At 43.8% G+C, this 115,862-nt stretch overlaps 6 protein-coding genes and 1 long non-coding RNA gene across 8 annotated transcripts; 6 read left to right on the forward strand and 1 right to left on the reverse strand.

Annotated features, from left to right (window-relative positions):
* The first annotated feature begins 971 nt into the window (after nucleotides 1–971).
* On the forward strand, nucleotides 972–31,309 carry cntnap2b (contactin associated protein 2b). The gene is made up of 25 exons (XM_028975996.1): nucleotides 972–1,246; nucleotides 14,144–14,254; nucleotides 14,614–14,807; nucleotides 15,566–15,713; nucleotides 16,466–16,669; nucleotides 16,776–16,960; nucleotides 17,879–18,022; nucleotides 18,526–18,784; nucleotides 19,006–19,155; nucleotides 19,338–19,500; nucleotides 20,086–20,192; nucleotides 21,286–21,405; nucleotides 21,521–21,636; nucleotides 21,889–21,973; nucleotides 22,372–22,528; nucleotides 22,597–22,724; nucleotides 23,272–23,442; nucleotides 23,533–23,751; nucleotides 25,231–25,467; nucleotides 26,092–26,322; nucleotides 26,418–26,551; nucleotides 26,857–26,950; nucleotides 28,446–28,676; nucleotides 30,017–30,091; nucleotides 30,180–31,309. Exons 1-25 carry the CDS (start codon nucleotides 1,168–1,170, stop codon nucleotides 30,377–30,379), a joined length of 3,942 nt encoding a protein of 1,313 aa, XP_028831829.1. The 5' UTR covers nucleotides 972–1,167; the 3' UTR covers nucleotides 30,380–31,309.
* A 1,522-nt stretch (nucleotides 31,310–32,831) lies between these two features.
* On the forward strand, nucleotides 32,832–42,761 carry cul1a (cullin 1a). The gene is made up of 22 exons (XM_028976005.1): nucleotides 32,832–33,035; nucleotides 35,722–36,101; nucleotides 36,183–36,360; nucleotides 36,956–37,123; nucleotides 37,387–37,437; nucleotides 37,519–37,609; nucleotides 37,839–38,002; nucleotides 38,102–38,264; nucleotides 38,402–38,532; nucleotides 38,645–38,752; nucleotides 38,850–38,956; nucleotides 39,031–39,079; nucleotides 39,181–39,312; nucleotides 39,491–39,608; nucleotides 39,831–39,907; nucleotides 40,367–40,498; nucleotides 40,715–40,807; nucleotides 40,897–40,944; nucleotides 41,039–41,121; nucleotides 41,202–41,307; nucleotides 41,755–41,868; nucleotides 41,972–42,761. Exons 2-22 carry the CDS (start codon nucleotides 35,962–35,964, stop codon nucleotides 42,050–42,052), a joined length of 2,334 nt encoding a protein of 777 aa, XP_028831838.1. The 5' UTR covers nucleotides 32,832–33,035; nucleotides 35,722–35,961; the 3' UTR covers nucleotides 42,053–42,761.
* A 1,059-nt stretch (nucleotides 42,762–43,820) lies between these two features.
* mcm6l (MCM6 minichromosome maintenance deficient 6, like) lies at nucleotides 43,821–54,626 on the forward strand. Its single transcript, XM_028976004.1, has 17 exons — nucleotides 43,821–43,915; nucleotides 45,473–45,619; nucleotides 45,704–45,814; nucleotides 46,302–46,551; nucleotides 47,625–47,790; nucleotides 48,787–48,932; nucleotides 49,036–49,186; nucleotides 49,264–49,405; nucleotides 51,718–51,859; nucleotides 51,940–52,047; nucleotides 52,693–52,848; nucleotides 52,940–53,068; nucleotides 53,204–53,365; nucleotides 53,694–53,802; nucleotides 53,985–54,185; nucleotides 54,279–54,418; nucleotides 54,504–54,626. The coding sequence occupies exons 1-17, from the start codon at nucleotides 43,821–43,823 to the stop codon at nucleotides 54,624–54,626; spliced, it is 2,478 nt and encodes an 825-aa protein (XP_028831837.1).
* Nucleotides 54,627–57,853: 3,227 nt separating this feature from the next.
* LOC114788000 (uncharacterized) lies at nucleotides 57,854–60,588 on the forward strand. The gene is made up of 3 exons (XR_003749480.1): nucleotides 57,854–58,465; nucleotides 59,759–59,781; nucleotides 59,984–60,588. It is a non-coding gene; the product is annotated as an uncharacterized LOC114788000 (long non-coding RNA).
* Nucleotides 60,589–62,560: 1,972 nt separating this feature from the next.
* exoc3 (exocyst complex component 3) lies at nucleotides 62,561–71,263 on the forward strand. Its single transcript, XM_028976006.1, has 14 exons — nucleotides 62,561–62,714; nucleotides 63,228–63,376; nucleotides 64,306–64,525; nucleotides 64,622–65,007; nucleotides 65,469–65,767; nucleotides 66,255–66,372; nucleotides 66,771–66,896; nucleotides 66,994–67,094; nucleotides 67,187–67,297; nucleotides 68,851–68,992; nucleotides 69,087–69,209; nucleotides 69,650–69,811; nucleotides 69,944–70,065; nucleotides 70,773–71,263. The coding sequence occupies exons 2-14, from the start codon at nucleotides 63,233–63,235 to the stop codon at nucleotides 70,966–70,968; spliced, it is 2,250 nt and encodes a 749-aa protein (XP_028831839.1). The 5' UTR covers nucleotides 62,561–62,714; nucleotides 63,228–63,232; the 3' UTR covers nucleotides 70,969–71,263.
* Nucleotides 71,264–72,255: 992 nt separating this feature from the next.
* zcchc2 (zinc finger, CCHC domain containing 2) lies at nucleotides 72,256–87,488 on the reverse strand. Of its 2 annotated transcripts, none has more exons than XM_028976003.1 (13): nucleotides 86,633–87,488; nucleotides 84,826–84,919; nucleotides 84,415–84,485; nucleotides 79,564–79,635; nucleotides 79,347–79,447; nucleotides 78,045–78,142; nucleotides 77,564–77,644; nucleotides 76,443–76,506; nucleotides 76,173–76,308; nucleotides 76,007–76,071; nucleotides 75,304–75,386; nucleotides 74,762–74,887; nucleotides 72,256–74,520 (listed from the first exon to the last, which is right to left on the reverse strand). In XM_028976003.1, the coding sequence occupies exons 1-13, from the start codon at nucleotides 87,305–87,307 to the stop codon at nucleotides 73,628–73,630; spliced, it is 2,559 nt and encodes an 852-aa protein (XP_028831836.1). In that variant the 5' UTR covers nucleotides 87,308–87,488; the 3' UTR covers nucleotides 72,256–73,627. The 2 variants fall into 2 exon arrangements, with proteins under 2 accessions (XP_028831836.1, XP_028831835.1); XM_028976002.1 differs by having other exon boundaries at nucleotides 76,173–76,311.
* A 6,587-nt stretch (nucleotides 87,489–94,075) lies between these two features.
* Nucleotides 94,076–112,077, forward strand: LOC114787754 (collagen alpha-1(XXI) chain). The gene is made up of 28 exons (XM_028975607.1): nucleotides 94,076–94,157; nucleotides 94,246–94,806; nucleotides 95,524–95,689; nucleotides 95,787–96,012; nucleotides 96,086–96,259; nucleotides 96,552–96,629; nucleotides 96,717–96,728; nucleotides 97,211–97,294; nucleotides 97,454–97,507; nucleotides 97,594–97,647; nucleotides 97,733–97,786; nucleotides 98,328–98,381; nucleotides 98,737–98,790; nucleotides 98,869–98,922; nucleotides 99,131–99,184; nucleotides 103,785–103,838; nucleotides 105,146–105,199; nucleotides 106,970–107,023; nucleotides 107,118–107,171; nucleotides 108,178–108,249; nucleotides 108,548–108,583; nucleotides 108,839–108,883; nucleotides 109,319–109,351; nucleotides 109,478–109,624; nucleotides 109,703–109,757; nucleotides 110,103–110,294; nucleotides 110,539–110,616; nucleotides 110,723–112,077. The coding sequence occupies exons 1-28, from the start codon at nucleotides 94,076–94,078 to the stop codon at nucleotides 110,905–110,907; spliced, it is 2,820 nt and encodes a 939-aa protein (XP_028831440.1). The 3' UTR covers nucleotides 110,908–112,077.
* Nucleotides 112,078–115,862: the final 3,785 nt, after the last annotated feature.

Below are 115,862 nucleotides of genomic sequence, written 5' to 3' on the forward strand. Positions count from 1 at the left end.
CACACTGACTAAAGATGACTAAAGAGAGCACCGACAAGCATATTGGTATGGATTCTTGCTGGAATGGAACCATACTTAAATGATGCACATGTAAGTACTTAAGTCATAAACTGTGGTTTAATTTTGGAAAACGTTTTTACTTTCATACTGCATATGCAGATCACTCAGGTCTGTGTTTACAGATGACTTATACTCCTATGTTCCCTGACCTCTGTTATAAATATGAAAAACATTCATTCAGTGGACTGTTGCTGGGTGAAAAGAAATGCGGAATTCGGGTATATAGGGACACAGGTCTGCACAAACTTTTCAGTTTCACGGCAGGTGGCGTTTAACTAGCCTAGCTTCTATTACATTTCCAAAGACAGAACCACTAGACAATGTATAAAGTGAATCATTAAATCATATCAGGAAAAAAATGGGCGGACAGATCAGCAGAAAAAGCTTAAAAAAGCTTAGTTAAAAGTGACAATTTGTCAGGTAACTGGACTGGTGTTGCCCTTTACTATTTCCCCATGTCAGATATGGTTAGGGTTAGGGCATGTTTAAAGACAGGATGTGGAATGAGCAATAGTGTTTGTTTTTTTTGCCTCAGCATCCAGAAACTACTCCCTCTTATTCATTTTTAATACAGTCCAGACATGCGCATTTTTGTCCACACCGGTGTTGGTTCTGTCATCATTATTATTTCAGCGCTGGGATGTGCTTTTTCACCAGCGTACAACCATGTACGCTCGTTTCCTGCTTGTTAAACCGTCTATTACGAAATATTATAATATACTATATATCATGTATTTTATTAAATAATATACATCTCCAGTATAATCGAATGCATTGCGTTATTTGTGTGTGTTTTTGGTTTCTTCCGCGTACGGACCCCCCCCCCCCGGGAAGATTTCGCCGAGACCCGGGCGCCCCGTCTGTGACGGCCGGGTCGTACCACTCCGCCCGCGGCAGGGGGGACGACGACGACGACGAGTCGAGGCGTCGGGTTCAGCACCTGGATAGCGACCCCGCCGGAGGCCCGCGAGCGCCGGGACAATGCGCGTGCTGGGACGGGAACAGCGTGGGCCGCGCCGTCGCTGCTCGGCGACGTGAGACACGCACACGGCGGCTGCGCTGCGCGACCCTCTCCCGCTCCTGCTCGGTCTCCTTTGTTTCGCGACGATGCGGCGGCGGCGGCTGCCCGGTCCGGCGGCCGCGCTTCTCCTCTGGACGCTGGGCGTGTTGGACGGCGCGGCTGCCCGTGAGTACGGCGGGGACCACCATGGTGCCGCTCGGCTTCTTTGTACCCCCGTGGCAGGGAATCGTGGCGCGGCGTTCTGCGCGTTGGCTGCCCCCCGGTTTTTTTATTTTATTTTATTATTTATTCTTGTGTGGAATCACGTGTGTGCGGCCCGACAATTGTTTATAATTAGCAGGTTTAAAAACGTAATAAATTACTGACTCGTTTTAATAAGGTTGAAAGTGAGACATGGCAGAAAAAAGTAAACTTCTTTTGTAGACTAATAACTAATACAATAGAATAATATAGACTAATTCTAATCTTAAAACGGGATAAAAAAAGAAGATGTAAAAAAATGCATTATGACGCTTTCTATTGACGTTTAGTCCTTCACCTCTCCCACAGATTAGCTGTAGTCTTGCTCTGCGTGGAATTTATAAGGCCTCATCAAAAATTGTGTTTAAATCAGAAATAGGATTATTGTCCACAAGAATATACCCCCTGCATTTATTTACTGGATCTCAACGTAGATGCAAATACTTTTTTAGGCCCAAAAGCTACATTTGAGGTCACTTTAAGGTACACATTTGATCCTTAAATGATGCAGTCCTCGACTTTTAAGAGTGTGATGTCCTGAGCTGTTAGTCAAACGCGCATTTCTTGCTTTAAATCTTTGATGACTTAAACCCACTCCTGTCAACACATCGCAGGTTTCCCGTCTGCCCCCTTCCCTCTCTTGTCCTGGCTCATAACAGACCTTGTTCAGTGCCGTCAGTGGGCATTGCAACCGCGACCCCTGTTATAGTCGTACCTGTGCCACAGCGTCTACCCCAGCAAACATGCAGATTAATTTCCCGTGCTTTCTATCAAGAATTTAGTTAATTTGCTGCACAATTCTGTAAGATTTTAACATGCTCGGACATGGGATGTGGCGTTCGTAGTGTTTCTAGGGTGTCTTCGGCGTACCGTATGAAATTTTTAAAGGCCACTTCGGTCAAAACGCGGGGGAAGGAACAGCTCATTTCTACACGTGGACTAAAATGGATCCGCCTAATCCATACGTCTTTCCTCTGTGCAGTAGTGAAGCGTGGCTACTGAATCATGGACGCGAGGTGTCAGAGTGTCACAGAGCACAGGCAGGGATACACGTGCTACAGAACTTATAGCAAAGTCTGCAGTCCCGTGTCAAGGAAGAGTCAGCAGAGAAAAGAGAAAAGTGTTCTCAGTATGATTGGCTGTTTGTGTGTGTGTGTGTGTGTGTGTGTGTGTGTTTGTACCTCGTCAGTCAATAGAAAACAATAATTTATGTCTGGGCTAAAGCTCCAAGTCCTGTTTTCTGCGCTGTAGTCAGTCTTTCAGCATTTATCGCTGCTTCTTTGCTCTTGTTTATTATTTTAAAAATGAATTTAAAAAAGAGCATTAATCTAGAGTGCTACTGTGAGCAGAGCGGCATCCGGCACCGTCCGAGTGAATCCTGACGTCAACGGATGTGGTTATTCACCCGTCTCACAGAGCCCCTGGGAGCCGAAGCACCTAGAAATTCGTTGTCTCCAGGTATTGTTATGCTAATGAGGAAGCTCATTGACATTCTGGGCACCTGCCAGCATCATTTGTCAACCCATGTGATGCAGTGTGGCCCCTCCCCCTTCCTTCAGGCACCTCCTTTTGTCCAGCCGTGATGGGCACTTCACAACAAAGAGTGCACAGAAAATACCAAATATATATATATATATATATAGAGAGAGAGAGAGAAAGAGAGAGATAGATAGATAGATAGATAGATAGATAGATAGATAGATAGATAGATAGATAGATAGATAGATAGATAGATAGATAGTTTCTAGGACAGTTGCCATTGGTCAGTCACCAGCCGGTGACTGACAGTGGTGAATAAAATTGCAGTTCATACGGGAGACCCTCATAACCAAACCCATGCAGAGAGGCAGATGTAGGCGGGATCTCTGAACAAAAGGGTGAGGGGTGGGGCGGGGTCTTTATTCAGAAGCGTGCGTGGTCATTAGCACGGGACGGTGGTAGCTTTTTTCTTTTCTCCCGGGCGGGAAACTGACAGCTAACACAACAAACGTAATCGCCTGACGGGCGCAGGGAACCAGTTGGCGTCGTAAATCGACAATTAGGGGCATTTTTTTTTTCTACTAATGAAAGGCTCATAAATGTGTCACAGTGATTGCATCATCATGTTGCACGTTCTGGACAATAATTACACCATAGATTCCTGCTCACAAAAGCTCATTTTTTGCCAAACCGGGATAATGAAGAGTAGGTGGTAGAAGACGAAGACCTACAGGCCACTGATGATGTTTCAAAGACCCAGAAATCCAGACGCACATCATTATTTATTCCACCTTTCTGGCACTAGACGGAGAAGTATGTTGGCATCGTCAGGGGTTTGTTTTCGGAGGCGTGGGTGGTACGAACCTCAGAATGCCATTTTCTGCCAAAAAAAAATTGGTTTACATGAGTGCATGTAAACCAACTGAAATATGTAGTTAACCTTTAACATTTCTTTGGCCTTATATCTGCCATAATATATAATAATATATCTGCAGGGCCTGGCTGTAGTCAGTAGGAAGATGCCGCGCCCTCTCATAGAGGGGTGCCCGTTAGCGCATGAAACGTGAGAGTCCTGTGGAACACCTAACTGTGCCATTAGGCTCGTCTCGCTCATTTCGGCCGGAGAGCATGCGGGGGCGTCTGGGTGGTTTTTCGGCCGGCCCGTAAAGAAGGACGGACTCCCACGTGAAGGCCGCGGAGCTACGGCCTCAATATTTACAGGTTTGCTGGAGAGGACGGGGAAATTGGATTTGCGACTGATCAATGGTAAGTGGTTTTGTGGAAGGCATCGCAGTGTGTGGAGATCAGAACTGAGGCTGCACCCGGCCTCCCTGCTCCTTAGCATTTTTCTTTTTTTGCACACAATCCACTCGATGGCAGCATATGATGCACCGTTGACCTTGCACGTGGACCTCTGCCCGGTGTCAATGTGACACTTGACCCGGTGCTGCATTGCCCGGAAATGACAGTTACTACTTTCTGTAACAGAAGTAGCTGCATGCAAACGTGTCCCTGTGGGCGGCGGCTCCAGTGTCTGGAGTCTGGCCGGAGTCGGAATTACTGGTCCTCAGATTTGACTGACAGTTGCATCGTTTACGATTCATATCAGGCTCAGAATGTCTGCATTTTTTGCATTTTTACAGCATTTATCAGACGCCCTTATCCAGAGCGACTTACAATCAGTATTACAGGGACAGTCTCCCTGGAGCAACTTAGCGTTAAGTGTCTTGCTCAGGGACACAATGGTAGTAGGTGGGATTTGAACCTGGGTCTTCTGGTTCACAGGCGAGTGTGTTACCCACTAGGCTACTACCACCACCGGTCTGATTCCCTCAGAGATGCATTTCATAGAAAGAAAGGTTTGTTTTATTACAGCTTTTTATGTTTGACTTCCTCGAGTTCCAGTTGTGCTGAGCATCTTTAAAGGTCGCGTTCTGGCTGACATCTCCAAGATACAGATCACTACCAAGCTCTTCTTTCTTGTTTCAGCTGTTTGAAGGAGAAGTGATGGTCCGGCAATTGAACCGGCAATTGAACCGCCAATCCTGACGACACCTTCGACCTTACACTACCAAACGAGCCCCATGCTTATTTCTGTGCTTAGTGTCAGCACAAAAATTGTGCCCCTAATATGTTTAATATCTATAGCATAACTGTCTAGCCAACGTTGTTCACCTTTGATGGCATTTTAGTTGGTCAGATCTAGTACAACAGGAGATGCATATATCTCATGTGAATAAGTGACAGCAAGAACAGCAAACATTGCACAGCACTTGAATGGGGGGTAAAAAGCAGGGCAAGCTTACTGTATAGCACAATTACAGCACAATTCTTTCAGCAATACTTCTATTTAAATACTTCTAAACTTTTAAATGGTAAATGTCAAGTTTTAAAAATTAAATCCACTTATTTAATATGAGTTTTGGGTATAAATGTGGGTTCGACACTTATTATTAAGTAGCTATTGATTACCTCTTATTTCTTCATCTCGCTGTCTAGACAAGACATTTTGAGGTGTTGAAAGGCACCGCTGTACCTGAGCCTTTACTACTCCTGTCTTCTCCTCAGCATTCGCCTGGAAAGGCAGGATGTGTGAGAGTTTTAATTTGATGCATCGTCTCCCTCTGGGTAAAACCTTCAGATAACTCCTGTGTTACTCCTCATCTTCGCAAGGTGAGATTTTTATCTGTGAAAACGGCAGCGTGACAGACTCCGTACGGCTTTAAATCTGGAGGGAAATGTGTGTCGCCCTACCGTTTTAGTGAAATTCTGAAGACATCATGCTCCTTGTTCTGTATCTAAAGTGCATGCAGAATGATTTTAAGAATTCCAGCCTGGGCTGAGCTGGCATAATAACTGCAAAAAGTTTATAGGAAATGGCCAACTTACAGCATCTGAGAGGATTACAGTGAAAAGAACTTGATGGCGAACAAACACCCTCGCCATTTTGAATGATATTAATATAAGATTTTTGAAATGTCCAAACCATTGATTAGGTCCATTTTGACATTAAACCGACTTGTGTGTGTTCTGTTTTAGCCAGCTTACATCTCTAAAACTTCAACTAGGGCTGTGTGATGTGGCACAAAATTCATATTGCGATATAAATTGAACCAGACTGTATGTATTGCGGTGTATAATTTGATCTGTAGATTTAAATGTAACTGTTGTTGAAAAGGTGACACACATCTATAGCAAAGGCACTGCAGCAGGAAGTTGTATAATAAACTTTTTACACATTTCAAAGTAGGCGTGAATGTAGATTTGGCATATCTGCGATTATAGAAAAGATCGAATTACTTTTTAACATTTCTCCCATAAAGGTCTCAGTGAAGCAGTGAGTGCAGTATTTGACAGAAATTCATACAAGGTGTATCAATGTGTTCTTTTACACATTGAACCAAAACCAAAAAAATCTGGAAGTCATGTATGTCTGTAAAACAGACACTCACACGTTGATTTTTGAATTGCTGCAGCTGATAAATTGTGAAAATGCGAGATAATACAGCCGCTGTGCTATTGATGGTTTGCAAGGTTTCAAACTGAAAGCCTTCAACTAATCCCAAACGTAAACCTAAACCTAATCCTATTATCTACAACTTTCACAAGTGTGAAAGTGCATGATGTTCATGGATTTACACATGTAGTTTGACCCCAAGAGGAAAGACACTATATTAATCTATATTTATACAGGATCCACTGCTATCTTTACTCAGGTCAGATTATTGATGTTTTTAACAAGCTGCTCCTCCGTGCGCTCTGTGCTCTCGTCCAATTTCCAAAAATAATGCATCATGCTGAAAGTAGGTGTGTTTTGTGCATGTGATGTGCATATTTCTGCGGTACGCCGGGATAATCAAAATCTCTCCCATTGGGTAAATTTATGTTGCATACCGTTTTATACCGTTAAAAAATATGACATTCTTAATGTGATAAATTTCTTTCCATTGTTCACAGGTTAAAGTGTTGCATTTGGTATATGCATTAAGTTGCTCTTTGACGTTCCTCTTCCCAGTTATGGCTGTGTGATTTAAAGAACGTGCAGAAACAATGCAAAATTTACAGAATGGACAACATTAAGAGACCACCGTAGCAACATTTTTTTTGCTTATTTTTTATGTGTAAAATGTAACACATTCCTTGTGAAACTGATCACATTTGAATGCAAAATTTCAATTAGTTAAAAATACAATATTGTTCAAATATTGCTAAAAACGTACAAAACATGTTAATACAATAAATAATACAATTATAACACTTTCGCTTTAGGAGGAGCCCAATAGTCAAAGCAGGATGAAATAGGAGGAGATTTGGATGATCAGATCATCTAATCGTATTAAAGAAGGTGTGTTGGTGTAAACTAATAATGGACACAAAAAGTGATGAACGAATGAACTCCCCTTAGTAACCGTGGTATGGCAGTGGTTGAGCAGTGTGTTTGTATGTAATAGACTGTAATTACCTGTACTTACCAAGTTAACAGTGTAATTGGTGTTGGCAGCTTAAGACTTTCCTAGAGAATACCTAGACTAACTTATCTAAAGAAAAACTACAACCAAGCTAATAAAAGGAATTGTACTGATTACTTCATCGATGGTAACATGAAAGCATGCTGTAAGTCACTCTGTATAAGGGCGTCTGCCAAATGCCTCAAGTGTAAATGTACGTGTAAACGTAATGTATGGTGAGAAGCCTGAAGTCAGACATGCAGAAGTTCACTGAAAATGGCCAACAAGACCAGAACTCTCTTCCTCTACCTCTCTCAACTCCTCATCATCCTCCACAAATCTGTCTCTCTTTTCTCTTTTTACTTTTCCTTGTTTCAGTCAGCACTGTACCTGAAAATTAAGCTCCTTCTGTCACCATGATATGGTCTGACAGACACAGACAACCTCTGGGCTCCAAAGTCATTTTCTGCACATGAAATATTCATGAACATTTCGGAGCTAATGTGAGTGATAACAGAATGCCCGTCTCCAACTCGTTTACATTAGAATCTTCAGGGTTCGTATTAACCGCAGTTCTGACTCTCATTCAGTCCAGCGATGAAAACGAAGTTCACCTAGCAACAGCGAAACCGGACCACAACCACAACGTTGGTGTCTCAGGTCATTCCTCTGAGGCCATTTGTCGCTGGCATGGCAGATGAAGACCAACCATCTTGAATCTATGCCCTGGTGGCATAAGACTGAATTACCTCGGCCCTGTGTCTGATTAGCAAGTCTGAGACTTTGCGATTGACCTGACACGCAGGGAATGAAGGCAAAATGAATTAACGAATGGCACCAGTGCATACAAATTCATAATCCGAGGCGGTGAGCAGCACTGCATTCCTCTGGGCTACAATAAGTGGCTTTGAAAGAGTGAAGGTGAGCTTGGTCAGCTGGGATCTCCCCGCCGAGAAACCTTTGCACGGGTGCACACTGATCACTGCCATGAGTTGGCCTGATTAATTCCATCCATCACGGTTATTTATATGTCTGACCTTTAAGCATTAAGCAGAGGGTCTGAATGCATTCAGAGTTGAGGGAAAAGCTCACTGCATGTGATGATGTGGAGCCTCAGTTCGAAAGTCAAAGTGAAGTGATTGTCATACACAGCACAGCACACGGTGCCACGACGAAATGTGCCCTCTGCTTTTAACCATCACCCTTGCGGGCAGCCATGACAGGCACCCGGGGAGCAGTGTGTGGGGACGGTGCACTGCTCCCCGGGCGCCTGTCATGGCTGCCCGCTGCTCACTAAGGGTGATGGTTAAATGCAGAGGACACATTTCGCTGGGTGCACCGTGTTCTGTGCTGCTGTGTATCACAATGACAATCACTTCACTTTTACCTGCTAGGCCACCACTGCCAATCACTACATTCAGCTGTAAGCACAAGCCAACATCCTGGATTTGTTATAGTGTACCCCTGAAATCAAAAAACTACACTCTGATTGGCTGCCGCCTGGTGCATTTCCTGCTTTTCCACATCCTGCTGATTTGTATAAAGTTAAGCTACTCATTTGCTGGCTTTGCTGCTCAGGTTCTCATTATTCCTTGCACAAGTCGGCCTTCAGGTGCCACTGAAAATTAAATAGGAAGTATTTATTTGCTCATGTTTATTCCACTTTTCTGCAGTGGATGAATAGCGTAAGCCTGACATGGAACCTGCAAGGTTGCATTTCCTTTTTCTGCACCTGGCTGTTCATGGACCAGGGCTTTGCAGTTGTATTTAGCTGATAAATGATGTGACTATTTTGCACACTCGTGAAAATAAAATGAAACGTATGCTCCATTTGCCAAAGGGAGCACTGAACACTCACCCACTCACTGTCCGTTACCGTTTATCCTTAAGCAGGGTCATGGCTGTGACTATCCCAGGATGAAGGGGTGAAGGCGGGGCTCATCCATAATAGGGCAGCCACCCAGACGCTCACACCTATGTACAATTCAGAATCGGCATTTTATCTAGTGTGCATTTCCTTTGGACAGCGGGGGAAACCATCCAAAGATGGGTAACGCGTGTAAACATGCAAAGCTGGAGCCCGGATTCAAACTCACAACCTCGGAGGTGTGAGTCCATGACACTGGCTTCAGTTGATAATGAGATTTTGTTGACTAAGCAGGATATTAAATGCAGCTGCCTCAAAACAAGGGCACATGGATTTTGTTCCAGCGTCCATCTCAAAGTTTCCATTTCAGCGTGGAGTGCATGCGTTTAATTGCTCTTGTCTCGCTGTTGCTCTTGTCTCGAATTGCTTCGATACATATACAGTACAGGCCAAAAGTTTGGACACACCTTCAGTTTTTTCTTTATTATCATGACCATTTACATTGGTAGCTTCTCACTGAAGGCATCAAAACTATGAATGTAGTTATGTACTTAACCAAAAAAGGTGAAACAACTGAAAACATGTTTTATATTCTACTTTCTTTTCTCTGATTAATGATTTGCACACTCTTGGCATTCTCTCGATGAGCTTCAAGATGTCGTCACCTGAAATGGTTTTCCAACAGTCTTGAAGGAGTTCCCAGAGGTGTTTAGCACTTGTTGGTCCAGCTCACCCCAAACCATCTGGATTGGCTTCAGGTCCAGTGACTGTGGAGGCCAGGTCTCCACTTTTTGTTAAGTATATAACTCCACATGTGTTCATTCATAATTTTGATGCCTTCAGTGAGAATCCACCAACATAAATGGTCATGAAAATAAAGAAAACACATTGAATGAGAAGGTGTGTCCAAACTTTTGGCCTGTACTGTATATAGTTTTTTTTTTGCCTCTTTTTTCTGGACCAACAGAAAAAAAGAATCTGTCGTGTGTTCAGATTGTAGTTTGAAATCTGTCTGAGGCTTAAACAGTTTCATCTCATAATTCACAAGTTCATACAATTGCTGACTAATTGATTCAAGAACATTTACATTTAAGGCATTTATCTTACAGTCAGTAGTTAGAGAGACAGTCCCCCCCCGGAGACACTCAGGGTTAAGTGTCCTGCCCACTTACTACAATGGTAGTAAGTGGGGTTTGAACCTGGGTCTTCTGGTTCTTTTTCTACCCACTAGGCTACTACCGCCCTGCAACATGTAAAGGCAGAAAAGGAAGAGATGTGAAATGTGTGCCCTGGAATATTTGCAGAAGCTTTCATTCTTGCTCTCGGCAGAGGCATCTTTATCTCGAACCCTCCCTCCCCTGTTTTCCTGCTTGCCGCTTTGTCTCGACTATTATCTCATTCCTTGAGAGACTCTCCCAGCCCTGCTCTCCGATCTGAGAAAACCGTGGATTTGGTCAACTGGTCTCTCAACGCGACTGACATCATCTTTTCAAAGAGAAATCAAGGTGCGAGGGAACCTGAGTGTCCTTCTGGAACATCTGCAGCGGGTTACGCCATGTCACGGGTGGGACAGGTGGAGAGTGGTGTGCCTCGCAGCTCTGTCCGTGGGGGGACATGGAGGATATCTACCTGTTTGGAACCATGATAACAGGTCTTGGGGTGCCCCGGTTAATTGCACATTGAAGAAAACGGTGACAGCCTTGAAGGAGTCGGCTGCTGCCGCACAGACTGTGACGATCGATCGCAGATTGGACCACATCACTGTGATTATTGATCGCAAATTGGATACCATCTCAGAAAAAAGTCACGGTTCTGCATAGAATGTTGGCCGGAGAGTGGTGTGGACAGTCCCATCAGTTTTTGGCCTTCCATAATCAGCGCTATCCGGGAGGGCAGGGGCAGCAAGACTCTCTCCCCCCATCCAACTCCTCCATCAGCATGATAGCCCCAGCGAGGACGGCCGGGTCTGTTCACCAGCATCTCCAGTGCCCGCTGGACCAGATGACTAGCCCTACGTCCCCATTCCCCTCCCAAGTTGCGATTTAATTTTTTTTGTCGTTTAATTTTTGACCATGTGCTTATACTGTCTTTTTTTTTCCCGGGTTCCTACAATGTACTCCCTATTGGAGTACAGTCTAGAGGCTGTTTTTTTTATTCTCCTCCTCTCTCCCCATGTGATTCTGCTTTCTCTGTTTTTCCATATCCCCTATCCCCTGTACGGTCAGGTTGATGGCCTGTTTTTCGCTGGTGCTTGTGACTTGTGACATGGTGTATTGCAACAGCAATAAAGCGCTTGTCATCATCATCAATTCTAATTTCAGGTTTGCAATGGTGAAGCTCCTTAATGCATTTTGGGAGCCAGGGGCTGCGTGCTGGAGAGACCCGCGTGACTTGCCAAATGCATTATGCAATAAGAGGCAATTAGTGGTGCACTCATTCATCTCCAAACCAAACATGCCTCTGTGGGGCAAATCTTTCATTTTTTGCAAAATTTTACAGCCATCTCGGCCATTTTACAAACATTTTCCACATGGAAATCCTCAGTGTTGCCACTAAGGACACAATGATGGCCTCTGGGATATTTTAGTTATTTCAAATTGTATTTAGAGGCTTGATTAACTGAGGCTCCCTCTGCTTCTGTTTTTTTTTTTTTAAAGATAATGCACTGCAAGTGTGTGTTTTCCGACAAATTCAACTAACGTTATTCCTCAATCGTGTTTTTAAACACTTTCATAAACTACCGTATTTACTCCAGATATTTACTACATTAGTAACATTCAGTTTCTTAAAAATACAGACTAAGCATTTATTGTATGAGGCTAATTCCTGGAGTGTTGAGGGGTTAACAGAGTTCAGAAGAGCCTAATCAATATGGCTGCACCGTCTGCCTCTCTGTCTCCACCGGTACCCATCATCTTACATTCACATATCTTATCGGCTCTCCATCCCCCTGAAGTCTTAAAAGAATGAGGGTGCTGTCTGTTGCATTAACTGTGCATGAGAACGTAGCAGTAGAGTAGGGAAAAAGGACAGCTTTATATACAGTCAAAAAGGTATTTGGATCCCATTCCCAAAAGCAGTTTTTGGTTTATATTTCTCTGCACTTTACTTTCAGACACCAAGAATGTGTTATAATTAACCATATAATTTATTATATAATGTAATCAATTGAAATCTTTTTAGCTACATTATTATTTTTTATTATATAAGGCAATGCAGGGGCTGTGTGATGCCAAGGTGATGCCAGTCACTTACACACCAGGGTTCTAATCACCTTTTATATGTTCCTTTTTTCTCCCTCACTCCCTGTTCCTGCATTAATGTGGACACTGTGCTCTTTTCCTCACTTTTTGACAACCCTATATGAAAATTGATCAATACCTGGTATAAATACACTTTTGCAAACCCCTGTCACACATACTGGTAATACTACGTGGTACTGCATGGGTACAGTACATTAAACAGTTAATTTTTCATTAGTTTCTGTGTTATTGATGCAATAACTAGATTCTTCATGAGATTCTGATGGTTTTAATGAATATCCCTTTTTTCCCATTCACTGAATTAGAACATATTTCTCACAGAAAGTGTATAGCCCATATTTTTTGTAGATACAGTATATTTGTCAGTGTGGACTGTGAACTTTATGACATACGCATAGGGTGGTAGTAGCCTAGTGGGTAACACACTCGCATATGAACCAGAGCACCACAGGTTCAAACCACACTTACTACCATTGTGTCCCTGAGCAAGACACTTAACACTGAGTGTCTCCAGGGGGACTGTAAATGTAATTGTATTTGCTGTGTTGAAATGAAAGATTTTTTCAAATAATATAAAGTTTTTATTTCAGTGTCTCGAACATTTCCAGGGTTAATATTATGAGGCCGACAGACTGAGAACAACTAAAAGAGTGTTGCAGGACGACTTCTCACTTTCAGACAAAATGTGTGACTTGCTTTGCAACTGATGAATGTCACAGCTGATGAGCTCATACTGCACCAATCTAAACATGGTAAAAACAGAGATTTGTAAAAGGCTGCAGTGGATGCAGAAAATAAAAATAGTAAATCCAAAAGCAGAGTAAACACAAGCTAAAAATGACGAGCGCTACATACATGTTAATTAAATCAAATTTGGTTTTAGCTGACTTTTGATGCAACTTCACCCCACTGGATGTAAAGAAAGGTCTGAATGAGGTCAGCGATATGGCTGGATTGATTGATTTGAATGTTCATTTCATATGGACCATACAGTGTAGCTAGTCTTCATTTACCCAACATCAGTCTAAAATGTGTTTAATTTTTGGCAGTCCTAGTTATATAAGTTGATTAACTATTCTTTGTTATTATAAATTAGTTTGAATAGGCAGGTAGAACATTAATCTTTCTGGAATTTCATACGGGAAATTTTGTTTCTAGCAGCAGTACGCCAGCATAGACTGAGAATTCAAGCTCTGGAATATATATTAAAATGTATATTAAAAAATAGCAGCAAAAAAAAAAAAAGCAAAAATAAAAAAAATAGATAATGGCAATAGTAATAATTAAATAAAGATTGCAAAGAAAATAAATTATTTATGTTTAATTTTCCAGTTTGTGATCCTAATTGTTCAAGCTGGTCCCCGTCCTTTTCTGTCCTTCTGTTCCCCCTCCAGAACAGTTGAACAGCTTGATGGTGTGTGGGACAGAGGAGACAAAGGAGAAGCATCCTGTCACTGAGCAGGTTCCTCTGTTTATGACAGTGTACAGAGGCTGCCTGAAATTGTCCATAATGGCCTTTGGTTTTTGGCCCAGCAGTTTGTTCAGGGTCCTCCTCTTTGCCACTGTCCCCAGAGACGGTCCTCCTGAGCAACTTTTCGAATCAATCTCCAGGCAGAGCCATAGACATAGAGTTGTGTCTTTAATCGATTTTTATATTGTTGATGCAGTTTTTTTTTTTTTCTGCCACTGGTTTGGTTTAGTTTGTTCAGGAACCGAACCTTTCGTTGTGAACACACAACTGATAAGTTCATTTCTGTCTCCACAGAGAAGTGTGATGAGGTCTTGGCAACCCCATTACCGTACAGTGCATTCTCTGCATCCTCTGTTGTTTCCAGTGATTATGGAGCTGGATATGCTAAACTGAACAGGAGAGGAGGTAAGACACTGTTTTTTGCTGCAGTCCATCCAATCAGCTAGAGGGCCTGATCTGAAATAATGGCTCAAAGTTACTTAGTTAATTTTTGGCACAAGTTAGTGTGTAATATTTTCCCTTTTATTAACATTCAAGTATGAATCAAATGAAATCTAAGCAATAAAAACCACTAGGCATTGGACAAAATAAATTGGTCAATTCACTTTGCTCTTCTGTGAAGAGACCCGTTTTGGTCATGTGACGACATTTTTCCCGCTTTTATTAAAATGATTACCAAATATAAAAATGAATGTGTTATTAGCAACACATCAGATAGATGGATTGATGGATAGATAGATCTTAATTGTCTCATTTTGATGCAGGTGCTGGGGGGTGGGTCCCCTTGAACTCTGACAGGTACCAGTGGCTGCAGATTGACCTGAAAGCCAGGAAGCAGATCACTGCCATAGCAACACAGGGCAGATACAGCAGCTCTGATTGGACAAAGCAGTATCGGTTTCTCTACAGTGACACAGGCAGCAATTGGAGAGCATACTGCCAAGATGGTAACATTTGGGTGAGAACTTTTTAATATATAAAAACCTTTTTTGAGAGATGGACAGACCACATTTTTATTTCACTATGAGTGCCTAATTTTTCAGTTATTCAAAATGTAAGCAAAATTACAAATCAAGAAATAATTTACACTGCCAGTCAAAAGTTTGGACACACGTACTCTGTGGCAAGAAATACATTTAATGTTTTTTGTAGCAGGAGAAAGTGAAGTATGTTTGATGAATCTGTTTTTTTTTTTTTTTTTTTCATTTTTTACCTTCATAGCTGCTTTGTTTGCTATTGTCATCGTCAAAAGCCGCTTAATTTATATTTACATTTATGGCATTAATCAGACACCCTTATCCAGAGTCACTTACAATCATTAGTTAGAGGGACAGTCCCCCTGGAGAAACTCAGGGTTAAGTCTCATGCTCAGGGACACGATAGTACTAAGTGGGGTTTGAACCTGGGATTTCTGGTTCATAGGCGAGTGTTTTACCCATTAGATGTTTATGAGATGCTTATTAACATTATTTAGCCTTGAAAAGCCTTGATAATAAAATTTTTATAATACAAACTTTATTCATAATTCATCTCAAAATGCTACAAGTTGTCTTGATTGCGAAATCAGATTGCTATATAAATAAATTAGACTAGGGTGAGCTATCTGTCCTGCGGAAATGTTTTAAATCTGACCAATAAGTGTAGCCTGCATAAAAAAGCTTACATTAAAATATGCCACTAACTCCAAAGTAACTATACTTTTCCTGTTCCTTGCAGACATTTGCAGCTAATCGCAACTCTGACAGGTCAGTTCGCCATGACCTTCAGTATTCCATTGTGGCACGGTTTTTGCGTTTTATTCCCATGGATTGGAGTGAAGAAGGCCGAATCGGATTGCGGGTGGAAGTATACGGCTGCTCCTACTGTAAGTCCTGTGAAAAATAGTTGCATTGCATATCAGTGCATTGTAATGTGTGGTAATTTTCAATGTCAGGGGCACTTGTCCCATCTTTAATCATAATTGAATAAGTAATCAGTTTAAATAAGCTATGTTGGACATTACATCCTTGCCTTCATCTGGGCATGTCATAATCTTTAAAAAAAAAGGTCTCAAGCCATATTTGTGTGCAAAAAGTGAAGTTCATTATACAGTCATACTATCAGGGATCCATCAGGGCAGTTAAAAATGGATGCAATCGCTCAATTCACCAACATGACACTGACACACACAGAATGCATGAAAAAAAAAACAATGTCCGGATGCAGACTAGACACAATGAGGATACATTTATACACACGACAACAGGTGCACGCAATCAGGAAATTAAGAATACGCACACTGAACCTCAAACTCCGGCCCAGAATGTGGAACCGGGGCACCTCAATAAGTCCAACACATACATATTCTGAGGTTACAAATGCTGCTTGATTTTTGTATTAGTTTACTCAGTTTACCTACAGGTATAATTAACAAGAGGTGTCACATTGGAATCAGATGGATGGAGTGTCTCGGTTGTACAATTAGTGTGGAAATGACATTATTCTTTCTAACCGTAATTGACTCAGATATTTTAGATAGAGCCGGATTAGCATGTAAAGTACAGATTTTTACATCGTCCCTGTTATGTTCAATAACCTTGATCCTGCAACTTGCTGATCTCATTCGTTCTACCACAGGGTCAGATGTAATCAGCTTTGATGGTCAGGGAGTGATATCATATCGCTTCAGGGCGAAGAAGATGAAGATCCTGAAAGACCTTATCTCTCTGAAGTTCAAGACTACCAAAGGGGACGGGGTGCTCCTGCATGGGGAGGGTCAGCAGGGGGATTATCTCACGCTGGAGCTCAAGAGAGCCAAGCTGTTGCTGCAAATCAACCTGGGTAATGGCTTCAGCATACAAATCGTTCAGATCCTATAATAGAGAAAGTACCTGTAGATGCTTGGTTACTTCTACTCTACTCAACTTCATTTCATTTTACACATCAGGCAGCAATCAGTACGGCTCCATTCTTGGACACACGGCCGTGTCCAGCGGAAGCCTTCTGGACGATGACCACTGGCACTCGGTGGTGATTGAGCGCTACAGGAGGAATGTGAATTTCACCCTTGACCAGCACACACAGAGCTTCCGTACCAATGGGGAATTTGACCACCTTGACTTGGACTATGAGGTAATGGAGGATCTAATTGCATAATAAAACACTAAACATTGCATGATCATCTTCAATGTGACCTTCAGATTCAGGTTCATGTTCCTGGCGAGAATGTGTTCAGAGGTTGCAATGTTCATATTGAACAGAAGCAGTGCTGTCGTTTTGCTGTCTTCAGATGTTTGTTGATGTTGCTCTAGGAAACTGTATATAGTGTGGAGGCTGTATTATCATTATTCGACTATGACATATTGCTGTTCCAGTTTCTTACAGCCAATTTTCAAAACATAATTTACATGGTGACATGCATTCTACAGACAGGTTTTTGGCACTTCACAGAGAGTCTATTATTGTGAGTCAACGGACCGTCCACAGGGACTTATTTACAGAGCTTCAGAAAGGATTCAATCATTTATTTGAACTGCCTGTTTGCCAGCTGCAATTAGAACTCAATGCCAGCGGGAGATACAAAGCGCTTTAATGGAATTTAGTCCTTAGTGTAAAAAATTTAAATGAGGCAAATTTCTTTATGAGAAGGAATACAATCTTACTCTCTTTATCTCTTACATAATGTGCAATACAGCTTTAGGCATTCATACATACTTATTCTTAGTGCTTATTTTAATTTTATTTTTTATTTATACATACTCATAAATGTATGTCTGTCTCTCGGTCTCTCTGTGCCCTTGTTGTATGTCTTTCGCTCTGTGCAGTTGTAGCATAAGCAATTTCCTTTGGGATTAACAAAGTTTTCTGACTGATTTCTGATTCTGAAAGTTTTTTCTGTACTCTCTGGAACTGGTTCACATGGAAGCCACACAGCAGAAAAGCCCAATTACAAACAGTTAAAAATGCAATAATTGCAGACCTTAATTATTATCGCTCCACTCCCCATCAGTCATTGTGTCCTGAAACTTTCTTTCTTGTTTCTATTCACAGATTAGCTTTGGTGGAATAGTTTCTTCATCTAAGCCAAGCTCAGCAGGAGGAGATCACTTTGTCGGCTGCATGGAAGAGATATTCTACAATGGCAACAACATCACTAATCTGGTTCGCAGGAAGAAAACGGATACATCAAGTTTCGTACGTGCCTTGACAAATTCAAATCTTATCTACACTCAAAATAAAAAAAAAATTTATTTATTGGTCATGAGTGAAAGAAAGTTTCAGTAGGGATCTTGACCTGGAGTTTATTAGTTCCATGTAGTGGCTGTCATGTGACTGTCATGTTATGGTAAATATTTGATGGTGGTAGGTGCCATATAAACCATATAATGCACTGGGAGTTAAATCACTGGAAGGAATGCCATGGATCATACAAGTATGTAAATCTTGGACTAGCAATTTAATGTAAAAAATAATCTATTGCCCTTGATATCTTATACATTTAAATGTTGGTATACTGTATGTTAGGTTTAACTTGTACATTATAATTGTTTTCAGCCCATTTATAATAGTTTTTAAAGTACATTGTATATATCAAGACCAAAGTACATTGAATTATATGACAATACAAAAAGTTAAATAATAAATTTGACCGCAGTTTAAAAAGTATTTAATGTCTGAAAATGTTCTGTATCATTCAGCGAAACCTGACCTTCTCCTGTGCGGAGTCCCGTACTTTTCCGGTGTTTTTCAATGCGACCAGCTTTCTGCTCCTCACTGGTCGGACTGACTTTGACACCATGTCAGTGAGTCTGATGTTTCGTACCTGGAATCCCAATGGCCTTCTGCTCTTCACTCCACTTTTGTATGGGGGAGTGGAGGTCAGCCTGACGGAGGGCAAGGTCACAGTTCACATCTATGTCACACAGAAACAGAATACACGAGTGGACATATCCTCAGGTGAGAGAGCTCTAAATTAGTCTTTTGAAAGCTTTCTCTGAACCTACGGTTCCCTCTCAGGTAGACTGGGAATTAAATTGTTGAAAGGGAAATCTTCTGCAGACGAATTTTGACTTGCTCTAATTTCCTAGTTTCTCTTCCTCCGCTGTGGCTTTATTAGATCCTATGACAGAAATATCTCAGTCTTGCTGTGGGCTAAACCACTGTGCTTCTCTGGCCAGGCTCCGGTCTTAACGACGGCCAGTGGCATAGTGTCCACCTGCTGGCGCTGGAGAGTTTTGCCATGCTGACTATCAACGGGGATGAGACTTCGTCTGTGAGAGCAACCATCCCCATCCAGATCCATACAGGGGGCTCCTACTACTTTGGAGGTAAAAATAAAATGGATCAGTTGCCAGGTTTTGTGGCTGATTTGACATTTGTTTCATGTGTGACCTGCGAGTAGTTGCGAGTATCGGGAACATTGTGTGAATGCGAATTGACTGCTGATTACTGATGAAAATTTATCTTTGGAGGCAAAGCCAAAAGTTATATTTTTCATTGTTCCCGTCAGGCTACTTCCCCAGAACCACCTTGTCTCCCACGCAGAGGTCCTTCCAGGGCTGCATGCAGCTGATCCATGTTGACGACCAGCTAGTCGACCTACAGGCTGTGGAACAGGGAGCACCAGGGACATTTGAGAACATCGGCCTCAATATGTGTGCCATCATAGACCGGTATGTCAGATGCACAAACAAATAAAGGGTAATATGCAAGATTTTTAGCTCATGGAAACACAGTATTTTATTTCAAATCAGTTTCAGGATTAGCCTGAAAGTCTGAATTTAAGACAATTATAAACTTTTGAAAAAGAAAAAATGTATTAGATTTTTATGTTTGGGCTAAAATGCTAATTGCCCGTACATTGTCATTTCAACCTTACAATGAAACTTTATTTTAAGTGTTACCTAGCTTTTGCTAAAATATAATACATATGGGGCAGAGATGTAACCTCAGACTGATCTTGCTCAGTGGGGGTGGAACTTCAAAAGATTCATGTCGTGCACAGTGTTTGATCAAGGAGGATTTCTCACCCGATCCGGCTCACCACTGATCCAATACAGAACTACAATCCCACAGTGCCTCACAAGGGAGCCTCAAACAATGTAAAGGTCACATGGGTGGGATGTAATATGGATATGTTATGGTCTGAGAGCAGTGCACAACTTTCTACTTGGTGGTTATCCATCTATCTGTCTGTCTGTTTTATCTATTTATATATATATATCTTTTTTAAACACACATCCACTCTCTTCCCACAGCTGTGTGCCCAACCACTGTGAGCATGGAGGCCGATGTTCTCAGACATGGGACACGTTCAGCTGCGCCTGTGAAGGGACAGGTTACACTGGAGCCACTTGTCACACACGTGAGTGTCCTCAGGCTGCTTTCTTATTTTAAAATAAAACAAGTTTGCTCACTGTGGCCCTGTGACTCTACAGAAAGTTATATCCTTACTCCACATGCATGTGGTCACATAAATCTTCAATAGTCAGAGATAACATTTTCACAGAAAAAGAAGGTTTACAAGGAAAACATGTATCCAGCAGAAACACATGCATTTACACTTGACACTTGACCCCAAGTGGGCTTATCTAAAACAGTCTTCATGTTTTGGCTGGATTTACACTTCCCTGTTTTTATTATTTAACCAGCCCTCAGCACACCTAGTAATCCTGTCCATTTACTGTTGAGGGCCACATATTGTTATCACATGGCTATAACACTTGGCTGTGGTCACTTACATTGTACTTAATGATATGTAACTGTGGTTGTGCCCATGTGCAACATTAATAAGCAGTATAGCCTGGCCTTTAAGGCCCTTTAGCATTAGAAAAAGAACTTAAATTATTACATAAGAAGAACATCAATTTTACCAGTCTTAAATAAGGCTGCGTACATTTGGATTTGCATGGATTTGAATGGCTGACATTTGTGCCATGTTTTTTTTGCTAGCAAGGCGAAAAAAATTACCCACAATACAGTTCAGCGGTGTACCATTGAAGCAAAAACGTCTTTCCCACACTTGTCTCTGTGAAATATGCATTCATTTTTAAGAAATAATCGCAATTAATCACAATTAATTTATTGCAAAATGAAAATACTTTACATGAAAATACTTGCCAGTTATTTACTCTATTATGTGAGATGTTTCAGCTCTCAGAAAGGACTGATTATCTGTTTGAATGAAAAGCCTAGTGGGTAGTAGCCTATTGGGTAAGACACTCGCCTATAAACCCACTTACTACCATTGTGTCCCTGAGCAAGACACTTAACCCTAAGTTGCTCCAGGGGGACTGTACCTGTAACTACTGATTGTAAGTCGCTCTGGATAAGGGCATCTGCTAAATACTATAAATGTAAAGATGTAAGAAATTTAGAGTTCATATTTATAAATATTTGAACATCCCTGAGATAAAATATGTATTATTTAAAGTTGTTTAAATGGTTTATCCCATCAGCTGTGCATGAACAGTCTTGTGAAGCCTACAAGCATTTGGGCAAGACATCTGACATGTACTGGATTGATCCAGATGGCAGCGGACCACTGGAACCATTTAAAGTGAACTGCAACATGACAGGTCATTATGATTCAGCATTAAACCATGAAAAACAATTATTGTGAAAATCACAGAAACAGCGTTTGTTTGCATGGATATGAATTTGAAAATTCTATGAATGTGTTATGTGTGTCAGAGGAGAAGGTGTGGACAACTGTGGCAAATGACCTGCTTGCCCAGAGTCCAGTGGGCTCAGGAGAAGACCTGGAGATGGTGACTGTACACCTGAACTATAGCATGTCTTCTGAGCAGGTAAACCTTGTCTCATACTTCTCAGATAGAAGCAGCGCTATTGACATCCATGGCTCTGTAAACTATTATGGAACTAAAATGGATTTTTGCAAATTAAAGCAGCAAAAAAAAATTAACACATATGTTTCATGTGTGGTACCCATTGCCAGTACACTTACTCAGTAAAAAATGTCAAATCAGCAAGAGGTGTTCCACTGAGCTCAGCCCAATAGCACATGGATCTCTTCTGTTCTCTCTTCTCTTCTGCTGCAGTTGAACACCATTACCAGCAGTGCAGAACACTGTGAGCAGCACGTGGCCTATGGCTGCCGCATGTCACGCTTGCTCAATACGCCAGGTAATTGTGTTATTCCTGTACATATAGTTGCATAAAAATGCATAAATGTTTATTGTAATGAACAAAGGGCTCTGTCACATGAACAGCACTTTTTTGGTGTTATACATTTTTCTTTTAGTCATCCTGTAGACCTGCCATTTACTTACATTTTACTTACATAAATTTGGTTGTTTGATTGGACTAGTAAAATATTAAGTGTTCTTGCTTTCTTGCCACACCTGAAGAAACAGTAGATCTTATAAAAATAACCTAACAAGATAATAAATATTACTTTAGGTCTGCATTTTCATCATTGGTTGTTGGAAAATTAAAGTGACCCCATATGTATTCATCATGCAACTGGTAGATGCACCCAGGCACCCCAGCTACTGTAATGCAAAATGCTTGTGATTGGCCAGAGGGATCTCCATACACATGGTGGGTTGGCAGAGGCAACGAGAAGCACTTCTACTGGGGAGGATCCGGACCGGGCGTCCAAAAATGTGCCTGTGGGATTGAGCGCAACTGCACCGACCCCAAGTACTTCTGCAACTGTGACGCTGACCAGAGACAGTGGTAAGTGTGCTGACAGTCACACAACTCAGCAGTTCCCCATGAGGTTGATCCTCATTTGCTGTCATCAGGAGAGAGGATTCTGGGGTTCTCATGTACAAGGACCATTTGCCTGTGAGTCACATGGTCGTCGGGGACACCAGCCGGCCTGGATCTGAGGCGAAACTCACTGTGGGACCATTGCGTTGCCAAGGAGACCGTGAGTCACACTCAGAAACATAAAACATATTAAGAATTGTACTTTCACATATTTTATTTTAAAACCTGTTGTTGGAACCATACTGAATTTAACCAGATAAACATATATGGGGCATTGACCTTTTCTTGTCCTTCTTCCATTGGAAGTTAATTTTGCACTCGAGTATTAACACATCATCCTACCAACTGTACCAATTCTACCACCCCAATGTAAATGAATAGACACTTATTATTATTTTTTTTTCTGCGATTTCGCACAATTCATGAAAAAATAAGTGTAACATAATGAGCTTGGATTGACAATATTATGAATGAAAATGTGCTTTATTTGGAAGCACACCACCCCTTTTGACAGAATGTGTGTGAGACTTCAGCCCAGCATCAGGCGCACTGAGGCCCTTTCGCTCAGTTCCCGCATATGTGGGTGTGATAGAATTTACAAAACACATTTGTGTAAATTATATCAAAAACCGCCACTGGTTGTGCCAGTTCTGTTTCATTCAAATAATGAACTTCAGTGAACCTGGTTTGTTTTTGTGGTTTTATAGGTGACTATTGGAACACAGCATCTTTCAACACTCCTGCCTCCTATCTACACTTCCCTACCTTCCAAGGAGAAACCAGTGCAGACATTTCCTTCTACTTTAAGACTTCGTCCACCTATGGCGTTTTTCTGGAAAATTTGGGCAGCTCAGACTTTATTCGCCTGGAGTTAAAATGTAAGTTTGTGGCTTCTTTGGTCCAGCTTTGCGAACTGTTTTTGTCTCTTTTTGGTGCATACTTTCAGCAGTCATTTGCTTCTACCGTAGCGCCTACTGCTGTTTCGTTCTCTTTCGATGTGGGAAACGGGCCTGTGGAGTTAACCGTGCGATCGCCCACGCCCCTTAACAATGACAAGTGGCACAAGGTGGAGGCAGAACGCAACATCAAGGAAGCGGTGCTGCAACTGGACCGGCGCTACAGAGAGGTCCGGTTAGCTCCACCCCAGGGCCACACTCGTCTGCAGCTCTACAGTCAACTCTTTGTGGGTAGGTCGATGACCCTGTTCCTGGTTCTGTGTTCTCTTAACTCACTACAGAATGACAGGGAGGCTGACAGACATGCCCAAAAATATGAACCACAAAACGGATTATCAACCCTATCTGGGATCCCCATGCTTAGAGAGTGTGTCACAAATAGAGTCTGACAAGGTTCAAGAGCTATAACTAAAATAAATATGACAGCGCTACATCACTGCAGATCCCACCAGGTGGCGCCATATCTCTTGTCATGTCTACCCTTTTAAATTGTTCACATCCCTGTCTTTTGTCTGCTGTTCCCTGACAGCCTAGAGATTTGTCCCATGCCTGTTTTGTCTCTTGCAGTCCAGAGTACAGCATCTGACCATTACCCGCAAAAGATACTTGCCTGCTCATTTTGTTGCTTGCTGTTTGAATTTTGTCATGGATGCATATAAATTGGGATTTGGGTGCTTTTAGTTAAGTTTTTTGTCCTTTGTCCTATTGCTACATTTTTACACTTTGAGATGCTGACTTGAGCCTGCTGGTAGACATGTGACCAGCCAAACTTTGCCTTTAAAAAATCTTAGTCAAGGTATCCATGTAAATTTTTATCCTTTGTAGGTTAAAAAAATGAAAAAAAAAGGAGTTAATGAACTCTTACCATAATTGAAAATACATTACGCCTCACCAAAGCAAGGCCTGCTGACAAAGGCCTTTCCACGCTTCATGCAGATGAGTCATTTACAACAGCTACGGCCCAACAGGCCTTAGGCTGCTCCAGGGCCGAGGCAAACGTCTTTCTCCTGGGAAATAAGAGAAAAGTTTGTGTAGGTATATTCAAACTGAAATGCCAAACAATGTGCAGAGAGCGTGAAAAGGCATGCATGCATACATAATGCATAAATACATCAAAACATGAATGCTACGCTGCTGCATGGAGGGCTGGCTTCACAACAGGTTTGTATTTTCCTCGTTTCGACAATGTTGTGTGGTGATGCTGGTCTTAAATGGTTTTGAGGATAGTATCTCCTCTCAGTTATTGGGAATTTAGATGAGAATTTGTATTTCCATAAAATAATTGTACAAATGGGTCAAGGAGACACGCATGTCCACATTGTGAAGCAAAAGCTGCACTGCTGAATAGAGCTTTTTTAATATAAGTACTTTGATGTTATTGATCACCACCAAGAAAAGAAATGACTCAAGAGACCTTGTTTAATTTTGTAATAACCACATTATAAATTAATATCCTACAGTCTGAAAAGTCTGTACAAAATGTAGTTCCAAAGGCTGATGTGCTCAGTTACTACTATACTTATGGGCACAATATTGACCATTTATATACAAAAACCACAATAGAATTAACAAGCAATACATTAAATTATTGATTATTATCATTATTCGCCAAGTTAATAACTCAGTAACTGACTATATTACCAATATATCATAAATGTAAAACGTGCCTTGTAAACATTGTTTTTATGTTGGGTTTTTTTCACCATGTAGGCGCTGCCAGTGGGCAAAGAGGATTTTTGGGTTGCGTTCGTTCTCTGAAGATGAATGGGGTGACCCTAGACTTGGAAGAGAGAGCAAGGGTCACACCTGGGGTTAAGCCTGGCTGCTCAGGTCACTGCAGCAGCTATGGAGTGCACTGCCAAAATGGCGGCAAATGTGTGGAGAAGTACAATGGCTACTCGTGTGACTGCTCACTCACTGCTTTTGATGGGCCTTTCTGCACAGAAGGTAAATCTGGTTGTATGTATTTTGACTCTTGCTGTACACTACCAGTCAAACGTTTGGTCACTTCTACTCTGTGGCGGTTATCGCGACTAAGATGGAGGCTATTTCGAAATATCCAATGCAATCTAATGTGTTTTTATAGCAAGAAAAGTGACGTTTTTTCAGAGTCGCCTCTTTTTACCTTCATGGCTGGTTTGTTCACTATTTACATGAGTGAATGATAAGAAAGTGCTCAGCATAAACCTTCAGGACTGTTGGAAAACCATCCCCGTTGTCGAACTTAAGGTGGTGGAGAGAAGACAAGAGTGTGAAACGCTGCAATCACAGCAAAAATTCCCTGTTTTGGAGAGACACAAATCTTGTTTGCTTTTTTCTTTGTTTATTACATAACCTTGTGTGTGTTGTTATATGTCTTCAGTTTAGTTCTGTAATGTAAAAAATGCAAGACTCATAAATAAGTAGGTGCATCCAAACTTGCATCCAAATGTTCATTGTTATTATTAGTTTGCACAGTTTGTCTTGCTGTGAGAAAAGTTTAGTTATTCCACCTTATCTGTAGTTTAAAACCTGAACTTGCCACTTTTTTATGTAGACTCACTGATTATGCACTGTGCATCACTCCCACAGACGTAGGGGGTTACTTTGAGACGGGAACTCTGGTCCGATACGATCTCATGTCAGATTCAGGCAGCCTGTCTCTCAAGGAAGATAAAGGTCTATTGGGACCTCTGACCACTGAGGCCAATCTTACTCAAGAGGAGCTCACCTTCAGTTTCAGCACCTCCAATGCCCCCAGTGTCCTTGTCTACATCAGCTCCAGGACCCAGGACTACTTGGCTGTAGTTCTGCGCCACAATGGTAAGCTCACAATGCCAGTTCAGTCAGGCCATGTTGGTGAATTTTTAATTATTTAACTGAAATCTACTTATTTCTACTATATCTATCATTTACAGGCACCTTACAGATCCGCTACAATCTTGGGGGACTGAGGGAGCCATTCACCATCAGCCAAGACACCCGAAACATGGCTAATGGACAGCCCCACAACGTCAACATCTCCAGACAGGACAGGATCATACAGTTACAGGTAAGGCCAGCATCATCTTCCTCATCATCACTGATTACATAACAGTGGGTTTTGGCCAAAGCTTCCTGATCATCGGAAGTTGAAGGAGGGGATAGAGAGAGGGCAAAAGATTTATGAGCAGTTCTTTTGCTGCAGGGAAATTGGGTAGTCGTTCATTCAGGGACCACTGGATGGAGGTATTAAGCCTGCAAACAGGCACTCAGGCGATGTCCGGAGTTGGCCTCGCCAAAGCAGCGGATATCTGTAAACCAGAATAGCACAGCAGAAATATGCGGTTCTATATATATTGTGGTTCTGTTCTGCAGCTGGACCATTACCCATCCATCAGCTACAGTCTACCAGAGTCCTCCGACACCGAGTTCAACCTTGTCAAAACTATTTTCCTGGGGAAGGTTTTTGGTAAGTTTTTTGTTCTTTTCTTGCATTGTCCTGCATTTCCTGCATGTATTCTAATATTAGTTCACCATGCAAACTCCAGTCCAGATTTTCCCTGTGTCCCGTTCAGTGAATGTATCAGACCTCAGAATTGTGATGTCATTGAATAAAGAGCACGGACTCCCGATCCTAATCCGGTTTCCAGGTTCCGGGTTCTCCTGGAACTGCAGCACTATGAGAAGCCAGTCAGAACGCCCACAGCAACATTCCGCCTTCACGCAGGCAGAGACAAAGGGAGAGACGGGCAGGCACACAGACAGCCAAGCGGCATAGAGGATAGATAGTGAGACAGCAGAAGAGTCTCTGATCAGACAGACAGGGTTATGGAACCCAGTTCAGAGTGACTGATACGCTCAGGGACAAGGAAGACCCTCTTCGGTGGCCTCGTCCAGCCTGCAGGTTTGTTCTGAAGGATGATTAGCATCACGCACGGTTTCTAATCAACATGCGTTGCTGTCATTTACTTGTCAGTCAGTTGTGAGCCCTGCATGTCTCAGATTTCACCTGCATCGAGGATGTTGACTGAAAGCTGCTTTCTTGCATGGTTTTGGTCCTACTGCTGCTAAAGGGGAAGGATGAATAAAGGCCAGTCTTAGCTTGTGTAATTGCATAATATGCACGATGCACAAGACCCATACCCTTGCACTTTCATAGATTCACATCAGTTATATGGGCTATATTTCTTAATTATAATATATATATATAAAGTTTCAAAAAAAATTTACACAGATCAGTCACATGCATGCACACGCAATGCATGATTGAGATTTGGAGTCCAAATGTCATTCGTGAACAGGTTTTTTTTGCACAAAAACTGGCAGAGATTCCAATGCCATTCTCTGTAGAGATTGTAATTAGCAGCATTCTTCAGGTAGGTGGTCCATGTCCACGAGCAGGACTCTCAGCAGAATACTGCATTCTGCTCTCATCTCGTCCTTCTTTCATCAGACTAGACCACCTTGTTCCATGGTCCAGATGCTCACTGAATATCCAATGAAGGCACTTTTGGAGGTGGACTGAGGCAGTTGCCGTTCTGTGGCTACAAAGCCCCAAATTCACCAAGATTATTATCCTACTCCTTTCTATAATTGCTGTAACACAAATGATCCTGTTGGGGATAATGCAAGACTAATTCAACAAGATGATTATACTACTCATGTCTATTATGATCACAACAGAAATGATCCTGTTATGGATAATTCAAAACTCACCTGAATCAGAATCGCGTTTATTGGTCAAGTATGTGATGAAACACATACAAGGAATTGAATTCTGGTCGATGGTGTCTAAACAATATAAATATAACATTTTAACATTATAACAAATATAAAATTTTAAACCAGTTTGTGTCTTTAATGCTGAGCTAAATAAATGCAGAATGACCAGTAATGATTAAAAATGACAATTCCTTATGCATCTGGTCTTAACCGGATCTTCACCGCTGCCATCTTCATTTCAGAAACAGGCCAGATCGACCCCGTCATCATTGAGAAGTACAATACCCCGGGCTTCGTGGGCTGCCTCTCCCGGGTGCAGTTTAATCGAGTAGCTCCCCTGAAGGCTGCCCTCCGCTCGGGCATATCCTCCACCGCCTCGGTCCAGGGGGTGCTGGTGGAATCCAACTGTGGCGCCTCCCCACTCACAATTCCACCCATGTCAGCCGCTTACGACCCCTGGCACCCTGAATCAGGTAAAGGACTCGGTGCTTTACTTGCTAACACTGCCAAGGTGCCACTGAGCAAAGCACCGTCCCCACACACTGCTCCCCGGGCGCCTGTCATGGCTGCCCACTGCTCACCAAGGGTGATGGTTAAATACAGAGGACACATTTCATTGTGCTGCAGTGTCTCACAATGACAATCACTTCAGTTTCACTTTAATATGGGTTCCTTACAATGGTTGGGACTGAAGCCGACAAATATTTTCATTTGAATGGATGCTTTTCTATTGTAGAGTTCATACCGATTGATCACTGTCAGAACTTAATCGCCTTCCGTTGGTTCACACAGTAAATTCACCTCAGTTTTTCAGTGCGGCGTGGGCGCGCATGAGGTCGGTATTGATCGCGACCTTGTTTACAGTGTGGCCTCGGGGTCGCCTCCAGGGAAACGGAGATCCATACCTCTCGTGACGTTGCCATGGCTCCCGCTCTCTCAGATCTAGGCTGCGTTATTGCAGCTGCTGTTCCTTTAGGGCTCATCGTGAATGCGACACTCCTCTGGGCCAAATGTCAACACTACAAGACATGACAGTATGAATCCTGGAATTGATGTGGAGACACGGCTAGCAATGCAATTGCCCAGATTCCTTTTGCAAAACAGCACAATTCCAGCTCTGTGTTGTGGTAATAAAGAAAAGTGATTGTCGTTGTGAAACGCTGCAGCACAGCATACGGCGACAGACAACAAAATAAGTCCCCTGCGTCTAACCCTGGAAAGGGTGAGAAGGTGGTCCGGTGAATATTATATCTCCCATAGTAATTTTTTATTTATATGATTTTCCGTCTGACCGTAACCACCGCTCCAGGGACTGTATTTTGTTTCCCCCCCCCAAAAAAAAAGCTATTAGAAAATTTTCATTGCCCTCCTTTGCCTATTCGCTCGCTTTCCAAAAGGCAGCAGGGTCTGTGGCCAAATTTTTGTGCTCCCAGTGAAAGACATCTGCCATTGGCCTGTGGAGAGGATTATTTTTTTTATCTGGCAAAAATGCGTAATCCTTGGGTACGTTGAGTTAGAGGACGAGAGAATAAAAGAGATCCTCCAATCATATGGTCAAGTCCAACCGCGCACAACCCGAGGAAGCCCACTGAGATGACAGCTGACGTGTTTTTCCTCAGCAGAGCGGCGATCTAAGACCTCCCCCACCCTCTGCACTTAACCACACGGCGTGGGCGAAAAGATTCATACGTGCAGGCCTGTGTCTTGTGTGTTGCATTTAGCATAAAATGCGTGCAACATGCTAGTACTGAAAAGATAAATTTCATCATTCATTGGACATGACCCACCCGTGCTGCTTTTATTTAACTCCCAGTTGGTGCCCAGTTCCCATTCAGCGAGGAGGCTGTGAGTCAGGATGGTCTAAACAGAAACTCTGCGATTATCGGTGGTGAGTGGCACATGTTGCGTCTTTTTATTCCTCTTTTCCTTCACTATGGCCTGCTGCCGCAGTCATGTCACGTCTGTCTTTTCTGCAGGCGTCATCGCCGTGGTGATCTTCATCGTCCTCTGCACCCTGGTGTTTTTGGTCCGGCACATGTTCCGTCACAAGGGGTCCTACCACACCAACGAGGCCAAGGGGGCCGAGTCAGCTGACTGCGCCGACGCCGCCATCATAGTCAACGACCCGGCCTTCTCAGAGACAATTGACGAGAGCAAAAAAGAGTGGTTCATATGAGGTGAAGTAGAGAAATGGACTCCCCAGGGGAGCCTAACGCCAAGATCTCCTCCACAAACCTCTGCTATGGACTTCCTCCTTGGAGCTTGTCTGCACACTGACTGGCATGTGTATAGTGTAATTAGATTGTGTGCAGGACAGGAGGTTATGTGAACTCGGCTGAACTTACTCCATGCATAGAGGACACAATGTTTTTTTGTTTTTTCATTCTGCAGAACGATGTCTTTAAGCAATCACGGTATGTTGTGCATTTATCTCACAGTAAATGACTGAGCTTGATTAAAAATGTTGAGTGTTTGAGGCAGACTGCAACATGTCAGGAACTGACGGTGTGTAATTACTGCAAAGGAATAAATGCACCACATTGCCTGTGTGAAGATAGCACAATAACTGTACAAACTGACATTTATGTTACTGACAGTGACCTGTGATTGTAATTTAATGTGTCTTGTAGTCACCGTCACCAGTAAAACGGAAAGGCATGGCATAGATTAATTTATTGATCTATCTATTTATTTATTTGTTTGTTTGTTTGTTTACACATGTCAAGGTAAAGCCTTATTATTATGTTACCAAAAGGCAGTGTTCCATATTACATGTATGTTGTATACAAGGTTGCTGACTTCTCTATACACTGCAAGGATTTTTGTCACATCACCCACAGCTTTTCAAGAAATGTTTTTAATACAAAAAATACATAAGCGTCATTATGTGTTGGATGCTGGTACTTGACTGTGTAGTGTCCAAAACAGTTTTTATATGGCTTTTGCTGCTTTTTTTTCAGTCAATTTACAGTGTAATGAATTTTTTACATTAGTTATGTAACATTGTGTCATTTACAGCACTGGTCAATGCTCATCAAATGTAAGCCCGAAGTTGGAAACAAGCAGTGGTCATTATTTTGGACTATTAAATGTTGTGAAAATTTTAGTTTATGTTACTTAATATGCAAAGTATACATGGATACCTGTAAATTTGAGTAAAAAAAACAGCCTTTAGATTTTCAGATTAGTAATGCAATGTCATGTGCTTTAAATTACTTCTAAAATAATTTGCGAAATTACAAACACATTATATCAAAGTCTGACTTTAAATCAAGTTTAACTGAGAAACGTGGCAAGCACAATGTGTAAAATGGCAATTGACAGCTATTTAGTATTTAGGCAATTATGTACATACATTTAAATCCTTAGTAGAACTTATTGTACAAAATCCAAATGTTGCTTTGGATATTTCAGGGAAAGTGTAATGGTGTGCTGTGTATCTTTTTAATTCAACAATTAGTTTCTCTGATCATGTGACTACATGATGGTATTGTTTTATTATTTTAGGCTTAGAATGAACACGCTTAAAGCTTTTGTTATATGAACGCCTCTATAAATATAGTTTTATCAGGTCACAACAATATTTGGCACCAACATCTGAGACTCTTTGATATCTATGTGTATCTATCATATCAAGTGGCAATAGAAATTAATCTACATCCCCAACTAAAGTGCCTTTGGGATTTAGACTATTGCCATTTGTAATGATACAGTACAGTCAACTTGTATTCTGCCAATTTTTGGTAGATAAACATTACTGTCTTAGGCAACTAATGCTTTATCAGGTCAAGGTCAATTACTCAAGGTCGGCATTTTCATTCATCCGTCTTAATTTCGTCCTGCAATGACAACATTACAGTCTATATTTAAAACCTTTTGGAACACTGGAAGTGGCAGAAAGTTTCTGGATGACTTTGAACCCATTTGTAAACGCACTATGTGTATCAGTATTATTTTGGGAGCATCTTTTTGGACAAATGGATTGGATGATGCGTTGATGGTTTGGAAGCATGGAAACAAGATATTAATGCATAAAACATCTTTTTTTTATGAAATGTTACACTGTATGAATGTACAATATACAACTGTTATGGAAACATCTGTCTTAATAAAAAAAAAGCAGATTTGCTTCTGTTTTGATACATTCTTTAGTTCTACTATAAAATGAAATTACATGTCGTGCGTTAATACAGCCAACATATTATACATTCCTTTCTACCGATTAAGCCGAATATGTCTTGCTTGAATTGTGATTTACTAATAAATTAGTCATCTCTGAGCTAACTGTTATTATTTTTGCCATTTATGTTGATTTAGACTTTTAGAGCAAATCAGCGCTCGCCGCTTGTCTTACTGTGTTATTTAGGTAGAAATTAAGATTTTTTTTTTTATGCAACATCTGCAACCTGGAGCAAAGGTGGTCCGTCAATGCGATCGATATTATGAAAATCGTCGGTTGGACGCACGTTTTTATTTTGCACGGCCAGAACCGCATTTCCTCGGATTTTCCTCGGATCCCACATCAGGCGGAACCCTCGGCGCTGCGTTCACCGTTTCTCCGGGGGCCAGTTTCCTCCGAGCACAACCTGGTGGAGGCGAATGTTGTTTTTTTTTTTTTTTTTTTTTTTTTTTAACCCCATTTACTGCAGCGGTGTTGTTATCGGCTAGCGTTTCTGCCGCTTCCCAGCGCCCGAGCTCGGTGTGGCCGCGGGGCCCGTTCGGAAAGGGGGGGACGACTGCCTTGCGCCACCTGGAATATACACGTAACGCGGCTGTCACGTCTCCTCGTCGTTTACATGATCGGCGGTTTCAGACGACGTTGCTGGACAATGGTAAGGTCCCGGAGCCCCACTTAGCCGCCGGGCTAGCCGTAGCACTAGCCGCGCTGTTCGCGCCCGATCCGGGCGAGCTGACGCCGGGGCCCGCGTACCCTCCGCAGGTTTGCCGCGTGGAGTGGTGGCTTCGTTGGTTAATGAAACCCGGTCGGCACTTCGCGTGTCGCCGTCGTCCAATTTCGGAGCTGGCGGGGGTACAGCAGGCCTCCGTCCGCCGCTGAGCTTGCTAGCGACGGCGCGGCGCCGAACCAGCTCGCTGCGGCTGCGTTATAAAAGGCAAATTTGGTCTTTCGTAACAGCTCGCTTCTGCTCGCCGGCGGTGGTTCGGGTGGTCGGGGGGCGACGGGGAGGTTACGGTCGCGCCGTGCCGTGCCGTGCTAGCCGCTGCCGCTAGCCTCTGGTGGGCAGCGGTGACAGAACAAAATGTCAGAAAACGCCGGTGATGCCAGCGGCCTCCCTGCCCGGGTCTTACACACGTATCGCGTATTTCCCGAGAAGTATTGTAAAAAATAACTTCTCAACATACGTTTTTACACAGCGTGCATATTACTAATTCAATTATTATTTAAACACCATAGAAAGTCACAGAGCCTGTTGAATAGCCAGTGTTGTAAAAATGCTCCAGAGACGGCGGAGGGACGATCGTCTACATACTTTAATTTTATCAATTTTTTTTTATGTGTTTTACTTTACAGCCGTTCACAAGGAGAACGGTTTGTCCATCACAAGTCCTGCATAGTTGAGAACGCACTTTGTTGGTCGATTAAAGTGCTTCGCAGTCCACCCGACTTGGTTTTTAACCAACAGCGCGCAATCTCAATCGCACGACCGTGAACTAAAATAAAGTAGCGTGAAGAAAAAAAAAATCCGAATTTATTCGTGTCGAATGGACAAGTCGCGGCTTTACTATAATAAATAAACCGCGTTATTAGCGCCAGTTTGAATTATTTCGTCGTCGTCCCCCCCATTTCATATTAAGACGTAGCCTGACTCAGCTAACGTTAGCATGGCTATTAGCGCACTCCGCGGCGTCTTCGACGCTGGCGGCCGGCCGCCACTTGCTCGGCGTCCGTGGCCGCGTTACACGGACCGCACTCCCGCGGAACGCGTAGTATGCACTCGTGTGGCGAGCGGAGCCTGCCGCCAGCCGCGCAGGAGGCTAGCTTAGCCGCGTAGCGCGCTAGGCTAAGGCCGGTTCTGATCGGCCGCCCCGCGGGACGAGCGCGTTGCTGCGTTGTGACGGGAAAATCGTTGAATTTGCGCGTTTTAAGACTCGCATTTTGGTAGTAGCGCTAAACGCAATTTCGATCTAGTATGGTCGTGTTCAAGTTTGAACTCTAGATGGTCCTGACAAGTGTTTCTTGCGCACTAAAAGCATCCGGGGAGCGTGTGGTTTGACCGGGGAGTGGGGGGGAAAGAAAGCAGGGGAGTCTGTCTTTTTTTTTTTTTTTTGGGTGCATCACAGGGCTTTGCGCCTTCCCTGGCCTGTCTGGTCACCATCAGCGATTGAGCCACTTCAAATCTGTACCTGGTTCTGGTGGTGAGGTGTCTTTGTCACTTGTGGTGCACAGCACACGGTGCACACAGTGAAATTTGTCCTCTGCATTTAACCCATCACCCTTAGTGGGCAGCCATGACAGGCGCCCGGGGAGCAGTGTGTGGGGATGGTGCTTTGCTCAGTGGCACCTTGGCAGATCTGGATTCGAACCGGCAACCTTCTGATTATGGGGCCGATTCCTTAACCGCTAGGCCACCACTGCCACCACTTGTCCTTGGCCCTGTAATTAAACCCCCTGGATATCAATAAAGCTATTGAAATTTCATACGGTCCACTCTGTCTTATGACACTGCGGCGAATGTCGGCGGCCAAAACGACCGAACCCCATTAGCTGCCTCTAGATGCTCGCCGCATCTGTTTTCAGTCACATGCTGATGTTGCAAGGACTTCAGCTCCACGTTGAAGCCTCCTCCTCTCAAGAGAACCATATGTGACTGTGGTTAATCATTAATGATTTTGCAGGTCCCTGGTTGGTTGGTTGGTTGAACTGGATTGTGTTAGTTATCATGTTATGTTTTTTTTTTTGTTTTTTTTTTCAGTTTATTATAATTTTTTGTTTGTGTTTTGCTTAGGATTTTGCATTGAATGTTTGCAGTTTGTGTGATTTTTCCTTTATCAGCCTTGAATTTCTTCTTACAATTTACACATATTTGACCACATAAAATCCATCTGCTGCGTACCAGTATGGAAATGACCCGTGGTCTGACCGCACACGCCCGTCCGGGCAGCGGGCAGGTTGTAAACTCCGTCCCGGAGGCCAGAATTACAGGGTGTCGGCATCTCGGGATTATCTGGTGTGGAGGATCTGACCACCGCCACCCGGCCGACCGGCGCGCCTGCTTCGGTTTAATGCGATGGAATTTTTAAAAAGCAGCTTGGGTCAGTCGCGGCCCGAATCCATAAAAAACCCTTTTTAATCTCGCCATTTTACACGGCCCTCTTCCTGATTGACCCGCATAAAATATTCACAATGGCTTTTATGGGAGGTCGCCTGACAGCGGTTAGGAAATTATTAGCCTGCTTCCGCCAGGTCGTTGGGCCCGACCCCACGTGCCGCTCTTGATTCCAGGATTAATTCACTTCTGTTTTTCGTTCTCCCCCCCCTTCCCATATCTCTCTCCGCAGGTCTCTTGGCAAGTGGTTCCTGTCGCTACTTGAGGGCGTTTTCGTAAGGTTGCTGTCCCTGCGTCCGGGTTCTCCGCTCTTGTCAGATTTGTGTTTGGAAGCCTCGACCCCCCCCCGCACCCCACCCTCCCCCCATGGAGTAGCCCTCAGACGCTTCACCAACACCGCAAGAGAAGGGTAAACCGCAGGGGGAGAGCACTTTCAGCAGAACGAACCGGCACAGAGAGAGACAGAGAGACAATGTCATCCAACCGTGGCCAGAACCCTCATGGACTCAAGCAGATTGGGCTGGACCAGATATGGGATGACCTTCGGGCGGGAATACAGCAGGTGTACACCAGACAGAGCATGGCCAAGTCGCGATATATGGAGCTCTACACGTATCCTCGCTTCTCTCTTTTTTTTTTTTAATAGGTTTTACCTCTGGTGCTTCTTCCATGTCCTTAACCCTTGTTCCTCAGGCACGTGTACAATTACTGCACGAGCGTACACCAGTCCAACCAGGCCCGCGGGGCGGGCGTACCCCCTTCCAAGCCTTCCAAGAAGGCCCCGGCGACAGGGGGAGCCCAGTTTGTTGGGCTTGAACTGTACAAGAGGCTCAAAGAGTTTCTAAAGAACTACCTGACCAACCTGCTCAAGGTAATAGACCGAACGTTTTCCCTCTCGTTCTGTGGTGTCGGTGTTAACCAAAAGAAATATCACATCGTACGTCAGATTTCTTGACTCGTTTTCTATGGAGAACCGGTAACGTAATACACCCGTCCCTGGACCAGGACAAGTATGAACACAAGATACCACTATCTCCGCTATATATCACAGCATATAGCAAGACGAGACGACGAGGCTCCAGTTACATCAGTACAGAAAACAAGTAGATAAAATGGATTAAGAAAATAAATCTAAACTTATGAATAGGGGTGGAACCAAATATGTACTTTAAGCTAGTCATAAATGTTAATCTGAAAGTGGGCTTTAAACTAGAAGAGACGGGTAATTTAGTGAAATACAATTTTGGTTTTACACTTCTTTAAAATTTAAATCCAGATCAACGGTGTAAAGTAAGGATTGATCTAGTATATGCAAGGTACGAACAGTGATCTGCGCCGGCAGTGCCATTTGTTTGCATTTGCAACGCATGCATCGGACTGTGTGCTGGTCTGTCAGGTTTTCTGTTGATGAATCGCGGCGGACGAAATTCAACACGTTCCGTCTTCTCTCCTCCTTCCCCTCGCAGGACGGAGAGGATTTGATGGATGAGAGCGTGCTGAAGTTCTACACCCAGCAATGGGAGGATTACAGGTTCTCCAGCAAGGTTCTGAACGGTATCTGTGCCTACCTCAACCGCCACTGGGTCCGGCGTGAATGTGACGAGGGACGCAAAGGGATCTATGAAATTTATTCGGTAAGGTGTTGCTCGTTTCTCTGCCCCCTTTGTTAGCTGGGCAATTATATGATTGTGGTAAAGTTTATGATATTTTTCGGCATATAATAATTGTAATATTATTTCACTTGACATTGATTTACAAGTTAATGTTGAACATATCCCTGGCTTCTTAAGTTTTGTCCAGATTGTGCAAAACTGGAAGTTCAGGGGGATAGTCATATAGGAAACACATTTTTGATTGAATTTATTTTTATGATTTTTGTTTCTTTGTTGTGCTGTAGCTTGCCCTTGTCACGTGGCGCGAGTGCTTGTTCAGGCCTTTAAATAAACAGGTAAGATTATCTTGCATTCAGTGCATCGTTTTGGCAATGGTAATTTGGTTTGGTACGGTACCTGTCAAATTTCCTCTTCAGGTCACTAATGCAGTGTTGAAGCTGATCGAGAAGGAACGGAACGGGGAGACCATCAACACCAGGCTCATCAGCGGAGTTGTCCAGTCTTATGGTGAGTTATGTACGAATTTTTCTGACATTGAGAAAGTGAATCAGAAGGTCTTTTATCTCCGATAAAGTCTGTGTCCCTCGTGATCTTGCTGCTGATTTACCGGCTGGTTATTCCCAAAGCTAAAAATGTAACACTGCTCATGCCAATTTAATGCGTTGAATGTTGGAAAAAGAAACTTTCATGGGATAAGTGTTTATTTGAAATATGTATTGATTTTATTACGTTACAGTTGAACTGGGTTTAAATGAGGATGACGCGTTTGCCAAAGGCCCCACTCTGTCTGTCTACAAGGAGTATTTCGAGACCCAGTTCCTCGCTGACACAGAGCGCTTCTACACCAGGGAAAGCACAGAATTCTTGCAGCAGAATCCGGTTACTGAGTACATGAAGAAGGTGGGTTGCGAGCGGGTCCCCTGTACCATCCGAGTGGGTTCAGTAAAGGCCTTTGTTAATATAGCGTGCACGTGTGTGTGTGTTTGTCTGTCGGGCCAGGCGGAGGCTCGTCTGTTGGAAGAACAGAGGAGGGTGCAGGTCTACCTCCACGAGAGCACACAGGACGAACTGGCCAGGAAATGTGAGCAGGTTCTCATTGAGAAACACCTGGAGATTTTCCACACAGAGTTCCAGAACCTTCTGGACGCCGACAAGAACGAGGGTAAAGGGTTTCTATATGTTTTTAATGTCAACATGTGCATGTGGGTGCAATTTGTGTTTTAACCTTTTAGAGAAGTTTTATTTGTGAAGTTACGTGTAGAATGTGTGTATTAATATGTATTAACTTTGTATTGTCAGATCTAGGCAGGATGTATAACCTGGTATCCCGGATCACAGACGGTTTGGGCGAGCTAAAGAAACTTCTAGAGACGCACATCTATAACCAGGGCCTGGCTGCCATCGAGAAGTGTGGAGAAGCAGCCCTTAATGTGAGTCCTTATTGGACTAAGCGGCGTAAAACATCTAAAATCGACTTTTGCATGACATTTTAGCGATTTGCTGAAATACTGATCAAGTTTGCTTTGCTTTTTGCCACCACAGGATCCCAAAATGTATGTTCAGACTATCTTGGACGTTCATAAGAAGTACAATGCTCTTGTGATGTCTGCCTTCAACAATGATGCAGGGTTTGTGGCAGCGCTGGACAAGGTACACACACCTTTCTCGATTGTACAGAGTTTGTGTTTAGTTTCCCTCTTGTTGCTGTGTTAATGTGATTTTTCTTTTCTTTTCGTTGCTCACACAGGCCTGTGGGCGCTTCATTAATAACAACGCAGTCACTAAGATGGTGCAGTCATCCAGCAAATCACCAGAACTGCTGGCCAGATACTGTGACTCCCTCCTCAAGAAGAGGTAGGCGTGTGCATAACAGGGTACATTTAACTGCTTATGAATGGGAATAAAGACAATGTGGTTGACCTTAACAGCTCCAAGAACCCTGAGGAGGCTGAGCTGGAGGACACACTTAACCAAGTGGTCAGTCGCACTAAACATTACAGCCATGCACACGTTTCAAATGTTATCTTTTTTTAAAAAAATTTTTATATATGTTCAACTTTATCATTTGTTTGCGACAGATGGTCGTTTTCAAATACATTGAGGACAAAGACGTCTTTCAAAAGTTCTATGCTAAGATGCTGGCCAAGAGGCTTGTCCACCAGAACAGTGCCAGTGATGATGCAGAAGCCAGCATGATCTCCAAACTGAAGGTATGGAGTTGATGATTACAGGACTCAGTCGGATCTGGCTGGGAGCAGCTACTTTTTAATGTACTGTGACTTTTTGCACATCACCATTCATGTGGATTTCCATTACATTCCAACTGTGTGTAGCAGGTTCAAATAAGTTTGCAATTGTGCTGTTTTAACTCTATCTCTGTGTCTGCAGCAAGCCTGTGGCTTTGAATACACGTCCAAACTCCAACGCATGTTCCAGGACATTGGTGTCAGTAAAGACCTGAATGAACAGTTCAAGAAACACCTCAGCAACTCTGAGCCATTAGACTGTGAGTATCTGTGTAACGTAGATGGACGTAACGTAGATCCTCTAGATGGACACTTCAGAATGCAGCTTTCAGCATTTTGCATTTCTACTGCCTTGAATTCAAATATATCATCTAATGATTCTGATACAAGAATAAGAATGATGCTAAAACCCAAGTAGGTTTTATGAATCAGAAGAAAGATGAACAAGTTAATTGAAGAGGTTTGTGCTTCCTGGTTTTCAGTGGATTTCAGTATTCAGGTGCTCAGCTCTGGCTCCTGGCCATTCCAGCAGTCCTGCACATTCGCTCTGCCTTCTGAGGTAAGTTCATTTACATTTACGGCATTTATCAAACGCCCTTATCCAGAGCGACTTACAATTAGTACTTACAGGGACAGTCCCCCCTGGAGACACTCAGCGTTAAGTGTCTTGCTCTGGGACGCAATGGTAGTAAGTGGGGTTTGAACCTGGGTCTTCTGGTTCATAGGCAAGTGTGTTACCCACTAGGCTACTACCACCCTGTTCACCAAAACTGGCTTCAGCTCAACCCACTGCCTAAATGTGTTTGTTGCTGCTGCTCCTGGTTTAGTCTTAGTCTTAACTGCATTTCGATTCATTAACCCAATCCAAACTCAGCCCTGGAAAAGCTCCCCAGAGAGGCTTTTTACCGTGACCAGTGATTTAAACTACCTGAACACCTTAATTAGTAATTACCGGCCCCTAATGCAGACCCCAGTAATCACACCCACATCCCTAACTGCACTGCACTGTTCACTGCAGCTGGAGAGAAGTTACCAAAGGTTCACGGCCTTCTACGCGAGCCGACACAGCGGCCGCAAGCTCACCTGGCTCTACCACCTGTCCAAGGGAGAGCTGGTGACCAACTGCTTCAAGAACAGATACACTTTACAGGTGGGCTGGATACTGCAAATACAGTGGTGGCGTGTTCGGTCTTGGTCTAATCGATAGATGACAATTCGGTAATGATTCTACAGTGTATCAGTTGCAACACTGACGCATCTATATCTGATAGAATATATAAAGCTAAAATATCATTGGTGCAACAGTAATCTTTCGGAATCCACATGTAGGATGAAGGCTAGAAATGATGACTTTGTTTCTTCACAGGCCTCCACGTTTCAGATGGCCATCCTACTACAGTACAACACAGAGGACGTCTACACGGTCCAGCAGCTGACCGACAGCACACAGATTAAAATTGTGAGTGAACGTTTTGGCGGCTGTATAAACACAGGGATTGAATTCCTGATGCTCTACTGAAATCTGACATACTCGTTTTTCCTCCCCAGGACATATTGGTGCAAGTTTTGCAAATCTTATTGAAATCCAAATTGTTGGTATGTGTCCAATTTTGTCATTTGGCTTTAATTTGAGTTACTGTTCATTTTTGACCCACATTTTTATTTATCTTTTAAATTCTTCTCCTACCAGGTCTTGGAAGATGAAAATGCCAACGTGGATGAAGTAGAGTTCAAGCCTGACACTTTGATAAAGCTGTTTTTGGGATACAAGAAGTATGTATGCAAAACCCCCTGTAGTCAAGACTCTCCAGGCCTTCGTTTTTCTAACCGCTTTTTTATAACTCCCTGTGCAGCAAGAAGCTGCGAGTGAACATTAACGTGCCAATGAAGACCGAGCAGAAACAAGAGCAGGAGACCACCCACAAGAACATAGAGGAAGACCGGAAACTACTGATACAGGTGTGGTCCTCACTGATCAGAAGAACCTTCTAACAAAGCTCATACATGCAGTGATATCAGCTTATTATTTATCAGATGAAGTAATCAGCACATAGTTATAGATTTTTATTTATATGCTTTACATTCAAATTAAGCAAACTAATCCAGAAACCCGTGGTTTTATCTCAACATTGAATAAAATGAAATCAGTTTTGTAAAATGTAGTTTAGAGTCGCAATGTTTAATAGTAAAAAGAACAGCGGCTTCTGGCCTGCCTTGTAATACCTCTGTGTACCACAAGAGGCGTTAGTGAGTTACTGTAATATCAGTATCACATAAAAAGTATGTATCCTAACCTCAGGGGTCTCTATAATATAATTTTTTTTAAGTGTACCACATCCTCAAATTAATCTGAATGCTTGCCTATTTAATGTCCCAGGCAATAAAATGAATCTGTTTTCTGTTTAGGCGGCCATTGTGAGAATTATGAAGATGAGGAAGGTCCTAAAACATCAGCAGCTCCTAGCAGAGGTGCTCAACCAACTCTCCTCCCGATTCAAACCCAGAGTCCCAGTTATCAAGGTACTGTCTTCATGGTATATTTTAATTGGATCAAAAGAATTGTGAAGAAATGTATTGCACCATTCCTGCACATCAATAATATATGGATTTGTTTATCTTTCAGAAATGCATAGACATCCTCATAGAAAAGGAGTATCTGGAGAGAGTAGATGGAGAGAAGGATACTTACAGCTACTTGGCTTAAGCGTTAAATGTCTTTTCTTTCTTTTTCCCCCCTCCCAATTTTCCTTTCCTTTTTTTTTTTTTTTTTTTTTTTTTCTTGTTACTTGTGTAATGAACACCATTCCTTTGGCCTATGTTGGAGGGAATGTGAACACAGAAGGAAAGGAAATCTGAAGAGGAATGAGCTACAATCTTATCAAGCCGGTGCCTGCTGAGCTGGACTTCTCCCTAAAAGCTGTTGACAGCGGCTGGCCACCGGAAACCACACAAGATGGACCCCCATCCATTTTGATTTGTAAATAATGGACAGAGACCTTAAACCCTTATCTTACAAAGTAAACCTTACTGTTTCAAATAAAATAAATAAATAATAAACCAATCAGAATCACCCTTCACATTGAGGGTTGCATGCTACTGCCTATCTGCATATAAGCAAAAAGAAAACTTAGAGTTAAGCCGTTTTAGAGGAAAGGGTATTAAACGTTGCTGCTTTTTGTGGCAGTGGTGGTTTACATGAGTATGTTTTAAAAGGAGGAGTGTAATTTAAAAAAAAAAGTAATAAAATCTATACGGGTGCAATTTCAGCTGCACTTCCTGAGAGAAAGAGAGAGAGTGTGTTCAGCCAGTCCCTTAGAAGTGTACTCTGCATTGTTACCTGCTACCGGAAAACCATTTGTATAGTGTGGTTCACTTTTTTAAATGTGTGGTAAATAAAATTAAAGGTTTCTGTATGTCTTCTGAAGGTGTGATTTTTCTTAAGGGGCCGTTTTTTAATTGGTCCGTCCATCACCGGGATTTATTTAAAGTGCAAAATAGTCATATTTGTGTTGAGTATGAGGAGGCAAACAGAGCATCTTACGGTCAGACTGTAATGATGCAGTTTGGAAAATTCATGTTTAGGGTGTATTTTGATTACAGAAACTTGTCTGCACTTAGTCATATAGAGCATTTTATAGTCGTATTTTCTTAATTTAAAAAAAAAAGTTAATTACATAGAGCTTTTCAGGCGCTATAGTTGTGGAGTATCTGTTATGCAGTGGACACACTCGTTTGGTCAATTTTCCAAACATCCATTTCGTATTTGTTTTAAATTATTTAACAGGATTAAATGATATTTGGTTTATGATTTGACATGTCTGTTCTGATGGGGCGGTCGGTTTATTTTTTACCTACTGTATTACTTGGAAACATGCATACACTATGTACCTGACCGGTATAACACTACCTGTAATTGAATGGATGTGAAAGTTGTCCAGTTGTCATCAAAATGACCAAGCCTTGACTTTATTACTGCAGATTTACTGCATTCCTTCCAGGGATCTTTGCTAAATTACTTGGGTCCGAAATCCCTTGCTGCACCTTTTCAAATGGCGATTAAAACCAGTCGGTTACATTAATTTCTGATGTTTTCTTGTAATGCATTTTAATAAGAATGCCTTGCATTTGAGAGAAATTATACGGTCAGCATCTTGTTCCCCTTGAGTTCCGTTATTTGACGTCACGGCAATGAACCGATGGCCGATATTGAGAGGTAGGTTTCACCCTGATCTCACTTGGCAGAACGCGCTCGGGCAGTTTCTTGTTTCGGTGAGAATGACCTTCATTTAACCCGACGCGCTGACGTCACCGCGTTCATTTAACGCGACGCGCCGACGTCACCGCGTTCATTTAACCCGACGCGCTGACGTCACCGCGTTCATTTAACGCGACGCGCTGACGTCACCGCGTTCATTAAGAACCCGACCCTCCGTTTAGTCGAGCTGTCCGTGCGCCCCGCCGACGCGTCTTCCATGGAGCCCGCGGGCGAAGCGGCGGTCGCGGGGGTGCAAGTGAAAGATGACCTGGCCGAAAAGTGTCAGAAGTTGTTCCTGGAGTTTTTGGAAGAGTGAGTTTGTGGCAGTTTACCGTTTACGGCGTCCAGCAGACGCTCCTGTCCGGAGATTTGTAGCTCACGTCACACCTTCATACCTGTACAACGTAAATCAGCAACTGTTTTCCGAGACCATCGTACCATCACAGGCACTTTTATTTTATTTTACACGCTCGGCGTATTCTCTTCTATTTATCTTTTGCTTTGACAATGTAAATGTAAAGAATCGCATTGTCTTATTAAGGTGCTAGTTGTAGATGCACTTTTTTTTTTTTTTTATCGAAGATTGAACGTGACTCGGCCATTCTCACAGTTAGAGGAAGTTGGATCCGTCATTGAGGAGCAAGAGCAGGAAAGATTCTGGATGCACGTCTTTCTTTTTTGAGGAGAACAGGTTCAAGACGAGCAGTGCTTGATGCTCTTGAGAGGATGAGAAGTGACTTAACTAATGCCTATAGATGAGAAGAAGTGGTTCTATTTGTTAATATTCTGACCTTAAAAAGATTATCTTTTATTAGTCCCACAAGTGGGAAACTCGGCACGACAGGAAGTGGACAGTACAAGATAAGAGCTGCAAAAAAAAAAAAAAAAACAGCACAGACACTGTTGAGTTCAATGTACAAATAAGCGAACAAATAGTCCTAGAATAGAAAGAATAAAAAATGTACATATTTTTGTTTTTTATATACAGTACAGACCAAAAGTTTGGACACCTCATTTGATGTGTTTTCTTTATTTTCATGACCATTTACGTTGGTAGATTCTCACTGAAGGCATCAAAACTATGAATGAACACATGTGGAGTTATGTACTTAACAAAAAGAGATGAAATAAGTGAAAACATGTTTTATATTCTAGTTTCTTTGCTCTGATTACTGCTTTACACACTCTTGCCATTCTCTCGATGAGCTTCAAGAGGTCGTCACCTGAAATGGTTTTCCAACAGTCTTGAAGGAGTTCCCAGAGGTGTTTAGCACTTGTTGGTCCAGCTCACCCCAAACCATCTGGATTGGCTTCAGGTCCGGTGACTGTGGAGGTCAGGTCTCCACTTTTTGTTAAGTACATAACTCCACATGTGTTCATTCATAGTTTTGATGCCTTCAGTGAGAATCTACCAACGTAAATGGTCATGAAAATTAAGAAAACACATTGAATGAGAAGGGTGGTAGTAGCCTAGTGGGTAACACACTCGCCTATGAACCAGAAGACCTGGGTTCGAATCCCACTTACTACCATTGTGTCCCTGAGCAAGACACTTAACCCTAAATTGCTCCAGGGAGACTGTCCCTGTAACTACTGATTGTAAGTCGCTCTGGATAAGGGCGTCTGATAAATGCTGTAAATGTAAATGTGTGTCCAAACTTTTGGCCTGTACTGTACATAAAAGATATGCTTGTGAGACGAGGGCAGTTTTCTTAGCAGAGGCATACTGTGTGGGAACTTTACAACTTTGTAGACAAGTCTTGCAGCAGCACTCCGGATCAGCTGAAGTCTTCAGTGGAAACCAAGTAGCAGTAGTCCGTTTGAGAGATAACCATGGACTGGTATATCTGATTAATGCTTGCCGTTCAGGTTCCAGGACAAGAACGGGGACCTGCTGCACTTACCGGATGCCCAGGAGCTGATTCGACCCGAGAGAAACACGCTGACCGTCAGTTTCACCGATATCGAGCACTTCAACCAGCAGCTGGCCACCACCGTCCAGGAGGAGTATTACAGGCAGGAGAAGATGCCACGGGCGGAGAACATTATGCTGTCATGATGGGCTTGTAGTTTTACAGGAGTGTTTGTGTGTGTTTCCAGGGTGTACCCCTTCCTCTGTAGAGCTGTTCGCCATTTCGCTCGTGACCATGGGAACATACCGCAGTCCAAAGAGTTTTATGTGGCCTTCTCCGACTTCCCATCGAGACAGAAGTAAAAAATTTTCTACCAGAGACTGTTCTGTATATACGGCGACTTTATGGCCCGGTAAAATAAAAAGCATTGAGGGATGTAAGTGACCATTTTGTTGGAAGCAGTTAAAATTACAGTTTAAATATCCTTGTTTTGGAAAAAAAATACAGAATAGTAAATGTTAATTTTTCCAATAATCAATGATTATTAGAATGATTGATTATTTACAAGTCGCAAACCTTTTTTAAGGAACACAGCAATCCGCTAAAAAAAAAAAAAAAAAAAAAAAAAAAACTCAAGACTCAGGGACACAATGGTAGTAAGTGGGATTTGAACCCGGGTATGTCATAGCCTCTCCAATCCTGCAGCTCTTGTGGGATGTTCCTGGTCTGTAGTGGTCCTTGGGAAGAAGGCTGCGTGCTACTTTTGACACGCCACTGCCTGCCCGAACACTGTTGCTGACCAAGTACGCCAGTTCAGTGCTCCGTGCCTTTCTCCCCCTCTCCAGGATCCGAGAGCTCTCCACAGCTCGCATCGGCACCCTGCTCCGCATCAGTGGTCAGGTGGTGCGTACCCACCCCGTCCACCCCGAGCTGGTGAGCGGCACGTTCCTGTGCCTGGACTGTCAGTCCGTCATCAAAGACGTGGAGCAGCAGTTTAAGTACACCCAGCCGACCATTTGCAAGAACCCGGTGTGTGCCAACCGGAGGAGATACATGCTGGACACCAACAAGTCGAAGTTCGTCGATTTCCAGAAGGTGCGCTGTGCCCTTTACGCTGTTTTTTTTTTTTTTTTTTTTTTTTTCTTTTTTTTTTCCCGTTTATGTAATAAAATCACTATTTTGCCCAGCAGTTTGTACATGGAAATATAAAATGAAAAGAGTCACTTTATGAGAATATTTAAAATTTAATACGAGTTTCCGTAACCTGTCAATTGCCCTTTAGTGGCCAGAAATGGTCGATAGGTGTAAAATGTGCTTTGGCCATTCTGCTTCACCGTTCAGAGAGCGGCCGTGGCCAGATCTGGAATTTTGCCCCTTATGTCGTCGTACGGGGAACGGTTACCTCTCGTTTCTCATGCTTTGCCCGCCCAGATAATTTCCCTGCCCTCCCCTAGAAACATTAGCTCCACTGACCGTTTTGGCTTGTAAACATCATTTCTGTGAATGCCCCTCTCTCCTCCTTGCCCTGCCTCATTTCCCCAGCTCCCTCTGCTTTCAAGTAGTCAGTGAGCTGGGGTGACGTGAGGAACCTGAGAGCAGAGACTGGAGAACTGTGTTCTTCACTAGATGATAGACTGGGGGGGTAGATTGGCAGTCCTCACTGTACAGGATGAACAGAAGATGAAGTGACAGGACACGGCCAGTGCAGGTGGTGTTGACTGGCACGGTCCTGTTGGTCAAAGTCGATGATCCACAGGGTGAGTTGGTCATCCAGGTGGATGCGGGTGGAGATTTCCTCTGCGAGGATGTGTGGTGGCAAAGTGTGGAATGCAGGTGAAAAATCTAGGTGTTGTGGAGTTCCACCACGCTGAGGTTACCTCTACCACAAAGTAGTTAAAAACATAAGTAAAAAGTTTTTTTTTTTTTTTTTTTTTTTTTTTTTTTTTTTCTTTTTTTTTGGGCGGACAAGGCAGAAAAACAACAATAAAATTAAAATACCTGCTCTGCTAATTAGACCGCATGAGCAGCGACTGGAACTGGAAAAAATCTTAAACATTTTAGTTGGCATGTCCACTTTTTTTTTTTTTTGTAGTAGTTCAGTGTAAGTGTCATAGATGATGATTATGATGATGATTATTTATTATTAACTGAACTGCCTTTCCCCAAAGGTGCGGATCCAGGAGACTCAGGCCGAGTTGCCGCGGGGCTCCATCCCCCGTAGTGTGGAGGTCATTCTGAGGGCAGAGGCTGTGGAGACCGCGCAGGCCGGTGACCGCTGTGACTTCACTGGGACGCTGATTGTGGTGCCGGATGTGTCTGCCATGGCCCTCTCAGGTAAAACCGCACGTATTGCTCTTGCTTTGTGAATTTCTTTACTCTCAGTGGTCTTCATCATAATTATTCACACATGCTGAGTGCTCTTTAGTAGGAGTGGTGAAATTAATCTCATAATTTACGCATTGCAGAACATAAACCATTATATCATTATGGAGTTTAGTGATTTTTCTCTCGGCGGCATAAAAATTCTAGTTAAAAAGTAGTGCTGGTAGTGACTGCGGCCTAATCTGAGTTGGAAGTGATTGTGAAGTGAAACACAACGAAACACAATGTCCTCTGCTTTTAACAATCACCGTTGGTGAGCAGTGGGCAGCCATGACAGGGCCCGTGGAGCAGCGTGTGGGGACGCTGCTCAGTGGCACCTCAGTGACACCTTGGCGTTTCGGGATTGAACTGGCAACCTTTCCATTATGGGTCCACTTCCTTACCCGCTAGGCCAACCACTGCCCAAATAAAAGCACAGCGATGACAGGTTCCTGGGGCATGGTACTTTGCTCAGTGGCTCCGTTTCCTGACCCACTAGGCCATCAACTGTCCCAACAACTGAGTACAGCAATGCTACAGGCATTTGAATATGCATTTTTAGTGCACTTTGTACCTGTGTTCGATTGCAGTTTCAATGGTGTTCGCTTGACTATTTAACCCTCATCGGGACAGAAATTGACACCAAGAAACGTTGCATGCTGCATTTATTTGACATAATCCGAATGTACAGCCGACAAGATGCTGGTGCTGAATGCTCTAATGAGCAGGAATATAGCCTGCATTCAGTCCACACTCACTTGACACCACTGAGTTTTTTTTTTTTTTTTTTTTTTTAAAACATAATGGGATTCGAACTGGCAACCTTCTGATTACGGGGCTGCTTCCTTAACCGTTAGGCCACCACTGCTCCGTTTTCTGGAATTCATTGATACTCTGGGCATTAAGAACCATAACCAAATCAGAATAAGGTTTACAACTCAACTATTTACGTTGTTTTATTGTCTCCAGGCACCAGGGCGGAGACAAGTAGCCGAGTGAGTGGAAAGGAGGGGTTTGAGGCAGATGGGATCCAAGGCCTTAAAGCCCTTGGAGTGAGGGAACTGTCCTACAGACTGGCCTTCTTAGCTTGCCATGTTGGTCCTACAAATCCTCGGGTGAGAGACGACCAATTCACACAAACATCCCTACGTTTTGTAAAGTGACTTAATTTGTGTAGCGCGCTTTTCTTTAATGGAGAGTGCATTCGTGGTTATGTAGTTTGGTGGAAAAGAGCTACGCCAGGAGGATCAAACTGCCGAAAGTGTGAAAAACCAGATGACCGTTCAAGAGTGGGAGAAAGTCTTTGAGATGAGCCAAGACAAGAACCTCTACCACAATCTGTGCACCAGCCTCTTTCCAACCATTCATGGTACTTGGGTTGGTGTTACGTTGCCGTAGCAGTGTCTTCTCGATGTAATGTTTTTATTTCTTTCCCACAATGCACAGGAAATGATGAAATCAAGCGCGGTGTGCTTCTGATGCTTTTTGGTGGGGTCGGCAAGTCAACTATGGAGGGAACCTCGCTGAGAGGAGATATTAATGTTTGCATCGTAGGAGACCCCAGCACCTCCAAGAGCCAGTTTCTCAAGTACATTACGACCGTTCACTACAACAACATTTATTTCTTATTTATCCCAAAATCACCATATGTCTCAATGGCCGTTGACTGGCTTTACAGTTGACACCCCCCACACTTTGACCCTTTGCACATTCACAGAGAAGGGTTTGTATTGGTTTGGTCAAGGGACCAGTCCAACAGGTTTCAATTGGCAAGGCTTGTATTAAATTAGTCTAAAGTTGTAAATTAGAAAAAATTGAAGGTAATGGCCAGTGCAGAGTTGGTTTCAAACAGTCCAGTGTCATGGTCCACAGTGTATGTCTATTATGATAATAGTCCATATGAAGATCTAAGTGAAAATCATTGACGTGTGACACACCACAGCGAAATGGGTCCTCTAATTTTGACCCATTCCCTGATGGAGAATTAGACAGCCATAAAAGGTGCCTCGGTGAGCAGTGTGCAGTTGTTTGCAGGAATGTAGATTATTTCAGGGTGGTAGTAGCCTAGTGAGAAACCCCACTTACTACCATTGTGTCCCTGACCAAGACACTTAACCCTAAATTGCTCCAGGGGGACTGTCCCCTGTAACTACTGATTGTAAGTCACTCTGGATAAGGGCGTCTGATAAATGCCATAAAAAATAAATAAATTGCTAGCAGGCCTTTTTGAGGTCTTCCTACTCTGCGTACGGCTGAAAGGTTGCTGGAGTGCTGGCTTCCTAGCTTTGTAACGAGTCGTTATCAAGGGGGGGACACTTTAGTGTTTGCTGGAATTCAGGGGCTGGATCTGAGGTCGTCAATATTGACTTCTCTTGGCCTGAGCATGGTAGAAGTTCAGATGACATTGTTGATTGTGTCGATCTGTGCTGCAATCCTGACAAGGAAATCAGCTGCGATGGGGGCATCATGTTGTAGATCAGGGATCACTACAAAGTAGTGAAGCAGTTGCCATTCTTTCCATTGTACAAGTATTCAAGTAAATGGTGACATTCATAATCATGACAGGCGTGGGATGGGCCAGGAAATGGCTGTTTTTTGCCACATAGGGGAGGTTTGGTGACTTGTCGAAGTTTGTTCAGCAGTGTTTGGCTGATTGCTGATTTGTCGGCTCATATCGCAAGTTTGGCCGATGATTAAGGGTTTTGCATTCAGCGGTGAGACGTAGACTGGGTGAATTACACTCATGGTGCCTATGGCGAGTTTCAGCGATGCCAGCTGTTCCACCTGTGTTCCTATTGTGGAGTATGCTTGAAGTTCCAGGGAGCATGGTTTGTGGTACACCTTTTTTTGAAAAGGTGCTTTGAAATAAGGGACATGTCTGTTGTGGTACCTACAAGTGCGTCGATCCCGAGAACATCTGCCAGTTCTATGGTCAAATAGAACTTCTAGGTTATGCCTTGTTCTTGGGGGTGTCTGAGGAGTTTGAGCACTGGAGTCTGTGAGGGTAGGTTTAACATGGTAGGTTTACATGTACTTTTGGGAACTGTAGGTAGGTTGAGGCAGATAGCAGGAAGGTCTTTGTCATCAGGCAGGATTGTGGGAAATCTGAGATTCTTTGTTCTGGCATCCAGCTCTTGTTCGTTGAGCTGGTTCAGGGAGTGGGCCAGTCACACCTTCCAGGGTTGCTTTGGTGTCTAAATCCTTTTTACCAAACGGTCTTGTGGAGAACTATCTCGGGACCAGTAAGTGTGAAGTGATTGTCACTTGTGATATACAGCACGCAGTGCACACACTGAAATTTGTCCCAGGGAGCGTGTATGGGGACAGTGCTTTGCTCAGTGGCACCTTGGCGGCTCAGGATTCGAACCATCAACTTTCTGATTATGGGGCCGCTTCCTTAACCGCTAGGCCACCTTTGCCCTGATTATAAGATTATTAACCTTGATCAGGTACAAATTTAAGGAGAATGATGTTACTAATACAGCTAGAAAATAAAAATTCATTTTTCTTTGTTCTCCAGAAGTTCTGGCGAGAAATCTGGATGACCTTTGCCCCAGTCTCCAAGAGAGAGGTCTTTGATTTTATGGCCCATTTGTGCTTATATTTAGACAGAGAGACCTCTGTAATCCTTAGAGTGGTCATCTTGCCCTGGTCTGTGTGGGTTATCATTGGGGGGTTATCATTGGTGGGACTGTAAAATGCAGTATCATCTGTTCCTCTACAATGGGGTTTGAACCTGTGACTTTGTGGTCTTTGGGTTCACAGGCGAGTCTCTATCCCACTAGGCTACTACCACCCTTGTCTGAGTGTGTTCTGTAGAAAAGGGCAAAATACATGATTATAGCAATTTGGTTCATTGCCTTAGACCCTGATGCTCATACGATCCACTCTTGTCATCAGACACGTTGAAGACTTCGCCCCCAGGGCCGTCTACACCAGTGGTAAAGCCAGCAGTGCGGCTGGTCTAACCGCTGCTGTGGTCAAAGATGAGGAGTCTCATGAGTTTGTCATTGAAGCCGGGGCACTCATGCTGGCGGACAATGTAAATCCTTCCACCTTTTAAAAATGTTTTTGTTTTGCCTTGCATATGTGGTACACCTGATTTCTTGAATCTCCATTAAGGGCGTCTGCTGCATTGATGAGTTTGATAAAATGGACCTGAAGGATCAGGTTGCCATCCATGAAGCCATGGAGCAGCAGACCATATCCATCACTAAGGCTGGGGTCAAGGTAATGTTTGTCCCTGGGCAAGTACTCATCAATAGTAGTCACCCCAGCTACGAGGCTTTTTTTTTTTTTTTTGGTCCGGCCTAAACCTAACCCTAGTCTAAATCAAGGGGCGGCCCCCCACATTTTACGTATGTGTGATGTCACAATGGCAGAACTTATATACTATATTTCATACCTAATAATAATAATAATAATAATAATAATAATAATATTTTATTTATTTATTTTTGAGAGTTCTTACTGCTTTTGTTATTTTATATATAAAATAAATTCAATCTTGCTCAGCTCTCAGGCATGTAAACACTGAATAGCTATATTGCTAGAGTAATATTTAATAATTCACACTCTAATATTTACATTTTTACAGCATTTGCCAGACGTCCTTATCCAGAGCGACTTACAATCAGTAGTTACAGGGACAGTCCCCCCCCTGGAACAACTTAGGGTTAAGTGTCTTGCTCAGGGACACAATGGTAGTAAGCGGGGTTTCAACCTGGGCTTTCTGGTTCATAGGCGAGTGTGTTACCCACTAGGTTCATGTTTCCTACCCCTAATTCATTATAATACTCTTGTCTTTCTCGTCCTTGTAATTTGACTCTTTGGTCAGTTTTAGTCTTTATATACTTACATCCAATGCCTCTGTAGGCCACCCTGAATGCACGCACCTCCATACTGGCAGCGGCAAACCCCATCGATGGCAGATACAACCGTTCCAAGTCCTTGAAGCAAAACATCAATATGTCTGCTCCCATCATGTCCAGATTTGACTTGTTCTTCATCTTGGTTGATGAGTGCAATGAGGTTAAGACCAGCTATTTTTTTTTTTTTTTTTTTTTTGTCCTCTGGATTATTGTTTTTTTTTTTTTTTTTTATCTTTAATCGCTTCTTTCAGGTGACAGATTATGCCATCGCCAGGCGCATTGTGGACCTTCACGCACGAAATGTGGAATCAGTGGAGAGGGTCTACGCCACAGAGGAGATAAAGAGATACATTCTTTTTGCCCGGCAGTTCCAGCCAAAGGTCTGGTGTTTCCGTGCTGGATGCATGTAACTTTAGACACTTTCTTTAATTTGTTAAGAACATCTTTATTGGACATCGTTTGACTTCATTTGTTGCCTGCCTGCTCTGCTGTTATCCACGTTGTTTACTGCACAGATTACACTGGAAGCGCAGGAGTTTGTGGTGGAACAGTACAAACGGCTTCGCCAGAGAGACAGTAGTGGCACGGCCAAGTCTGCGTGGCGCATCACCGTCAGGCAGCTGGAGAGCATGATCAGACTGTCCGAGGCGATGGCCCGACTCTATTGTTCAGACGAGGTGGGGACCATAGTTCTGCCATTACCACTGCAGTTAGGTCTATTTAACTATTAACCAGTACTGCAGACACACAAGTGGCTATATTAACTGTGCTACATTAAGAATTTAAAGAAAAAATATAAAATAATTACATTGTAATTAGCAATAATATGTACCAAGTCTAATCCAGGTTGGTGATCCCCAAAGTTCCAGGTGATTTTAATAAAAAAAAAGATGGAACCCGTGTCTTGTTTTATTTGAACAATGACTTATTTGTTGAGAAAATGAGTGAATCTGTAAAAAATAATTTAGAAGATTTTACTAAACTGGTGTATAATTGTTTGTCAAGGTGCAACCCAAACATGTGAAAGAAGCGTTTCGATTGCTGAACAAGTCAATCATTCGCGTTGACTCGCCTGATATCAACTTTGACCAAGAAGACAATGAAGATGTTAATGGTGAGCTTTTTTTGGTCTCAAATTGACATTTGTGTGAAGTTTTTCTTATCCATTGGTTAAGATGATTTATTTTTTTGTAAGAATTAGTTATATAAGAATCCTCAATTGAAAGCAACTCTTTTTTTTTTTTTTTTTTTTTTTTTTTTTTTTTTTTTTTTTTTTTTTTTTTTTTTTTCTCCCAGATCAGAATGATATGGATATAGAGGTACAGGGAAACAATGGCACCATTGAAACGAATGGCATTGAAGTCGCATCTATGGAAACTGAGCCACTGAATGGTGGGCAAAAGGCCACGTCCGCCAAGCCTGGACTCCGGATTTCTTTTGCTGACTACCGTAGGCTGTCCAACCTGCTGGTCATCCATATGCAGAAGATGGAACAATGTGAGTCCCATTATCCCTGACTGCTGGTGTAATACAGTTATTTGCTGCTATTAGATCTCATGTATTAGATGCTGCTATTATCTCATGTTGCAGTGGACGAGGAGTCGTCACTGAAGAAGAGTGAGCTGATCAACTGGTATCTCAAAGAGATGGAGAGTGAGATCGAGTCAGAGGCTGATCTGATTGCAAAAAAAAGCCTGATAGAGAAAGTGCTCCACCGGCTTGTTCATTACGTGAGTCATTTACATCAAATAAATGTTCTTGTCAGCTGATTTTTGTAGAAAGTTTTTAAATTGTTCATTTGGCTTGTCTCTCAAGGACCATATTATTATAGAGCTGACAAAAACTGGGCTGAAGAAACTCGGCGGTGATGGTGATGAGCCAGTGATTGAGGAGGATCCTTTCCTCGTTGTGAATCCAAACTATGTTATCGAGGACTAGATCTCTTAGAATTTTTCAGCGTTGCACTTCCTAAACTGTGTACCTGTTCTGTAGCTTTTGTATGTTGTAAAATAAAGGCTGTTTTTTGCATGCATGGTCAAGGATTACTTCTTCAGCTAGTGACACAGACACAGAGAACAGCTCTGTATTATTTATGTATTCAAATAAGACGTTTTGTAGAAAGTATCTACTGGTACAAAACATTTGCATACACTAGATGTCTCTTTCAGACTCTCAGTATGCGTTGATCCCGCCACAATGTTTGGATTGGGTTCCAAGCTCATTCGACCTCTCTTCTCTGACTGTACAAGCGAGGATGAGGGGCTTTTGCGCTGCTTACGGCTGTAATAATGAATAGCATTTCAAGTAAGATTTTATCTTATGTGTTACACCAATTTTGTTTTCGCCAAGTGTTACAAACCAGAGCATCTGTCTTCCCACCGCCATTCCATAAGAAGGGCACAGGTTCTGTTCTGATACCTGTAAATATTGCAGTTAAAGTGAAGTGATTTCTTATTATGAGAAACGGCACACTGTGCAGATGACGAAATATGTGGGGACGGTACTATGCTCAGTGAACCGGCAATCTTCATTACCTGCTAGGCCACCACTGCCCCTTGACGTATCTATACAACATGCCTCTGTGTATGGACCTGCCCTGTCTATAGTTATTTTTTCCAAATGAGTAGGTAAATGGATGTTCACCTTTTCATACTGAATATTTAAAGGAGTGCGCCCCCGTTCTGGGTGCATGTTGAAAAGTTCACTAGAGGTGTTATCCTTGTTAGTAATGATCTGTTTTAAGATGGGTGAGGTATGTGGTCGACCCAGCTGTAGTAGGTCTGTTTTAAATGGGTAGAATTGTCAGAAATGCTTTGTATGTCTGTGCTCGGTGGCTGAAGCAGCCTGTACCTAAGTAAGATTATTCTTTTCTTTTCCTTTTTTTTTTTTTTTTTGTCTTTCTTTTTAGTTTTTATATAATTTATGATACTGTCCATTTTTTATTTTACTAAAACACTTTTTCTGTATGTATGCCATGAGTGGGCGGGGCTTAAAATAGGGCCATTGTTGGTTTGATTACTGCCGTCATATTTGGACTTTGGTTTCAAGCTCGTTCAACCACGTTTATCTGATGGCTCGCGTGAAGATGCCATACAGGGTTTTATTTATTACTACAAAGTGTTGTTTAGAAGCTGTCTTTTCTTTGATTGTGAATTACATTTAGGTTTACAGCATTTATCAAACAGCTTTATCCAGGGCGCCTCACAATCAGTAGTTACAGGGACAGTCCCCCCCTGGAGCAATTTAGGTTAAGTGACTTGCTCAGGGACATTTGAATTTTTTGTCTTCTGGTTCACAGGCAAGTGTGTTACCCACTAGGCCACTACCACCCATTTCTGTAGATCATTTCACTAAATGATAACATAGTTAGTCCACCATGGTATGTATGTATTAAGGACTCTTGAGTTTAATGATGTATGTCTAAAACCACGACCAGGAGACAAAGTAAAAAAAAAAAAAAAAATTAATAGGGATAGTGGATTTCCGGTGAGTACTGCATCTTAATCTTAAAAAAAATGAATCAGAGTTATTGTCCAGAACACCATTTCGGGTTCAAGGAAAAGAAAGTGTGTCTTTTATGGGACCTGTTTGTGTGGGTGAGGTGACTTTATTGTGTTAATGTTTAAATTTTGAAGATTTTCAAGTATGAATGTCTAATTAAAGGACTAATTTAAAATGTTTTATGCTATTCTTGACTTTGTTTTAAATGAACACATGTGGAGTTATGTACTTAACAAAAAGTGGAGACCTGGCCTCCACAGTCACCGGACCTGAACCCAATCCAGATGGTTTGGGGTGAGCTGGACCGCAGAGTGAAGGCACCTCTGGGAACTCCTTCAAGACTGTTGGACCATTTCAGGTGACGACCTCTTGAAGCTCATCGAGGGAATGCCAAGAGTGTGCAAAGCAGTAATCAGAGCAAAGAAACTAGAATATAAAACATGTTTTCAGTTATTTCACCTTTATTTGTTAAGTACATAACATGACTTCAGTGAGAATCTAACAAATTTAAATGGTCGTGAAAATAAAGAAAACACAAAAGGTGTGTCCAGACTTTTGGCCTGAACTGTATGTAGTATTTGTCATACCTTACTACTGGGTGGTTTAATATAAATTCATGACAAAAGCCACAAGCAGATTGAAAACTTGCCATGTGATGCACGGGGCACAGAAAAGTAGTCTCACTTGTTAATTTCCACGATACAATTCTGTGAACTCCACGATCATTCAGACAAAACTATTGCACCAAATATTTCAATGTATAATGGGTGTCAAAACTGTGCAACACCTCAGTAAAATAATGTTTATGCAATACCAATATAAGCAACTAAAATGACCAAGATGGTGTGGTGCATGGGACAACAATGTCACTGGGCTAGAACCTACACTAGTTTAACATAGAAATTGCCGAGAGTTAAAATGTGGTGTATTGTATGAATATTTTAATTAATACATCATTTAAGGCATTTGGCAGACGCCCTTATCCAGAGCGACTTACAACGTGCTTTCATGTTACCATCAATGAAGTAATCAATTCTGGTTATGATAAATATTTGCTTTGAATTACATTGCGAGAGGTAACCATGATTCGAATGTCTGCAAAACCTTCAGTTTTTAAATACACTGAAGTTAAAGGATGTTCCACATTATCTGTGTTCCCATCTTAAATGTCGGGACAAATATGAAGTGGAAATATTACAGAAATCCTTTTAGCATTTTGGTTTCATTTTGCAGAGGATTGCCATTGAGTTAATTATGCTGTAGTGGCATAATATGCACTTAAAAGCTACCACAAGATAAGTAAATAGTACAAACATGTGCTACATTATTATCAAGGAACGTAACGAAATGTTAAACCTTCAATATTATTTATTTTATATATTAATTCATATGTTTTGTGTTATACTCCAGGAGGGACAGGTTCTCCACAGATTACTGTGACAGGATTCCCTGAATGCAGCTGATTCCGCCTCTGTGTGTGTGTGTGTGTGTGTGAGAGAGAGAGAGAGAGAGAGAGAGAGAGGGAGGGAGGATGTGTGAATCCCAGAGTGTTTCGTGCAAAGCTCGCGTGTGCAGTCACCAGGAGATCCAAACCATGCTTGGGTGAGTTTTCTTTATTTCTTCCCCATTTTTCTTTTTCTTTTTTGAAATTCCTATGAGAACTTTGAGAAAGTGGATTAGATCCATATATTGTGTTGAGTGTTATTACATGAATTATGGTGGATATGTTGTCTACTGATAAACACATGTTAAGTGTATTTATCAGGCTGAGAATCCATCCCAGAACGATTCCACTGGGGGACTCTTCGCAGGGTGGAAAAGGAGGAAGCCAATTGTATCTTAATATCAAACATTTGAATAAAATCTCTAGCATTAGCTGTATTTCTGCAACCACATATTTTTTCTATAACATATAATGTTATTCTAAAAGAAATAAACATATTAAATATTATGTACACCATATAAATGATAAATGATTACAGTGTGTAACCTACATTAATATAAATGCATTATAGTACAATTAACAGATAATTAATAATATTAATTATTAATGTTGAACAAAAGTTGTAGTGACTGACTATAGGCTGTTGGCAGGAAACCGCCCACAGCGCCCCAGAAATCGAACCCCTCCAAGAGGCACCGCGACCGCCTGACCACCGAACTGGACAAGCTGGCCAGCCTCCTGTCCTTCTCCCCAGATGTCACCTCCAGACTGGACAAGCTGTCGGTTCTGCACCTGAGTGTCAGCTACCTCCGAGTCAAGAGCTTCTTCCAAGGTAAAGGCCCTCTGTGTGACGGTCCTGCATCATCACAGCCGTGGGTGACACTTTATGTCCATTTTTGAATGCTTGAGTAGGGGTTCTATCATTTTACATCTGGATATCAACAAATGTGAATAAATAAACAGAGTGAAAGGGGCATCAAATTTCTGTGATATAGATATAGACACCACACATGATAAGTTCACAATTACATGATGTTATTTGTGTTATTTCTTTAATTGTAAGTTTACTCTCTGTAATTAATATTTGGATTTTAATAATTTTTTTGTTTTTTTTTTCACATGATTTCATCTGGTTCTTTATTTCTACGCCCTGTGTGCCTGAAATGCATTTATTTCATTTTTTAAAATAATATATATAATCTAGATGACACAAACGATGAATCCACCCCATAACTCCTTCGCTAACTGATAATGCGGTAAAGTTAATCCAGATCAACTTCTACAAAAGACCCCTTCAATGTAAGTGAGTGTCAAACGTTTCAGAGGACATCTTCTCACCTTCTGTGCCATGTTTGCCAGCCAAATGTCCAAATGTATTTAGTTAAAGTTGATATGGTATTTTTGTTGTCTGTTGACTCTCGGCACATCCCAGTCTCTTTCTTTGTAGAGTGTGTATGTGTATGCCTGTGTTGCATTAGCCTTTACGCTTGTGCCAGGGAAGTCGACTTTTCATCATGTAGTCACAGTACTTGAAAAACAGAAATTTGAAATTTGTGTGTGTAGTAGTGGTAGTGGTAGGTAGTAACCTAGTGGGTAAATGCATTTATTACACACTCGCCAATGAACCAGAAGACCCAGGTTCAAACCCCACTTACTACCATCGTGTCCCCGAGCAAGACACGTAACCCTAAGTTGCTCCAGGGGGGGACTGTCCCTGTAAAGAAGGAATAGAACCGGCAAAATTTGAAGTAGTACAGTCATGCATCTACATCATCATTTGCATGTCTATTAATCTATTTTAGTCTATTAGTCTATTTTCAGTTGTACTAAGAGCACTGAAAAGTGTTTTATATTTATAGGTGGAATACTTGCTTAAGGATTACACCATTTCATTGAAACTCAAGATAAATTGTTGCTGATATATATTTATTTACCATCAGAAAGGGCAGGGCAGAGATATGTTATTATCTTTTATGTATAGAAATACTCTGGTCCATTTTTATAGACTCGCCTTATATCCTGATGATGTTATGGGTCATATTTATGTGCATATATGAAAAATAAAAACTAAAATGTGTGAGTACAGTTATATCATATATATATGATATTCTATCATCTTCCATAGCTGACCACTTGGGCTTTCATCAGGTAAGCTGACCTTTCTTTTTTAATTCCAATTACGTTGATTTCACTGAAATATAAATATTTCATATGATTGATTTAAATATTAATCTAAAAAGTGTGTAAGCGTGTATAATTTGGTATTTGTTTGTGAGTTCCTACAAGCTGCAACTGTTGCATGCTCCACTGCGGAAGTTTTAATATTTTATTTTTTACATTTTATGAACAGAGCCTATAGCAGCAGTTGAGCTACGAGTGTGGGCTTCACTGGAGGCTTCTGAACAGCCCTGGTGTCACGCAAGCACAAAAACCCGCCATCACACTCATCCAACAGCCCTCCGAGGAGAAATGTGGAATAAACATGCGCCACAAAACCTGATTTACACTGTTAACAAAGGCACAGAAACTCACCACGCTAAATAGCCATTTCTCAGATGATGTTACTGCTCAATTCTGGCAAGTTTATATGTTTTTGGACAAAGAGACCCTTTCCTTGAAAACATTAAATTACGATTGATGTTTGATTTCAAAAAGTACGGTGGTGATTCCCTCCAAAATAGATGATCCAAAGGCCCAACGGGTCACTGTCTCACCCGGCCGTGACCCTCTATTGTGTGCGGTTCAGCCGACCATATTGAGTGTATCTGGGTGTGGCCCCCACCAAGCCAGGGGTCAAGTGTATGCCTGGCTCAAGCCGTTTCTGTGTCTGTTTGTGTCACTGCCCTTTTCAACCCTGCAGGCGGACGTGATGCTCCAGAACGTTTTCAGTCCACGTGGACGAGTGGCAGGAGTTCAGACAACAACTCCACTGGGCCATGAACCCTTCTCAGCAGGAGTCCCACGCAGCCACAGGAACTGGTGTGTGTATAATGGCCGTCAATAGAACCCCACATCATGGCCCAAAGGGAAAGTGCCGATTGACACGCAGCTACTTGGTTGATCGGCCTGTACTGTAAATGGGCGGAGCTTGGGGGTCACTGCCTTTACCACAATGCAGGGTTTCATTGCTTCTGAATCGAAATGATATGAAATATTCTCAATGCCTGTTCATTGTCCTCAATTGTTTAATTGTCAGGAAAATGCGCTTCTTTGTGTACTTGTGAGGATGCATGTGGGGGGAAGACAGCTCTCTTTGTGTGTGTAAATAGCAGCAAATGCACAGGGCCATTTCAAGGCCCGGCTCACAGACTTCATATTTAAAGGATGTTAATTTGTGCATATTATAGATGGTCTGACATCACCTGATCAAATACTGGAAGTCATTAATGCGTTTGTTTGTGCATAAAATACACAAAACCAACATTCCTCCATGCAGGCCTTGTGTGAAGTGAGTGATATAAAAGTGAAGTGATTGTCATTGTGAAACACTGCAGCACAGCACACGGTTACACAGTGAAATGTGTCCTCTGCTTTTAACCACCACTCTTAGTGAGCAGTGGGCAGCCATGACAGTGCTTTGCTCAGTGGCACCTTGGCAGATCGGGATTCAAACCGGCAACCTTCTGATTACGGGGCCGCTTCCTTAACCGCTTAGCAGAAAATTAACAAAATCAATATTAATCAATGTATCATTACGATAATTGGATGAGATTCCTATGCAAACGTTTTTGCACAGCTTTCAGTAGTTTGTAGACAGTCCCTTTTTCTGGAGCATCAGTAAAGACAATACGCTGATGGTGGGTGCACGTTGCCTCAATCTTTGTCAGATTAAATACACGTTAATAATGCACAGGTTGCTGTAGATTGATGGATGTGGTGTATACACTGCTGTGTGTATTCCCTCTTTATTCAGGTGAGGGCGGCGTTCCTCCGGAGTTGTCTCCTTTCCGCTCACGCTGCTTCATCTCCCAGCTGCGATGCCTGTTAAGACACCACCTCAGGCTTCCTGGTCAGTAGTACTAGCAATTTATGTGTAGGTTCCCTCGCCAGCTACTCACCAGGACACCTTCATGGACGCCTTTATGTTTTTATAGCAATGCAGGCCATTTCAGTCGTTCCATGGGGTTTATAAAGCGGCTACCCCTGCCAGTCCTCTGGAACGGAAGGGCCAAACGTTGTCAAGGATCCAAAACAAGTCCACTTGCCAGTGAAATAACCTTTTTTTGAGACGTACGACATTGACAAACCGACGACATAAAGTGCAAACATTGGACACAAGCAGTAACAAGAGTGACATTTAACAAAAAAAAGTGTAGACAACAGTTAGACAGATGACACCAAACTACTGAAATGATTAATGAAGTAAAAATAGAGCAAATACTGCAGTGCAAAATGGAACAGTCGCGTTATAGATAATATTTCTGAACATAAGAGGAATTGTGTGTGTCAGTTCAGAAAAAAAACACCCATAACTCAAAGTAAATAATGACCTGGTGTGTGTGTGTGTGTGTGTGTGTGTGTGTGTGTGTAGCAGAGTGTAATACGAAATGATGTGCCTTTAATGAAACACAGATAATAAAACTAATTCTAAAAAAAATTACTCCTACAGCACACAAAGCGTCTGCGGTTTCTGTTGTGTTATCATGTCTTGTGAAACATTAAAAGGCCAGATCTAAATATTCTGCAGCTATACGTTGTAATCTAGGCCTGAAAGCTCGGTGTTTGTAGTGGAAATGTCATGTGACACACAAGGAAGTGAGCAGGCCACTGACATACGCGCCATATTTTCAACATGTTATATGCTCACGCAAGCTTGTCGTTTTAATCACAATTTTTAGGGCGAGCAGAGTCATGCCTGCAACGATAAACTGCGGGGTTATTAAAGAGCCAGACTCGGGAGTTTGCGCACACGCTGCGCCGATTTGACGCGCACGACGCCCCGCAGCCGCTAATGGGCGGGGCGCCAGAGCCAAGCAACCAGGAAGCGTTTGCGGAGCGCAGGACCGAAGACTTAATTTCGGAGTAAACGCAACAAATGAGCTTCGGCGCGGCCGGTCGGTAGGAGCCGATACCAGGCGGCGGTAAGCCCACGTTGCCGCGGCTTGTCTCCCTCCCCCCCCCGCCAATGGCGCGCCGTCGGGACGGCCCGGCCCGGGCTTGTTGATAACAGTCGGCTAACGTTAGCATACTGCCACAGACCCGCCGGCTGCAAAAAAGCGGACAGAAAGATTCTTACTCTGCAGCCAAGTGTCGCCCGCGCAGTGAGCTTCGATTCGCCATCGCGTCCGCCTGCCAGTTAATGCACGTTGGCTAAAATCGGCGATGTACGTATCGTATTTACATGTATGGCATTTACCAGACGCCCTTATCCAGAGCGACTTACAATCAGTAGTTACAGGGACAGTCCCCCCCCTGGAGCAATTTAGTGTCTTGCTCAGGGACACAATGGTAGTAAGGGGGATTTGAACCTGGGTCTTCTGGTTCATAGACGAGTGTGTTACCCCACTAGGCTACTACCAAGCCCTATTTGACATGGCGTGGTCACGTGCTCATGCGACATCCTTCCCTTCCATGTTTCCATGGGGACGGGACAGGCCACATGGAGGAGACCAGCAAGGAGGCGTTCGACACCGCCATACAGAGGGTGGCCGGGATGCTGCAGCGCTCGGACCAGCTGGACAAGGTGGAGCAGTACCGGCGCAGGGAAGCGCGGAAGAAGGCTTCCGTGGAGGCCCGCTTGAAGGTGAGGAGGCGCGGGGGTCCGCGTTCGAGCACTGGGGGGCTGGATACGATGTCGTGAAAGCAGAGCGTTTGTCACCGTGTCCTCCGCTATTAACCCCGTCACCTTGGTGAGCAGTGGGCAGATGTGACAGGCGCCCGGGGCAGAGCAGGGTGTGGGGACGGTGTTCTGCTCAGTGGCACCTTGGCAGGTCGGGAATCGAACCGGCAACCCTCTGATTATGGGTCCGCTAGGCCCCAGAATTGTTTTTTGTTTTTTTTCAGGTTGCACAAGTGTGCTCACCCTTTTCAAATTCAAATACTATTTGTCACGTACATAGTCATACACTGTATGATGTGCAATGAAATGCGACTGCTACAGACCACAGTATTGAAAGTGAAGTGATTGTCACGTGTGATACACAGCAGCAAAGCACACGGTGCACACAGAGAAATTTGTCCTCTGCATTTAACCCATCACCCTGAGTAGGCAGTGGGCAGCCATGACAGGCGCCCGGGGAGAAGTGTGCGGGGACGGTGCTTTGCTCAGTGGCACCTTGGCAGATCGGGATTCGAACCGGCAACCTTCTAATTACAGTGCCGCTTCCTTAACCACTCGGCCACCACTACCACTTGCAAGTATACAATGATTACCAATATGCAAGTATTGCAAACATAACCAAATATTACACTTTTATGTCCTTAACATAAAACATGAAATATGTGTAACAGCAAGGTTTAAAGTGAAAAAGTGAAAGTTTGTGTAAAAAGCTGGGGGGGGGGTTGAGTCCAGAGTTATTGAAAGTGCTGGAGGTTATTGAAGTTCTATGAAGTGATGTGGTTGTCGAGAGTAATACTCTACCTTGAGTATTACCTTGAAGTAATACTCTAATAATTAGAGGATTCGGTCTTCCTGGTCCCGCTGCAGCGGACTCATTTTCTTCCCTTCTCCAGGCTGCCATCCAGTCTCAGCTAGATGGGGTTCGCACAGGCCTCACTCAGCTCCATAACGCCCTGTGTGACGTGAAGGACATTCAGAACTCCCTGGCGGACGTCAGCAAGGACTGGAGGCAGAGCATCAACACCATAGAAAATCTGAAAGATGTTAAAGATGCCGTCGTGCAGCACAGTCAGCTGGCTTCCGCCGTGGAGAACCTGAAGAACATCTTCTCTGGTGAGTCCACAAAGCGCAGGCAGCAAATTACCCTTTTTTTCTATTGGCTCATCGCTACAGGAGCCCATGTAGTTACACGATCACTCTTGCTTGCAGTACCTGAGATTGTACAGGACACCCAGAACCTGATCGAGCAGGCCGAGCTGCTGCAGGCCCACCGCAAGCTGATGGACCTGGAGTGCTCTCGCGACGACCTGATGTACGAGCAGTACCGCATGGACAGCAAGAACACCCACGACATGAACCTGATCGGTGGCTACTTTGGCCAGGTTCAGAGTCTCTCGGAAGAACTGGCCAAGCAGCTGTGGATGGTGCTGCAGCGCTCCAGTCTGACCGTGCGGCAAGACCCGACTATGCTGGTCTCGGTGGTGCGCATCATCGAGCGAGAGGAGAAGATCGATAAGCGCATGCTGGACCGTCAGAAGCAGACCGGCTTCATCCCTCCGGGACGGCCCAAGTGTTGGAAGAAGCGCATGTTCCAGGTGAGACCTGGAAACAGCCAGTTATTCAACAAAGGGCTTTCCATCGCACATGCGGAGCATGCTGGGTGCAATAACTCGGGCTGTGATCGCGAAAAATGCCCAAAGCTTCTCACCACGTCAAATTTTATCGCCATCACCGATTGAGATCGTATAATCACCCAGCACTAGTGGTAACAATCACTTATAAAATCACATCACAGCAACTTAAAATCAGTATTTACAGGGACAGTCCCCCCTAGAGCAACTTAGGGTTAAGTGTCTTGCTCAGGGACACAATGGTAGTAAGTGGGGTTAGGCGAGTGTGTTACCCACTAGGCTACTACCACCCTAATTTGAGTTGAGTTGCAATTGAAAAGTAATTGAAATGATTTAGTAAAAATGTGTACAAACGTTGAATTGTGCTATGATTATGAAGAGTGAGAATAGAAGCCAATTTTCGTGAAACTCGTTTCCTGTTCGAGGTCCTGGAGGGCACCGTGAGCACGCGCATCGAAGGCACCCAGTCCGAGACGCGCGATTCCAACAAGATGTGGCTGGTGCGGCTGCTGGAGATCACCAGGAAGTACGTGCTGGACGACCTGATTGTGGTGAAGAACATGATGGCGCATTGTTTCCCTCCTCACTACAACATCTTCCGGGTGTCATTTCACCTGTACCACGTTGCCCTGTCCACGCGCGTACAGGAGCTCGCCACCGATGAACTGCTGGAGGCCAACGAAATTGTGTCACTCCTTACCTGGGTCCTCAACACGTATAAAAGGTAGGACTGGCAATCCAGGGAAGACAAATTACTCATGAAGGGCGATCGCAGTAGGCAATCGAGTGGCACATTCCACTGCCATGTCTCGATATACGTCATGTCGTGTCTGAAATTTGTCAGGTTATTTTTTGTCATTGACCTATCAGTTATGGAAGGAGCCCCGTAATCAGAAGGTTGCCGAGGTGCCACTGAGCAAGGGACCGTCCCCAAAAACTGCTCCCCAAGGGGCCTGTCATGGCTGCCCACTGCTCACTCAGGGTGATGTGTTAAATGCAGAGGACAAATCTCACTGTGTGCACCGTGTGCTGTGCTGCTGTGTATCACAATGACAATCACTTATTTATACGTTGTGGGCAGGCACCTTGCTCAACGGGTTAACCTTTCGATTACGAGTTTGCTTCCTTACCTGCCAGGCCACCACTGAAAGGCAATTCGTAAATGAATTATGTCTTTTGTGTTTTACTTCTTGTGTTGTGTTGTGTTCCAGCGTTGATATGATGGGCCATCCTGACCTAAGCTCGGAGTGTGATGTGAACCAGCTAGAGCCACTGCTCCCTCAGTCCGTGGTGGACGACCTTCTTGGCAAATACATCCAGACCTTTACAGTGAGTAGACCACAGGACCCCAGTCACAAAAAGCAGATCGTGGGGTGAATCTTTCAAGGTCTTTCCATCACGATATTTGACATAAAATTGAAATAATATACAGTCCTCTGTGAGTGATGTGCAGTATCTAACAGCACCCACACTTCATACAAGTGTCTAGTAGAGGAGTTGCCAGGACAGAGGTCTGCTTTGCAAAAGCATGAGAGAGAGACTCAGCAGTCATGTTGATTAAATTTTACTCTTTGGACAAAAATTGAACCACAGGGATCAAGTACGCACCTAACCCAGAAAACAAATTCCTAGTACAAATGAGCTGTGTCCGAGTTACACATGCAGTAACAGTAATACAATTTCGGAAGGTTTGCTGAAAACCTCCCTTCCCTCTTTCTTTTGTCCAGTCCAACATCACGGGCTGGCTGCGTAAAGCCCTGGAGACCGATAAGAAGGACTGGCACAAGGACACAGAACCAGAGGCTGACCAAGATGGCTACTATCAGACCACCCTCCCTGCCATTGTCTTTCAGGTACAGGGCTACAGCCTTTTCCCTCTTAAAGTGACCACACCCTACAGAAATATTCACGTCCTGCAATATTTCATCTCGGTTTTTCCTTCCCTGTCAGATGTTTGAACAGAATCTCCAGGTAGCGGCGCAAATCAACGAGATGTTTAAGGAACAGGTTCTGATGCGCTGTCTGGTACAGATGAGCCAGTTCCTCTCCAGGTCACTCACTTTGTCACCAACACCTGCCACCCTAAAATGCTTTGTGGTCCTGCTGGTTTCTCAACCGCCTCCGCCCGGTTCTCGACCCGCAGGTACAGGGATGAAGTGATCGCCTATAAAGACGAGCACCTGAAAGATCGGCAGCTCCCTCAGTTCTACGTTCAGTACATGATTGCCATGATCAACAACTGTCAGACATTTAAGTGAGTGTAACGCACCGCTCAGCGTTTCATGGTTTTATGACACTGCAGGCCAGAAGGTTGGGACCACAAACATTTAACCGCGGGAATATTCTGGAATACTTAAAATTAATGTTTCAATATTTTATAACCTGTAGTCATTAGGGCTGCAACTAACGATTATTTTAATAATCGATTAATAATTGATTAATCGTAGAATCGGATAAACAAAAAAACAGAAAAGCATTCATTTCCAACCCTTTATTCAAAAACAGAACCAAAATCTTTAGAAAGTGCACAAACATGTTGCTCCTTGAGCTGTTATAATAATAATAATAATAAAATAAAAATTGACTAACACAAAAAACATACACATGTGTGCTTTACATCTGCCAAATATAGACTTTTTAAAAAAAATTAACAGGATTTGTTTGAATGTCAGAACTTGTTCTCTACAAAGCACAGAATATACACTGCAAAAAATGCTTTTCTAAACTTTTCCTGTTTTCAGTTCAAATATCTAAAAAATCTTAAATCAAGATACATTCACTAGACACATGAAATAGCATAAGAAATTGTCTTGTTTTCTGAAAAAAAACATCTCAAAATTAAGTGATTGCTTAAAACAAGCAAAATGATCTGCCAATGGGGTAAGAAAACTATTCTTAATGAGAGATAATCTCAAACAGAAGTTCTAAGCATCACTTAATTTTCTCATGGAATTTTTCTTGATTTAAGATTTTTTAGATATTTGGACTGGAAACGAGACAAAATTACTAGGTAAGAAAAGCTTTTTCTGCAGTGTAGCTATACATGACAACAGATGGTCCAAAAAAGGCTAGTGAATAAAAACATGTCTTCTAGTCTTTTAATACAAAGTAACTATAACACCCCTGCTTTACTACAGTTATTAACGCGCTAACGCTAACTTGTCATGCCTGTCAAGCTGGATAACGAGTAAACACCAGCACCAGGGACATTACGTTCCTCACTTCAAAACGGAACAAAAGTAGGGTTCTGTAGTGACTTTCCCTGCTGCTGAACTCCCTTCTTCCTCCTCAAACACTCCAACATGTTTGCGTTTCAGGTGCAGGATCATTGCCGTGGTGCTCCCGTGCCGCGCCATGTCACTTTTGCATATTTTCGCGCAGATTTCTCTGCCTCCGCCATGTATCTGTCCTCTACCTCCGCGTTTTTTTTATTTTTGCTCCGCGCTGTCTATGAGGCGCCAAACTCTGCTAGCATCTGTGTGTTCACTCCGCTCTGCGCTCAAATAAAGTTTTTTGTTTTGTTTTTAATAATCAAATATCTCCGCGTCGCGCGCGGAGGAAATTCGTTGCCAACTCTTTTAGTAATCGATTTTTATCGATTCAATCGATTCGTTGTTGCAGCCCTACTAGTCATGCAATATTGAGACTCAAGGCTTAAACTATTGGTTGTTGTACAAGACATATCGGGTGTTTAGTATAGTGACTTTCAATCAAAAGTGAATGGAAGGTAAATCACAATTAATTATTTAAAAAAAATAGTTTTATTAGTTGCGTGATTAATTGATTGATTAATTAATTGGCTTCCAGAGAGTCTATTAACAGCCTGAAGAGGAAATACTCGCCGTGCATGGAGCCCACCCAAAACGACGCAGCCATTGAGAGGACACTGAATGAAGTGGCCAAAGAGGGCTGCCAGTTCTTGCTGGATGAGGTCTTTCTGGACCTAGAGGTTAGTCTCAGGAATCCATCTTTATGAAAATGGTGGCATTGCTGCTGTGCTTTTACCAGTTTAAAATAAAGAAAGGTGCCCGTCACTTTCACAGGCTCATCTTAATGAACTGATGACCAGAAAATGGCTGACAGGCTCTCATGCAGTGGACACCATCTGTGTCACTGTAGCGGACTACTTTAATGACTTCTCCAAGATCAAGAAGCCTTACAACCAGGTGGGTGGAGACAATACGCTCATGCAGATTTGTCAAGGAAAGTGACGTGATTGTCATTGTGAAACAATGCAGCACAGCACGTGGTGTGGCAACGAAATGTGTCCTTTGCTTTTAACAAACACTCTTGGTGAGCAATGGGCAGCCATGAAAGGTGCCCGGGGAGCAGTGTGTGGGCACGGTACCTTGATCAAGGGGACCTCAGTGGCATTTTTAGAATCCGAACCCTCAACCTTCCAAAAACACATCCGCTTACCACCTCTGCCTCAACATAAGATAACATAAGAAAAAATATAGGTGACTCCTACGCCCTCTTTTACAAGATCGTGGGTGCGGTAGTGAAATGTCTGTGCCGTAATTTGGTTGAAAGGATCAAGCACCATGTCATCGGCTGGATGAATCTGCCATTTTGTGGTACTAACGTTAGCCGCTACGTGTGCCAGGAGATGACCAGTGAGGCCCACAGGCGGGTGGTGGTGGAGTACATCAAAGCCGTCATGCAGAAGCGCATCACGTTCCGGAACGCCGAGGAGCGCAAGGAGGGAGCCGAGCGCATGATCAAGGAGGCCGAGCAGTTCAAGTTCCTGTTCAGGAAGCTGTCGGCTGTAAGTGGCTTCTACACGTCCAGTCACCAAAAGTGACAACATTGTCAATGACTGTATATAGACCATAACCAGTGACTTAGCCCTATATAGCCGAAGATGATTGTCACATGTCGCCTTGTTGTTGATTTATAGGGCGAGGACACTGACCAGCTGTGTGACGCCATTGCTGCGTTAGCCGAGGTCTTCAAGCTGACCGACCCGAGTCTGCTCTATTTGGAGGTCTCCACGCTGGTCTCCAAGTTCCCAGACATCAGGTCAGCCCCGACCTGTAAAGACTGCACACACAGTGACCGTTTTAGAATATTCCCACCTTGTCTGTGAATGCTCATTCTGTCGTTTTTTTGGGGAGTGTTTCCCCCCCGTTTATTCTGTAGAATATTTGCAGAGAGTCTGTTCACTCATGAGTTTTGTAATCCTGTTGCTTGAAACTATACTTGCAATTTAGGTATCAATACAATAAAAGGCATATTACATTTTTAATAAATTACATTTTGGTCATAGTTCTGCGATATCATCTAAAGGGTGTTTCTGGCCTAAACACAATTCATTGGCCTGAACTGAATTCATTCATTCAGGGGGTTCCATGACAAGAAAAAAAAAATGTTTTGGGTGATTATGCTGCCTTGAGCAATGGTCCATGTCTGCTAGCATTGACTAAGGCTAAAAAAAATAACAAGACAATTAACATATCAAATATGAAAATATTACTTAAGAATTCTATTGGGCCTCAGTGTCTGCTGAGAAAAACTCTGGCTTATGGACAAATGTAGTTGACTTAAATTTGATGAAAGTGGCATTGGAAAAAAAAAAAGGCCTTAAAAAGTCTTGCCTTCCTTAAACCTGCAGAAACCCTGTAGAACATAGGCCAGAAGAAATGAACAGACTAGACGGACTCAGATCTGTAGCATTGTGGGTCTTCTCTGCAACCTTCTCACGGTGCTCCCCTTCCCCCGACCCACAGAGAGGAGCACATAGTGGCCTTGCTTGGAATTCGGGGAGACGCCAGTCGCGACATGAGGCAGATGATCATCGAGACGCTCAACCAGAACAAGCCGTCCGTCTCCAGCAATTCCCAGCCAATATTCAAAGACATCACCGTGCCAACCATCTCCATGACGGCGATGACTTCCATGACTGTCCCCAAGCTGCTGAAATAACAGACATTAGAAAGCAGCTGGTTTCCAGGGCAATGAGTCCAATGTCTTTGGGAGATTCTTCAGAGCTTCAACTCTTGCTTTAATGTGATTGACTCATTTTAATCGTTTAGTCAGTCAGGTCCATCTTACTCATCTTGTGTTGATTTGGTGCAGTTTTTTTTTTTTTTCCATTCTATAAATCTGTAACAGGGCATCATTATAGTCTCCTCTATTGGCATTGGTGCTGAGCTCATTTTCTAACACGCACATGCATGATATGCCTAAAATAAGCTGTAAATAAAGCACACAAATTGTCGTGGGATGCATTGCAAAGGTATTTTTATGCCCTTATCCAGAGCGACTTACAATGTTAACATCAACTAAGTAATCAGTTCTGGTTCACTGGAATCCCAACTGCTAAAAACAATCATTTTATTCCCTCTGCTGTAGTCAGACTGAAAGACAGTTAGTGTAAATATTCTCTAAAGAGGAAGGTCTTGAGCTGCCATTTGCAAATACTCAGCGACTGTGCTGTTCTGACCTCGAGGGGAACGTCATTCCACCACAGAGGGGCTGAGACAGAGAAGAGTCTACATGAGTGTCTTCCTCGTACCTTCAATGGTGGAGGGACAAGGCGAGCAGAACTCTATTCTGTATTAGTCGTAGAGGCGCCACACACACACACATTTATAAAACAGCGGTAGACCTGCAGTCGTGAGATTACTAGGGACTGAACAAGTATCTGGGTGTGGATGGATGAGGGCGGGTAGATAGCAAGATCCTTATGTGATTAATCTCCTGGAATAAACATTACTTCAGTCTTGGTTAGATTGAGCTTTAGATGCTGGGCTGCCATCCAAGATGTCCAAGTCCTGTTACTATTCATGTTGTCACCAGTCCGCCATCTTCTGTCTGTTTTGTGAAAAGACAGGTTTTATATAGAGGGCTGAGAAACGTATGACTGTAAGTGACGAAAATAAAAGCGCTTGGATCAGCCCTTTCTACATGCACAGAATGATAAAATCTATATAGTGGCATCTATGTGTGCTTAAAAACTGAAAATCCAAAGTTAGATATAAATATGGTAATTTCTTCAGCAGACTCCTTTGGTATCTCAGTTATGCTGCATGCTGAATATTAAGCTACAGGAACATTTTTTTTAAATACAGTTCAGACACTTGTCGGATGATGAAAGTAGACAAAGTTCGGTTTGGAAATGTATACAGATGTTTTTTTTTTTTATTTATTGCTAATAACTCAATGGGATAAAGACCAATTTGCTTAAAATGCAAACTTTATATAGAAATATATTTGAAAGATTGTATATGAAACAGTAAACATAAATCCAGGTGGGGGCCGTTGACCTTGTTTTTTACAGTACAGCCTGTAAAAGACACAACAGCTGGCAGTTCTAATGGAGATAAGAAAAAAATGTAAAAATTAAGGTTCCGTTCAGTCAACATCATCGTTAGATCCCTTCGTCACACACATTTTTTTTTTTTTTTTTTTAAGAGCTGCTTTGGCAGTTTTAAAGTACATTTTTCAGAGGGACATTACACCAGCCATTAGGAATAGAAACCGGCATGTTAATTTACACTCCTGTTTCTGTGCTTCTGGCTTAGGAACAACACCATGGACAAGAGGAAAAAACCAAACAGTCTACCTCAACCTTCTCTCAAAGAACAAGGATGTGTGTATATATATATATATACACACACACACACACACACACATACAAACACACACACCTGGAGACCATCAGTCTCCTAATAACAGACCTACTGCATTAAACCCCCTAAACAACAGACACACACACACATTTAGAAAACAGATTTTTTTTTTTTTTATGCAAGGTAACAGACTTCTGAAATTGTGTTGTACAAATATAAGGGATATATGAAATCTGCATACACCTCAAGCACGAACCAAAATGTACTTGTACTCGGAAACGAACCATTTACACAGGCGCTGTGCATGCAGGTAGGCGCGTCGCGTCCTCTAGTGGTGACACCCAGCATAGACTCAAGTAAAACAGCACGACGGGACACGTACGTACAGTCTGCTATTTTCAGTGCACTTCAAGACCTGATACAAACACAACCATGCCGACCGCTGGAACGTAGTGCATCCAAGCACACAGACACACACAAAGAAAAATACATTCAGAGCTTTTCAACAGAAATAGAAACATATTAAGTGTTGGGTTTTGACTGTTTGGGTTGCAATTTCCCACCCCAAAATGTTCACATTTTTTTTTGTTCCACATAAATAACTTTACACAAAAGTAGCTGCTCAGTTTGGAGTAATAATAATAATAATAATAAAAAAAAAAAACATGTAAATACTGATGGGAGAACCGGTCATTCTCCAAATAGTCCACAGCTGAACTACAGTGGGTGTGGAAGACAAAGCTTAAAAATGTGGCTTTTTTCCCCCCAACACACACACACACACACACACACACACACCAAACAACAACAAAAAAACATTTTGCTTTCAATGTATATTCATAAATTTAAAAAATAGATGTATATTCTTCAAGACATGGGTGGACATATAAAGCCAAGTGGCAAGGCACGTCTCCTAAAGAAAAAATGTCCTTGGTCCTTTGCTCAGCCGTCAGTCGGTCTCGCCCAGTCCCCTGGAGGAACGGACAGGGGAGGAGTGAGCTCCGCCATCGTCACCTCTTGGCGGGGTTGCCCGGCTGGCCCGCGTCGCCGGGCGGCTGCTTGCAGTCGTGGGCGTAGTGGCCGCTCAGGCCGCAGTTGTAGCAGGAGACCAGGCTGCCGGCCTTCTTCATGCCGCCGCCCGCGGCTGGCACCACGCCCACGGACGGGAACATGGGCGCGTAGAAGCGGCTGAAGGCGGCCATCTGCGGCAGGCCGAAGCCGGCCTGCGCGGCCAGGACGTGGTCGGTGTGTGCCGGGAGCAGGGGGGCGGCGGCGAAAGCGGCGGGCGGGTAGAAGAGCTGCGGCTGCCCCCCGTTGTTCTGGTGGCCCTGGTTCGGTGAGAACGTGGCGTTGCATAGCGTGGGGATGTGGAGAAACGGGAGTGGGGCGGCGGTGGCGGCCGCGGCGCTGAACATCTGCCGGGCCAGCTGCTGTGGGGACACGACGAAGCTGGGCGTCTGGTGGCAGTTGCCACGGCAACCGCAGCTGTTACAGCCACTCAGCTGGGGGTTGGGCTGCGGGGGCGGAGGAACCTGCGGGGCAGGTGTCTGGCCGGGTCCGGTGTCGGGGCTCCCGTGGCCAGGAAGTGGGGTGGAGGGGTGGAGAAACACGTGGGTCTTGGGAGAGTCTACCGGGGGGTGGGGCGGTTGGTGGAGGATAGAGGGCGGAGTTTCAGAAGTCTGGCTGCTGATTGGCTTCGGGCGTGGCGGGATGGACCCGGGGGGTCCGTTCTGTGCTGCGCAGACTGAGGACGGAGCCGCCAAGGGACTCGCAGCCAGAGGTGGATGCTGTTCTTGGGAGAGGGGGTTGACCATGGCAACTGCCTTCCCACCAAAAGAGTCACCAGGCTGAGGGGCCGTCACTCTTGTGTCTTGCGTAGAGTTGTCTGATTGTCCTTCATTTTCTACAGAGAAAAAAAAAAAAAACATTTACGGCATTTATCAGACGCCCTTATCCAGAGCGACATACAATCAGTAGTTACAGGGACAGTCCCCCCCTGGAGACACTCAGGGTTAAGTGTCTTGCTCAGGGACATGATGGTAGTAAGTGGGGTTTGAACCTGGGTCTTCTGGTTCACAGGCGAGTGTGTTACCCACTAGGCTACTACCATCCATCCACAGACTTTTGTGAATTCTCCAACTCACCCTGGCATTGTTCGTCCTCTTCCTCGCTCTGCAGACTCCTGTGCCGCAGGTGCCGGGGGCTTGAAGACATGGAGTAGGAGCTCTCAGAGGAAGTCTCAGCGGACGCATCCACGTCCCGGCCTGAGCCTGGACAGAGAGAAAGATCTGTGGATTCATGCCATGGACCCCCCCCCAAAACCAGGACGATGCAGACAATATTTGATCTTTTCTATTGTTGTCTTAATGACTGCTTCCTTTTGGATAATTCTTGATTATCCCACATTGCTCCATAATAAAGGTTAACTGGCCTGTGGCATTTATCACAATATTCTTTTTTTTTTTTTTTTGATGCAGCAGCGTGCACACATATGCATATCCTTTAACTTGGTTTTTTTTTTTTAAGGTCAAAAAACAGCTGTGCCGAGTTTCGGTCCACCTCCCCACAGAGCCAAGGGTGAGAGTCGCCGGGAAATTGTCCCTCAGGTAAGACACCTTGAGAGAAGGTGGGGTAGTTCCACTTTAATAAAACCAAAAAGACAGGAATATATCAGCTCAATATTTACCCTTACAGACGACCTCCTGCTTAATAGGAGCTGCAGAAGATCCACTAATCCTGTTGTGCCCATCTCCTCTTCTCCCCCTTTCCCTGAGAGAGAGAGAGATGATTGCTTTATATTTATTTCTTTTATAAATGAGATTATCGGTCCTCCTCCGTCCTTGCAGCACTGCGGCGTCACCCTCACAGTGGGCAACGGCCAAAGACGGTCAGAAAACAAGCTCGCATCAGGGGAGTATGAGGTCAACGTCCATAAACAGCCACACTCACATCACAGAAATATGGTTCAATAAACCTGCTGCTGGGGTGACTGGCCATGGACGCTTTTATTGGACCACGTCACTTGGAACCCACAGAGGACAGTTTAGATAGACAGATGCCGCCTGTATTGTCAGTATACAAGTACAGTGATGTACAAGTATTCAAGTGTAATGTTTGGAGCGGACCAGCATATGCACATTTAAACTAGGCTTTTTCAACAAAGTGAAACGTGTCCTCTGCTTTTGACCCGTCACCTTAGTGAGTAGTGGGCAGCCATGACAGTTTTTTTTTTTTTTAATTCTCATTCAAGAACATTTAATACAAATATAGCATTTCTCATCCTTTAAAATTTAGGTCATTTTTCAACCCCATTAAAATTATAGCAGAAAATATTTATGAGGGGGAATTTCCCCCCTTTCCATTCCCAACAGAGTCAGGGCATCAGGTACCTGTCTGCTGCTGAGGGTCTCCCTTTGATCTTCTTCCCAGAGGTCCACTTCTCTCTAGAAGAGGCCTAAAGAACAGGAGCATTTCTTAAAAAACACTGGAAACCAGTTCTTTTTTTTTTTTTTTAATGCCTTCCAAACGAAGTGATGCAGAAGCGTCACAACGCACTTGCTCAGGATGGAGGCCGCATTCTTCAGGTCTGAGGGCGTGGCGAGGGCTCTGACTCCTCCAGTCAGAATCTCCATTGTGCTCGGTGTGGACGCTCCTGCGATTCTCCCATGGATGGACCTTGGAATTCTGGCTCCTACTTACGTCCAATGACACAAATTGCATTTAAACGGAAAACCTATGTAGTACCAGAGCATAGCTCTGTAACTGTTAAGAAATCAGACAACTACAAGCCTCCAGTCTCTCATGCTTTCATTTAATGTCTCTTACCCCAGACCTTTGCTGCTGTGCCTCCGCCAGGCACCGGGGACGCCATATGGCTCTAGGTCCAGATCTGAGTAGGAGAGAATAAAAGTTCAGAGTTCAGTATTATTTCCTACTTTAAATACTGCTCCTGCTCCATATAGCATTAAAAGAACGTACAAGTACAGTCTATACCTCCAGTCAAACGTTTGGACGCCCCTACACGGCGGTGGTTATGGAGACTAAGATGGAGCCATTTTGAAGAATCCAATGCCAGAAACATATTTAATATTTTTGTATCAGGAGAAAGTGAAGTATGTTTGATGAATCTGCCTCTTTTTACCTTCATGGTGGCTTTGTTCACTATTGTCATCACCAAAAGCTGCTTCATGAGATGCTCATTAACATGAGTGAATGATAAGAAACTGTTCAGTATAAAACCTTCAGCACTGTTGGAAACCGTCCCTGTTTGTGTAACTTAAGGTGGGTAGTGGAAGTGAAGTGATTGTCATTGTGATACACTGCAGCACAGCACACGGTGCACACAGTGAAATTTGTCCTCTGCATTTAACCCACCACCCTGAGTGAGCAATGGGCAGCCATGACAGGTGCCCAGGGAGCAGTGTGTGGGGACGGTGCTTTGCTCAGTGGCACCTTGGCGGATCGGGATTCGAACCGACAACCTTCTGATTACGGGGCCGCTTCCTTAACCGCTAGGCCACCACTGCCCCACATACTGATCCATAAATATATACCATTTCTGTAATAAAGTATGTGGCAATCAGGCCAGTTTTAAGGGACTGTTGAGGACAAAAAAAGACCTAGAGGACCAGACCAGTTCCAGCACCAGGAACTGTGAGGCCGGTTAATTCGCATAGATTATAGTTGGTCTGATGTACCACCTCACATGAATGAAGACAGACTGTATTGTATGTTCATCAAAATGTTTAAAGAACAGGACAACATAAAAATAATATATTTTATTTAAAATAAAAATATATGTGTGGTCTTCTGTGGATTAAAAGTTCTGCTGCCTTTTCCTATTAACAACAGACCATAACCCATCTATAGATGGAAGACATGCACAAAGCAGAATAGACCGGTGACAGCTGTCTGTCACCAGTAAAACATTTCTCCATCAAACACACCTTCCTCGAGACTGGAGTTCTCGGAGCAGTCTTTCAAGTGCTTGCTGGACTGGAAGTGCTTGGTTGCCGCCGTTGCGTTACCTGTGGAGAGCAGCAGATGGCCGGGTATTAGGCGTATGTTGGCCGGCCACCGCTCCAGAGAACTGGTGCAGGCTACTGTTATTGACAGGGAGAGGAACAGGTCTACAGTTCACCTCCAGTTTAGAAATCTAACAAGGTTTCCACCACATTTTCTACATTCCACTTGAAGTATGATGTCAAACCCACAGAATACAGTTACATTTACAGCATTTACCGGACGCCCTTATCCAGAGCGACTTACAGTCAGTAGTTACAGGGACAGTCCCCCCCCCGGAGACACTCAGGGTTAAGTGTCTTGCTCAGAGACACAATAGTCTCCTGGTTCTTAGACGAGTGTGCCACCCGATAGGCTACTACCACATAAAACAAGAAATTATAAAGGTTTTAACCCAAGACTTACAGCGGCTGCAGCGAGGCCGAGAAGCAGCTTCTGACTGGAAGAACCTGCAGACTGGCCACATATGACGCAAGTCCTGTGGCATGGACAGGAACTTCTCTCTGGAGATGAAGAGCATGTGTGAGGAGAGGAGGAGCCAAACAAAAGGAATACGTTTAACATGGACTCATACTCATGACCGAACTGTGCACACGTTCGGAAAGCTTTCGTGTGCGTACCATTCTAATTCGTGAGGGCAGTACAGGCGATAATCCATGATGGTCACAAAGACAAAATGGACCTATACCGTCTAACGTGCACAGAAAACATTATTTTGAGCACCTCAACCTTCACTTGGACTCTGGACTGCCATCTGGTGGATGGACTGCTTAACATCATCACAAACTTCAGAAGCATCCAGAAGTATGTGGACTGCAACGATAATTAAAATGAGGGGGGAGAACTATGTGGGAGCAAGTAAAGTTTAGTCAAATTTGCAGGGCAGCAAATACAGAAGTATTTGTGTGTGTGTGTTTTTTTTTTTTTTTTTTTAACTCAGATGACATTGTAGATAATTAAAATATTTAATTTCTTAAAAAAAAAAATTTTCTACTTTTTTAAAATGAAAAAAGGCACCTTTTATGCATCAAGTGCTTCTGTGTGTTCAGTATTAAGTTATCTGTTTGTTTGTTTTTATATCTAAAACTATTAGATATAAGAATACCAAAAGTTTTCATTTGCCCCCTCGAAAATATATAAAAATATATAAAACTTTATATTTTTCCAAATAGAGTGTCAAAAAAAAAAAAAAAACCCTAGTTTAACCCTAGTTTTTTATAAGTACACTGTGAAAGCATCTTGCAAATAAGGATACTTGAGACTAATGAGCATAATTAGTAATGTGAAATGAATGAACGCATGCGGTTCTGCAGCACTGCGCTGCTGTTATAGTGGCAGCATTGTGTTCATATTTCAAAACCCGGCGCAGGAAGACGAATCCCCCTTGGAAATGACATCAGTGCCGCTGACCTAAATATCACAGCTCGCAGTTTGTGTTTAAAAAAGGAAACTTTCCGTCCCACATAGTCCAAAAAGGATTTTTGAAACATTCGCAAAGAATCTGCCGCTCGGCACCTTCCCTGAAACAGACATGAACGTGACCATCGTGGAGCAGGGGAGCCAGGCTTCTGCGTTTTTACCGCCGTATTCTTACCACAGTAACGGCACCATGTCGGGGGGGAAAACAAACGGGAGAGAGTGACACACTGTCCCCTTTGTTTCAGAGACGCATGCAAGACGGGGTTACATCAGGGCAGAGACACTCACTTGAGTGTCCTCTCCAGCTCCCGTGGGTCGTGTTGGTCCCCGTGGCTCAGCAGTGTCACAATTCCCTTCCCGAAGGGCTCGGAGCAATGCTCCGTAGGCAACTGTGAGAATCGGGAAGGGCGCCAGCGTCAACATTACAGGCAGCCAGATCGGTTGCATTATTCGAGTTCAGGAGATTACAAAAATCTATTTTTTATAAAATGGATCATTGTCATACCTTTAATAAGAAATCCACCAGTTCCAGGTGAGTTTTGGTCACGGCACTGACTGAGTTATCAGACCACTTGACCTACAATTAAAGTACAAAATGATAATAATATTATTCACTTTAAAAAGGTCTTTGGATGTAAATACACTCAAGTTAAAGCTTAAAGTCTTTTATTTCAAATCCATTGTGGTGGTGTATATTGGTGTGGGAATTGTGTCAAAGTCGCAATAATTACGGACCTGACTGTATGTAAATTTCATTTAGCTTATACTTATTGTAAAACACATATAAAATACCATAAAAAAGCCATACATTTCAGCATAAAAATACTTTTTAAAATGTATCATTGAGACAATTGAGCAACAAACACTGCTGTGTCTTTTCTACACAAAAAAAGGGAATCGATTGAATTCATCCATCAATCATTTTTCATTCTAACTATCTGCACATAAATCTCATCATTTTAGGCACCGCTGCCTAAATGACATGGTGAGAAAAGCTTTGCTGATTCAGAACTATATATAGTCCATTTTATTCCCTTTCACAACCACAGATGATTGAGCCAGAGCGCTGGAGCATGCGGGCTGTGGCCAAAGTAGGCCATTACAACAGTCGTCCGTCTCCGCATTCCTGCGGCGTACGGTCACCGGAGATGACGAATCTTCGACAGATCGTTCGAACTTTGTGTGCGGAAAGGCAGCGAACGTCTAAACACATCCTTTTCTTGCGGCCTCATTGCCATAAATCACTGTTGAGATCAGATCAATACCAGTTAATGTAAGATCTTCATTACACCTCATGCTGAGGGTGCTGAAAATAAATATTTTAATTACAAACCCGGGGAGACAGGAATAATATTAATTATCGGGTGGTTCCAAAAGACGTGCCCACAGCATCTAAATATTTAGCAAAATCTGGGTCCGTCTGAAGCGCAGATCATTGATGGAGTCAAAATATTAACTCTAGAAGGTTGATCTCTGGAGAGACTAAAGTCTACTGCGGTCAGCTTTTATCAGAACACACCCACAGAGTCTCAGATACGTAAACCGAGGGCGAAATGTAATGATGTAGTTAATAGTTATTGATTTATGAATTACGACAACGCGTCAGAAGGGCTAGCAGAAGTAAAACAAAACAGAGGACACTACTTTCGAACTGGCGAGGCCCTGGAGGTCCTCAGGATTTATATAAAAAGATAAAACATGACAGAAAGATGAGCTTAATTAATGTTTCCGAATGTGACGTATTTGCAGGTTTAAATCGTTCAAAATGAGGACAAAAAAAAAAAAGCGGCACAGCACAGCAGCACACGGTGCACACAGTGAAATTTGTCCTCTGCATTTAACCCATCACCCTGAGTGAGCAGTGGGCAGCCATGACAGGGTGTGTGGGGATGGTGCTTTGCTCAGTGGCACCTCAGTGGCACCTTGACAGATCGGAATTCGAACCGGCAACCTTCTGAGTCAAGGACTCCTCCTATTTCAAACGGCCTCGTGTTTAGACCCCGCCCCCCACCGCGCCAACGTTACCGCCCCCTTTGTAAAGTGAATATAATGATCCTCTTGGGGGTCGTTTTTTTCCCAACAAAGCCGCAGTTCAGATGGAGACAGATAGCTCCAAAACACGTCTTCTGTGTTTTATCTACTTATTTATATAAAACAGACCGGGCGCTTGCCGTGTAGCACCAAGCGCAACGTGTCTGTGAATCGGGGTTACGGTTATAGTGGTATAGTGGCACCGCCGAGACACCAGGATATTTTGCCGTGGGAGTGCTTTAGTGCCTCTCAGCTCCGGGGCATTTCTACTGGCATCTGCGTTGCACCAGGGAGGGACGAGCTGCCGGCCGGTCGCCTGCAGAGCCCCCGCGAGCTCATGTGAATACTGATGCCTGGTTGGCCGGCTGAAGTCCGACGGCACGGCCACTCCACACAGGAAGTTTTGGTTGTATGGGGTGCATGGGAACCACTGGGTGGTTCGGGCTGACTGGCAAAGATGTATGGGCACCTCCGTTTGGAACACACCACACATTCAGATGGAGCTCAGCCAGAGGGGCCGTGAGGGGGGGCACGAGGTAATAACCACTGCTTCCTGTTGTCTTTTGTGAAGATCGTGTGGAGGCGGGTGCAGGGGTGGAAGAAAGAGGTTAAGGAAGCGGCCCCGTAATCAGAAGGTTGCCGGTTCGAATCCCGACCCGCCAAGGTGCCACTGAGGTGCCACTGAGCAAAGCACCGTCCCCACACACTGCTCCCCGGGCGCCTGTCATGGCTGCCTACTGCTCACTCAGGGTGATGGGTTAAATGCAGAGGACAAATTTCACTGTGTGCACCGTGTCCTGTGCTGCTGTGTATCACAAGTGACAATCACTTCACTTATTAGTGTTTTTTTCTGCCCTACTGACACCAGAATTCTAACATGGCACAGAAGCCTAAGTCATGGAGGTTGACATACGTGGATCCTCGTGGTTAAGCATTTTATAAAAAACTACTTTTTTTATTTTGAGAATCTGAGTGACAAAATGGCAGGTGCTCCAGCTGAGCAATAGTGGTGCAATGAAGGTTGACTGGAGCCCAAGGCAGGTGGGGAGCGAAGGCCAGCCCATCTGGCCTGATCCCATGGAAAAGACACCGTAGCCCTTGAAAGGTGTGGGAGCATTCAGCGCAGCACAGCTCGCTGTGTGTGGAGTCGCAGACAGGTCACACTGTGGTCGCACTGACCCCTGACCTACACCACCCACACCCACATGGCCTGGACCAGGGGAGGAAGCCGGATCGGTCTGACGGACCAGAAGAGGATTTACAGGGCTGTCGAAATTAAAGTGTTACTCTTGGTCTTTCATTTATAAATAATGTTGCGTTTGCTTTTTATAATGCAATTAATGCAGCTGTAATGTGTTCACTTCCTGTTTGGGTCTGACCTCTGACACAGACGCAAAATTCAGCCTAGCCAGAGAAGTTGGAGAGTGAAGGAATATTAGGGCCGCATTTACCAGACAGGCCAAAAGTTTGGACACACCTTCTCATTAAATGTGTTTTCTTTATTTTCATGACCATTTACGTTGGTAGATTCTCACTGAAGGCAACAAAACTATGAATGAACACATGTGGAGTTCTGTACTTAACAGAAAGTGGAGACCTGGTCTCCACAGTCACCGGACCTGAACCCAGTTGAGCTGGACCGCAGAGTGAAGGCAAAGGGACCAACAAGTGCTAAACACCTCTGGGAACTCCTTCAAGACTGTTGGAAATGCATTTCAGGTGACGACCTCTTGAAGCTCATTGAGAGAATGCCAAGAGCAGTAATCAGAGCAAAGAAACTAGAATATAAAACATGTGTTCAGTTATTTCACCTTTTTTTGTTAAGTACATAACTCCACATGTGTTCATTCATAGTTTTGATGTCTTCAGTGAGAATCTACCAACGTAAATGGTCACGAAAATAAAGAAAACGCATTGGATGAGAAGGTGTCCAAACTTTTGGCCTGTACTGTGTGTTCTTGTCTGACAGACACACAACTGCAATGACGATTAATTGGTTACAAAAACGTGTCTGAATACACAGACTGAAGCAGCCCAACCAACCCTGAGCGCCGACAGAGAAATTTATGCTCGTGCTGCGACAGGGATGGACTGCAGAATAAAACACGTACGACATCGTACCTGGCCAACGTGGATGTGCCACAGGCAGGCAAAACACAGCCGGCCAAGATGATGGATGATCTGGCAACTCGGAGGAACAGATGGCAGGGCCCATCCGCCCCCGTCTACCGGCCATTTGCATAATTGCATAATAACAGGTTACAAAATATGTGCGGCCTTAAATTAACGTGCTATACATAAAATGGGTAAAAATACACAGACTCTCTTTCATCTGACACCAAAAAGCAATACTGTGACCGCAAACACTGTAAATTCAGACACAAAAGAACTGACATGAGTCCAATTCAGCACTAATAATAAATTAAAATAAAAAAAAAAAAAAAAAGGAATACACCATCCTGAATCCTTAAATTACGTCCCGAGAAAAATAAAAAGCTCAATCTGACGTACGGACAGTGGACCTCGGGGGGCTCTGGGGACATGCCACCCACTGTCACTGTCCCTCTCCATCACACTCGCCCTCACTCGCAGCCCAGTGGCTAGAGCTTTGCTGACACCAGTGCTAGGGCCATCTAGACCTCAATGTGTCTGCAAGCGGGCCTCAAACCACCAGGCGGCCTGGTATCCCGGCTGAATCTGTTGAACAGAAGAAGCAACGTCAGCATAGCGGTCTCCTCGAAGGTCCGTCCATCCAAGCGCGCTCTAAACAATTCAACCTCGGCATTCAAACCAGGCTGCCAATGCAATGCTGAAGGCATGAAGGCTCTGATCGCTCCAAACCAAATATGCGATCTTCCATGCGCACAACTGCATGAAGGACCCTGGAGACGTTCTTTGGTCAGAGGGTGATGTCTGTTTCCAAAATTTCGTCAGCGTGCATCTGCTCTTCAGACACCCGAGGGAGAACGAGGCGGAATTCCTCGGAGATGCAACGCAGTAGAGAAAGTGACAACCTGATCTTGACGATTCCCATCAAAAATGCCCCGTAACCTCATCATTCCGATCATCCAACATCTCGGGGCCAGCAAGGCAGTAGAGGAGGTCTCCTCTGCTCCCTGCCTCCCTCCAGTTGTGTGTCAACGGTCTGGCACGAAGCCACTCCTGACCGGGCCAGAGCTCGGTTCATCAGGCTGTCATCCCCAATATAAATCCACCGGATGTTTACAGCACGAGGTCTGCAGGCTGCCCCCCACCCGGCACGTCCAGACTGCAGACAGGGACGTCCTGCGGTCGCTTCTAAACACCGCCAGCGCGGTGGCCTTACCTCAAAATTGTACTCTCTCCCACTCCGGCTCACGGACATTTCCTTCAGCGCGATCTTCTCAATGTGCACTACTAGGAAGCAAGGGGATAAAATTACATTTAAAAAAAAAAATACCACCACACTCGGGTTCACTGTACATTAGCAGCACATGACCTGGACCTTCAGACGATAAAAGAATTTTAATTCTCATCAGCCTCGTGCTCATTTCTGCAGCTTATCTGGTAAAATATTCCATTATCAGTCCCACAGCTGGGAATTTACATTCACAGAATTTACCTACAATCAGTAGTGACAGGGACAGTCCCCCTGGAGACACTCAGGGTTAAGTGTCTTGCTCAGGGACACAACGGTAGTAAGTGGGGTTTGAACCCCCCTTTCAGCATCACTCTAGTACAGGTTGAAAGTATTTACCTTCGTTCCGGGCTGATCTGCTTGGGCGCGGTACCCGGGCTCTGGAAGCCTCAGTGCTTTGACACTGGTGGTCTGGAGTTTGACATTTGTTGTCCTGGAACAATACAAGCACCAGGACAAATCAAATCCACCTCTGCACAGAAGATCTGACATTGAACATTAACAGCCATGTTGCAGCTACCACATGGACAGATAAATGTCATTAATATCACATACAACAGCATGCGAATAGAGCAAACGTGTAGCAACCTGTCGCTTATTTTGGTACGCGCGATATAGATTCCGAATGGAAGTCGTACATTTATGGCATTTATCAGACGCCCTTATCCAGAGCGACTTACAGTCAGTAGTTACAGGGACAGTCCCCCCCTGGAGACACTCAGGGTTAAGTGTCTTGCTCAGGGACACAATGGTAGTAAGTCGGGTTTGAACCTGGGTCGTCTGGTTCACAGGCAAGTCTGTTACCCCCGCTAGGCTACTAGCACCCTGACAATCGTGTTCGATTATTTTTTAAAGGGCAGCTTGACTTGTTTAAATGATTTATGCAGTGAAAAACGCGACAGGGCGTTATTTCCCCGGTTATGTCAAATACCATTCTGCCGCATCTCAGCAACCCACCGACTACCGACGTCCCCACGACTGTCTCAAGAGTATGTTGAAACGGGGCCATTATCGCGGCCCCCGGGGCCGGTGCACAATCCTTCCTGCAGCAAGGAGACATCCATTCACACGGCCCGGAGCATGACCAAACAGCTCATTTGGGCAGGCATTCACATTCTAATGACAAGGGACGCCTCGGTCCTCTGGCCCGTCCCATACAAAGCCACGGAGCGACGCGCACAAAGGGCTGGCAGGACAACACAAGGCCGGGGCCACAATGAGGCCATTCACGAAGCCATGCACGACCATGCTTCGCCGCCAGGTCCGCCAGGTCCAACCAGTGCCGTTTTCCAGCCGCGTGCTGGACTTCACCGGTTGGACCTGGCGGACCTTGCGGCAAGGTCCCCCGGTAAATCTGGGTACATTTACATTTACAGCATTTATCAGACGCCCTTATCCAGAGCGACTTACAATCAATAGTTACAGGGACAGTCCCCCCCGGAGCAATTTAGGGTTAAGTGTCTTGCTCAGGGACACGATGGTAGTAAGTGGGGTTTGAACCCGGGTCTTCTGGTTCATAGGCGTGGGTGTTACCCACTAGGCTACTACCACCCTACTGTGGGTAGGACGTTGTAGGGATGCATTTTAATAACTTTTAGCGTGATAGCTATGACAAGCACTTCACTCTTTTTATGATTTCAATTCAGTGACGGTTCGGACTGGTAGTCGTGGGTAAGACACTCGCCTGTCGTCACAGGTTCAAACCCCACTGACTACCACTGTGGGTTTCAGTTGCACACAGATTTTTTGCTATTAAAATTGCCTGGGAAAGTGGAAAACTGAGACAAGAAAAAAAAAAAAAAAAAAAACTCACAAATTGGTTTCTTCTTTTTAAATGAAAGACCATTATAAATTTCGTCCCCCCCCCATTAAATCTTACTAACTTTCGCCGGCGCCAACAAACCGCCTCCCCGAAAAATGACGTCACGACGGTCTCGCCGGTACACGCCCCCTGCGAAAAGGACCGTTTTTATTGGACGGCGGAGGTGTCCCTCAACCCGAGGATTTCTCGGCGCCAGCCAATCAGGCCACAGACCTCCGCACGTACGCGACACATTTTATCACGTCCAAAATGAAGCATAACGCGATTTAAGATGTAAGAACAACGTCTCATGAAAACGACGGGGACGGGGGCGTGAACCGTTACCGGGAGATGCTCGCAGTCCTGGCGGCGGCGCCTCCACTCCGAGATGGCAGCCTCGACATTGTCCAGCTGCGACCGCACCGCTTCCCGCTGGTGGAACGGGAACGCCGGGTGCAGGGACGCCATGGTGAACAGCAGGGCGAGCTGCTCCAGGGAGCCCGCCTCCGCCCTGCCGGGCCCGTGGTGACGCCCGGAATTCCCATGCGCGGCGGGGGAAGCCCCGCCGTTCTCCAGGTCGAGGGCGGAATAGATGTGGCTGAGCGTCCGGAACAGGATCCCCGCGCACTCGCGGTTCCCCGAGCTCAGCAGGGACAGGCACACCAGCAGCTTGGAGCGCACCACCGGGTCGCCGACGTCCACCAGGAGGCCCAGGTCGCTCTGGCTGTTCGCCCGGACCTCGGCGTCCCGCAGGACGTAGAAGTCCTTCCGCGCCAGGTCCTCCAGGCACGACCCGAGGAAGCGCAGCTCGAACGGCTGGCACATGTGCAGCAGCCCGCACATGAACTCGATCCGCTGCGCCGGGCTCAGGTGCCAGCCGAACCACTCGAACACCGCCTCCTGGCTCAGATGCGGGACCGGGCCGGGAGCGGAGCGGCGCGCCTGGAAGCAGCGGCCGCGGTTCTCCGCCTCAGCCTCTCCCTCCTCCGCCGCTCGCATGGGCAGCTTCATTCTGAGCATTATCGACTCCGAATCCGCCGAGGGAACCCGTTAATGCCGAGAGCAGCGCATTTCCGGTTATCAGCGGAGAGTTTCCCTTGCGATTTAATTCAATTCTCGCTTGAACAAATCACGGCCATTTGGCGCCGCTCCGATCGCCAGGTTACTCGCGCCCTGCTCGCCGTGCCTCCGGAACATCGTGTCAATCATCCCTGACTCCGCCCCCCCCCGCGCTTCCCGCGCACCGCGGGGTCCTAGAGCCGGCCGCCGCGCGTCAGACGAGGCTGGTTCTGTTCGAAAGGCCCTTATCAAGTGAAGTGAAGGGGTTTTCATTGCAGACATTTACATTTACAGCATTTACCAGACGCCTTTATCCAGAGCGACTTACAATCAGTAGTTACAGGGACAGTTCCCCCCCCCGGAGCAATTTAGGGTTAAGTGTCTTGCTCAGGGACACAATGGCGGTAAGTAAGATTTGAACCTGGGTCTCCTGGTTCATAGGCGAGTGTGTAACCCACTAGGCAGATGGTGCACACAGGAAATTTGTCCCCTGCATTTAACCCATCACCTTGAGTGAGCAGTGGGCAGCCATGACAGGCGTGTGTGTGTGGCACCTCAGTAGCACCTTGGTGGATCGGGATTCGAACCGGCAACCTTCTGATTACAAGTAATCTCACGTCTGGATTACTGTGCCTCCCTTCTAGCAGGTCTACCGCTAAATGCCTTCCGGCCTCTATGACTAAATTCTCCCACACCGCCCCTCTGCTACGTTCCCTCTGCTGGCTCCCAGTACATTACATTACATTTACAGCATTTATCAGATGCCCTTATCCAGAGCGACTTACAATCAGTATTACAGGGACAGTCTCCCTGGAGCAACTTAGGGTTAAGTGTCTTGCTCAGGGACACAATGGTAGTAAGTGGGATTTGAACCTGGGTCTCCTGGTTCATAGGCGAGTGTCTTACCCACTAGGCTACTACCACCCCAGTAGCTGTGCCCCACATCATATTCAAAATACTGATGCTGTCCTACAAAGTCAAACATACGGTTTCACCATCCTACCTCACAGCCCTTATTATACCTCACAATGCACCTTGCACTCTCCAACCCTCCAGTACTGCTCGCCCGGTCCCTCCACAGCTGAAGGAAGACTCTTCTCAGCATCTTAAGACCTTCCTCTTTACATTTACATTTCCAACATTTACCAGACGCCCTTATCCAGAGCGATTTACAATCAGTAGTTACAGGGACAGTCCCCCCCTGGAGCAACTCAGGGTTAAGTGTCTTGCTCAGGGACATGATGGTAGTAAGTGGGGTTTGAACCTGGGTCTTCTGGTTCATAGGCTTGTGTTTTACCCACTAGGGAATCCCACTTAGGATTCGAACCTGCAACCTTCTGATTACGGGGCCGCTTCCTTAACTGCTAGGCCGCCACTGCCCCCTCTTTATAGAATACTTACACTAACATGAAACGTTCTTATAGTCTGGCAAGAAAAACTACAACAGAGTGAAATAAAAAGATTGTATTCATGGTTGGGGTCCTAGAGAACCAGAACTGATTATTTCATTGCTAATAATAATAAAATGAAATACTAAAGTGAAGTGATTGTCATACACAGCAGCACAGCGCACGGTGCACACAGTGAAATGTGTCCTCGGCATTAACCCATCACCCTGAGTGAGCAGTGGGCAGCCATGACAGGCGCCCGGGGAGCAGTGTGTGGGGACGGTGCTTTGCTCAGTGGCACCTCAGTGGCACCTTGGCGGATTGGGATTCGAACCAACAACTTTCTGATTACGAGGCCGCTTCCAGCGGCTAGGCCACCACTGCCCCTTAAATAATGCATTTCGTCTTTTTTTCCCATGAAATCGTACTAACTTTCGCCGGGGCCTGCAAACCGCCTCCAGGAAAAATGACGACATGAAAATGATGATGGTAACATGAACATGTTGTAAATCGCTCAGGATGAGGGCGTCTGATAAAGGCTGCAAATGTAAATGAACCACCACAGGTACCAGAGCTGCTTCCTGATGCAATGGCCGCAGGTGTTACAGGTGCTGTATGGTCCAAAATATGGCAGCCCGTCTCATCTTCAATCAGCCAAAATACACCCATGTCCCGCCTCTTCTCACCTGTCTCCACCGGCTCCCGGTAGCTTCTCGCATTGACACCATTTGCAGGCTCACTCTACCCTGGAAGGGGGTCCCTCTCTGTATCACTCCTTCCCAAGGTTTCTTCCTTTCTTTTTTTCTCTCTCCTAGAGTTTTTTTTTTGTGTGGAGTTTTTCCTTGTGTGCAGAAGGGTCAAGTGTGGGGGGTGTCAACTGTAGGGCCTGTCAAAGCCCATTGAGACATACTGTATGTGATTTTGGGCTATATAAGAAATAAATGTTGTTGTTGTTGTTGTTCAAATCCTTGATGCTGCCTACAGGGCTGTAAATGGAACTGCGCCCTCCTACATCAATACAATACTACCTGGCTACACTCCTGCACGCTCTCTCAGATCAGCAAATGAAATGAGACTGAAAATTCCCTCTTCACGGGGGCTCCGATTCCAACCATCTCTGTTCTCCGTTGTTGTCCCTGGCTGGTGGAACAACTTGCCCGGCTCCATTCGACTAGCCGAGACTACCACCACCTTTTAGAAGCAGTTGAAAACCCGCTTATTGAAAAAGTATTTCAGACAAATCTAACACTTACACACGCACACGCACTCACAAAATAAATTTAAAAAGTTGTTTTTCTTCATCTAGCACTTCACAATTTCCGAGCATGTTCTTTTTCTGACTTAGGCCTTATCAGGGCTCTTAGTTTTTTAAACTCAAAATCTATAAATCTGTCTTCCTCCTGTAAGCCGCTTTGGATAAAAGCGTCTGCTAAATAAAGTAAAGTAAAGTAAAGTAAAGTAAAGTAAAGGTGCTGGGCGGCATCAGTGGGATGTGCTGGAACAAAACATGTGTTCATTGAGGCACCACTCTTGGAGGATCTTCAGTCCATGCTAAAGTCATGATTGGTGTAATTAAAATTCATTTATATTTCACTAGGCGGAGCCAGGGAGTTGCTCAGATGTTGCTTTAAAAAATGGTTTATCAAAGCTGAAAGCAATTTTGGAAATGAACAATTTAATTATTTTGCTGAATCAACGACACGATGTGTGTAGAGAAAGAGACGCAGTTCTCCTGTTCTTCTCTGAGCTGCAATACAATATTGTTCTCCATCTGTAGACCTTTATTGTAGGAGATCAGTCATTATTTTACAGAGCTGTGTGAGATCGACACCCAGTTCTTCTAGCACGACTACCTATCAGCATAAAAAGTTTTGTTAATTTTTATTATTAGTGTGCTCTACGCTAGTGCTTTACTGAACAGTTTCAGATTTAATGTCAGAGTGTCAGAGTGTGCATGTATGTATGAATGAATAAATAAAGAAATGAGGTTTATACATTTATTATTATTTTATTATTTATTATATTCTACACCACACTGTGCCCATTTTAATAATAACATTGACATGGAAGATGTTTTCGATGTTGTGTGTTACGCTCCGTTAAAATTACTGTAATTAACCTTACTGCCATCTTGTGGCCATTAATGGAAATACAGCTTTAGTGTTTAAATGATTGAAATGAAATAAAAGACCTCTGCAATAATCTGTGTTGTTGGGGAAAAACAATGAAATTTCATAATAATAAGTACATTTATATAGCAGAATGCAATATATTTCACAATAACAAGCTGAATCTCAAAATGTGTTTGATTATTTCACAATTTTATATTGATATTATATATAATTCTCTTATTTATTCATGTGGTTATTTGTTTTATTATGTCATATGTATTTATTTAATTTCGAACACTTTGGAGTTCCATAGTGTATTCTTGCGTCTATAAAGTAAGAATAATTTAGTAATAAAATTACCCTGTTTTAATTGTGAAATGGGTTTGACTAAAAGAAAATGTAGTTTTTGTCTATTCTACTAGGTAATTATGTTGACTGGGTAAATTGCATTATTAAAAAAAAGAGACTAAAATACAATTTTCATTAACGGAAACTAGACTAAAATAGTCAGGGATAATTCTGACTAAAACAAGACCGAAGTTGACTAGATGTCACGTTCCCCTCTAGCTCAGGTGAAAAATGGAGGACGCAGGTTGAAGAAATAACAATGTGTATTTTATTTGAACTCAAAAAACAAAATGAAAGAACTGAAATGTCCTTGCGTGAAGTGCCACGCCCCTCTCATCTAGAAGTCGGGTTGTGGGATCTTCCGCGAGGCCCTCAGCGAGAGCCAAAGATCACCCTTGTCTTTCCCAGGCTTCAAACCGGCGTGGCTGAGCTGTATTGAACCTAGAGGGGAGAGTTGAGTTCCAGTCCTTCTGTGGGGTTCACGGTCAATTGCCGTTAAGGACAGCATGCGGTGCAGCAACGAACTCTGGTTGTGTGAGGGAGACCGAACGCAGGACTAAAGGGACCGGCTGGTTATAAAGAGGAGTGGACAGACCCATTACCGCTAAACTAACCAATCACCGATCACAAGTCATTACCCCACTAAGCACCTAAGTGATTACCACCACTTACCTGTGATAATCAGGGTGCTAGTGAGCCCCAGAAGAACACACACTAATACATGGGAGAGGTCGACCGCTGGGGGCGTGGCAGAGGTGGCACGAATGTTACACTAGACTACCAGAACAACCACCTAACAACTACGGTGCAAATGTCCCGATGCACAACAAAACTCTGACAACACAAAGATTTATTTCTAAAATGGCTGAAAGCAGCCTAGTGGGTGACAAACTCACCTAAGAACCGGATGGCCACAATGTCACAGGCTCAAACCCCACTTACTACCATTGTGTCGCTGAGCTGCTCTGGATTGGGACACTTTTCACCAGAAAATAACCAATTTCTTTTCCTGTACACTATAAACACACAGCAAGTGTTTCGGTGTTCTGTCTGGACACGGTACATGTTTTAACGAAACCCGTTGTTTCAGCTGCTTCTGCTTAGATCTGCAGGAAACACAGAGACCTTCGGGGAGTTCTGTTTCGGGACGAAATTTCCTTAAACACATCACGCCCTTCTGCCACTGGACAGAAGGGAAGCGAAATGACTGAAGACAATGTGCGACAATGCGCTACTGTACTTGACGTGTATGTTTATGCTGGGCGGGCGAACTTCCTGCTGCTCCTGGCGGCCTGTTAAACAGCCCTGCTACCTGGGGCTTGTGGCACCTTCGATCGGAAATAGCCGAGTTCATACAGACTTTGTTTAAACAGTCAACTGGGGTTCCCATCTGTGGTATGGAGGGTGGGAAAAGATGTGTATGTGTGTGTGTGTGTGTGTGTGTGTGTGTATATATATATATATATATGAGAGGAAACATTAAAGGCATCAACATTTACACTGTGGGCTGGCAGTCACTGAGGAGGCCACAGGCTGCCACATTCATGCAAGAAATCCAGTGTTTCGCTCTATGATCGCTTTTTACAAACCTGTGCAAATAAGTAATTTCCTACCCTTCCCACCTATTCAAACAGGGGAATAAATCCGACCCCCTCGTTACGATTCAATTTAAACGTGAAGGCCACGGCGCAAGGTGATATCAGGCTCCAGCATATACTTTTGGAAATTGCCATTTCACATTTCTATTTGTGTCGGCGGGGCCAGGCCTCGCCTCAGAAGCAGGGAGCCTGGGGGTTGAAACCGCAGAGTTTGATTTTCCTTAAAGGTGGTTTGTGGAGGGCTTAACCGGGCACTCCTCCCTGGGACGCTGGCTTGTCGCTCACTCTCTCATTCAGCATCTGCAGCCGAGCCCCGGCGGACTGGGCGGAGTATAAAAGAATTGCTGCCAACATCCATCCGCGGTTCTGCAGCGCGCCACCGCTTCAGCCTGTCACTTGAGGGCCAAACATGCACCCCTCTACACCGGCAAGCTGAGCCTGTAACACTGCCGCACTCCTCTACGAAACGGGATCTTTTTTTTAATACGGTGAGTCGTTTCGACCATTATTTAAGCAGTAAATAGGACCTTAAAAACGAATGTTTGCAACCAGCTACACAACCACTCACGCGATCTGTCGCTGTGAGGCGTTGCTGCATGCCTAAAATCAGATCTCGGCTCATACTAACCACGCATGCAGGGACAGGAGAACTAAGATGCTTCATTCTCTCTGTAAAAGTGATGAAAGTGAAGGGGATTGTTTTTGTCATTGTGATACACTCCAGCTAAAGTGTCCTCTGCATTTAACCCATAGTGACCCGTGGAGCAGTGTGTGGGCACGGTACCTTGATCAAGTGACACCTTGGAGGTTCAGGACTTGAACCCGCAACCCTTCGGTTATGAGTCCACTTCCTTAACTTAAATGGCATTTTTACATTTACAGCATTTACCAGACGCCCTTATCCAGTGCGACTTACAATCAGTAGTTACAGGGACAGTCTCCCTGGAGCAACTTAGGGTTAAGTGTCTTGCTCAGGGACACAATGGTAGTAAGTGGGATTTGAACCTGGGTCTTCTGGTTCATAGGCTACTACCACCCGCCTTTAACCCATAGTGACCCGTGGAGCAGTGTGTGGACACAGTACCTTGATCAAGTGACACCTTGGAGGTTCAGGACTTGAACCCGCAACCCTTCGGTTACGAGTCCACTTCCCACTAGACCACCACTGCCCCCCACGCCGCAGCTTTAACCACCTGAATGTGTGATCTCACCAAATCTAACAGTAATGGAGGTAATGTGGTTAATTTTTTTTTGCAGACAGATTTATCACTGGATACACGTAAAATGAAGACGTGGGCCTTGGGAGCTGTACTGGTGTGTGTGTTCCTTCCTCACATCAGGGCAGATGATGAAGACATGCAAGCTGGTCTGTAAACAGGGCCCATACAGCCATTCACGTCCGTGCGCGGTCATGTAAATAAACGAGTGCATTCATCTTCCTCTTGATCCGGCAGGCTGCAGCACCACTGCCAATGACTTGGTCTTCATCATTGATGGCTCCTCCAGCGTTGGGGTGCCTGACTTCGACCAGGCCAAGCGGTGGCTCATCAACATCACCCGCGGCTTCGACGTCAGCTCGCGGCACACGCAGGTGGCCGTGGTGCAGTACAGCGACACGCCGCGCCTGGAGATCCCGCTCGACAAGCACGACAGCAGCGAGGACCTCCAGGAGGCCATCGCCGCCATTCACTACATGGGCGGCAAGACCCAGACGGGCCGCGCCATCAAGTTCGCCACCCATCACGTGTTCTCGCCGCCGGACCGCACGCAGGCCACCAGGAAGCGGATCGCGGTGGTCCTGACGGACGGGCGATCCCAGGATGACGTGGTGGACGCTGCCATGGAGGCCAAAGCCCAGAACATCGTGCTGTTCGCAGTGGGGGTTGGAAATGAGATCACCAACTCAGAACTGGTGTCCATGGCCAACAACCCGCCTTCCACCTACGTGCTGTACACAGAGGACTACACCTCCATCGGAAATATAAGAGAAATGATGGAGCAGAAACTGTGCGAAGGTGCAGTAAACACTAGAAATACAAACACACACACACACACACACACATATATATATATTTTTTTATATATATATATTTCTACTTGAGATCTTAATTCTCAATTATAAAAAACATGGTAATAAGTGAGTAATGTAATATATAATAATATAAGTAAAATGTTTGGTAGCATTAATAGCAGTGAGTGCACATAAATGCATGTGTAATTGTCTCAGCAATATTTCGTATTTAATATTACAATATACAGTGCAGCGGTTTAGCATGCATATCAGCATAAACATTTGCATTATGTTATTAACACACTGCAACACAAAGAAAAAGTGATAAATAAATGAACAGACCCTTTACGTCTGACGCATCTGCTGAGCATTTGAATCAACTTCATCAGCAAGTGTAGAAAAATAGAAATCAGCGTATCGTTACGTGTGAGCGTTAACTAGTCAGCTTGTACTTGTGTCAATCAACCGGTTCTTTTTCAACGTGAACTGGTCTAGCACTCACAATGCATCCCAATCTCCATACATAGAGCTCAGCCTCGTTAGTGAAGGCCGTAAATGAGGGCGGAGCAACCCTTCCCTGTAATCACAATTCCAAATTAGTGCCAACAAATTATACGTTGTTTGGATTGCTGCGATTTTCTTCCCCTTTTGTCTGCCAGTGTGATTATGACACCAACCGGAAGAGTTATGTGTGACCGGCTTACAACCATATTTCAAACAGAGTCCGTGTGCCCACTCATCGTCCCGGACGTTGGCAGTACTCTGAGGGGATTTGACCTGCTCACTGCCATGCGGGTGGACAAACTTGCCAAGAAGGTCCAGGGCTCGCTCATCACCGAGGCAGCCTACCAGCTCGGCGCTCGTACAGACATCACTCTGAACACCAGGTGGCCTGTTCTCCCTTCCCAATGCCAGTGTCACTGTCACAGACAGAGACGGCCTAGTTTTAACCCGGTTCATTTAATTACCCTGTGTGTCCTCCAGGGAGATCTTCCCAGATGGTCTCCCCCCGTCCTACGTGTTTGTGAGCACCTTGCGGGTGAAGAGTCCCGCTCACCAGATGAAGTTTGACCTGTTGCGGGTGCTGTCCGAGGACGGAGCGAGGCAGGTGGCGGTAACGCTGACCGGCGCTGACAAGTCCGTCACCTTCACCAGCACGAGCGCTCTCCACAAAGAGCAGTCGGTCATATTCAACGACCGCGGGATTAAGGTACGTCGGCTCAACCCAGCGCTTCAGGCCTCCGCGTTCCTTGAACGCGACAACTTCACGTTCTCATCCACAGAGGCTCTTTGACACCAACTGGCACCAGCTGAAGCTGCTGGTGAAACCCAGGCGCGTCACGTGCTACCTGGACGACGTGCCGATTGAGGAGCAGCTCCTCGACCCGGGGGTGCCCATCTACATCAATGGCCGGACGCAGGTGGCCAAGAAAGTGAACCTGGCAACCACCGTACCGGTAAGACTGCAGTCCCTGGAGGGCGTTCTGACTTCATTTTTGGCTGCAGATGTCAAAGAACGGCTGGAGCCACAAGGCCCCACCACAGACCAGACCGCAGTATCTGGGACTCATCAATTAAAGCTATGTGTTTCTGTTAATGACACGAAGCCCAGGGGCTGTGTTTCTATTTATGTTAAAGTGCGTGTTGGTTTAGTGTGACACCCAGGCCCGTACTTCTCTTCTGTTCTCTCCGTCTACTAATTCAGCTGTCACGTAAATGAGAGGAATTTTGTCGTGTCTCCTCGCTCAGATTCTAATTCAGAAGCTCAGGCTGTATTGCGACCCTCAGCAGAGTGAGCGAGAGACGGCCTGTGAGATCTTCTCAGTGGTGAGACAATGCAACTGGGCATCTAAATGGAACATCTGAGTTATTGTTTCATCGTTTGTAATGGAATTGTTTCTTATTCTCCAGCAGGGGGACAACCGGGTAAGTCTCGTACACTTATGTGCATTGCATACAACATACACACGTACAATTCCCAGCACTGGTCCAAATACATTTACATTTACTGCATTTAACAGACACCCATATCCAGAGCGACATACAATCAGTAGTTACAGGGACAGTCCCCCCTGGAGACACTCAGGGTTAAGTGTCTTGCTCAGGGACACGATGGTAGTAAGTAGGATTTGAACCTGGGTCTTCTGGTTCATAGGCGAGTGTGTTACCCACTAGGCCACTACCACCAAATAGGAGACAATCTCCAATTCTAAGTCACGTATAAACTATAAATGCTGAACTTTTCCTGTTTATATCAATTCAATATCAATAAAAAAAACACATCACATTTATTTTCAACATAGTTGCATCACAGATGGCCTATTTGTTTCATTTATTAATTTTTCTGTATTTTTGTTTCCTTTTGGATGCTCACGTGGACATGTCTTTAAATGTGTCTCCTTCTGTAGTGTTCACTGCAACGCACAACTCCAAGCAGCAACTGCGATTGTCCATCTGGAAAACCTGGTCCCCCTGGTCTTCCTGGGCCTATGGTAATTAATACAAGTTCATGGATTTATTGAATGTGATTCAAAATGCTGTTTTATTTCCGATGGATGGATGGATGGCAGTAATGCAAAATTCGCCATTAGTTTAAGTGAAAATAAAGTCATCTCTTTATAATCTTAATGTATTCTTATAAACTATCGTAGGGTTTTCGAGGTGAAAAGGGTCGAGAAGGACCCCCTGGCCCTGATGGCAAGCCTGTGAGCATTAAACATCATTTATATTTTTAAGTAACTGTATTGCTATGAACATTACTTATTAATGAATGACATTTCCATTCTTGTAGGGGAAGCAAGGAGAGAGAGGATATCTTGGTGTGCCTGGAAAGCGTGGGGAGAAGGTGAGCTTAATACGTTGCTTCTGTTGGCTGTGCTGGCACCCACTTTTTGCTGATGATCTGTGTTTTTTTCGGGTAACACATCTAGGGTGATGCAGGGCTACCTGGGATGAAAGGGGACAGGGGTGGACCTGGATTCAAAGTAAGGCTTTATGTTCACGTTGTCTTGATGTTATGTTATGGGCATAATGACTTAACATTTGTGTATAAATGATTGCTATGATTATGACAATTTGCGTCCGTAACCACAGATCAGTCTGTGAGAAATTCTTCATAATGATATTGATATCATAATGATATCATTATGAATGATATTCATAATGATATTGAATTTCACACACACACACACACACACACATATATATATGTGTGTGTGAAATTCAATATCATTATGAAGAATTTCTCACAGACTGATCTGTGGTTACGGACGCAAATTGTCATAATCATAGCAATCATTTATACACAAATGTTAAGTCATTATATAGTATATATATATATAGTATATATATATATATATATATATATATATATACACACACACACACACACACACACACACACATACACACACACACACACACACACACACACACACACACACACTATATATATACTATATATACTATATATATATAGTATTTCATATAAATACTCACCCAGTATTTTTACTATTTCTCATGCAGGGTGACAGGGGAGAATCAGGTCTCCCTGGACCACCTGGGCCTCCAGGACCCCCGGTAAGAACATTCTGACATTCTCACTATTTCAGTCAGGTCGAGTGGGGGGGTGTCAATTGTGGGGTCTGTCAAAGCCCATTGAGACATACTGTATGCAATTTTGGTCTATGTAAGAAATAAATGTTGTCAATGTTGTTTTTACATTTACAGTAGCCAGTTCGAATCCCGAGTTGTGGTGTGTGACGTGACAACTAATTACTTTCACTTCACTTTCACTAGTGATTCCCAACTGTCCTGCAATTCACTTCCCAAGTTAACCATGATGCTCTGGTGTTCTGGATCATGATCAGCTGAACCAGTTTCAGGAATATTGATTGTGCAAGGTAGATAAAATGTTCTCTGTTTTTTTTTCCAGGGCTCAGGTTACTCTCAGGTAGATGTCAACGAGATCGGAATCCCATGGGAAAAGGTGAAATATTACACATCTAAATGTGTGTACAGTAAAGTATTATAATGTTGAACATCTAAGAAAACAAATGGAATGTAGGCAGGTCAAGAGGGACCAGGACCAAAAGGACCACCAGCAAATCCAGGACCAGTGGTAAGTTTGTGTATCAGCACAAAGTATAATATGCCTTTTGAGTGTTGAAAGTGTCAAACCAGCTTCCACTGAGTCAGAGTTGGTTTATTGCTGTTAAACCACCAACGGCAGAAACATTAACACACTGAACACCACCGAATATCTTGAGGTACTTGAAGACACCAGCGTTCAACAGACCAGGTGCAAATATTTTAGCATTTCTTTGCAGGGTGAACCAGGTGTTCCAGGGATAGATGGCCTGCCTGGACCAGTTGGACCAAAGGTTAGTTTAATGTTCCTTTATATAATTCGGGTGGGCTCAACCCACCCACTTGAAAATCCATGATTTTGCTGATGTGACTCAGTTCTGCTTCTAGCTAAAACATTGTGGTCTGCCTATGATGTCAGTCTGAGGAGAAAGATGGTTTTTAACATATTTAGATTTGCAGAAGTGTTCACCTCAGCATCCACTTTCTCACTGAAGTTTTGATGCCTACCCATAGCAACTGTTTACAACATGTAAAGTTCACTTTACTGTGATTGAAAGTATTTCTTGTGCGCTGAGTTATTTTTGAGTGAGTGAACACATAGCTGTGGCTTGAGCATTATTCATGGTTATTTGTAGCCTCTGGTCAGCAGAAGGCAGAAACATTTCACTTCCCTCGCATGTTAAGACATATATAGACCTTTTGGCCAATCTTATGGAAAGACGCATGCATGTTTTTTTAAGATTTTCTGTTTACGTGAAACAAAGGAAGTGGCTTTCACACCTTTTTTGCATATATTCTTTGATAGGGCATAGCAGCATTAGGAGCGTGTTAGCAGAATTATTTCCTTTGTCTGTCAAATGAATCCTCATTTTAACAATTCTAACAAGGGCCTGTTCCATTTTTAAAAACACACACACACAGACACACAGACACACATATATATAAACTATATATATATCTTGTTCATTTGAAGAAGCGTTGAAACTATTTGAAATACGTCTTCAATAAGTGTCAAAACCACATCCGTTTCAGTCTTTGATGAACTATCTTGGCCTAATGCCTGCAAGGTGTATTGATGACGTTCTGCAGAATATCCTCAAAATATATTTATTTTTTTTAAAGAACAAATAGCAAGTAGCTGTGAGACAGGAATAAGAATGTTTTACGGTTTTCTTTAATTACTAATTCTTCAATCTGCAACCATGTTTCCCATTGGAAGCACATAATAAATTGTTTGTCTGGGAATTCTGAGTGCTCACCAAAAGGGGTATGTTGTCAAGTGGAGTCATTGGCATCTATTTTCAGACCTCAGAAACATCTGTTCCAGGATCTGTGCCTTGTTCCAAAAGCTAAACCTCCCACCTTGCTTGCTGAAAATCATTCAGAAAATCCAAATAACCTACTAGTTACTGGGCCAATGATCTCTGTTAATGTTGCTGGGTATGTCTGTGATAAAGGATGTTAGTTGAAATATTTTTTTGAAAACATTTTTTTACTGCATGGTTCTGTCTCAACTAGAGAGCGGCAGATTTCCCATCCCCATTCAACCATGCATGTGTCAAAGCCGTCCCCACCCCATCCCCACATGTACAAAACTATCCCTTCCCCATCCCCACATATTAGTAATCTCCCCCACCTCATCTGTGCATACACCAACTGTGCCAATATAAGAAATTAAATGTTATGACTCACATTGCATTTATTCAAGCAGCAATCTTCCTGCTGAAGTGATTTAATTTAAATTGAAAAAGAGCACAAAGAGGTTTTTGCTCTTAATCAGTCCACACACCATGTGACACGCAGGAAGTGGCACAGCATGAAGAAGCGCAGTTGTATTGCGGTTGATTTTATCAATTCCATTAAGCAGCACCACAAATGCTTGTAAGGATTACTCTGGCCCCATTCTCATAAAGGTCTCTAGTGTCAACATTACTTGACCTTTTTTTTTAATCTTTTTGGTGTTCTTTCAGAGAAAGAACAAACTGAATTCCTCCAACCAAACTAAGCGAGAAAGAATTGTGTAAACATGAAAATTGACTAGTTGCACTAAGGCAACAGGAAATGTGACCACCACTTCAGGGCAACTAGCAAGCCTCACTTGGCACTTGAAAGTGAAGTGACTGTCATTGTGAAACACTGCAGCAGACCACACGGTGACACACGACAAAATGTGACCTCTCCATTTAAGCCATCACCTTAGTGAGCAGGCGCCCAGGGAGCATTGTGTGGGGGCAGTCAGTGGCACCTTGGCGGTTCGGGATTCCTTACCCGCTAGGCCACCACTGCCCCAGTAGTGCCTGGCACTGCTTATTTTTTGGGACATTACGGATGCCCCTTCCATGCCCCCCCAGCTTCATTTATACGTTCAGAATATTTTGTTTCTGATTTTTGGTCTGTAAAATTGGATTTTTTCGTCTGGAACTAGAAGCTAGTTGCACTGGTTCTCTACCAACAAAAGAAGCGTCTACTCTGATGTTCACAAAAGCGTACAAGTGGCAGAGTTTCGAAAGCAATAAGGAAGTGAAACAGCTTTCCAGTAGCGCGTTTAACCCTTTCTTCGAGGTGACAACTGAGCTGTGGGATGTTCTGCCGTGTATCTCACCTGGAATGAATCCGTGTTTACTGGCCGGGTCAGAGGACCCTGGTTCAGCTCTGGTCACTGAATCAAACAGCAGCGGGTTCAGATGGAGGACAGACGTTGTTGGAAGAGAATCGCGCAATAGCTGTCCACAGATTCTTGGAATTGTATCAACCAGCCAAACACTGTTTCCGACTCTTCGTCCGTCTGCCGGTTTAAAGCAGGTTTATAAGATCAACATAACAAGATTTCCTAAAACTTTGGCAATGATTCTCTTTATAAGGATGTGATTCACTGTACTTTCACAACACGAAGTGACACAATCGTGGAGCAGTTGACGCAAACCGTCTCCTGCTCACTCACTCACGTAGACCAACTCACTTTCAGATGTCGCGCTCCCACTTTTGAATTAGAAGACAGCTTGTGCACTGGGCTGGATATAAATTTAGAGCCAACCCCCGTCCCCTGCCTGTTGGGTGCACTGGATGATTATCTAACCAGGGTCTGGTTTGATGTGGCGGGCCGGATGAAAGCCAGTGTGTTTCCCTCAACGCAGCCGGTGCAGTGGGCTTGGCTCACCAACCCTCTAATCACAGGATAATGTGTGTAAGGCACAGGGGCTGTAAAACAAATCCCACCATGCTTAGAAGTAGGCCAAGATTTAAGTGCCGGCCTCGACGAACATTAATAACGTCCCGAAAGCTCCCAGGAATCCTGAAAGGTGTGGGTAAAAAAATTCCATTCAAAGATGCTCAATGAAATTCTAGCAGATGTGCATAATTGGCATTTTTGAGTTGTTGAGAATAATTTTAGATTTTTTAGCATTAAAACTGTTTATAGGTGTATGTACAGCCATACACACACGTGTGCTCCAGACGCAGACGTAACTTTAAACATATATGGCAAGAAAGTCGTTAAATGAAGATTTTCCTAAATTAGACCAGGCAGATTTCAGTCACGCGGAACGGCTTGTAATTATCCCATGTAGGATTTTAAAAATGCAATTAATTTGTAGGACCTATCTGAAAAGAAATTGTGATCGGTGCTGTCGCTGTTTGTGCCCTTGGTTGCTGCTGTCTTGTTTGGGTCCTGAGCAAGATAGAAAATGTCATTTTCCCAAGCATGAGTATTTTTATTACAGTTTACCCTGGGCTCCGTGTAATATTTGCCTCTGTATATTTCTCTAAGGAACAAACGCATTTCATACAGAAAAGTGTAGTGTTTTCAAGAACTAATCTTCACAATTGTAGAGATTGTAGAGGTAACAGTCTGAGCATTAAAAAAAAAAAAACAACCCATTTTTTTGCACATGATTTCATTTCCATCAATATGGTCAATTCCAGTGATCTGATTGCTTATTCTTGCAAGTACGTTAGTGCACAGTTGATGGTGCATCCATAAAGCCATTGGGTATGTGGCTATTGCGCTGTGTTCTTGTTAATAAATAAATAAATCTACAACGAGGTAAATCGTTGCGTGTCTTTTTACTCCAGTTTAAATGGCATTAGGGAACTCATTTGTTGTGGTGAGAAATGTTTGAAGCCATCACGAGCAGTTGTCTCCGGCAGTATTTACAACCATTAACCTTTTACCAGCACTTTTATAGGATCCATCAAGCTTTTTATTTAGAAAAAAAAAATCTGACTGGGTCTGTCCCACATGTGTCTCCCAATGCCTGGACAGCCGAGCACTTGAAACGGGTGCAGACATGTGGCCAACTCCTGTTTTCCTTTGCTGTTTGTGTGTCTGTGTGTGGGTGCTGAGAGACTACAGGCATGTCTATGTGCAAACCTTTGATAGCTTTGATCACCGACACAATTCCAGCTTTCATCATTTGACCCTCTGCAATGATGGTCTCTAAATTTACACCAAATATTAATCACTATTATGTAATTATTACGCAAAAATGTATATTTACTTTTTACGATGGAGCAATTTCTAAAAACATGGATTATACAGTTATGGATAGTGAGTGAGAGAGTGAGTATTTTCACGTATTTATATGGTGGTAGTAGCCTAGTGGGTAACACACTCTCCTATGAACCAGTAGACCCAGGTTCAAATCCCACTTACTACCATCATGTCCCTGAGCAAGACACTTAACTGTCCCAGTAACTACTGATTGTAAGTCGCTCTGAATAAGGGCGTCTGGTAAATGCTGTAAATGTAAATGGACGTGTACAAGCACATTTTAAATCATATTCTTAGCCATAAATTTAAGGTATCCTTATCTTGGAACACAGCAGAGCACAGGGCGTACACAGCAGAGGACCAAAAGGTGTAATTTTGTGTCCGTCTTGCTTTCTAAATTTTAGGGTGAAAAAGGTGATCCAGGAGTTTCCTGCAATGACGGAGCGAACGGACTTCCCGTAAGTAAATTTTTTATGTGCATAATGTGTTTTTTTTTACTATATTTATGTTCAGTTTCTCCCATGTGTGCCTCCTGATTGGGGTTGTGTGCTAAACAGAACAGAGTTGATGTTCCATGGTGGCATGGTGGTCTGGTGGTCTGTGTCTGGCTCTCTGACTAGACACTAAAAAAAAAAAATGAGCAAGCAATTTATGCTTTTTGAAATTAAGCAATAAAAAATGTTGTAAATGTGGCCGTGGGAAGTCTTTATTTAAGATTATTTAAAAAAAGGAATGAACAGTAAGTGCAAACTAAAAAGTTAATAACCCATTTTAATAAGGTGAACATTCTAACCGGAGGGGTGCAGCTCCAGATCGGCTCCTCACGCAGCTGTGTTTATCTTTACATTTCGGTATTGAGGGCAAACACTCTGGATTTAGAACTCTATTCTTAAAACACGTTTAAATACCCGTGACCACGCTTGCAGGTTGACGTGAATGTTTGCGTGCAGACCTTTAGGAAGCCGTCCTGCAAGTGTGCAGATCATATCTCGCACCATCTCTTTCTCGCCCCGCTCCGCCCCCTGTTTCTTCTAAAACCAATAGGTGTTTTTCCCCCCCCACACTAAGGCTTCTGCTCACGGCGTACTTGAAATATTTTAGAAACACACATACAGACACACACACACACACACACACACACACACATCTGCTGGAAAGTGTGTAAATTCACTTTGCAAGCCTCAGTGAGCTGCTACATTTTTCAGATATTTATATGTACACCTGTTTCATGTGGTCCGTGCCGTTTTACGCGCTAGGTTTCTGTGCCACTGCAATCGTCCTCCTCCCTCCTTCTACGCAGAGGTGGGGATGGACGAAGAACTGGTCACCTTCTTTTCAAAATAGACAAAAACTAGAGGAAACAGTAGGGTCGATGTATGACGGCCATAAATCACTAACCTGCTAATTTCATTGACTGGACAGAATTCATGCAAAAGAAGTTAGAGAGATTATCCACAAGTGGGAAATTTACACATTGCCAGAAGTCTTTCTCAACGTTCATTTCAAAAGGAGTGAACGACCTGAAGTGGTGTGTTCGCCCACAGTAAAATGGGTATTATCATCCAACTTTAGGGCTCAAGGGGCATCCCAGGCGAGGCGGGGACAGTGGGCCCACAGGTACGTTTCTTTACTGATTACTGTTTGGAAAGTAGTGCGTGGTGTGATAGGTAGGCAGAAAAGATCAGATCAGATCACAGATAAAAGTCATTCATTCTATGAAAACACCACAGGTCTTGACATTAAATTAGTAATTTTTTCTGTGTAGGGAGAAAAGGGGTTTCCAGGACCTGTTGGACCACCTGGACCAAAAGGACTTCAGGTATTGTAAAGTAAAATAATAAGTTCTCAAAACAGATTCTCCTGCTGTCTTCATTAGAACAACTTTATGATTGAAATTGAAACGATACATTTGTATGTACATTCATGACCAGCAATGTCCACAAACCAACAGTTTAGGGTGAAACTGAATACTAGTACAAAAACACTCGCACATACAGTACAGGCCCAAAGTTTAGACAAACCTTCTCATTCAATGTGTTTTCTTTTTTTTCATGACCATTTACGTTGGTAGATTCTCACTGAAGGCATCAAAACTATGAATGAACATATGTGGAGTTATGTACTTAACAAAAAGAGGTGAAATTACTGAAAACATGTTTTATATTCTAGTTTCTTTGCTCTGATTACTGCTTTGCACACTCTTGGCATTCTCTCTATGAGCTTCAAGAGGTCGTCACATGAAATGCTTTTCCAACAGTCTTGAAGGAGTTCCCAGAGGTGTTTAGCACTTGTTGGTCCCTTTGCCTTCACTCTGCGGTCCAGCTCACCCCAAACCATCTGGATTGGGTTCAGGTCCGGTGACTGTGGAGGCCAGGTCTCCACTTTTTATAACTCCACATAGTTCTGATGCCTTCAGTGAGAATCTACCAATATAAATGGACATGGAAATAAAGAAAACATTGAATTAGAAGGAGTGTCCAAACTTTTAGCCCGTACTGTAAATATGTTTAAATGTATAAAAGTCAAACGTTTAGACACAGCTACTCCTTTATGGGATTTTTTTTTATTGAAGATAAAGGACTGTGAAATAACACTCGGGAGATTATGCAAGAAACAAATAAATAGCAAACAAGCAAAAAGATGACTTTAGAGGCTCTCCAAATCAGGGAGCTTTTGCTGTGATGGCAGCATTTAACACTCCAAAAAAATAGTCTGCCACAGAGAAGGTGTGTCCACACACACTTTTTGACTGGTAGTGTATGTGCACGTGGTGGTTGTACAGAATGTTTTATTGGAATCTAGTTGACTTGGATGTCACTTAATGCCTCGGTTTCATATCAAGACCTTGGCACAAGGGGAGTGTTATATTCACTAGTTCACTAATCAGAGAGCTTGAATGAAAGCAGCCATGATGTATCTTCAGGTCTGTCCTCAGCAGACGCCTGCTGACATAACCAAGTGTGATAACAGAGGAGGAAAGAAGAAGATCCTGTGGCACACTGACATGTCTGAGTGGGTTTAAATGGTCCAGAATGAGGAAGTAGTGATGTGAGCTCTCGCTGCAGGCATCCCTTTTGGATGGCGAAATGGGCAGGGTAGGCAGTCAGTTCCTCTTCTCAGAGATAGAAATATCCTGAAAGCCGTCCTATCTTGTTTCTTTCAGGTTATTTCTGGAAATCCTGTACACAAACACAGACATGTATGTTGCATACGTAGTGTCATATTTGTGTATTGTTTTCCAGCAGCTACTGTGAGCTTCAGTGTCAGGTTACAGTAACCCCTGTTTCAGAATTCTGTCCTCCGCAGCAGCTATGGGGAAGTAAAATAAAACATTTAGGCATATTTTTATAGCTATCGTACACATTTTACTTGCATGTAGTAAGCATCCAGAGACCCTGAGTTCAGCACTTTCTGCTTTCTTTCGGAGAGGAAAGACGAGTGCCATGTTAGAATGAAAGAATTTACATAAACCGTCTCTGATTGGGTGTCCTGCACTTGGGGTGAAACAGACACCCTGTATCCTAGATGAAATCCATGAGCCAGAACCCGATCATATTTATAGTTCCCTGATTCCTGTGTTCATTTACAGGGAATGCCAGGGCTTTTAGGACCTCCAGGAGCTGATGGCCCTGAAGGCCCCAAGGTAAATGATTTAGAAACTGCATGAATAAAAGCGTCCGGTTTCATTTTCTCTGTGAAGACGTCTAGTTGTATAGTAACCAAGCTTTTTTATTTAGGGGAATCCAGGCCTCAGAGGCCCAGAGGGTCCTCCAGGGGTTCCTGGTCCGAAGGTGAGTATGGGATTGTGGCTTGTAAATTGGGTGCTGTATGAAGTGATATAGCAGCATCATAATCCAAACGAGAGTAGACAAGGTCAAGGCAAAAGGCAAAGATCCAGTTGGCAAAAAATGTCGGCAATAAGGAGACAATTATAGCAAAAATGCTAAGTTCATAAGCGTTCCGTGCTGCAGGAACTGTGACATTTATGCTGTGTGGACCACTTATTTTCCCCCCACTTAATGTTTCGGGCAGTGGTGGCCTAACGGTTAAGGAAGCGGCCCCATAATCGGAAGGTTGACGGTTCGAATCCTGAGCCGCCAAGGTTCCACCGTCCCCACATACTGTCATGGCTGCCCAGTGCTCACAAAGGCGATGGTTAAAAGCAGAGGACACATTTCGTTGTATCGCCGTGTGCTGGGCTGCAGTGTTTCACAATCACTTCACTTTCAAACACGTTCTGTGTGTTCCTTTGTGTGACACTCATCCAATATGCGGGTGACAGTAACGCACTCGCCCATGAACCAGAACACCACAAATTCCCAGGTACAAACCCCACTTACTTCATTGTGTCCCTAAGCAAGTCCCTGTAAATACTGATTGCAAGTCAGTGCAAGGATGGGTGGTAGTAACCTAGTGGGGTAGCACACTCGCCTATGAACCAGAAGACCCAGGTTCAAATCCCACTTACTACCATTGTGTCCCTGAGCAAGACACTTAACCCCGAGTGTCTCCGGGGAGGGGGGGGGCGCTGTCCCTGTAACTGCTGATTGCAAGTCAGTGCAAGGGTGTCTGATAAATGCCAGCAATGTCAAAAAAATGGCACTCTGCACTTGCATCAAGACTTTCAGCTTGCATCTCCTCAGCGGTGTGCACACTGTCTCTGAAACTAGTCATCACCGAAACAAAAGCAAGATTAGATTCATAGATAAGCTTCCTGTTTTCAACAACACCTGAGTTCAAAAGAACCACGGACATGGACAGGACTCAGGGTTACTTCTGTATCCTTGTATCCCACAGGGTCTAGATGGGGTTCCTGGAGCAGAAGGTACACCAGGCATCAATGGTTTGCCAGGATTTAAGGGCCACAAGGTAAGACAAGAATATGATATGATATGATAAATTTGTTGGTGGTTAAACATTTAAAAAAACACCTGAAAATGTCACCATTTGCTGGGAGTTGCATGTCTTGATGTGCTTGTCTCTCAGAACGCTGTAAGTTTTAAGATGCTGCAGTGTCTTGTGACATTTTGTGCAGAAAATATTGCTTGATGATGTGTTGTAAGTAAAAAAAAAAAAATTCCAGTGAAAGCTGACCTCACTGTTCTGCAAAAAGAGATGACCTTATCTCAGGCCAGCCATCATTGTGCTCTCTTCTTTTGCATTTTAGGGAGAGCCTGGAATACCTGGACCTACAGGCTCTCAGGTAACCAATCAACCAATCAACCCAAAATGCGTTTTTGTGTCAGTAGAACTCAGCTTACATGGTATCAGTTTTGTTTTCCTTAAAAGCTCCACCTTTTTAAGACATGCAAAGGAGTCAGGATCCATTATAAGCACCCTTGTTACACAGCATATGGCACTCCCACAATGCATTTGTGCATGGGAGCATCTATTCACTACAACAGGCTACTCTCCGCAGGAAGAAGCTAACCCAGTTCTGACACTCTCGTTAATTTAGGGAGAAAGGGGCACTGACGGATTGTCTGGGACTCCAGGAACCAGAGTATGTATTATTAAATCATAATACAACTAAAATAGTTTTGTGTTATCTATGTTTAATGTTATGTCCTACTATTGTGTATAATAAGTAATATCATGCAGAAAAACATGCAGAGGGAGCAAATGTGCAACTGATACATATTACAATAAACACAGCCTTATGTTGGTATAATTCTACAGCAGGGTTCTTCATCTCAGGGCCCTAAAGGCCTGGGTATCCAGCCTTCCACTATCTGTGAAGCAGGGTATGAAGCCCCTGGGGCCAATCAGGCATCAGAAACTGAAGAATTGACAACAAGGCCTGGATTTCTGTATTCCATGTTCAGAACCCTGTTTTAAAAAGTGAACATGTATGAGGACTGAGAGCAGACAAATTGTTGTGCTCTATGTATTGCGAAACATTCTTCGAATGCTAAATGTAAATACGCATTTCTTGCAGGGAGAAACCGGGCCTCACGGTAACAAGGGAGAGGTGAGTGCATCCAAGAAATACATATTTAGTGAGCCTACTTTTAATGAATTAATTTGAGGGCACATGTGGGCATATCAGGGCATATTGCTAATGTATGTTGTTTTTCTTCCCCTTTATTGTGTTCAGAGAGGCTCCATAGGGGATCCTGGTCCCAGAGGGCCTGATGGGAAAAAGGGAGAAACGGGGCATGCAGGTGCCACTGGGCCTCGAGGGTTTCCAGGTCAAGAAGGATTACCAGGGCAACCAGGTGCACCTGGATATCCGGGGAAACCAGTGAGTGTCCCAGTGCCACCCAACAGACGCGCAGACACCCATTAGAGCCAAACATGACTCTGATTCCATCTCTTCTAGGGGAAACCACCCACAGAGGAACACTTGATGAAGATTTGTGCGACCGTGCTGCAGAGTAGGTCTCTTCCATAAACCGATGTTAATATTCTTTAGAGACTCTAAGTATTTTTTACATATGCTGCTATTAAAAAATCATTTGGCGCATATTCTGGCTGGGTAAAACATCTAAGCACTTTTAAAACACAGTTTCAGTAACATACCTTTGGGAAACATCTGGCCATGTGAGAGCTGCAGTGCTGCTTTCACTTCCTTTTTTGCACCAGCAGAGCACCACTCGCATGGACTGACACAATTGCTCAATTCACTCTGGTCAGGACGAAAAAAGAATCAATAAGCAACTGCCAAAAGGGAAGTATCTGCATTGATGACGTGCATCAACCCCCCAATATTGTTTTTTTAGACCAGCTTCCTCAGTTTATGCAGATGTTGGGACAGCATAGCTGCCAACAGTGTGACACAGTGAAAGGACCCCCAGGAGAACCCGGCCCACCTGGTCCTCAGGGTCCCACTGGGACACCTGGATATCCTGGCAGTGCTGGGGTTCAAGGCTACCCTGGTCCCCCAGGAAGAAGAGGAGAGCCTGGACTCAAAGGTGAGAAAGAGAACGGGAGTCCAGTATTCAGCATCGATGCAAGTTTGTTCATAGATTACAGGAGATGTCCAGGAAACATTTTCTTGTCTGTGCACCGCATGATGTAACTAAGTTGTTGTCGCAAGACTTAACAGTAATTTGAAAGTCTCTATCACCTAGAAACTTGTGAAATGTCACTGCCTGTCTTTATTTAAAAAAAAAGGGCAACCACATCTGCTGTAGCATGCTTCATTTCCATGAGCAGGTGACACTGGGCCCATGGGCATGAAAGGTTCCAAAGGAGAAGGACATGTTGGGATGCCAGGACCGCAAGGTCTACCAGGTAGGAGCATGTGCTTTGAAGAATCTCTACAATATGACCGAATGTTACTTTGTCAGTCATACACCAGGTATCTCAGATAGGTCATAACAGATGTTTGAACTGACAGGGACCCAGGGACCACGTGGGCTTGATGGAGAAGGGCATCCAGGGCCTCAGGGGGAATCTGGGAAGCCTGGAATACCTGGTACCCCAGGGAAGCGAGGACCTCCAGGGCCACATGGAATTTGTGACCTGTCCTCCTGCTACCAGGTCTACAGGGAAGAAGGATACAGCAAAGGGCCGACTTATTAGACTCTTGTCTCTGGACTATTCTCTGCTCATATTCAATCTACAATTCCAGTACAAACTTTGTAGCACTGACCAGAAAGATATTTTTTTGGAACACAAGCATCAATTGAAGAATCACACCCAAGTTCTGCTGAATATATGTTACACTGGAGCATCACTGGTCTGGGCTTCAGGCATTAGGAGTTAGCTGGAATAGATGCTTTTTGGGTGCAAAAGGGTCTGTGCATCCTCATGTGTGGCTTTGAAGATGTAGACCAAGGTGTAGCCATTAGTTCTCTTTTTCTTTTCTTTTTTTGAGAAAAAAAAATCTGTGAATTCAACATTTTCCTCATTTACACATCAACCCAGCCAGTACTGAACCAAGTATTGCATCAATGTTCTAGAAGAAAAATGTAAATAGGCAAAAGCATTGCACTGTCATGGCCGAGCTACCTCTAGGCTGGATGTGAGGCAATATAAATTGCATCATATGTTACATTAGCAAAAAAAAGGGTAATGCTCACATTCAACCAGGAGTGAAATTCTGTGCAACCTTTTAAAATATGCTGGTAACTTATATTAGGTCACTAGGTTACCACCAGCCACCAGGAAAGCTTCACTGTTCCAGTAAATGTAGATCCTTCAAAGCATGTCACATAATTTGGTATTTGGCCTGTTTATTAAGAGGACAACTATGCCAACCAAGGGAGGGCCCCGTTATTCGGCATTTATTTAAAGTGGGAAACTGATACTAGTAGAGTGCAATACACAAATTATCCAATTACTACTGAAGGTTCACATTTTAATACTTTAATACTGGGAAAAAACACAATCAGAAGGTTTAAAGGTTTTCTACTTAACACCTGAATAGTTTTTTTAGAGTGACACAATTTTCAATCTGGTGCTAAACAGTAAGCTTGGGTCCTGTTCGCTAGAGTAAGGTCAAACATGTCCTGGGGATTTACATAAACAAGTAGATAAAACAAGAAGAAACATGAGCTCAAACTTTTTTATTCATGGGATGAATTCACTGATGTGGGTTTTAATCTTCCAGAATGAGCAAGTAGCATGCATGAGAGCTGTCAATCATCAGGCACCTCTCCTTTATTCTCTTTATAAAAACATTATTAAAGATGCTGTTCTGGGTAACAGAAATAATTACACTCCAACAAAAAGAGTGACTGGTTTCAAGACACCAACTGCCAGGTGGATCATTTCTCTGTTTATGTCATTCCTGGGGACACATATGACCTTACAGTAGTGATCAAACCCTACACTACACATCACCAGTTCAGAAATGGTGCGCTAAATATAATTTATGGCCACACCCACGGCCCAGTTCAGCTGAGTGATTAACTGACACGTTGCTTTTGGTCAAAAATGTACAATAAATATGTTCAATTAGTGTAGGGAGTAATCCTCAGAGACACCCTGTTGGGCTGATAGGGGTGCTGATGCCTGTCTTTAAAAGTGCTGTTAGGGGTTTGGCAGTGGACGTGAACCCCGGAGACTGCGGTCCGCTGATGGTGCCATGAAGAAATTTTATTTTGAGCACATTATCCAGATCCATCAGCGAGCCTTGGCATGTGAGGCTTTGAAGAGATGCAAATAAGTTGCGTGAGAGTTGTCAGTCATCTCTATGGGCTCCTCCAATTTTAACATTTATAAAAACATTAAATTTTGTCAAATAATTCTCCCCTTTGAGATACATATCACTAGCAAAGTATTTATTCATGTGAACCCTGAGGACATACTTGACCTGAAACTAGTGAACAAGATGCTTTGTCTATAAAGAGATCTGACGGTAATTTGTTCTTGAAGCAGTTGTTCTTTATATATATATATAAAAAAAATTCTCAGTAAGTTCAGCCCCTGATGGGACACTTATTCACACAATAACCAACCAGTCACCTCCAAACACAAAAAGTGAGTGCATCTCTTTGCTTTGATAGAATGGTGCTTGTTACAAGAATGTCAGTACATCTGTGGAAGATTGCTACTGGGATTATGTGCTATTTGACATGTCCGTAACCATGCTTGGATGTTCTCTGTATAATTCTGTGTTTGCTGTAGTAATGCTGTTTCTTGTTCACTTAAAGATTGTAGTTTTTTCTAACCTACATCTTTAATATAATCATTATTTAAGTAACTGATTCTTCTGAACAGTTATTTGTCTTTGAATATTGTTCACATTTTGGCTATGATGATTTGAAATCACGTATTTTAAATAAAAGGAAAACATTTTTCGTATTCGCTGGGATGGTACGCTCAACAGAGGGTAAAAGAGCAGGGGTGGAGCGTTAAATAGGCCAAAATCTTCCAAAATCTCTCATGTATTATGAAGAGACCAGCTAATACTGCTATAAACTGTCTAGGTGATACTACACTTTCCTTCAGTTTAAACAATGCAACTCTGGGTCACTATTAAGTTGTCCACTCACTCATAACCTCAGCATGATTGATTGCCTGAATACACACCAGCCCACTGCCAAACACACAAAGCTATAACCTGGAGTTGAACCCACAACATTTTGACCAAATGGGAATACCAATTGCTTATGACAACATAGCCTCAAAGGCACAAATTCAAAAGAGGATCACAATACCACCAGAGGTACCACACCCCCTAACAGAAACCAGCCGCAGTTGCAACAACCAGCAAGCGAACTTGGCACCAATACGGCAACAGCCCATGATCTGAACTTAATAACGACTGCAATCTGTTCTTCCTCATCCACTCTGGTCTGTTGGTCTGGTGCGCTCCAGTTCAGTAAATTTATTCAAATCACCTGTCAAGGGATTCGTTTCATGATTCACTATGTATGGCGTGACCAACTATGGTAGCTGGGTATTTACTCCATTACATTTACTGGAGTTACTTTTTTTCTTTAAATATACTTCTAAGAGTGGGTTTACAATGACATCATTTTTACTTGACTTCACTTTATGTTACAAACACTAACACCTTGAGGAAATGCTGACACATAATGCTGACACTCTCTCTGTACTAATATTGCCTTCTAATATCTACAGTGGTGGCCTAAAGTCTTCCTTAACCACTAGACCACCACTACCCATAATCAGAAGGTTGCTGGTTCATATCCCGATCCGCCAAGGTACTACTGAGAAAAGCACCGTCCCCACACACTGCTGTCCGGGTGCAAGTCATGGCCGCCCACTGCTCACCAAGGCTGATGGTTAAATGCAGAGGACACATTTCGTTGTATGTGTATGACAATCACTTCACTTTTAAACTGTTCTTGGATGGTTGGGAGAAGTTGCTGTTGGATGATGTTTTTGTGTTCTTTTGTGAGTGAGCCCACTCCCTTGGATGAGGAGCAGCACCACACATGAATGGTCTCAGGATGCTTTGCTGTTGGCACAAGAGAGGACTGATGGTAGCACTCACCTTATCTTCTCCGGGCAATCATTTTTTCAGATGGAGAAGTGGCTTCTTTGCCCTTCTTGACCATCCTCCAAAACTCTTCACCTCACTGTGCGTGCAGATGCACTCACACGTGCCTGCTGCCATTCCCGAACAAGCTCTGCACTGGTGGCACCCCGATCCCGCAGCTGAATCATCTTTAGGAGACGGTCCCGGCATTTGCTGAACATTCTGTGTCACCCTGAAGCCTTCCTCACAACACTTGAACTTCTCTCCTTGAAGTTTTTGATGATCCGATAAATGTTTGATTTAGTTTCAATCTTACTAGCAGCAACATCCTTGCCTGTGAAGCAATGCCTGTGAACGCAATGATGACTGCACGTGTTACCTTGCAGGTAACCATGGTTATTCGTGTCATTCTCAAAACTTTTGGCCACTAATGTACTGTTTAAAAGGAACAGACTGCCTGCTCTTTAGTCAGTCAGGGACAATCGGGGGTACGGGGTGGCACAACCTCGTCACACAACAAAGACACAAAATGAAAAATGGCAGATGCAACTGTCTCCAGTGCTAAAACTAAAGGTTGCATCAAGAATACAGAATCCCAGTCTTAACTATAGACGCTTTCAGTGCTTGTGAGCATATTGTTAACTGGTGCCATAATCTAAGTAAATTACTATAAATTTTCTGTAGAGGAAGGAAATATCTTAAATATATCAAATATATCAGAACACGACCCCCGGCAGCAAACGAGCTGCATTTTCAAAAGCCACAAAGAACGGCACATAAAAACAGCAGCGTTCCATGCAGATGCCGCTTATAAAGTGAAGTGATTGTGAAACACTGCAGCACAGAACAGTGACACAACTAAATGTGTCCTCTGCTTTTAACCCGTCACCCTTGGTGAGCAGTGGACAGTCATGACAGGCGCCCGGGGAGCAGTGTGTGGGGACGGTGCTTTGCTCAGTGGCACCTTGGCAGCTCGGGATTCGAACCGACAACCTTCTGATTATGGGGCCGCTTCCTTAACCGCTAGGCCACCTCATATGCTCACAACACATCTCTATTACGTTCCTAAAAGCATTTTAACATTGTTACTCTGCACCTTTATGACTTGTTTCACAGCGCTTTACTATGCTTTGCTCAGTGGCACCTCAGTGGCACCTTGGCGGATCGGGATTCTAATTATGGGGCTACTGCCCCATTAATTTTTCTCATGGAGAGGTTTTACTGACGTTTTTTTGTATGACCCAGTTTGGTTTTGGATTATTCTCTTCCCTGAACTCGCACCAACCTCTGTTTTTGAACACACCCTCGGCTCCACTGAATTAGCGGACTTAGACCCAATGGGTGGTAGTAGCCTAGTGGGAAACACACTCACCTATGAACCAGAAGACCCAGGTTCAAATCCCGCTTACTACCATTGTGTCCCTGAGCAAGACACTTAACCCTGAGTGTCTCCGGGGGGGACTGTCCCTGTAACTATCGCGCTGGATAAGGGCGTCTGGTAAATGCTGTAAACGGAATGAATGAAATGATGTTTGGTCACGGCTCCACTCTCCAGCACATTCCCTGGCTCCCCTTCACAACATGG

The sequence above is a fragment of the Denticeps clupeoides genome, chromosome 4 (assembly GCF_900700375.1).
Source record: "Denticeps clupeoides chromosome 4, fDenClu1.1, whole genome shotgun sequence".
Taxonomy (NCBI): domain Eukaryota; kingdom Metazoa; phylum Chordata; class Actinopteri; order Clupeiformes; family Denticipitidae; genus Denticeps; species Denticeps clupeoides.

What these genes read in the sequence shown, in the direction of transcription:
- LOC114787754 (XM_028975607.1), top strand. Translation starts at nt 94,076, where the DNA reads ATGAAGACGTGGGCCTTGGGAGCTGTACTGGTGTGTGTGTTCCTTCCT. An exon ending in ATGGCCCTGAAGGCCCCAAG is followed by an intron (nt 107,024 to 107,117) that starts GTAAATGATTTA and finishes TTTTTTATTTAG; the next exon opens with GGGAATCCAGGCCTCAGAGG. An exon ending in CAGGGGTTCCTGGTCCGAAG is followed by an intron (nt 107,172 to 108,177) that starts GTGAGTATGGGA and finishes TGTATCCCACAG; the next exon opens with GGTCTAGATGGGGTTCCTGG.
- mcm6l (XM_028976004.1), top strand. Translation starts at nt 43,821, where the DNA reads ATGGAGCCCGCGGGCGAAGCGGCGGTCGCGGGGGTGCAAGTGAAAGAT. An exon ending in GTCCAGGAGGAGTATTACAG is followed by an intron (nt 45,620 to 45,703) that starts GCAGGAGAAGAT and finishes GTGTGTTTCCAG; the next exon opens with GGTGTACCCCTTCCTCTGTA. An exon ending in AGACAATGAAGATGTTAATG is followed by an intron (nt 53,803 to 53,984) that starts GTGAGCTTTTTT and finishes TTTTTCTCCCAG; the next exon opens with ATCAGAATGATATGGATATA.
- cul1a (XM_028976005.1), top strand. Translation starts at nt 35,962, where the DNA reads ATGTCATCCAACCGTGGCCAGAACCCTCATGGACTCAAGCAGATTGGG. An exon ending in GGACGCCGACAAGAACGAGG is followed by an intron (nt 38,265 to 38,401) that starts GTAAAGGGTTTC and finishes TTGTATTGTCAG; the next exon opens with ATCTAGGCAGGATGTATAAC. An exon ending in GTGGAGAAGCAGCCCTTAAT is followed by an intron (nt 38,533 to 38,644) that starts GTGAGTCCTTAT and finishes TTGCCACCACAG; the next exon opens with GATCCCAAAATGTATGTTCA.
- cntnap2b (XM_028975996.1), top strand. Translation starts at nt 1,168, where the DNA reads ATGCGGCGGCGGCGGCTGCCCGGTCCGGCGGCCGCGCTTCTCCTCTGG. An exon ending in ATTGCGTTGCCAAGGAGACC is followed by an intron (nt 22,725 to 23,271) that starts GTGAGTCACACT and finishes GTGGTTTTATAG; the next exon opens with GTGACTATTGGAACACAGCA. An exon ending in CCCCTGGCACCCTGAATCAG is followed by an intron (nt 28,677 to 30,016) that starts GTAAAGGACTCG and finishes TTTAACTCCCAG; the next exon opens with TTGGTGCCCAGTTCCCATTC.
- exoc3 (XM_028976006.1), top strand. Translation starts at nt 63,233, where the DNA reads ATGGAGGAGACCAGCAAGGAGGCGTTCGACACCGCCATACAGAGGGTG. An exon ending in CCTGAAGAACATCTTCTCTG is followed by an intron (nt 64,526 to 64,621) that starts GTGAGTCCACAA and finishes TCTTGCTTGCAG; the next exon opens with TACCTGAGATTGTACAGGAC. An exon ending in TCAAGAAGCCTTACAACCAG is followed by an intron (nt 69,210 to 69,649) that starts GTGGGTGGAGAC and finishes TACGTGTGCCAG; the next exon opens with GAGATGACCAGTGAGGCCCA.
- zcchc2 (XM_028976002.1), bottom strand. Translation starts at nt 87,307, where the DNA reads ATGCTCAGAATGAAGCTGCCCATGCGAGCGGCGGAGGAGGGAGAGGCT. An exon ending in CACAGCAGCAAAGGTCTGGG is followed by an intron (nt 76,312 to 76,442) that starts GTAAGAGACATT and finishes ATTGGACGTAAG; the next exon opens with TAGGAGCCAGAATTCCAAGG. An exon ending in GCGGCCTCCATCCTGAGCAA is followed by an intron (nt 76,072 to 76,172) that starts GTGCGTTGTGAC and finishes CCTGTTCTTTAG; the next exon opens with GCCTCTTCTAGAGAGAAGTG.